General features: G+C 32.3%; 3 protein-coding genes across 6 annotated transcripts; 1 reads left to right on the forward strand and 2 right to left on the reverse strand.

The window, feature by feature from the left end:
* Window positions 1-6872: 6872 nt before the first annotated feature.
* LOC113398088 (uncharacterized) lies at window positions 6873-7527 on the forward strand. The gene is made up of 2 exons (XM_064218722.1): window positions 6873-6890; window positions 7054-7527. The coding sequence occupies exons 1-2, from the start codon at window positions 6873-6875 to the stop codon at window positions 7525-7527; spliced, it is 492 nt and encodes a 163-aa protein (XP_064074792.1).
* A 64-nt stretch (window positions 7528-7591) lies between these two features.
* Window positions 7592-16759, reverse strand: LOC113398108 (uncharacterized). Of its 4 annotated transcripts, none has more exons than XM_026636695.2 (8): window positions 16690-16759; window positions 11606-11780; window positions 11336-11502; window positions 10587-10730; window positions 9535-9668; window positions 9181-9324; window positions 8665-8822; window positions 7592-8214 (listed from the first exon to the last, which is right to left on the reverse strand). In XM_026636695.2, exons 2-8 carry the CDS (start codon window positions 11759-11761, stop codon window positions 8077-8079), a joined length of 1041 nt encoding a protein of 346 aa, XP_026492480.2. In that variant the 5' UTR covers window positions 11762-11780; window positions 16690-16759; the 3' UTR covers window positions 7592-8076. The 4 variants fall into 4 exon arrangements, with proteins under 4 accessions (XP_026492480.2, XP_026492477.2, XP_026492476.2 ...); XM_026636692.2 differs by having other exon boundaries at window positions 16674-16751; XM_026636691.2 differs by lacking the exon at window positions 16690-16759 and adding an exon at window positions 12288-12415.
* Window positions 16760-27760: 11001 nt separating this feature from the next.
* LOC113398107 (uncharacterized) lies at window positions 27761-91304 on the reverse strand. Its single transcript, XM_064218818.1, has 9 exons — window positions 91177-91304; window positions 36996-37700; window positions 36374-36493; window positions 35808-36006; window positions 32133-32223; window positions 31428-31527; window positions 30045-30213; window positions 28872-29091; window positions 27761-27824 (listed from the first exon to the last, which is right to left on the reverse strand). The coding sequence occupies exons 2-8, from the start codon at window positions 37615-37617 to the stop codon at window positions 28881-28883; spliced, it is 1512 nt and encodes a 503-aa protein (XP_064074888.1). The 5' UTR covers window positions 37618-37700; window positions 91177-91304; the 3' UTR covers window positions 27761-27824; window positions 28872-28880.
* Window positions 91305-144179: the final 52875 nt, after the last annotated feature.

Here is a 144179-nt window from a genome sequence, read left to right on the forward strand (position 1 = left end):
CCCATTGATTAAGCCCAGCAATATCTCGGCATATTCGTCAGTTATAGAAACTTTTTTTGTATCAGCACACAATGGACCCATTTCCCTTTCCTGTAAATAATTAGAATTTTTTTATTTCTATTCTAAACCAAATTATCGTTACATTTTATATATGTATGTTACACATAGTCATATATATTGCATGTGCATTTAATTTAGTACATTTTGAAAATAATTACATTACGTAAATTCTGAGTATAGCTTAAAATACCTCAAAACGTGATTTGGGGTTTCGGTAATCACTTGTAATGTAACCATTTAAGGAAGACTACGAGCGGATGGAGCTCATAATTCAATTTGCGTTCGTTGATACAGTTCGCTTAAATAGATAATGTGATACGCGGCGTTATGAATACTGGATGGTTGACTTTGTGCAAGTCCACCTGGGTAGATACCGCCAACTCATCATATATTCTACTGACAATCAGCAATGCTTAATATTGTTGTGTTCCGGCTTGCGAGAACCTCAGCTTCCGAGTTAGTGTTGCGTTGACGATATACTTCTTAAAGCGCCAAGGTCATTGGTAACCACTTACCAGCAGGTGATCTATTTGAACATCCGCCTACTAAATATTCAACTAAAAAACACGCGTCTTTGGTTTTAAAAGGGTAATTGAAATGGAGGAGGTTTTTTCAACTAAATAAAAAAATAATCATTAGGAGTCAGATTGTTGGTGCGATGTTGTAACTTCGTTAACTGCATGTTGATATTTTGATGTTTGCGGTTCAATGAATTAAAGCGTAAGCTTTAACATATAACTTCTTTTATATAGTAGGCAGATGTCACTCAACTAGTGATACACCGGATGATTAATTAGCATGACTGCAAGTACCTTAAGATCAGAACTTTTTTGACGCTCCTCGGTATTTGTGACAAATACGTTAAATATTCTGCCAATGCTTATTTAATAGAAGTTTTGACATATGACATAAAAAATAATATCTTAATGGCAGATACAGAAATAAAAATAAATGAAATAATAACTACGTTGTTCCTGACTGATTTCAGTCACAGCAGTCACTCTCTGTACTTCTACTGAAAATTTCTTGCCCGAAAATCCAATAACCATTGGAGTTTGAGCCCAGGACATCGAGAGATAAGCTATCCATGAGACAAACGAGGAAACTAACTATATAATAACTATACAAGGCCATGTCGGTCATACCTCTCATCACCAAGTATTAACCTTTTATTGCGTGGAATTATGCAAAATATATCGAGGACTTTATAGATAAAAACTTACTGGATTGTAATGAGTGCACATGACATGAGATCCCTCAACGCACTCTCCAATTTTAGGACAATAGTCAGATACATAAAGGCCATGTTGATGTTTATCGATCACTCGTGAGCACCTTGCGTATAATGTCACCAGCGTTAGTATCAGGAGTTTCTTCTAAATAAAAATCAAAAGGAATATAATTGGATTTTAAACATATGTATGTATATGTTACTGTAAAAGCTCGAACTAAGGTAAATCTTAAGATTTTCCAGTAAAACTTAAGATTTACCGAAATGAGTTGGTAAATGTAAGTATTTATTATAAAGGGACGACTTTTTCAGACTTTTACCATTCTAACCTAACATGTAAATCCTAAGATTTACCAAGTGAATGATGGTAAAAGTTCGAATCCCAAAGTTTTATGGACGTTTACCATTCATAAACGGTAAATCTTAGATTTTACTGGAAAATCTTAAGATTTACCGTAGTTCGAGCTTTTACAGTAACATATATACGTTATTATTATAGTTATTTTACTAATGTCATGCAATATCAGTTGAATGAAAAAGTTACTTACACCAATATGTTTTGAATGAAAATCGACGTTTACTCATTTTTATAAATAATCATAATTAATCTTATTTACCTTCTAATAAATTTATTATTATAGAACATAAACTTTATAATTATTCATAGAAAATTTAAATGTCTATGATCATTTTATTTAATTATTGTGAAGCTATTGATTACTTTCATCATTGCTTAATGCTCATGGTAAATTATTGTAAGTTGACGCTTTCAACTTTATTTATGAATACAATGATACAGCATTTTTTATAGATTCGATTTATTTTCGGCACAACCGATAGGACACAGATTATTTATGGGATACGACGTAGATTGTTAGAATTAATTTCTAAATATGTTTTTGTTCCTGTTAGGTTATTCTGTAACAAGAAACTCGAAACTCACCGCAGAAAACGAGCGTGAAATGTCATAATGTGATAAGCGACATTGATTATACTAATTATAAAATATAAAGGATACACGTGCCAAAATTACGTGTGAGTGTAAGTTGGCTGTCAATATTTCACGAGTGAGATACAAATTTACTTCTTACAGAATCGCATACCTCGCTCTCTTTCTCTCGTTTGGCGTTTGGGTTAAACGTGAAGAGAAGACAACAACATAGTTCTGTCAAACTAGTTTAAGGATGTAAGTAAAATAATCAGAAAACAATTTTATGGTTACCTTAATAGTGTTAGCTAGCATTTTATTTTCACAGCACTGTCAAACATTTTAATCGCATTAATTTAAATGTTTCCATGAATATAAATGTCGGATAAAATATTTATAAATAAATTCTACATTATGAATTTATATTCTTGTCTTCAACGTATAAAACATTGTTCCATTTTTAAATGAACATGACTAATTTTAAATAAATATTTTTAGCATTACGAAGAACAATAGCCGTTTAAGACAATAGTGTTTACAGTTTAGATGTAATAAAAAGATACTTAATTTTTTCACTCCAAACTTTCACAATCAGCATCAATTTTTATAATTTATTTTTTAAGATTAATCCTAAGCATGCCTTATATTGCCTTTTGATTTTCGAAACCTTATTTATGTCAAGTTACTATATTTAACAATCGTTTAGCTTTCGGATAGCAGAATTGTCTATGAGGTTTAATTTAGAATATCATTATGATTGGCTTGTTATTCACGGATCAGTTGGATATGAATAACGGCTAGTGTACGAAGATGACAGATACTAAAGTCATCTGGCCTTGCTTGACTTTACACACGCTCGTCCAAGGGGGTTCTTCTTCAAAATGTCTCAATTTTTTGTCTCTCATGTCATGATGACGAAATATTAAAAATGGCGATCGCAATATTTCCACAGACAATAAATGGTCTTTTAACATGCTTATCTTACGGGAAATGTCCAAGAGAAATGTTGATAAAGGGTGTTTTATCTTCCGTTACTTTTTGGTAAGTAGTATCTTTTCCAAAATAACAGTATTTGTCGTTTTTATCTTTTTATACTTGTAAGACAGATACTGATAAAATTTGTGTTGGAATCCAAGTGCTCGATGCATACTAGGCTTTCATGTTTTGGGTTGTTTTGTTAAAAGTGGAATTATTCCCTATTTGTGTCCCCGTATTTCAACCTATGGGTACTTATAATTACAATGTAACATGGAAAGTAGATCTAAGTGATTAAATTGTGTTAAGCATTCAGTGTCAGATCCACATCTCCTCACCTCAAAATTTTATTGAGGTGGAAAACCAAACCCACCAGCAAAATCTGGTGTAAGCTGACAAAATAAAAAAAAATAAAAATATTATTTTTTTGGCACATTTTGAGACATACTCAACCGCCTATATACCTCACATGGTGGTAAGCAAATGATGAATTTTGGTGATCATATCAATCCAAATTAAAAAAACATTTTCATTTGAGTTTATAAATAGCTTACACAAGGTTCAGAACAATAGCACACTAAATTACAAAAAGATTGAAAGAACTAAATGTATCAGAGGTTTTTGCTTTGAATAATAGTGTTTAGAGTTAGATATTTATAAACTATGTTGAGTTAACTGAGATATAGTTCATTAAAACGAAGTTTATCAACACTATCGTTCGCTATGTTCAATTTAATAATTGTTATTTATGTCTTTACGGATTTCTCTGTGGCATCTGAATCTAATCAAGTAAGTATGTATTTACGGTTTTGTATAAAAAATTAAGTTAAAACTTTGTAATTGCGAAGTAAACTGTTTTGACTAAAATTATTAGTCACTTATATAAGTTCATTAATGTCTGTGTTAAAAGTCAGTTGCTTTTTTTTTGGAAACAGTGACCATTATTCAAATATGTAAGACATACTGCCAAAAAAATATCTCTATTTTTTTAGTCACCGATGTTGTTTCTAGTCTAAAGACTGAAATTGAATTAAAACATTGGAATTAGTGTTCGTTAACACGTTGGCAGCGGCATCATTTTTGTATTTTTTCCATTCCTGCGGTACGGGGCCTTAAAAACCTCGTATGAAAACGATCATTATGACGGCACGGGGCTTATGAGACCCCGTAATGTTTAAGAAACTAAAACTCGATGTGATGTGATCGAATTTTATTTCTTCAGTGCGGTACATGGTACAAGTATTCTGTTTTCAATAGGCATCATATAAATATATTTATCACTTTCCTACAATATATCAAATAGATGTTACGGCCTCCGCACGACAGAGAAATCTATGTTTTTCATAGCCGCACCGCAAGGGGAAGCATACGAGGCGTATTAGACCTCGCTCTGCATTGAACGTGTTAAGAAAAGTATGAAAAAACACTATTTGAATATATGTCATTGACAAATTGACAAAATGTTACGTATTTTCCTAGAAAAATATGGTAAGGTTGCCGTTGCATAGTATTATGCTGACCTTTTTTTTTTTTTTTGTTTAACGAGGAGGAAATGCATTTACGCATGCCGCCCGGTCGGGGGACCGGGACGGGTATGTGGGACTCAACCGGGGCCTAATGCCCCGTGCCAGGGCACGCTGAAGCTAATGCCCTGTCCTACCCACTAAAACCATCCTCGGGTTTCCACCATGCCGCCGAGTGGTGAGGCAACGGGATCGCCAAGGGCATACAACCGCGACCCCACCAGCGGCAGCCGCCGTAAGGCGGCTGAATATTCATGGAAAGCGCGCCTAGTGCGCGCCTTCCCCCTCATCCTCCACGTGGGAATGTGGCGAACTCCCCCGAGTCCGCCACTGGAGGCTGGGCGTCAACGAAGCTGACGCCCTGCGGCGGATAAGATGGTAGGCTCCGCCGCTGACCGCCGGTGCAAAACACCTGGGAGGCTCGAGTAGCGAGCCCTCCCACTCCCTCCTAGCCAACGAGGCCACTCACATGGTCCGCCCTGACGCCGATCAGGGACGTACCAGGAGCGGCCCCGCGGCATCCCTCCCGCCAGTCTTAGCCGCGGCCGACGAGCAAGCTCAAGCCGGCCCCGTTGCCCAGGGTACACCACGAGGAGGTGACTGACATGTACCCCAGTATTATGCTGACCTGTTCCAACACATGTCTAATTAAATGAAAACAAATGCTATTCTTATAATTGGACAAAATACGTGGAAACAAAGTAATTCCACCTAATCGGCTTAATAAATTTAACAACATTAATATCTGTCCCAATAAAATAAGTCTGAATTTAGTATAACCAATAAAAGTATGTGTGATGCTTTCACTTTTCGGTTCAAGTGTATAATCCCAATCGTCGCTTGATTAACCTCCCTTATAACGACTAATGTTTCAGCGTTATTATTTTTGGGTAATGACAGTTCTTCTTAATTTAAAATAAAAGATTTTGTGACAACGATTACTGTCAAAGTCTAACTATTTAAGTTGGATGCCTGTGTATAGCCACGAGTCATATTAAGTATCAACAAAATCACTTTGAGTGATATTTGTATAACTTTAAGCTGTATGGCCAATGAAACGAAGCGTTTCATAAAGGACAATTCTTTATTTGATCGTTCAATTCTATACTTTTCGCAAAATCAAACGTTAGCGCGATTCAGAAATATATTTGTTAAAGTAAATCTGAGCACCATTTTTTTTACATGATCTTTTAGTATAGCACCGCGGCACTTTATTTAATTAAATACTAAATATCAAACATCACTCATATATATATTGGATTTTCTCAGTGTATATGTAGGTAATACATTCATTAATCTTTCAGGATACTTCACCGTACAGCGTTCAAAAGAATATGAAATCTCAGGGGGCTCTAGCTTTATACGCATCCTTAATAAATAATAATAAAGTAAGTGGATAATATTAAAGATTTACATTAAACTAAAGTATAAAACCTTTTTTGTTTTTAAGTTTAAGATTAGTTTAATAAAAAAAAAAAAAAAAATCGATATTACATAACCGTGATCATTATAGTTTAATGATGTCGTCGGAGACCAGTCAGCTGTGCAGGACATATTATAGTGCACAAATGTTTGCGTAAACACAACAGACACACAGACAGTTCACGCTCTATTCTCTCACTCACATAATTCGATGGGATGGCAAATCTGAAACGACCGGAAAGAATTAAGGCGCGACAGACAGTGGACTGTAACTGAGAATTTTTCGCTCAACAGAAACGCCCAATATTTTTACCTGGAGTTTTAACACAGCACCACAGGACCTGCGGTTTTATATCCATATACTAGACAACCGAAAGAGTATCATCAATCATATATTTATAATGGATAATATTTTAAAATTTCCATTTGATAATATCACTCATTTTAATATTCATCAAAATCAATTCCCAAAAACTCCTTTAAGTTTGATATTTTACTCTGATTCGAAATTTTATAAAGGAAATAATAATCAAACTCCTTTAAGCATAACTGTACATTAAATACGTACACAAATCAGAATGGAAACCATATTTGTAATTCCGTAATAGGATCTCTATTTTTTACTTTAGCATCAAATATGGAGTTGTAAACGAATCCATAGTTGCGCCTAATTTGATTCATATTCACTGATGTATATTCAAGACTTAAAGGGTAAGACGTAATAACTAATGAAATGAACCTTTTGTACTGGGTAATGAGCAAACGTTTGAACGCGAGTAGATTGTTTTGGCGAGTTCTTAGAACTAGAATACTATCGGGGTTGTTACTCATTGCTCAATAGTTTAATGCTAGTCACATGACAATATAGTAAATTTGTATAAGGTTTTTAATTAATTAAAGAAATATTTTTATAGGGACATTCAAATTTGAGCTATTTTGAAATAGACGAGAATCAAGTAAGGATACCGACAAAAATCTATGACGAATATAAAAAGAAAAAGAAAATAAAGAAATCACCGAAGCGGACGATACAAAGGATAATTAAGAAAGGTAAGAACCGAAGCAGGAAAATATACGTAAAACCGATAACACGACGGCCAACAGTAACAGCGGAGAATGTTGATTTAATGGATAGCGGATACACCCATTACGAAGATGTCACAACAGGCAGCACTAAAAAGAAACCCAGGAAGAATCCAAGGATAGCCAGATATCCAATGCCGTTTCACAAACTTCAACAAAGGAAAGATTTGACAGCGCGTTATCGAAATAGAAGAGAAGTTGATAGAGATGACGTGTTTGTACTAAAAGATCTTGATGAAATTGAGATTGTAAAGAGAGGTAAAGATTACAACGTAGTTGAGGCGCACGTAAAGAAATATTGGTAAAATAAGCTTAGAGTATACTATTGTAAACAAGGAACTAGGTACTTAGATAAAATTATAGTAAAAGTAATATTGAAAATGTTTTATTAATTTATGTACAACGATGTAACAGAATCAATAATTAAAGCAACAAAATTATCTTAACAAGCTAATTACGAACTAGTTAGAATACATACATTTTAAATATAATAGACAATCTATTTACATGACACTTATAAAGTTTACTTTCATCCGTCCCAAGAATACGAGACAAATTTTCACAATCAACACTTAAAAGCAATGACTTTCAAATAGTTCTAAATTATTCCTAAATTCAATGATATATTTTATCGTAAATTGTTTCATTCAATTATATCTAGATCAATTCTTGTATAGGAATATAATTGACGTTTGATATTGTAGTTTCCATTTGAGCACCAAAACTAATTAAAATTCACGTATCTATTGTTACATGGCCACTGTTTTATTAATCATTTTGTAATGTTCGTATTTACCTATTTAGCCAACCGTTAACGCTTGTTCCTTACAATTATTGTCGACGTTAATCTAGCCTTAAGCTTCTTGAGCCTTTATGTCTTCAGCGCCTTTCTTGTTTCTGTAATCCCAACCTTGGTAAGCCAGGTCTTGAGGATTATGATCATGTTCCCTAAACGCTACACCGTTTGAACCGTATTTGTTGTAATGGTTACCCTGAAATATTTACTCGGTTAATATTTATAATTAAATCTATTGTAGGAAACAAGTGGATGGACTGGTAGAAAAATTCGGGAAATAACTTGAAGAATTGTTTGACAATGTATTAAAACCAGTTCTCTTTTTTGCTCTTATTTGAATGTTTAATATATTTTATATTTCAAAGACGTTGAGATAACAAGGTTATTTTGCAGTAATTATTTTTCTTGAGAAATATATTTACTCCTTTTATTACTCAAAGTAAAATAAGATTATTATCAAACGTAGTATTGGAATTAATTTCTCATTGCACGAGTTTCCATCACCGATTGTTTTAAATTAAAAACTTTCAATAAAACCTCGTTTTTTGTTAAAAATTATATCATATCATGATTTTGATATATTAGGTGAAATTAAAGTTATAGTATAATTATTTTTATACTAGAAATTAAAAATCGTCTAACTTACAGCATAGTTTTCATAGTGACCATAATTTGCTGGGCCATGACCTTCTCTGTAAGGGCTCAAACCAATACCAGCTGGAGAGTATTGTGGACCATTGTAATGATTTGATGAGAACGGTGATGAAATGTTGGGCTTGCAGAATTTGAAGTAACCGATGACTCCTAGAAAATCATAAGATTTTTATGAACATCCTAATATTGTATCGTAGGCCTAATAGCTTTTCCGAAGTTCTTTTGTTCTTTTCAGTTGACTGGATAAATAAATATCTTTATTCCTATTTTAAAATTAATCAGAATATTCAGTTTTATTTAAGACTTCTTTGTTCCTTGGCTTCCATTTTCCGAGTCATGTATTTAGTACAGACTCTGTGTTAAGTCGGTCTTATTTTAAACATATTTCAAAAAATAATAATTAATAAGAAATATTCAATAATTTATAAGAGATCATTTAACAAATTCCATAAGAAGCTTTTTAAAAGTTTTAATGAAGTTTAAAAACTATATAATTAGCAATTATTACCTGGAATTATAAGAGCCATGAATCCAAGGAATTTCTTGAAACTTGCGAGGCCAAGGATGAGCGGCAAGAACAAGAGTAATTTAAGCTTGAACAGCTTAAGGATTAACAACATTGGAATGATGAGTTTCTTCAGCTTATGGCGGCCTGAAAATTAAAATAGGATCCGTCAGAATGTTTTATAAAAAAACTGTAATTCATAAAGTATGAGTTTTACCTTGTATTTATATAATGACACTTAAGTAAATAAATAGTTTATTCCTTAAAATAAATTTCTTCTTTTAAATATCTTATATCAGCATTTCTTGAATTGACTCTTATAGAGTCTCAGAAGTTTTAGAAATGTGTTATACTTACGGAATGGGGGTGCTTTCTTGTCTTCGATAATGTCAACTTCATCAGCGATTTCGTCGAGGAACCTTGGAGCTATAACACCGTTAGATGTGACGTCATCATCCAATTGAAACTCCAGGGCGGTCGATCTTAGAAACCTTTAGAAAAAACAAGTTTGATTTAGACAATACATAAACAATAAAATCATGTGGACGAATACGTGAATTTTGGCCAATTGTTGCAGTGGAAAATTCCGGAAAAACTTGCATTACAAAATTCTGTGTATATCCACCAATCATACGCTGTAGCAGATTTATTTTATAGCCCATTGAATATTATATGAAGAAATATGAAGTAATATTTATGATATTGTACCCGTATCCAATACTGCAGCAAATTGCGAATAATTAAATAGGGTTATAAGAGTTTCCTAGCGAGCGATCCCATACATTATTAATAGGCGTATATGAACTAAACTAATGAATGATAGGTTAAAGGTGAAGATCTGTTTACACGTACTACCAATAAAGTATCTGATAAATTTAGTTTAACTATAAACTTATTCGTTTAATCAATTATATCCAATAATGTACACGTTCATTATTTAAAAAAATAAAATCTGATCTTATCTATTTATTTAATTGTTAATATTGACTGAATAGAAAAATGTTCTACTCATTTTTGTGTTCAATGTCATAATAAAATACTTTAAGTGTTTTATAGAAACAAAAAGTAGATTTAAAGTTGCTGAAATTGCGAAGTACTTATAGTTACATACTAAAATCTTTTCCGTAACCCGTTGCATTATCTGTTATAATTTATAAGTTTTATGTAATTAATGCAGCCTCGTCTTAAGGAGAACAGCGCCAGTATGCAGTGTTCTGGGGATCTAACCTCCCAAAAAAAAGGTTTTTAAGAAACCTTCTGGAGAAGAAACCCTCTCATACAGAGATCAGATTTGATTTGGAATTTAATATATGACAAAAATTAGGACATTCAATTTAAATAACTGTGAACATAGATAGCTTTCTTGTTAATCTATTCCATCAATATTTATAACTTTGATTTGCGCTCACCTTTCAACTTTTCTCATCCCATATTTGACAAGGCCATCCCAGTCAGAGTCTTCGCTTCGTGGTTGTGAACTTAACTGCGGCGGTTCCCTGGCTAGAGCTCTAGCTTGAGATTCTACTTTAATTAAAACTGCATTATCTGATAACCTAGGAAAATTGTTAAAAAAAATATTAGTAAAGGCAAAGTGTAAAACTTTATAAAATAATTGTTATCACAATGTTTCTTATAGAATAAGGACCAGTTTTTATAAAAATTGGTAAAAATTGATTTCGTTAATAGCAATATTAAAGGTACGGTAGCTGATTAAACGACTACTATTACTATAAAGGCAGCCCCATGGTGCGCGTATTGTTAACATTTTATGTGGTTCTATTTTGTAGTTACTTGATGTTTAGAATATTGCTGTACGAAAATTGAATCGAATCAAAACTTTTATCGGATTGTCGTTCCATCGGACTATGAAAATGAGGGAACAAAGAGTGCACTTATATTACAATTACAGCTGGTTAATGTTCATTGAGAATAATTGCAGGCAAAATCCTAAGACTATATTGATAAGTAGCAAAAGTGTACGTAGTTTTGATTTATCTAAAGTCCAAACGATTTATTTGAATAAATTGGGAAACAAAACCTTAACAATTTCTTGGACAGACGAATATGTTCCAGTTTTTATTGATTCCCAGGCACTAAAATATTAATATTGCTGAACTTCAGCAAGATATTATACTAGGTAATAAATTATAAAACTCACTGGTAAGCCTGTTTGTCAAAGAAGTCATCAAAGGATCTCAAGGCTTGAGCCTTAAAGCAATCGGCGAGATCCCCGTTAATACATTGTTGAGTCGATTGTTGGATGTAAGGATCTTGGTCTTCACCTAGACCTATCCAGTCTAGCAGACCACGACCTTGTGCATGTGGCTGATAAAAGAAATTAAAAAAGTTTACAAAAATATCTTCATTTATCAAATAATGAAATTAATCATTGTCATTTCAAACATTGTCAATTTTTTTTTAAACGTACCGATCTTCCATTGTCATCGCCACCAAAGTTCAATGATCTTCCATCAGTTTCTTCTTTTGGTGGTTGATCAGGGAGTCGGAATCCACCGTCTCCTCGTGATTGCAGCGCTAATAACGCTGCTATAGCAACCATCAACCATCGAGCTCGGTTAAACATCCTCGTTTCTTATGATATCCTGGTAACAAAGAAAAATAAAACATAAGTCCTGATCGGCTTAATAATTATATTCTTGTTATTTGTATTTAAATAATTATATACTGTATTGCAAAATACATTAGATTTAAACGAAAATAGTCTATCTTTTGATTAAAGTACTTCAATTATATTGGAGAGTTATAAGACATTTTAATGAACTATTTCACGCAATCGACGTATCACACAAATAGATATTCAATACTGGAGTTTCCTACTTTTACTTAAACACTTTCGCGCGTTTAACTATTGGTACGGTCTAAGTTACTTGTTTTGGTTCAAATGCGTTATGCAATTGACTTTCAACCCTTTGTCTATTGAATTTAAGTTTTAAATACTATAATGCGTTACATTTTTAAATTTTCTGCTTATGTTATTCAATGCGAAGAGAAGTAATTCGTCACGAATCGTCTACTAAGTATTCAAATCAAAACTATTCAAAGAGTTTTTACTGTCATAAAAAAATAAAACCCCGTAAAAAGAAACATACCATTTAAATATGTCCATGTAGAGCAATTCTGCCTCAATTTCACTTCACATTATTCGATATCAACACAAAACTATTTACAAAAACCACATCAACGGAGTATATTGTAGCACGATTCTAGAGTCTGAGAACGCATTCACTGAACAGCGGTCTACGTGCGAGTGAGAGGCACGAAATACGGTCACAAACTGCGCGTGAGTTGACAATAAATAAATGTAGAGTAATAAGAGTAGATACGTTAAACAAAAATCATATAAATCGGAAACCCATCGAAAAATAAATAGTGTATTATATTGATTGGAGAATTAAAGTATATTACCCAAAATCACATATTTATCGATATAATTTAAAGGTATTTTCTATAGGTGTTGAGAAAAGAGTAACTACTGAGTTTCTTGCCGGTTCTTCTCGGTAGAATCTACATTACGAACTGGTGGTAGCTTTACTTTAAATAGTTTGTTAAATGACGATTCAAAAGTGCTTGTAAAAGCCTACTGGAATAAAGTATATTTTGATTTGATTTGGTTTAAGAAATGATGGATCAAATCTTTGGTCCGAATCTGACTAAGATGGACAATTTTCAATGTATGTATAATGTTCTTGATATTTGTTAATTAAATTATAATCTGTTTGACGATTTTCAGGTTTAGCAGATAACCATAGCTTTTACAAACGAGCAAATTGATGACTCCGTGGTTCGTCCCTTTTGCACAGTCTTCTATCAGTAATTGCACTGGCATATTTCCTCAAACCGAGACACAGTACAAATTATTGTTATGCGCCAATAGATTTATTAATGAACGAGTTGTGTCGTTTAAAATGGGCATGCACAATGCTCTAAGAGAAACTTTCGAATCATGTTTCAGGATTCATTCAAATGTATAGCTAAAGATAAAGACTACAGGTGACATAATATGTGTTCTCTTTTCAAAATTTGAATTCAATGAAACATTATTTTAAAGCTGTATCAAGTATTTACGTTTAAAGTTAAAACTTGTAGGTGAATTTGTCGTGTCTGTTGATTAATCTTTGTCAAACGTAGCGGAACTGGAATTAAGTCGACTTATGCGTTGAATACAAAGTTTGGCACAATTTTTGAGAATCGCATTTAATGAAACGCGTAGTCCTCAATTTTTCACCTAAATTTCCTTAAAAAGGAACGTTCTAGGCATTCTTGTTGAATTTATAAGTTATATATATATTTATAACTTTTTATGCCTAACACCAGATGACCAACCCTTTAACAAGAGCGATGTCGCGGGCGAGCACTAGTTAATAATGTTGATTCACTTTATAATTAATAATTTTCGTAATGTGTTATAATTTTCATATATTGCATTCGGGGTTTTACCGCTATGTAATTAACGGCTCGTGTCCAGTGAAACGTCGGAATTACTTATTTAAAAAAAAATATTATAGCCGCTATTAAACTATGCATATTGCACGAAATTGAATATAATGTCATAATTTTAATACTTAAAATATTACGTCGGGGGTAAAACCGATTCGAGTCTATCGCCGCGGCATATGATGCCTCAAATGCATCATCATAATAAGAAATATTTGTATTCTTGTGATTTCATTTACTACATATTTATTTAAAGTTTTTCTATAATTTTAAAATTATTTTACTAACAATAAACATAATATTTCTTATCGCAATATTTTCTTAATATGTACCGCAAAATCGCGTGAGTCTGTTGTCAACGTGAAATACGAAGTGAGAAACGGAGTGACTTACTGAATCGCAATTTATTAGAGTAGTTACTATTGTCAGTGTTCATTTAAAAAACCTGTCAAATAAATAGCTCAACTTTTAATCTCAATATTTGACATTACAAGTAGAGCAAATCTTTGTTAATATTCCTTTGATTGAATAAAATATGATCTACTAATCCCAGATAAGCACTAGATCGTAACTTTAAGAAGTAGTATGTCGGTCCTAAATAAATATTTTTTACGCAAATGTACGTAAGATGGCTAATTCAACAAACGATAATATGGTTTATTTCGTTATAAACAAGAGCTATTTTCGCGTGACGTATTTTTAAATCTATTTGATATCGTTGCTTGTGTGAGCTATAAATGGTGTTTTATTTGTTTGTGTGTGTGTTTATTTGATGCGTAAATTATATTTGTACTGTGAATCTTATAACCCTATCTTTGTGATAAAAAATAAGATAATGTTTTTATTTTGGAAAATAATTTAATAAATTAAATATTAAAAACTTTAGAAAACAATATTTTAGAAATGAATTTATTTTCTCGTTATTGTTTTTAAATGGTTTCGGGCTATTCGTTAATATTGTTTAACATGCCGAATGAGTATTCATTCATAAATGATGTTAAATATGTTTAGTAGTTTGTTTGAATAGCCCGACCGGAATTTCAAAGGCTATTGTTATTGATTTTTGAAACTTATGACTAGAATACAAAATTAAGTTCGGCTAATGTTCTTCCATTTAGCACTTTTACTAATTAAAATTTGACATTTATTTTTCTTTCACTTCTTCATTTTTCATCTTGGTGAGTATCGAGAGTGAGTCAGTGTAACTACAGACACAAGGGATATAACATCTTAGTTGATGTATATCTTTGGGCAGTGGTGTTCACTTATCACCACATGGCCGATTTGTCATACTGCCTACAATCCTTCAATAATGAAAATGACGCTGGTATATTCTAGGACCGATTTAGAAGCTCTGTGTTTTATGACCCTATAATTTTATTTATGTGAGAATAAAATAATATAAATGTTTTGATGGCCCATATTTTTGGGCTAAGGCTTCTTTCCCAATTCGAGGAAACGGCTCCAATACGAGTCCGCAGAATTTGAATGTAATAAGACCAGTGCAGGTTATCTCAAGATGTTTCCCCTTTTCCACCGACAACAAGATCAATTACAAAGATATAATACATGAAAATTCAGTGATGCTTTCCTGGGTTTGAATACTGAGCCATATCCGTTCAACTAGTCTATCACGAACCGTAACTACAGTTTGAATATTTCAATTTATAAAAGTTTTATAAGTATTTTTGACAACTTTTTCTTCTTAAATAACGGATACTATATTTATACTTAGATATGTTTTTTTTTACTTACTTGCACTCCATATTGAATAATATGACAGTGCAAGTTAGTCGGTTACTTAAATGTTACGTTTCGTTACGTAACGTATTCTATAAATGATTCTAGGTCATTGGAGGACAAAAAATTACGTAACTATTACGTGGACTGAAACATAACAACAAAACAGGACGATGCTTTCTCTAAGTACAACTTGTTTAAGTTCCTGCTTTCATTAGGAAATTAATTGATTTTCTATTTTATACACACTAGCTAACAACGTTGACTTTGCTCGTGAATTTATAATAGCTTGATAATTCCATCGTCTAAAGATTTTATATATAACTATAGAAAAATTAAAGTCTCAAATTAAAAAAAAAAATTAGTAGTTGATGCTATACAGTCAATGACCTTTCTCAATAAATGGGCTATCTAAAGCAATATTTTTCCAAATCAGACTATTAGATCCTGAGTTTAGTGGGTTCTAGAAAACAAATATAATAGCTTTGTTGATTTCTATACCATAGACTATCTATATACCAAACTTTATTTCTATCGTTTTGGACGCTTGGCCAATAAAAAACATAATTAATTACGTAGCGTGTGGAAAAATGGCGGCGTGATTTTATTATGTATACTGTATAAAAAACTAAACAATATTTAGTTTTTTCTTTTTTTTTAAATAAGTCAGTGATTCATCACAACTAAAAGTGATAGTATGTGTAATGACTATTGTTACGAGACGAGAGTCAGTCATAAACACTACAATACGTCAGTCTTACATAAGAATTCAGACAAATCCGCGATATTTATTTATTTTTCTAGTGTTCGCCCAGGAGTCGAAGTTTATCGTAATCGTTGAAATTTTGGTAAAAATATAACAATTTCCTTGTCCGATATATTTTATTTTAAATTTATTATTTTGTTTTTTTATTGATCATTCTAAAGTTTGTAAATGAAATGTAAAAAAAATATTAGTTGACATACAGACGTTAATTACAGATGTTATTAAACTTTTATAATTTTATTATTTATTATAAAAGTCATTTACTCCACATTAAAATATAGGCGTTTTAATAAAATAAAATTCAATACTATAATATAATTTGCATTTTCTCTACCCATTCCTCCCACACACACAAATACATAAGTACAAATGTGTTTAAACACATGAAAGTTCAGTGGTGTTGGCCCGAGTTTGAACCCGCAATCCTCGGTTAAAATTCACGTGAGTCAGCCACTAGGTCATCTCCATTATTTTAGTAATAATTGTTTATTATTAACGTTATTATTTTATAAATAAAAATAAATTAAAATCTTACCTTAACGAGTTATTACCTAATATCTGGATCACGTTCAATGTACTGGGAGTTGCAAACGAGAATGACCCACGGACCGGCAAACTACCTTATATAATAACAATATAAGAATTGCATAAACTTCTTGGATCCATATTGTATAAACCCATTCAGACAACGCAATTGCAACCGTAACTCAACGAAACACGGCTTCTATTCATTAGTCACTTTACATGGAACCCAAATTATTTAACGGCAACCGAAATTAAACCTTACATGATCGCTTTTAAGTTCTTTTTCATTTACAGCTTCCATTTCTTGCCAGTGGAAATATTCTTTGGTTAAAGAAAATTGTTCTTTAATGTTTAAATATTGTGGTCGAATTTTGAATGGAAATTTGTAGTGTTGTGAACGTTTGAATGAAGTTAGCGCAACTTTGGGATATCCCAGTTGTTGCTTGAATTGATACGTAAATATGGAGATGGACTTAAAATAAAAATATATACTGAAAAACAAATTAGGTTATGAGTTTTTTTTATTAGAATAATTTATTCAAATTGTTGTATTTATAAATGCATAAACGTTATAAATTTAATAATTAATCTAATTTAAATATTCCATGACGTTCTATTTTTAGATTCTTGATAAAAAAAGCGTATGAATTATACTTATTTTATAACCAAATGCTCCGGGCGGTTTCACCTGCGATAAATGTTGTCATGGTCGTAGCGTGATCGTGACATCATCTTCCTCTGGGAGGAGAAGGTACGCATAATATCAACGTCTTCTCCCCGGTCTTTTTCGATGGAGCGGGTTAGCGGAGGCACTCCCGTCACGCTCAAGCTTGTCGACCTCCTTCTGCGAAACGAAATTTTTGCAGAACCATCAGAGACCATCTCCATCATAGAGCCTAGATTAATACCTTGCTCGGTAGCGAGAGTTTTCTACCGACAGTTACTAGTGAATGCCACCGGAGAAAACGTCCCTGAGGAATGCCTCTGGGGTTCCAATGCAGTGTGCTGAATCATATAAATGAATGAAGAGGTGTAATCAGGGTGTAACGCGCCCCATTCGTGACAGGAGGGTATAAAGGGACTGGTTTACAAATAGAAAAGAACGAAGAAACAGAAATGTGAAAATGAGAAGTGTTAAGAAAATTTCTAAAATATCCAGGAAACTTCAAATATTTATATTAAAATGAAGCTTTGTCGTTGTGTGTTAAACGTATCATATTATACATAAAAAATACATTACATAAAATTGTTGATTCCACATAAAATGTATAATTTAATAAGAAGCCGCTGCAATGTGAGTTAGCCTTTTATTGTATCCTGGTTTTCATAATTCGGTTCATGGAAGCCGTACGTTCCTTCAACTTTTCGGATTGATGTTACAAAATCTGTCCCACGACCCATCAAAAACATGTAAATTTTGTGCCTTTTTTGTATTCAAATTGTTTGAAAATACGCTTATGTTGAAAACAATGTTAAAGTTTTTGATCATTTTAAAAATGTACGGGAATTCCTTTATCGAGTTCTGAAATGAGTGGGAAGTGAAAAGTTCTATGTTAACGTGGTTCGTGAGTTTTTATGACGCTCAAAACGACTGTCGAATCTTTTACAATACAATTTAATATTAGAAATAATGTTATTATTAACTCGTTCTAGAGTTGGAAGGAAACAATTAAAGAGTCTGCCTATGACTCAAATAGATTAATTAATAATTATATTTTACTATTTAATAACTATACGTAGTCATTGTTAAAAGGAAATATTAGTTTTAATAATATTTATTTGTTAGATTTTAATCTATCTTCGTATAAAATTGCATCAAAATTGATTCAGTAACTTACACAGATATCGTTAACAAAGTAGTTTTTGATACAAATAATCCTATTTATAAACTTGTTACGTAGCTGGCTTGGCTCTCTTTATTTAACGAGAAAACATTAAAAGTTACTCTTGATTATAACGAGTCGAATACTCTCAGTAAGTATTTTGCTTTTATATAGTAAAGAGATTTACAAAATGTTATAATGTAATCCGCATAACTTTACTGTTTGTGTATAAGACACATTACATAGAATACAATTACGAAAAAAAACCATCATATCGAGGTAATCATTGTTATAAATCACCATTAGTAATCAAGAACCGAGATGGCCTAGTGGTTAGAACGCGTGCATCTTAACCGATGATTTCGGGTTCAAACCCAGACACCACTGAATTTTCATGTGCTCAATTTGTGTTCATAATTCATCTCGTGCTCGGCGGTGAAGGAAAACATTGTGAGGAAACCTGCATGTGTCTAATTTCAACGAAATTCTGCCACATGTGTATTCCACCAACCCGCATTGGAGCAGCGTGGTGGAATATGCTCCAAACCTTCTCCTCAAAGGGAGAGGAGGCCTTAGCCCAGCAGTGGGAAATTTACAGGCTGCTAATGCTAAAAATAGTAATCAAGTGAAAGATTTAGACACATGTCACGATAGCAACCCTCCTTTAAAATTTTATGGTAAATCTTATTGGTTTTATTATTTATTATATAATAGTTAAAAAATTGTGTTACAATTCTTATTTCTAATCATTGATTATGTTTAATTTATATTTTTGATACATATTTTGCTATGAGATAGTGCACGGTGAGACTACCTGTATAGTAGAACATTTGCCAACATAATTTTGAAATGTATTTTTTTCAATTTTTATGTGATATCGTATCTACTGTTGGTTGTCCTACTGAATGTAAAATAAAACAATAATAAGACTAAAGATTCGTATGTTGTTACTTTATTTATTAATTTAATGACTTACGACCTTATTTAAAGAAACTATGTTTAACGGGTCTTTGTCTTCGTCGTGTCGATGAATCATTTATCTCTTTCTCGCATTATCGATTTGTCATTCGATAGAAGAACACAGCTTTACTTAACTAATTATAGATTTATACACATACGAAGCCCTCTACAGTATATTTATGGGTATGAGTGACGCTCGTGTAGACAATATGTCTTACTGTGTGCAAGATGGAACACAATATGTCTTAGTTTGTGCGATATGACTAATTTTAGGATAAAGACAGAAAAAAAGAAAAAAACCGATAACATTTATTAATGCAATCCGAAAACCGTGTAGAGATAGCAACGTGTACAACCTGTTAATTTCCCACTGCTGGGCTAAGGTCTCCTCTCCCTTTGAGGAGAAGGTTAGGAGTACATTCAAGACGCTGCTCCAATGAGGGTTGGTGGATACACATGTGGCAGAATTTCGTTGATATTAAACACATGCCGGTTTCCTCACGATGTTTCCCTTCAACGCCGAGCACGAGATGAATTATAAACACAAATTAACCACACGAAAGTTCAGTGCTTGCCTGAGTTTGAACCCGCAATCGACGGTTAAATGTTAATGTTTATGTTCGAACGCGTACATCACGCGTTCGAACCGCTGGGCCATCGCGGCTTCACGTGTAGGGCCATCGCTTCCTATATAAACAGATCTATACCCCGTAAACAACATTTATAGGTAAATATGTTAGTTACCATGGAAACTATACAGAGAGACAAAGGGATATTATGTTTATAAAAACACGAGAAAATAGACATTTCATGTTCACCAAAGGTCGGTATTATTGAACCAAATTTGTGTGATCACGTGATTAATTACATCGTGAGCATGAGTGACCAGAGTTTGACTTAACTACCACACGCACTATTTGCTGAGCAGTTAGCTATTATATCACGGGAATAGTCATTGTGACCGAAATCAGTCAGATGGACTTCATTAATTGCTATCATATAAAAGAAATGAGGTGAGCCGAGATGGCCCAGGGGTTAAAACGCGTGCATCTTAACCGATGATTTCGGGTTCAAACCCACTGAATTTTCATGTGCTCAATTTGTGTTCATAATTCATCTCTTGCTCGGTGGTAAAGGAAAACGTCGTGAAGAAACCTGCATGTGTCTAAAACCCGCATTGGAGCAGCGTGGTGGAATATGCTCCAAAACCTTCTCCTCCAAGGGAGAGGAGGCCTTAGCCCAGCTGTGGGAAATTTACAGACTGTTAATGTTAATGTATATAAAAGAAAAGCATTTCGAGATTAAATCAGAATCTTATCAGTCGAAGTCTCTGTGGATTACTAGTGTTAAAAAAATCTTTAAAGAATTCATAGTCGATTACAATATAAGCTAAGTGTCTGCTTGTGTTTACATGCTTTGTCGATTGACCCACTTTGTACACCACATTCAATAAAAAATGACTCATTCAGTGACGTCACTATGACACCCTATAGTTTGACAGTGTAGTCATTTAAAAATGGAAATTTGAGGCCGATTGGACATAGAAATAAGTTATCTTTTTCTAGGATCGTTTGATGTCTGTTTTTTTTGTGACTGAAATAATATGGACTTTAGTAATAAGACCCTGTTCTTCTGCTGTGGAAAAGATTACTTTCTTGGAAGGTTTTGTCACTGTTTTTCAATGTGCTATGCATTATGGTTGTAATAAGACCTCCCGGGGAAAAGATTATTGTTTAGGAAGGGATTGCTATTTCTTTAAATGTGGTACGGGTCTGGTATGAGTCTTATTTCGCTAGATGAAGTATATTTTCACGATACTTTGATTTTTGCTGACAGACATTTACAGGAGCTATTTTCGGACATTACTATTTTTTTAGATAACTTCAGTTCTAAGGTTACCCGTGTCGGTAGAGCGACACGATATTACGTGTTAAAGCATTTTGACCTACAAGAAAGCTCAATATCAGCGTAATCTTCTTTCAATATCTATGATTCAAGATTATTTTGAGACTAAAGAAGTGTATTCGAAGAAAGTTATGTAACATGTCGTCTGCAATATATTGTGAGTCATATGTACTCGACTCAAAGGCATCATGTTTACGACATAGGGGGAAAAATTGTGACGATGACGTCAGTACCATTATTTTGTCTTTCTCTTTTCTTTTGTCAAAGGTCATTGACCCAATAATTAGTCCAGTTGTTTGTTAATATGAATGGAAGTATATTCTATTACATTAATTGTATAATAAGGTTGCATATGGTTATATTTTTTGGCCTTTTTAGTTCAAAAACAATTGTAAAATAAGGATTTAAATTAAATAAACATTCAAAGTCACAGTATCACACTAGTATGACGTAATTTGACCTTGATCATCTTATGATTCAACATATCAAAAACCCCATAACGATTGAGCCACTAACCGAAAAACATACTAAGTGTTACCCAAGATTATGCACCGTGGATTAAAATTAAGACAAAATGATCACTATTTAAAATTAAACCTTTTCCTCATATAAATAAAGTTCATTTCAACCGTGCAGATACTGTTTGTTTGTTTACATGTCAATGACTGATATCAAAGCAAAATGAGCGCTATATGGATCATTATAAAATTTAAAATGGAATAAATACTTTTCTAAGGAAGGTCAACTTTCTACTGTGGTAAGAGTAGGGGCAAACCGGATCTTCGTCTACCTTCACTATACTCGGACTAAAAGATTTTGATACTTTATATATTTATTCATACTTAATACATATTATATTAAAATTGGCAGGCTTTTATCTTCATTACGAATTCATTCGCCGGTGGATTAATTACCCTTCATTTAATTGATGGTCATTGGTCATTATGATATTGATAAATAAACTAACGGGGATACCTCATGCTGCAAACAGTAATCACGTAGATGAAAGTACTATCTACAATAACTTAATTAAATTTAAAGTATCAAGATTATTTTTGAGATCTTCGGTTATTTAATATTGGCAAGATTAAAAAAATTATTGTTAAAATAACGATAGGCTTTATTACATCTTTCAGCGCTTTGAACCCTATCTTACGCCATTCACTTTCAGTTATGAGTTAATATATAAACAATTGTTATTTAACGGTTTAATTAGAACAAAACAATTAACGTTTACGATTTGTTTTCTAGAGCGATTTATTTGAATATGATACACTAGTTCATGCACTTGCCGTTGCCCGCGCGAGAGATGGCCGTTTATGTTTAACTATTGTATGTAATTTTCTGTTCTTTTGACAACGTTTATTCTTTTGATGATCAGTTGAGTATGTAGAACGTGAAAACGGTACAAACAAACAAATAAATAAACTCAATTTTAGATTTATATCTATAACTAGCTTCCGCTTGCGGCTACGCCTGCGTCATGCGTGTGTGGGGAGGCTGGGGATAGTTAGACAGCCTTTGTCTTACGACATGGTATAAGTTATCACTATTCCATGCAGATCGGTCCAGTAGTTTTTGCGTCACAGAGTAACAAAGCCGTCCAATGTCCAGCCATCCTCATACACTTTTGCGTTTATATTATATATAGGATTAGGATTTGTAATGCGATTGTTTAAATTTTCATTATATAAAACATTTCTCTCAAAACATTGTACTTGTAAGTTTTCAGGATTCAGGAACAGTTAAAGTATACACGTGTATTTATAATCGATTTGTATTTAAAGCGTCGTCGTCCCACACTCGGTCATGCATATTGTAGAGCAACAGCTATTTTTGAACGTTAACTACCTTGCTTGGTGTGATCGTGACGTCTGTTGATTATTTAATTATTATAGGAACGGAACAATTAATATTCAAAACTGAGCCAATGTATACAGTGACACAATGGTTATGTACATTATATACAGATACATTGCTTGTCATATTGAAAGTATATTAAACATATTTTTTTATAATGTCTACAGTCTATGGTTGGAGGTAACCAATCAATAAGGGCCTTGCCTTATCCCAGACACGAAAAACAACAATACAACTAAACACCGTTCTGATAAAAAAAAAAAACTATGAGAAAAATTTACAGTGGAATAATTAAAATTAATTACGCATCTTATTCCTGGTTTCTGGATTAGTTGCTATCAAACATTATTTATCAAAACTATATGCAACCCCATCTGTGTAGGTACTACCCACTCATCAGATATTCTACCGAGACAATGCTTACTATAGTAGTGTTCCGGTTTGAAGAGTGAATACGCCTGTACAACTATCAATAACAGGAGACATAACATCTTAGCTCTCGTGGACGGTGCCGTATTGATATGAATAATCTCTAATAGTGACCACTTATCATCAAGTGGCCAATTTGTCTGCCTACTTGAATAAAAAAATCCCTTCATTCTTTATACCTGAGAATTTTTCATCTTAATAGGGAGTCCTTATAACCCTTGAGCAGTATAATATATTTCTTATTGTTTCAGGAATACAAATGGGTTAATGGTTTATTTGATAGCATATGATAATAGAAATAGGCTATAATTACACCATAAACGATGGCAACCATGAATCTAAAATATATAATATGTATATGTTCCTTCGTATCTGTTATTACAGTGAGACCCTCATCCTTCCACCAAGAACACAGCAATATAGATGTTCAGTGTAGATTAACTAATGAATTAATGATATCCAACCACAGGGTTACATTAACTGTTACCGCGTGTAATATTTATTGCAAGTCGCATTGCGGCTACGGCCAATGTCAAAATATGTCGTAATTGGAGCTGGTGATACTGCAAACGGCTTAAGTGCTAACAGTGACAAAATATTTATAGCTAATTATTATATTATTGTGTTATACTTAGGCGTATCTTTTCATCTGGATCAACTGTTAATAGTCACATGATTAGACGTTGGCGACGTGAGAACTTTTAACAATTCCTTACATCGTCATTGGTCTCCAACATTGGGAACCAAGATGTTATGTCCCTTGTGCCTGTAGTTACATTAAATAACTCACCCTTCGAACCGGAACACATAATTTTTTTTTTATGGCGTTGTTTGGCGGACGAGCATATGGGCCACCTGATGGTAAGTGGTCACCATAGACAAAGGCGCTGTAAGAAATATTAACCATTCCTTACATCACCTATGCGCCACCAACTTTAATACTATAATATATCAGTATCCAATACTGAGTACTGTTGTTTGGCGGTAGAATATCTGATGATTGGAATACCTGCACAGAGATCTATAATAAGTAGTGGTTATGGTTATATTCCACTTCAGATAATTAAACGCACAAAGTTTAAATTCCTATTTATTAGTATATAAGTTTCATATGTGTAACTGTGTGTTTGACTGTGGTATTGTATCATCTGAAACGGATGAACCGATTTAAATTTCGATTTTTTTATGTTTCTGTAAATTAAAGAAAATTCTTCTTACCTGATCTTTTCAAAGTTTATGTGTCCTGTAATTTCGATCATATTACGATAACACGGAAACAGGACCTACTCATAATGCTGCAGCTACTTCTGGGAAGAGCAAAATACTCAACTCCTTACCAATTTTCAGATATATCGTCTTTTAGCTCATTGAGGTTTTAATAGATAATTTAGTTGATGCTGAAGATATAATATAAAAAAAATTGTAAAATATTAATTTTTTTGGGTAAAAACAGTCACAATTTTTTTTGTCGCATATGACTTTTTTTTTTTAAACTATATTTCTCAGTTCAGCGTTCAGGCCGTTGAATTTGAAATTATGAATTGAAATCTAATCCCAGTTATATTGATTTTGAAGTCGCGATGGCGCAGTGGTTAGAACGCGTGAATTTTCATGTACTTGATTTGTGCTTAAGATTCACCTCGATCTCCGCGATGAAGAAAAAAAAACATCGCGAGGAAACCCGCAAGTGTCCAATTACAACCAGTATTAGAACAGCATGGTGGAGTAAGCTCCAAACCTCCTCAAAACGGAACGGATCCTCCTCGAACGGGCCTTAGCCCATCAGTGGGCCATTTACAGGGCGTTACTTTATATTACGTTTAATGGTTTACTTAATATAAATCAACATTCACGAAAATCAATGATAAAGATTAATATACTTGTGTTAGTTCATTGATCTGTGTTCTTATCTTATTTCATACGTGATTTGACGTCGATGTCTCTTGACTTAATGTTATTATGTAAAGCATTGAATTACCTTACCTATTCGCTCGGATATCACGCATCAGATGATATCACAAATAAATGATTAGCGAAGTTCACACATGACAGACTGTCTAGTTTGAGACGATTTTGGTAACTGATATTATAGATACATAAATATTATGTTACTTATATTAAAAACGAAAATCTATTTTTTTTTATTTGTGAGTTTTCTGCTTTCAATTACAGCGATGTATGTTTTTACTTGCGATTAAAGTTTCCTATGTTAATATAAAATCACACAAACATACGAATATATATATAAATGCACACTCACAAACACACACGTAATCAAACGCATCATACATATTCTTAGCATAGCAAAAATACTTAGTATTGCTGTTTGGCGGTAGAATATTTGATAAGTGGGTGGTACCTACTCAGACGGGCTGGCACAAAGCCCTGAAATGTAATTAATACAATTAATTCTACCATTTTCATTAATACAAGTGAAAAAAATTAAAAAAACAATTCGTCTGTTTTAATATAAATATTTATTTTAAAACTATGACTTTAATAATAAACAGAAGTAGAATTAATAACAAGTCAAAGAAAAAGGTAAATATTTTACATTTATGGGCACGTAATTACAAAAATCATTTCATTTATTTTATTCAAAGAATTTAAAAAATACATTAAATACATATAAAATTGTACCTATATAATAACCTATATACGCCGAAAAACGGCGTTGTGACCCTTTTGGCCTCTTTTTTCACTCCAATAAAATTTATTATGGTAGTTAGTAATACCATTTTGATCAAATTTGAATTTGTCGGTCCAGAGGATTTTTTTCAAAAAAGATGCATCTTCTAAATCCTCATTAAGCATGAATCTACAGAAAGCAACTCTTCTTTCAGAATCCTCTTCGTAAATAACGTGCACAGGATTAAAATGATAATACAAAATATCTTAATTGTAACTTAGCTACTGAACTGTTTATGTATCTAAATTTTATTTTAAATTTGTATTAAGTAAGTAAGTTAAGTAAATATGTAAGTTTTTTTACATTGGTTATTATTTTCAATCAATTTTGTGGGAATTTTAAAGAGCGACCTTTAGTACGAATTCGGTCATGTTCGAATACGAATTTCCACCAGCGTCCTTACTGATAATTTTATTTCGGTTGATTTGAAATAAATTCCTAGTTTTTATACATTTTGGGAAAGCTAAGTAAACGATTATATTTTTAAAATAATCTGCAGAACAAGTTTCATAATGATTTTTTTTGTTTTTCAGGCATATGTGAGGGAAAAAAATAAAAAAAATATTGAAACAATATCGTTTTCCGTCTCACATTTTTAAATTTGGACCGATATTTTTTGTTTAAATATTGAAAAGTAGCCAGTGTTTAATCGTTTTTATAAATCAGAAGAAAAAATAGATTGTAATTGATACTTACATCGCTTAGTAAATAATAAAACAAATCTTAAAATTAAATAATAAATAAATAACAACCACTCACACTAACAGACAATAAATAACAGACATAACATTAAAAAAAATCAATCGTGAATAAATTAATTAAAAACTAAAATGTTTATAAAACCTTTCTTATATAAAGGTTAATTGAATAATTATATTATAATTATAAAACCCAGTATTCCCTTATTTTACAAGCTTTTATTTAACTTTACCTGTTTGTATGTTAAAATTAAATCTTTCACCTGGACCCGGATTCACGCGATCCATCTTGTAAAAGAATATTTGCTCTCATTCCTGGAGCTGCTAACAATACAATCTAGTATACTTACTAAACGATTTAGTTTTATTAAATAAAAGCTTGTTATTAAGTTTTTTTTTTTAATTCAACTTTAATTTATTATTCTAAATATATTCATTTAAAATTATATAATTTTCCATTGTTTCATTTAATACTTAGTAAATAAATTAAACATCCGATATTTTTATTAAAATAGATTCAATTGAGCTAGAACCGAAATGCCCTATATAACAAAATTCAAATCTTAAACGCAAGTGCAACAGAATTTTGGCAATATGTTAAAATAATATTATTGATGTAATAGTAATAACATTGTAGAGAAGTAGTTAGTTTCTTCTTTGCTGAATATTAATATTGGCATATTGTTCCGGAGTGTTGGCGCAAATAACTAACATTGTTTGTAACTTGACGTGCACACAGCTATTACTTGGAACATTATATGATGCTTCACTCTTTAACTGCATTTTTTTTCTGGCTTCTGTAACGATAAAAAGTTATTATGTCATGTTTTTTAAATATTAATAAGCATCTAGTAATTTTGTTTCTTACTATTAAAATTATGAATAATAGCTGATATTAATGCACCAGTTCATGTCAGACGAGTATATACGGATTTCAGCAAGGCCTTCGATCGATTCAATCATAAACAAATATAATTCGAAGTTGACTTATTTATGTTTTTTTTTTAAATTTGGAATACGAATGTTGCAGAGAAATATCTGTCTGAACTATAATTGAGTCTTGTCCTATGTCTTAATAGATCTGTGGAGCCCTGGGCGTTCCACAGAGGTCCTCAATTCAGATTCATTTGTCTTTTGCTGCTGAACTGATGATATAAATGACATAAATATTTTTGAAACAGGTATAAATAACATATCTGCAACTCGCACATAATAACCTTCAATACTCTGTATAAAGGAAGTCAATAGTAACTTAGCAGTGATTATTGTGGCCAAACAAACGATCCATTTTGTTATATGCCGTCCTAAGGTTAATTGTAATGAGTAATTATTCATACTATGCATAACAAGCTTTGGTAATATCACGTGGTCTGCATACAATCAAATTAACTCATTCAAAGACTTAACAGCGACCCGCAAAGTTAAGTGCATTATCATTACATAATCTACTCTATTTACTATATCATAGAGTTCATATTTAATTACCTAATGTGGCATCTTAAAGGATTCGCTATCAAATCCTTAACTAATTTCGTGACTAACTAGAGTACTCATACGTTATGTTGATATTATGGTGTGGATTGCTTATTTTGTATACCATTGAAACATAGTTTCTCGCACAATGCTAGAGGAATTAACACAAATTCTCAACTTTGAGACATTTTGTAAAGGAGATATTGCGGTTTATTAAGAACTGGTTTACAATCCCTTATCCATTCCATCTATTCCGTCTTAAAAGCTCAAACTGGGGCGTCAGAAATACATTAAAATCAATTCAGTTGTTTAGCTGAGAAATCATAACACGCAGACAGGGTCACTTTCGCTTCTATAATGTATGTATGTACCTTAGTGTCTTAGTGTCTTAGTTTTCTAGCTGTAACGAGCTTGTTTATGTCGTGGTATGCAGCTATCATCGTATGTGACGGGCTAGTGTTGACAGCACAAGCTGGATGCGCTTCCATGCAATCCGTGCCTTCTTGGCCACGTCTCGCAGCTCGCATATAACGGAAGAAACGCAAAATTTCTGGATTATCAGAAACCGGACGACGTAGCTCGTTTAGTTCTCTGTAATATAAATTATAATTTTGATTAGCATTTAAGTCACAAACTTTCCATCCAAATGTAAACTTGAAATGTTATTCTCATGTTGTCCAAATAATCTTTAAACATGTTCCCTTTATTTTAAATATACTTTAATATGATAAAATCTTCCAAATTCAAAAAATACTCGGTTAATTGAACATCAGATTTCATAATGCAACAATTGCGCCTCGAGTATATTGCGTTTCGCAGGGAAATTCACATTTCAACGTGTACATACATAAACTGAAATGTTTGCTTTGAACAATTTGTGGATTGACATTAACGTCTAGATTTGGAATATCGTCACAATTACGTTATACAATTCCTATTCTGCCTATCAAAACAGTATAACTGCTTACGACAGGCCTCTTTGAAGCGATGTATCTATTCGGCTGGCTATCATATCAAACGCAGATATATCGCGAATATACGAGCCTAGTATGGGATTAGTCGGTTCGTAAATGTATTATTTGCTTGACACAGACAAGGGTTTAACGAATTATTTCGAAAATTTTATGATTTTTTTGTAAATTCTAAATATTATCATAAATAAAACGAGATAGTTGGACTAATTCGGATTTGGATAATTACTTTTAATTTGTTAGAAGTATAGAATAGCTAATTAGTCCAATTTTTCATTAATTTTATAGAACGAATATATATATATATATATTCGTCCAAAAATGTATTAAATTATGGTGTTACTAGTCAAATAATAAAGTATAAGATTTTCATATAGTCATATATAAATACGCTGTACGAAAAACGAATAATTAAAACTGATTAGAATTATATAACAATCACAATTTGAAAATAGAATTGTTAAATTATCCAAGTATACGTTAAAATATTCTCAAATTAATTCATCGGTTATCCTATCAAGTAACGTTATATTATTTTGAGTGTAATATAATATTATAGGGAGAAATTATTACCTGCTCAACTGCGCTGATACCAAGTTGCTATACGGTGCGTACTTCGCCGGGCTGGCGTACATTAAACATATTAACTGTTCTCTACAAGATTCAAGTTTGACGTCACTGACACTTTGTCCTCCGATTACCATATTGTCTGTCTCTGTAGTTGTTTCTGTTGGAGCTAGTCCTGTAGAATTACATTAAATTTTACATTAGCAGCCTGTAAATTTCCCACTGCTGGGCTAAGGCCTCCTCTCCCTTTCAGGGGAGGGTTTGGAGCAGATTCCACCACGCTGCTCCAGTGCGGGCTGGTGGAATGCACATGTGGCAGAATTTCGTTTAAATTAGACACATGCAGGTCTCCTCAGGATGTTTTCCTTCACCGCCGAGCACGAGATGAATTATAAACATAAATTAAGCACATGAAAATTCTGTAGTGTCTGCCTGGGTTTGAACCCGAAATCATCGGTTAAGATGCACGCGTTCTAACCACTGGGTCATCTCGGCTCTAGTAGTAGAATATACGTTTTGTAAGAAAGATTTACTCTAATCTAATCTGGGCACCACCCACTCAAATATCCTAGCGCCAAACAGCAATAAAATTAGTATTGTTGTCCAGATTGAAGAATTATAAGGGACATATCATTTCAGTTTCCAGGGTTGGTTGCGAAAGCATACTGCTCTGCTCTTTATTTAATTAAAAAATAACCCGACTAATACCGTAAAATTGTATTTAGCCCTATGATCAACAATACCACTGGTCGTAGTGGTGCTGGTATTGTTGTTGTTAAATGAAGATATTAACTTTTGTTAATGTAAAATTTAGTTTCAAATATTGGCGTTCAATAGAGAATCAATAAATAATATGTAAATTTATTATTAATATCTTCGTAAATCTCATACAGTTACATTATTTTTTATTTATACTGGAGAAATTGTTACGCAAAAATGGTTGCAAATTAAATTGTTCGAGGGATACGAGGGATCTTATTAGAATTTGAGGCATCAAAGCAATTCTACGTAACAAGAAATTTTAGGGTAATGAAATAATATAACTTTTTAAATTGGTCAGATTAAAGAATTTTGTGATTACGGTTTGTGTTATAACGATTTTGTGCCAGCTTTTTTTACATTATATAATAATTTATATAATAATAATTTATTTATTTAAGCGTAATATTGAACAACATTAAAGGAATGATTGGAACTGATTTCGTTTTATCTTGATATTTATTTTGCCAAAAACTTTTAAATTTCTTTTGTCTTGTTTACTTTCTCGTACCGATGTTCTAACTTAATAAAACTAAGCGCTTTAATATTAAATTCAGGTTTGAGTTTGATTTCGTTAATCGAAATTGGTTATTTTAGTGGATCATATAATTAAGATTTGTATTCATTTACCAAGTCTAGCGAAAATTCCATCCAGACGTGAAAGCAAAGGTGAATAGAACGGGTCATAATTGCTCAGGATCATCGAGGAAGCCGGAATCTTCTGGAATATCTGAAAAATAACCATAAAATCCTCTCATTATCATATTCATCTTTGGCGCACATTTTTAAAGCTAAGAGAACATAAACAAACAGTGTGAAAATGTCTTATTTTTGGATTAAGTCCAAAAATTTCTCGTCGAGAACCAGTAGGAAAACTTGAGACAAATTGTCATCCGATAAACGCAAGCACACATTTCTTTTCCATTGCTGTCGAGCACGAGATGACTTAAGAATACAAATTAATCAAATGAAAATTCAGGTATGAATCCTCAATTTTCGATAAAGTTTGACATATACCAATCACAGGGGCATCTTGGATCTTTTCTCGATTTAAACTAGCTATGCCAACGACTTTGTGCACGTTTTTTAATTTTATTTTAACAGAAAAGTTATTTTTGTAGTCTAAGTTACTCCTTATTAATTCAGCCCTCGGCCAGTGAAAGTCACGTCAAAATCGGTCCAGCCGTTCCAGAAATAAGTCGGAACAAACAGACAGACAAAAAATAAAAAAATGTTATTTGGTATGTGTACCGCGTAAATGCATGTCATTTAGTAAAAAGCTGCTATTTTTATATTACGAACAGATACTCCAATTTTATTATATGTATAGTTTACCTTATAATTATTGGTCGTTGTTGTCATTTGATTTTTGTAGTAACTGTTCTTGCTTGGTAAATAGGAAACCTTTTGACCTCCGACGCCAAACCTGAAAATAAAACAATATTTTAATATAACAATATTTTTATAGGAAGATCAGGAATATAAAGATTTTTAAGGAATTTGAGAAGTGGTCACATTAATTTGTAAAAATCTAAATTAAAAATAAAATAACAGCTTGTTAACGTGGCGAAGGCCTACTCTACTTTATGGGGAATAGATCTGAGGCTTCATCCATCACGCTGTTTCAAAGTGGGTACTGGATCCATGTGGAAGATTCTTATCAACCACTGCAAGTGGTGGTTTACTCACTATGTTTTCCTTCACCGCCGAACACGAGATGAATTATAAATATAAATGAAGTACATGAATCGAGTGGTGCTTGTATCGAGGATGCACTCAGAATCATCGGTTAAAATCGAAGAGAAGTCTTGTAAACTAAATAAATAAATATTGGACAACATCACATACATTACTCTGATCCCAATGTAAGTAGCTAAAGCACTTGTGTTATGGAAAATCAGAAGTAACGACGGTACCACAAACACCCAGACCCAAGACAATATAGAAAATTAATGAACTTTTTCTACATCGACTCGGCCGGGAATCGAACCCGGGTCCTCGGAGTGGCGTACCCATGAAAACCGGTGTACACCCTACTCAACTACGAAGGTCATCATAATACTCTACAAATTTAAGTGGAATGATAAACTTAATTTTGAAAGATTATTAAAATAATGAAACGCAAAGTAACCAACGGTTCATAATGAAGATTATTTTGACAAGCACAACAATAGTTACTCATATTATCAACATCGTTGTATAATATATGTAAATATATATTTATCGTATAAATATAGGTTTCTATACGATGTTCTCAATTCTGCAATCTTCGGTTAACATTCAACCCTGTATAACTCAGGGTCTATATTTATTTATACCATGACATTATTCGAAGTTTTTTTAACATGAAAATGGTCGTTTGTTCTACGACTGAGGTCCATTGTAATATCGATTAAAGTTGTAAATTGTATCTAGAATACATTTTTTTCAGAAAAGGGATGAATTATATTTGTGTGTGTTTTCTGAAGAGGCTTTTTTATAATATTATATTTAAAAGCCTCAATAATTCTACGTTAAAGGGGCCGTCAAACGGCGTAAAAGTTATATATTTGATCATAACCCTTGAGGCTATTATTGTATCTGGTAAAATATTTACGTTTAGTTGGAGAAGCAAATCGGTAATACCTTCAGAAATGTTTCTAAAGAACTCATATTTTCAGTTTCTTAGAATTCTAACCTCAATTTTTTGTCGCGATTAAGCGAATACGTGAAACGGTTAGTACCTACCCAGCTCTACCATCAAGTGATTGTCATGTGATGTGCGTTGAATAATCAAAATAATTCGATACCTAATATTTATTTACACCTAAATGTATAGTTAGACTGTGGAACCTATGCCTATTATAAATAAAATCGATTGAATCCAATTTGAAACCAATAAAGATACGATTTTTTTTATTACTAAATTGAATAAAATCTGTCCACTGTCTGGTTTTGATGATTCAATTTGTTTCCAAAACATTTGCATTGTTAGACAATAAAGTTTGGCATATTCGGTTGTCACTTCGATGTGTCCTTCTTTTCCAACTTATCAAATCCCTTATTTATAGACTCCCTTTGAATAGACTTATTTTTAATAAAAGTCATCAGCCAATTACAAGTATTGATAACATTAAGTGCTTAAACATATACAAATATGAATTAAAAATAGTTACTGTATAAATCTTGACCGCGTGGAATGGTGGCAAGAATGCTAGCAGCATTTCTCCGTTGAATCGCAAATTATATTAATTACTTTATTATATTATTAACATTTGGATTTTTTTTGCTGAATGCATTATGATAAATAGCAAGTGAAATATAATTACAAAAATGTTTATTTTATCAAAAAATTAAATATTTTTATACAAGTAGTATCATGAAACATTTTTTGTATCATCATGTTACAATATAATACACCAATTTACATAGCCATGATAATTAAATAAAATAAGATATATTATTTAACTTGCGTGAATATCAATTAAAACTAACTCCACTGAGTAGGCGATAAAGATATCACCTACTCATTCCCGCCTGTAGTTAAAGAGGGGAAAGGCGGGTATTGGGTACCCTCATCATTTTCTGTAACCCTGAGGCATGTGCAAAATTTCGTAACGGTGAAAAGAGTTAAAAACAAACATACTTTGGCATTTTTAATATTATTAAGAATACCGTTTTGTTAAAACCATAACATATAAGACTAATATATGTATATTATATGTTATATATCATAAAGATAGTGGGATGAGCAAAGTAACGATGAAAATGGTATGAGTTAAACCAGTTATCAAAAAAATTCAGTGAGTATTTGAATAATGTTTTCCATAGGATATTACATCAGGTACACGGCTAGTACTTTATGAATTTATGCGGTGTCTTAAAAAAACTTAATTTAAATTTTACGAGAAACGTAAAGCCTACTCATGATGGTGAAATACGTTAAAAGGAAACATATTTTTGCTATTATAATATGAATTATGATATAGTTTTCTTAAAAACAATAGCTATGAGAAATATGTTATATTCATAAAATAAACAAAATTAACGTTTCAAAATATTAGATATCAAATAATTTTTTTTTATATTAATTCATAAGCAGTAAAACTTAGGAATGGAGAGATTATCATGTTTTATGATCTTGGCCTACATTTTACGGAAGTTACGAGGGAAAAGTGACCCCAGGGACGTGGCTAGAAATAAATCGTGTGGAGTGAATATCTTATGAAAAAAAAATATGGAGACATCGCGTTTAGTTCTGTCACTTGTTATATATCGGTTACATTTTGGCGTGGATATATGTGATGTTTTATAAATACGAGAGCCGAAATGGCCCAGTGGTTAGAACGCGTGCATCTTAACCGATGATTTCGGTTTCAAACCCACTGAATTTTCATGTGCTTAATTTGTGTTTATAATTCATCTCGTGCTCGGCGGTGAAGGAAAACATCGTGAGGAAACCTGCATGTGTCTAATTTCAACGAAATTCTGTCACATATGTATTCCCCCAACCCGCATTGGAGCAGCGTGGTGTAATCTGCTCCAAACCTTCTCCTCAAAGGGAGAAGAAGCCTTAGCCCAGCAGTGGGAAATTTACAGGCTGCTAATGTAATGTTATGTTTATAAATTCAAATCCAATTTCATTCACTCGGTTCTCAAGGAAAACATACGGAGGAAACCACGTATACATCCTGGATTAAAATTTGTCACGTATGTATTCAACACGCAACGGGGCAACTTGATCGCTGTACATGATCGACCTTGATATTTCTAAACTCCACCAATAAATTGTTAGCAACTGTTATTGTTAATTTAACGATATATAATCGACTATTATCTGGCCTCTCTGCCGGTCTTAAGTTTAAGTTGCTGGTTAAAAGCGTCTAGTAGTACATTATGTAAATACGTTGAAAGATTATAAATCGATATGATACAAACAATAGCGCGATTTAATCGACAACTAGCGCCATCTATCCGTCCAAAGTTCTGATTATAATATTTAAAATTCCATATTTAAATTTTTCAGCTTACCTTGACATATCAACATTAGATAGATCATTGACGTCATTCTCATTTCCATACATATCATCCTGCGTGTAAGCAAATGTTGCAGCTGGATTCGTTTCATATCCCATGAAGTCTTTATTTTCATTGTTGTATGCGGTTTGGTCGTCACCGTTGGCTGGTGGATAGCTAGCTTGACTGGAAGCTGCTGATAGGTGGGAAATACCTAGAAATATTAATATTCTATATAACGTTGCTGCTTATTGTAAGCATTCATTTTTGAAAAAACATACTCATTGAAGTATAATTATTTATCTTTAGCTAATTTTGAATTTCAGTTTTTATTATAATATACACTTAAATTTATATAAATTGGAATTTAAAATGTTAATATAATATTGACAGTGTAAATTAGAAAGAAGGGTCGCAAATGATCCTTATAAACTTAATTGACATGCAGTAATTAAAAGTTTACCAGTTTTCCAGACAATATTTAGTTAGAGTCTGTCACCTTAACTTGAGATTTGAAGTTCGGTATCGAGTTTTGACTTTGTGTTGATTTAATTAAGAAAGTTTTAGAAAGTTTCACTCACCTTTGCCGAGTATTTTGCCAAAACTTCCCAAGATGCTTGGTAAGAACATGGCCAGTAGTATACTTTTGAAAACTTGAGCACCGATAAGCAAAGGTAAAAAAAACTTCTTTAGTCCGAAAGCTGTAAATAAAAAGTATTGTTAAACATCTTAAATTTGTATTTATAAAATAAGATAAGTTTAAAAACTTGGATTTAAGTTAAAGACAATTATAATGTTTTTAATAGAAGCACTACTTTCCAAATAAGAATGTCATTAAAGTTAGTCTTAAAGTTAAGCACCTTAAATAAACATATGTGGGAGACAGCAAAATGGAAGGAGCTGCAAAGATAAAGATAATGTAATTTTATCGTCTTCTTCGTCTCAGGCTATGCACTCCATAATTCCGACGGGAATGCTGTTCGAGTTTTAACGCTTACAGTTTCCAGTGCAACTCGCATTTAAATTAACCATCAACAAGAGAGAATTACTACAAGATTGTGGCATAAATTGCAAAATACTTACCACCATACTTACTACCAAACTTTGGATTGTGCCTCACATGGAATATTAAAAACATAAATGTCGTGCTATCAGTAAACTAATAACTTTACTTGAAATAAATTACCAAAATTATTTACTTACACCTGAATCCTACGAGTCTTGCCGCTTTTGGTAGGTTTATTGATAATATATGTGTATCGATGAAATTCTTTATTTTCTTAAACAATCTGTATTCATAAGTGTATGAACTGAATAATGCTCTTCCTTCTCGTCTTATTGCTAACTCATCTTTTGGTTGATTTGTTTTATTTTTCTCATTAATAGGTTTAATTTCAACGCCTTCGAATATTTCAAACTTATCTTTTTTAAGTGAATCGTCTAGCACTTGCTCTAGTATATTTTGTAACTGTTTCTCCGTATTATTTACAAATACATATTTTTCTGAGAACGTGCTCAATGTGTCTATTATATCAGCAAGTATATTATTATCCTTTGGATCATCTTTATTTTCATTAATTACGTTATTATTTAAATTACTATTACTAATTTGACAGCTATGGCAATTATTAGATTCTACATTACTATCTAAATTACTTAAATCTGTTTGCATAGTATCGATTTTACTCGATTCATCTCTGTCTATAGTCTGGCCATTGCCTAGAGCTATAATAATGAATATATACAATGTTGCTGCGACGATGTTGTCTGTGAACCTCCATTCTTTTCTCCTAAACATTTTTTGACTTGGTTTAATCGAATACATATTGTCGCCGAGTTTTTAAACTTCATCACCGAAAGTTGATTAGACGAGTACGATTTGTATTTCTTATTCACCGTAAATAAATTCTGTAACAATAGAAACATTTAGATTAATATTAATTTAAATATTAGTTTTAAGATTATTTTTACTAAAACATCATAGCTATCGTCTTAAGAGTATAAATTGAGCCATAAAATAGATGATCATACTAAAATAATATCTTTGTATTAAGTAGGATTTGTACTAAGGAAGAGTCCTAATATAATATAATTACTGTCTTTTTGGGATCTATAAATCATTGTACAATAATAAAAAAATTCTACCGTTCGCTAGTGAAGTGTCCAGATTTGCAATTTTATTTCAAAATACATAAACATATTTCGCTCTTGATATTAAATTATATGTTTACGATATATTCACAATTCTTAACTTGAGCCCACAAATCTCTTCAACTATCAACTAAAAGATGAAAATATTTCCCGTCGCTTTTCAACGTACGTAGTTATTTTTGAAAGTATCGCTCAAATTCCTGAGAAGGTACTGAATCGATTACATTAATGATATTTTCATGATCCTATCCGCTATCAAGATTCTACACGCGTGGATAATCGCAATAACGTAAATCGGTTTTTTAAAACCGTCGACGTCCGGCTGGCGCGTCTTTTCCTATTATATTTAAGACATCGATTACTCCTATAACTATGAAACTATTTTGGAATAGTGTCAAACGACCGTTAAAAATGAAATCGTTTCATAATTTTGATTCTAATAAAGCCGGTATCATTACTGTTAAATCGAAATTCAATGTTTCCGTGTATATTAAAATATAATTAGAGGCCAAAATAAGCATAAAAAAACCTTTCAATATGGAAATAGTAAAACTAATTTAGGCAAATCTGCTCCTTTATAAGATCTATAAAAATCTGTAAATCAATTTTTATAAAGGCTGATATATATTTTATAACTCTGAATTGAAATTTAAACAATAAATAGAAGAATTTTTTACCATAACAATGTTTCAATGCCATATTTTTGTTTGCCATAAGAGGTATTTAAATTTTTTTGTTTCTTTGGCCAATTTTTTTTTGTATAAATTTTTTGTTATTTTTTCTTATATGTTTACATTATAATTTGAATATTTTTTTTATTGTAATTTATTTCTTCTTCAATAGGAACAGTAGTCTTTTTTGTTTTTTTTTTTTGTGATTCATGATGAGTTAGCCTATAAGAATGTTCTACATTGTGATATTTCTAAGACTCGATCTATATATAGAATTAGATACATTGTATATCACGTTGGCTTCCCAAATAAATAAATAAATAATGTACGGTCGTTAAAACGGTCGGTGAGATATTAGTGTCTGTGTAATGAAATCACCATCGTTGAACATATCAGACTTGAAGAAGGTGTTAGTCGTATTACTCGAGCACGCTAACAAAAATATTAATAATTATGATACGTAATCTGCAACGTCATTTGTTTTACTATTTAAAACATTAATTAATAAGATGTTTGTTAGGTGATAAGCAACAACAATAAAGATATGGCCCAATGGTTAGAACATAAACAAAGTATTTATCTTTGTCTGACCATCACTGTTAATGGTCTTAATTTTAGTCCAGTCAAATTACGAAATAAAAAAACATGAACGAACACAGTTTGGGGATTTTAAGGGTCGATAGGGGGGGGGGGGGGTGTATTCTGAGCATAAATTCCAATTTGAGGGGTTGTACTGAGTTCAGCTCAAGGTCAACCGCGCCACTGTCGCAATATAAAAAGGTCAATCGAATGAACTCTTTGAAAATTGGGTATTTAATTTGGGTATTTTTTATTCTATATGGGATAATAATGTGAATGAGGATTACAAAAAGAAGAAAATGAATAATTAAAACTGTTTCACACATTCATTGATAAAAAAAATAGGTTCTAAAATTGGTAAAGTTAAGCACTCGAGGTCGATGGAAGTGATTCGCTACAACTGAAGGCTCTGACGGTATCGGGGCATACGTCTGTGGATACACGTTGCGACAATGGCGCGGATTTCGCTCGGTAAATTAATGTATAATTCCGAAGTTATTGGCATTACAGAAAAAAGTTTCAGACAAAAATTATACATAATTAAAAGATCTACACTTTGAGAATCGGTAAAATTTAATAAAATTGAATGGTTGGGGAGAAAACGACGAAAAATAGAAAAAGAAAAATTAATGCCTTGCGGGAGTAATAACTTGAAAAATATTAATGTTATAAAAAAAAGTTTCAAATAAAAAAGTTAATAAATTTCATTTAAAAGAGAAAAGGTCTCTACAATTTTTTGCCTAACACTAATATTTCTCGAGATATCGAATTAAACGCGTTTCCATTGAAATGACCTTTAGCTGACCTCAGTACAACCCCTCAAATTGGAATTTATGCTCAGAATACACCCCCCTATCGACCCTTAAAACCCCAAACTGTGTTCGTTCATGTTTTTTTAACCCATTTTTAGCCATAATTTGACTGGACTATTTGTATTTATAAGAAATGTCAGTGAATGAAATACCGCAAGGAGACCTGCATTTGTTTTTTTTCGAATATAAAATCACTATTGAGAGACAGAGTCAAATTATTAGTGTATACACCTGCTATACAATGTTCATTGATAACGTTGTCTACGCTACTGAACGAGAAGCGCGGGTCAGCAGAACGAAAAATGGGGTACGACAGAATCAACAAACACATACTTATTTCTTATCGACGGCGAAGAAACTTGCGTGCGAGCGTATTGTAATCCCTATTCCTGAACTTTAACTTTGAATATAAAGTACTTAAAACTTACCGCTGTCATTTAACAGCCTGTAAATATCCCATTGCTGGGCTAAGAGTCCTCTCCCTTTTGAGGACAAGGTTTGGAGCTTATTCTACCACGCTGCTCCCTGGCGGATTGATGGATATACATGTGGCAGAATTTCATTGAAATTAGACACATGCAGGTTTTCTCGCGATGTTTTCCTTCACGGCTACTCACGAGATTAATTACAAATATAAATTAAGCACGATAAAATTCAGTAGTTTGAACCCATAACAATAAGATTGTATTCTAACCACTGGGCCATTTCGACCATCATAATAAAAAATAATTTTCATTGGAAATCCGGTTCGAAGGATCAAATTGTTTGGTATCATAGTCGGATAAAACATTTTAATTTCAATGTTATTAATATGGCCTCCTGTTAAACAATTGTAATAAAAATAATGATTTCTAAAAAGTTACGTTCATTGCTGTTTGTGAAAAGTGTTCACATTATTGTTATGGTGACGTTTGATGCGGAAGTTATTGTGTGGGATTCTTATGAATGCAATTATTGTATCATAATTGTTATGCCACGATATAAGAGAATTTCGTTTCTGTCCTCGTTTACATAGTTTTCCTTTCGTGTGGTTTTTTATAATAAAGGAAGAAATGTTACCAAATACGAATTCTAAAAAAAAATATTTTCTTTCTTATTATGTTTTACACTATTGACTAGAGACCATGCAGGTTTCCTCACGATGTTTTCCTTCACCACCGAGCACGAGATGAATTATAAACATAAATTAAGCACATGAAAATTCAGTGGTGCTTGCCTGGGTTTGAACCCGCAATCATCGGTTAAGATGCACGCGTTCTAACCACTGGGCGATCTCGGCTCATCTCTCTGATTGTGCATTTGTATATTAATCATCAACCAGTAGCTAAAGCGCTTCTTTTTTTTTACTTCATACGGTAACATTTGGTATAAACAATAGTACTAAACTCTATATCTTACAGGGAATATAATATTTAGTCGAAACCAATCAAACAATTTATGTCATTTTCCATAATGTTCCAGTTAATTTATAGGGACATAAATGTCGATGGTAAATTTACTCTTTCGCATAATGTAGTAACGCAAAATTGAATAAAGGACCGGATACACACTTTAATATAAGATTTATTTTGGAAACTATCGCTACTTAATATATATTTATATATAATACCTAGCTAGCTAGTAGATTCTACTAACATTTTGATGTTCATTTAGCGTTTGCTTGTATCAGAGTTATAACAAGCAGATAACGCACTGTTTCAGTAAATTATGTGTAATATATAATTATAATTTTGCTCAATGTAGCTCAATTAAATTTAATATTATGTATTGTCTCGTTGTAACAAATTATTATCCATGATCGTATCCTTTTATTTATTTTGCGCCTTAAAATTTGAAGGAAATATTAAGTCTAAATAGTCTGGAGGCTGAGCAAACATTTTTCGACAAGATTATACGCGCAAACGCTGTACCGCACAAAGTATTTTATACAAATAAGTGTGATGATTCTTCCATATGTAAATGTTCTTTAATAAATACGATATAAATGATATTTATTGCACCGAAATAGCGAAACCACACGAAACTTCAATTAGTGGTAATAATGTTTATGATGTTTGAATTTGAATACGCGTTTCTGCGCACATAACATCGATACTGCGAATTATTTAGCAGTTTAATACGAATCTTATTTTAAATATAAAAAATTATGTTTGTCTATCAAAATGAACCAATTAACGAATATAAATCATAAAGTAGGAACATTTTTATTTGACTTTTTAAAATATAAATATGTATAAAAAATACAATAAAAAATCAGAAGAGAAAAAGGATAATATTAAAATATTCATCTCTTTTCTCTAATCGGTGACAGCCCTAGTTCATTGTAAGTCTACAGAATGTAAACTGTTTTAAAATGAAAATGTAATTTAAAATGCAAGGGTTCCTGGAACTACGAGTATTTTCATATATTAAATACTTAATGTAAACGTTAAGGCTTGCATGTTCTTCTGTATCAAAAAAACTACATTCGTTACTTAAAAGATAATTTGAATCTTTTTTCTTTTGTATGTAATTCAGTTTTTGGTCATCTATATAATCTTTATTTATGGAGTAATACATTGATAACTTCAACCCAAATTTCTTAAGAGTAGTCAGTGTTAGCTTCAGTTCATTTCAGTACTATGGCTTAACAGCTGAATGTCTAAGCTGCTTTTCCATTCAGCTCAGATATTAAACTCACAGGTTCGGTATATATTCGGCTTTACTTTCCATATCCTGAATCTTCATAGGTAATCTCACAAACTATTTATTTGAACTCGATTTGAAGTTTATGTTCTAATCACAGGCACAAGGGACATCTTAGTTCCCAAGGTTGGTGGCGCATAGGTGATGTAAGGAATGGTTAATATTTCTTACAGGACCTTTGCCTATGGGCGGTGGTGACTTACCATCATGTGGCCCATATGCTTGTCCGCCAACCAATGGCATAAAAAAAATGTAAGCAATATTTGTTAATAGTCTAGTGAAACACTTATTTATTTATTTATTGGAAAAGTTACAACTTATCACTAAGCACTTAAAATTAATATCTGACTTGGGTAACATACGAAGTGATATATATATAACTGTATAGTATATATAACTAATGTGTTCAGCCTTTTAATCAACGATAAAACGAGGAAGCCGAGGATAAAAGTTATATTCTATGATTAATCCGATAACTTTGGCTTACTTTGATTACCTGAATATCCATTTCTTGGAAAACTTATGATATGTCGAAAAGATTGCCAATCATTAATCGGTCATATGACTTCTGATTTGATATCAATATTGGATTCCTCTGAATTATTGAGGTCGTAAGAATTGTGATGAAATATTAAAGTTTATTATGTGAATTATGGAATTCTCTGGAATGTGTCCGACTGGTATACTGTGAAGGCAAACGTCATGACGATCTCTTAAGCCGTTATGGTTTTAGGTACCAATTATTACTTGTGATCGTGTTGCGTATATTATATGTTTTATATATTTTGTTGCTTTATATGACGTTAATAATTAAATATATATTTTTTTTTTATTTATTGTAAAATATTTTCTTTTGCTTTTTTTTTAAATGTACTTACTCACTTGGTGGTAAGGCTTTGTGCAAGCATATCCAGGTAGGTCCCGCCCAATCATCACATATTATAGCGTCAAGCAGGAATACTTAGTACTGTTGTGCTCCGATTGGGAGGGTAAGTGAGCAGTGTAACTACAGGAACAGGATACCTAACATCTTTGCACCCAAAGTTGGTGAGGCATTAAAAATCTAGGGAATGGGCGGTGGTGATCACTAACCAGAGGTCGATGTTTTACGCTTTTATTATAAAAGAACAAATATCACAGAAACAATTCATCGAGCTACAGAACCAGAGGTATTCGCTAAATTGGCTATACATGAGCCACTTTAGTTTACTTTTCTTGAGAAGACACTTTTTTCAATAAAGAAACTACCTAACATTTAAAATGCGAGTGAGTTTGTTTATTTATAAAGATTTTATGTCTTAACTACTACATGATTAAATTTTTCATAAAAGTTATCACGGGTACAGAAAATATGGAGTATCTAACACCATTCTCACACGCGGACAAAACCGCAGACGGAAATTAGTACATAAAAGCCAGTATTTACTTTTAAATTTGATAATGCTAACAAAATTTTCATCACGAGGTTTACAGCTTTTTCAGTTCAGAGCCATATTTATCTATATTAAAGACACAATGTATTTAAGGTACTTAATTGAATAAGGATTAATGCTGTTTTGCTTAAAATCATTTCGTAAATAAGCCATTATTTCTCGTAAAAACTAAAAGATAAAAAATGGTTGTTGTGGGCTATTCCTACGAGATACATATAAACCATCTTGGACTTCCTTGTAGACCTTTCTAAGGTGTACAATACTGTAGTACATTATTTTAATCTATCTTATGAGATAGGTTCAGCCAGTGTTTGTAATATAAGAGTAAAAAAATGTGTTTATTTACGACAAATCTAAAATCTCTAAAAATAATACTATAGTGTTTCTGTATAATATTATGTATGTACTATACAAATAATCCTTCCTCTTGAATCATTCTATCTATTAAAAAAGACACATCAAAATCTGTTGCGTAGTTTTAAAGATCTAAGCATACAGACAGACAGATTGCTGGAAGTGACTTTGTATTATACTATGTAGTGATACACTAATTGATGGAGTGATTCGTGATGAAGGTTAAGATGTATAATTCATTATATTGGGTAAATTGTCTGAAATATGAGGATACATTTAAATTATTCAGTTTAAATTATTCCGACCAATGAATATGTATATTACGATATATTTTTATGTAGAACCTTGTGCTACCCGTGCGACGACTGGTAACTACTCGTAGAATATTTATGAAGTAATGACAGTTAATCTCGAATAAAGTAATGTTTAGATAACGAACGATTGATATTCGATTTATTGAATCATTCTATTGAACGATTTCACATTATTATAGATCCACAGACAACTATAACAGTTATAATTGACGTGTTGGAATAATAAAACAGAGTTCACGCGTATTATTGAAGTTTTGTCTCTGCACTCCACGGATAATTTACGATCAATTTGCACTCTTGTTTCTCTAATTGGCTTCCGTTCGAACCACACGTTACTAAATTAAAAATTATCGATATGTAGACTATATTGTTCAAACAATATGAAAATTTAATGACTCCTTTAAATTTTAATAAAGGAGCTGTTATAGATCACTTAGAAATGGCCTTCCTCTAGTAAAAAATGGTAGTTTTGCATTAAGGTTAGAATGAATTTATGGCCAACGATTCCGAAGTCCTGGTTTCAGACCCCAGGTTCATAAAAAGTAATTGGGTTTTTCTATAGAAAAATTCTTAACAACAGCCCAAATTCTCTAAGTATGTTCATGTCATTGGTGTTGCGCCTAAACAGTTTCCGGAGAGTGAAGGAATAAACACCTGTGTACGCACGCATTATAATATTCGGCGTAGTTGGCTAGTCTCCCACGGATGAGGCCAAAATCGGTCAGGAGAGAGGACATAATTTAAGTCTTTAATTACGAATGTTTAATCCAGATTTCTATATTTTTGATATCACTAATTTGACGTTCAAAAGAAGAAGACGCAAAATTGTTTAACCAAGCCTACCGTGTTCCGGTTTGAAGAGTGAGTAAACCTGTGTATAGGCATAATAGTACAGGTACTCTAGGTAGGTAGGCATAATAGTTCTCTAGGTCAGTGGTGCATTCGCGATGTAAGGGATGGTATATATTTTTACTAACTGGTAATTATACCATCAGTGTCCATTTACCAGTCCTTAAATTTTAATAAAATCAGTTTTAAAAAATATTATTTTACTATCCAAGCTGCATCACCTCGCAACACCGATTTTCTTAAGAGGATTTCCCCTCGAACTTCATAATTTCATGCTTCACTTGACTGATTTAAATTTCAAAGACTGAAGAATAGGACTTAAATGTAGCATTAAAAGCGCTTTACATTTACAATGAGCGCCTCCAGCTACCGTAAATATTTTGCTTTAATGGCTTTGGAATATCTTTATTTATTAAAGCGCTGTATTTATAACAAACTAGTATTTCCATTTGACGCTTTTATGCAGCGTTTAAAGCTTATATTGAAACTATATTCATTATAAGCAGATTATAATGAGGAAATATTTAGTTTAGTAGAATCCTTGATTTTCAAGTGAGGTATATCCTCGTACAGAATGTAATAGTTATTGTTTGTTTGTTTGTTTGTGTAATTTCTGGATGAACTAACTAACGGTTGCCAACTATTGCCATACAATATTTAATTTGATGAGACGATGAGTAATGTGCTAGGATCTAATAGCTGGTGCTGTGGTCGAGATACAGTATCAAATGAATGAAGGACACTTCATCGTCCTGAAGTTCGCTTAGAAAGATTGTCATCTTTGACACATTTTACTTGGTGGTAGGGCTTTGTGCAAGCCCGTCTGGGTAGGTGCCACCCACTCATCAGATATTCCACCACCGAACAACAGTACTCAGTATTGTTGTGTTCCAGTTTGAAGGGTAAGTGAGCCAGTGTAACTACAGGCACAAGGAACATAACATCTTAGTTCCCATGATTGGTGGCGCATTGGCGATGTAAGGAATGTTTAATGTTTCTTACAGCGCCATTGTTTATGAGCGGTGGTAACCATTTACCATCAGGTGGCCCATTTGCTCGTCCACCTAACGATACCTTAAAAAAAAAACATGGCAAAAGCCACAAGCCTAACTTGCTTAAGACGACCTTGAAGATTGACACAAACAAAACTAGTCCCAGTCCTACACTCAACATTGCTTATGATGAAGTACATACCCATAATCTACTGTTGATTATACAGAAGAGGATGTGCTTGTTATTTGAATAAACTACATTCAGAACCAGGGGGGGGGGTCGTTACATTTTTTTTGAAGTATTATTCATGTAAATTGATGACTAAAAAGTGTTTGAGTTATGAATTGTAATATTTAATTTAGTAAAAAAATAGGACGTTTTTACAATTCATTTTTTTCAGTTAATGAACATAATTTTTCAGTTGGTCTCAAACTAACTGTGGAAAGTAAAATATATTTTTAAATACAATATAACATTTACAGACTCCTCGGACTGTTCTATGAACTCCTTTTTTCATTCTGTTACATCAATTTATTTGAATAACTACATATTAAGTAAATAATAGTTTACATAAGAGTTATTTACATTAATGCTTTCATTATAAACGCAACAAAATTAGAAATGGCTACTGTACACATTCGTGACGGCGTGGATTGGTGGCGTGAATGCTAGAATTATTTCCCCTTTGAATCGCAATTCCAATCCGTTAGGCAAAAGGCTCCTGTCACCAATAGAAACAAATAGACGGGTATTACTTTTTAAATAAAGGTTTTAAAACAATTTATTAAAAGTTGATTACTTGATCAGTTTTTCGCATTTGCATAAAGTTTCATTTTTAGTGATGACCTAAGTAACTTCAACTAATGTGGTAAATTTTAAGTTTGTAAGTATTACTAGTGACGAGGAAATTTAATATACTTTTCCGAAGTTTCATCATCATTGTCGGATAATATTTCAAATGAGAACATTCAATTTACGTCCGAAAATATTATGATTCAAATTAATGTATCAATCTATCAATATTATTAACGAACCGATAAATAGAATGGTTCTCGTCGGTTAAGATGATTTTGCAGGAAATTTATTCAACGGTCAGTATGTGCCTACGTATTTATAAAGGTGCTCCGTCATCGTAAAAGATCGCTCAGTGCTTAAAATGTATAGTACCAAATAATTTACGTCTAAAAACCGAACATATATATTATTTTAATTTTCATATCCTTGCTTGTATGTTTGGGTATGTCTCTTTCCTACGGAGTTGAAATTTCACAGGTTGGTATTTCGTTGACAAATCATTTTCTAGTAAGGTTGACCTCATTTTACATTCAGGATGGTTTCCATGCGAAGGAACTCCTCAGCATACAAATGAAATTTAATTTTATATTCATTTATCAATTTTTATTCTATGATTGAATTTTTCAGTAAAATATATAATGCCTTTGTTGACACAGTGAGTCGGTAAAACAGGCTTGATTGACGCCATTAGTATTCTTATTGTTCATCCGGTTGACAGCGAATGAAACAGCTTCTAAACGTTACCTCTCGAGACATGCATTGAAGCTTTAGCAACATGCATAATTACATCCAACATGTGCAAGTTACTGATGATGTTTTCTTCACCCCCGAACACGTGAGAATAACACTTAAAAACTCAGTAGTTCTTGTCTGTGTGTACTCGTAATCTTCGATTGTAAATCGCGTGTTTCAGTCACTATGCTGGTAAATGAAAGAAGTGCTCTTGTATCCTCATTTATATACGTCTTGCCATATTGGTTGACTTTTACGGTTGCTGTTTATATAAACTATATAAACTATAACTTTGCTCAATAAACGAGCTATTATACGCACAAATATTTTAAGCGGACTTATTGTTTTAGTTATTAACGCTGCTAACCATACGGACTTTATACTTTTACAATATATATGTTACAGCCATATTGATTGAATAGCTATTATAAATAATGACTGGTCGTTATATATAAAAGCAAAATTTACTAGACAGTGTGATAAATTAATCACTTTATCCGGATATTATGCATAGTATTATTCAAAGTTAGCCAAAGTAATAAATTCGGTCTAATTTACTTTATAAATTAATGTTAAATAACTTTAAAGTTAAATAAATTAAAATGTTATTTTAATTCTTAAAATAAATATTATAATTATTACTTTTCAAAAAACAGTATAATATTGCTACACATATAGTTAGGTAATTTTATAATCTTTACCTAAACCTACTTGTTTTATTGCATTATCCAAGTCTTCGAAGGTATTATATAAAATTTGATGGTTAATCTGATTAGTTCTGTGTCAATTATCATTTTATATAAATTAAGTAGAAATTTTAAATAATGGCCAGGTGCTATATATAAGGGGTACATGTCAGTCACCTCCTCGTGGTGTACCCTGGGCAACGGGGCCGGCTTGAGCTTGCTCGTCGGCCACGGCTAAGACTGGCGGGAGGGATGCCGCGGGGCCGCTCCTGGTACGTCCCTGATCGGCGTCAGGGCGGACCATGTGAGTGGCCTCGTTGGCTAGGAGGGAGTGGGAGGGCTCGCTACTCGAGCCTCCCAGGTGTTTTACACCGGCGGTCAGCGGCGGAGCCTACCATCTTATCCGCCGCAGGGCGTCAGCTTCGTTGACGCCCAGCCTCCAGTGGCGGACTCGGGGGAGTTCGCCACATTCCCACGTGGAGGATGAGGGGGAAGGCGCGCACTAGGCGCGCTTTCCATGAATATTCAGCCGCCTTACGGCGGCTGCCGCTGGTGGGGTTGCGGTTGCATGCCCTTGGCGATCCCGTGGCCTCACCACTCGGCGGCATGGTGGAAACCCGAGGATGGTTTTAGTGGGTAGGACAGGGCATTAGCATCAGCGTGCCCTGGCACGGGGCATTAGGCCCCGGTTGAGTCCCACATACCCGTCCCGGTCCCCCGACCGGGCGGCATGCGTAAATGCATTTCCTCCTCGTTAAACAAAAAAAAAAAAAAAAAGGTGCTATATATAATACCCGAATTTATTACTTCGGCTGTAACATATATACTAGCGACCGGCCCCGGCTTCGCACGTAGGCAGGTCAGAAGGATTACTACATAAATGATCTGATGTAAATATAATTAATTTATATCCTATATATATAAATAATAAATAATAAATAAATATTGGACAACATCACATACATTACTCTGAGCCCAATGTAAGTAGCTAAAGCACTTGTGTTATGGAAAATCAGAAGTAACGACGGTACCACAAACACCCAGACCCAAGACAATATAGAAAAGTAATGAACTTTTTCTACATCGACTCGGCCGGGAATCGCACCCGGGACCTTGGAGTGGCGTTCCCATGAAAACCGGTGTACACACTACTCGACCACGGAGGTCGTCAATATAAAATAATAAAAATATAAAAATCGTATATAGCACTCAAGAATAATGAAACTTTCCAGTGAAAAAAATATACATAATATAACTTTAATTCTGAATGATTTGGAGATTGTTCCACGTCATTGCTAGACTGCGGGCGTATGAACACAAATACTAGTAGCAATGTTAAAGTTTTCTCACGATGTTTTCTTTCACCGCCGAACATGAGATGAATAAGAAATACAGAAAAGAGATCCTCTCAAGTTTCATTTAGACATGGATTCAATACGTTTACGATCTTAAAAGTTAAATAATTGATTAATGTATCAATGTATTTCTGCACTTAGAGACAAAACCCCAAAATTGACGTCAAAAGCATTAACACAAATCAACTGTACAGAACTGTCATTAAAAAAAAAATGAATCGAAGGTAATCCAGAAGCCGAACATCCGTAATGTTATATGGTTTAAAACGAAAAACTTTCGTTATTAAAAAAGTTGTATCGTATATTTATAAAAGTGTTTAAGAAAGGATTCCGAACGACCTACTTGGACGTTACTTTCTCCAAAGGCAAAATGTTGTGTAGTGCAAAACGAAAGACGTAGGCTTAATAATTGTACAGAGTCCATTGCAAAATTAAAAAAAAATATTAAAGTAAATGTCACTAATATTAAAAATGCGAAAGTTAATATGAATAATTCTTTAAACAAATATTAAAACAAACTGTATAATTAATAAATAATTCCTATCAAACAGGATTGCCTAGAATTAATTATATAAAATGTTTTCCTGGTATTGGTCCCGCTTTTTTGTGGCTGGCGTGTCGACCTCAACACATAAATATATCAAAGGACATGTCTGTAAAATTCTCATTATATTCAAGTTTATTGTAAATATTTATTATATTTTTAAAAGCTGTACTAAGTATTGTGGTGTTCCGGTTTGAATGGTGTGTGAGCCAGTGTAACTACAGGCACAAGGGACGTAACATCTTAGTTGCCAAGGTTGGTCGCGCATTGGTGATGTAAGGAATGGTTAATATTTCTTACAACGTCTTTGTTTATGGGCGATGGTGACCACTTAACATCAGTTGGCCAATTGGCTCGTCCGTCGTGCATTGGCGATGTAAGGAATTATTACAGTACGGATTTCTATTGCTGGTAGTTAAATCGTACTATCAGGTGTCCCATTCGACCTCCGTGGTCGAGTAGTGTGTACACCGGTTTTCATGAGTACGCCACTCCGAGGTCTCGGGTTCGATTCTCGACCGAGTCGATGTAGAAAAAGTTCAATAATTTTCTATGTTGTCTTGGGTCTGGGTGTTTTTGGTACCATCGTTACTTCTGATTTGCCATAACACAAGTGCTTTAGCTACTTACATTGGGATCAGAGTAATGTGTGTGATGTTGTCCAATATTTATTTATATATTTATATATTTGCCAGCCAATAGTACAATATTTATTATTTTGGTATTTAAAGCAAAAAATATATCTGAAACTGAAATCACTTATAAATAAAATCTTTATGAATAATTGAATTTCAAAAGAAGATTTTAAAGTAAATTTTAAATCGCTGGCGCCTCATCCTAGGTCTTAATAGTTTGTATAGAAAAGGGCACAACGCTAATGCAAATGATGTCCGTAGCTTTCTAGCGCTCTTTGAATAAACTCATATCGTATTAGCATAGGGGCATTCCACTTAACACGTGGACACTAATCCTAGGAACTATACAGGATTTCATTTCATTATTTATTTTAACAAATACGACGTATGAAATGGCTTAATTTATTGTGACAGTGGAAATTTGTTTTTTAAAAATAATACTTGTTTCTTATCATGCCTATATCAAAATTTTCTTCATTATGTTCTTTGTGTGTTAAGTAAGTTGGGTGAGAAAGTCTATCTGTCCAAACGATCTGTTGGTGTTTGTAAAAATTTATCGATTTACACTAAAAAGGCCGATGTAAAAATATATTTTTTTATTATTTATGAATTTCATTGACATTGTGACGGAGTGTTGGTTGCTTTTATTGCTTGGATACATCATAAATATTCTTGTTATTCGTTTTAGTTGACAAATATTTTTATCATCAGTAAATATAAATAAATTTTACATGTAAGTTTTTTGTATTAGATGATTTTAAAAATCACATGTTGTCGAATATAACAGAATTCCGGGTCCAAGCCCCTCTCGGCTTAATATGAATACTGGGTCAGTTTAAAATTAAATTACAAAAACAATAAGTATTAATGTTGAACGATATAATAACTGATGAGTGATCAGTAGACAAAACGACCTGCTGGCACTAAACCTGACCATATTATACATATTTAGGAATATTCTATGGTAGATATTTTAGGTCATGCTCTATAATATGGTATATAAAATATAATACCCAAAAGATCATTCTTACCAGACATCCTTGGGCAGAATGGTTGTTTGAAGTAGTCACCTCTGACGTAGACGTTTTTAACACCAGAACTATTTAATACCAAGCTAACCCACGTGTCTCTAGCGGTTAAGTTCATGTATTGTAATTATAACTGACCACTTTCTCCTCCTCGTTTGACTGAAGGTTCAAATGACATGTACTTTCATTTAATTTTATATGAAACGCATGTATAGATAAACACTTGTATAGGTGTGGCTAAAATACTTATATATTTGGATGGTTGTGGCCAATAGCAAGGGAGGCTAGCCAAGTGTGGAAGGCATAGTACACGAGTGAGGAATTAAACACAAGCACTTAATATTTCCAGTGGAAATTTTCCACCCTCTCACAATACGAGAAACTGGCAAAACCAACACAAGATTTTAATTTGATTATTATTAATATAACAGAATAATGGCTTTGGTATTTAGCCTCGAGACGTATCACGGCTCACGGCTCTTAAAGCTCGTGAAAAAAAAAACAAACAAATAAGAAAAAAATAGCTTATCACTAACGCCGTGATTAAAAAATATATATAGTAAGAAATATTTAAATTAATTATAATTTTGTATTAATATTTACGATAAGGATATTGACGTGTCTTTCTTCGTCCATGAATGCTATTGGCATTTCAAATATCGTTAAAATCCACAAAGTTAAATTTCAGAATATTCAAAGATCGCTTTCCTGCAGGTCACATCACCTGAATTTCTGCGAGAAAGACTAACGTAAGGAATTTTCAATTTTGCATTTCTGAATCTACTTACTTCGGTCGTGGAAAAGATTTTTAAGCCCAAAGTTTTACTATTTCCTTTTTATTCAGATAAATCCCATCTTCCTTGGCATAAAATCGTAAATGCGAAAGTGTCTTTGTTGGTTTATTTTTTTATCACGTAGCAATGGGATCAAATCGTTATTTTTGGATATAGATAGTTTATGACTTGGATACTTGTGTTATTTATTCTGGCAAAAAGCAGGACTGTGCATTTGCGGGGTCGATTGTATTATTAAAACAAAATTGTATGAAAAAATGTGAGAAGGTTTTACGTTTCAGTTCTTAAATATCGTAGGTTGTCAAATTTGATATATATTTTTAAAATATAATAGGTTATGTAGCACCAATGTGCCACGCATTTTAGGATCTCAGATTTTAGGTCCCTTTTGTCTGCTGTAACTTGTATTTAAAGTAAAGTTACCACTGGTTCGGAATGTAGATTCTATCGAGAAGAACCGGCAAGAAACTCAGTAGTTACTCTTTTTCAACATCTAAAAATATAGTCATGTTAGTTAGATACAGTTATAAATGACTGTATGTTGTGTCTCCTGTCTGAAAGTTATTTTTATCATCTATATAATCTTGTATCGAATAATATGCCTTCTTTACCAATGTATCTTTTACAAATGACCTGAATCTATGAAACGGCAAAGTTAAAAATGTTAAAAATGTCTACACACAACACTATTTAGTGTAGCTGTTTGGTGGTAGAATATTTAACGAGTTGGTAGTACCTACCAAGACTGACTAGCACAAAGCCACCAGCAAGAAGTATATTGTTAAATCAGGTTAAAAGTATTTTTTATTACAACAGTACTAAGGGATGATTACAATCATCACAAACCCTATTTAAAATATATTCGCTAACTAAAGTTTAAACAAGTAGCATGCGTTTAAAAATAAATCCTCAATTACTCGGAAAAAACGCAGTTTACAATATCGTTCTGATTTTATTAACAGAGTAAACCAAGCGTTGAGTTCTATCTGAATACGATTTCAGCCAGTGAAAGTATTGTTTCACGTAAGCCATCTGTGTACATGACGCGGTGAATGGCCACCGAAGCGGAACACAGTATCACTTTTTATTTTTATGGAACACTGGACTTATTGGAATATCGAAGTTCATTGCACTTGTTTTTAAATTTCTGTCAATGTTTGACGAACTTATGACCTTATAGTTTCATTTGTAATTCATTTTACTATTAATACATTTAAATTATTGAAAATAACTACTGAGCAGAAATATTTTTTAGATAAGGTTTAAATTGAAATTAAAATTATTTATCTAATTAAGTGACTTATGCCCTTACCGTTTCGATAAGGAATCTTGATAATTTATTTTAATTCACGATGATCAATCGTGAATATATGACAATTGTACGCGGTGTTTGCCCTTGATATTTGACATTTGCAAATATAGCCCACTCCTTATTTACTATCCGTCCTACCCTTCAAAGATCATCCGTCTTATCCTTACTTATCTTACCTACCTTAACCTAAACACATAAAACGGTGATGTTTTGATAAAACGTAATTTATGACTGGAACCCTCGCAGACAGCCGCCACATATCCCTACAGCCGGGTCATATATTCCTACCTAATATTATAATTGAAAATATGTTTTTTTTTTGTATAACTAATAAATCTATCATAATGAAGTTTTGCATACATGTTGTCTAGGGTACAGAAAAGGATACCCAATATCTGAATCCAAATACAGATGAGTAAAATAGTGTTACTAACTATATAATAATATATATAATTTGTGGTAAGGCTTTGTGTAAGGTCGTCTCGGTAGATACCACCCACTCATCAGATATTTTACCGCTAAACAACAGTAATCAGTATTGCTGTGTTCCGGTTTGAAGGGTGAGTGAGCCAGTATAACTACAGGCACAAGGGACATAACATCTTAGTTCCCTTGGTTGGTGGCGCATTGGCGATGTAAGGAATGGTTAATATTTCTTAAAACGCCACTGTCTATGGGCGATGGTGACCACTTACCATCAGGTGGCCCATTTGCTCGTCCGCCAACTTATGCCATAATATAATAACGGCAAATCCGAAACGACCGGAAAGAGTTCCGGCGCAGGGCCTTTACGTGCTTTCCGAGGCACGAGAGTGTTCACACTTTCAACTTCTTGACTCGAGCTGTCATTAAAAAACTTTCGATAGGAAAACCCAATACATTTTTATCGGGGTTTGAACCTAGGCCCTCGGGATCTGCGGCCTTTCATCTAGCCACCAGACCATTGAGGCAGTCTAACTATATATTAATTATACAAGAAAAAGAACGCACAAAGTCTTATATAGTAGTGTGCTTTATTTTAAAAAATAATACAAACAATATTTTACCAAAATATTTTTTTTGAATTACACAAAGCCAAGTAAAAAGTAAAGTAGTAAGTAAAGCTACGTAGCTCGTTTTTATATATACTAATACTACTAATATACATTTCATTAAATATATATTATATGTTTAATATTATAAATGCGAAAGTAACTCTGTTCTGTCTATTACGCTTTTGATTAAATTCTTTTCGAAACCAACCAAACAACAAGCTTCAAACCCAAAGACGGACAAAGGGTCCTCTTTTTAATTCACTTTTCAAATTTTAGAATTAAAAGGAATTTCTTTAACTTTGAAGACGAAATTCTAAATATAGTCTTATTATACTTTGTCAAGGTAATGTAATCACTTATATTTAAACCTTTAAGTACAACTAACAACCGCTGATAATGAGGTTTAGGTTTTGGCCTCAATAAGTTACATAGGGTGGATATAATTTATTCTGAGTCGTTTTGAAAAATTAAAATTAGAACCATTTTACGTATTTAAATTATTTATTTCAGCAAATAAAAGATCTGAGCAATGCTGGACTATAGACTAACACGCTGTTCCAGTGCTGGTAGAGGGCAAGAGATAACTTTGGGAAGTAACATGTGCGTGCTGTAAAATCGGCGCAACAGTCTATCTGGACTAACGCTGTATTCTAATAATTTATACTGATATAACAATATCTATAATTTAAATATGAATGAATAGAAAATAACATAAACGTCAAAATATCAGCATGGCACTTAATATTTGTGAACAGCGAAATTCTACGCGTTTTCAGTTAGTAAAATAATTTTCTATAGTCGTAAACTATGATCATTTTGGCAAATATCCAAAATGTTCTGCTAAGCGTAATGTCGTCATTAGTACGTACATGAAGCCTTAATCGCGTAATTTTGTACGCACTATTAATTGAAATAATTTTCTTAAAAGCATTCTGTATAGTAACAATTTAACACACATTTATATTACACACACAAGTAAATTGGCGTTAGATGTGTGTGTAAATGTACGAAGTAAGCACACATGCACCCGTATGCTCATAAAGAAATACAAAATCCATACATTACTTCAATACAAAATCAATACTAGTATAATTAGTATTACTTGTATTCATATGCATTTAATTATATTTTTGTCTGCAACTGAGACTAATGTTTCGATTCTTTTTATTAATTACCGGTGGTCTCTCGCGTTTGAGTGGGGAGGGTCAAGTGTGAGGTACCTAGTTTTATTTTCATCTTCAAAACTTCACGATAATCGGTTGAGTAGTTAAGAAAGCGTAACAGATAAACAAATTCGCTTTCGTATTTACATTACGATTCGTAACTAGAATTTTAGAAAAAAAAAGACTGGATTTAGGTTTGGCATCCACATCTAATTATTGTGAAAAACAGCATTGTAAATGTGTTCATTTGAAAAGGGCAACCATGCGAGTTTCTTGCCGTCTCATCTCGCTCAAGTTTACTTGAATAAAGTTGATATGATTTGATTTAACTTACGAATCAGACTCGGAAATGTGAGGTAAATATGTCTTAATGGTACTCACAACATTACATTTAATCGGTTGCTATATTGAAACAAGACATGTCACTGACTCTTCGTTTCTCTTCTGGATTTGAACTTGCAGTCACTTGTTAAAATTCAGGAGTTCTAACCACTATTCCACCTTACCCTACCATTATTCATAGACTTCTGATCCGTAAGTAATAAGCCAATTACAGCTATTGAATTTCTACTTTTACTTCCGTTATCAAATATAATTCACTTCACAAATACAGTATTTACTTCGCTTATACAAATCGTAAGTCTGTTTAATAAATGTACCAATAATTGTTGTATAATAAACATAATCAGCCTGTAAATTTCCCACTGCTGGGCTAAGGCCTCCTCTCCCGTTGAGGAGAAGGTATGGAGCATATTCTACCACGCTGCTCCATTGCGGGTTGGTGGAATACACATGTGGCAGAATTTCGTTGAAATTAGACACATGCAGGTTTCCTCACGATGTTTTCCTTCACCGCCGAGCACGAGATGAATTATAAACAAATTAAGCACATGTAAATTCAGTGGTGCCTGCCTGGGTTTGAACCCGAAATCATCGGTTAAGATGCACGCGTTCTAACCACTGGGCCATCTCGGCTTTTTATAATATTTGTTGTACGATCAAAATAATACACGAACTTCCTTTAAATAAATATCAAACAATAATCTTGTGTAAAACAAGTAAATGTTTAGAAATGTCATTATCACTGTTCTTGTTTAAAACAGTTCGTCCCTCCTACAAGATTGAGTAACTTCTAAAGTTTTCTTAAGTAATCATCTTTATTCTCGCTTGATAACGTTAATGGTAGCTCAACAGCTGGTTCCGTATTAAAATTATAAAGATACTCGTTATGTTTTACAGTTTTGCGCGTAAGTTTATTATGACGAGCTAATTTGCAAAGAGAACTGAATTTTTATGTTGTAGCAAGATAAAACCTCGCGATATGGTTTCGGGTTGAAATCACATGTCGGGCCGGTAAAATGTTATTGGGTTTTTAATTATTAGCTGCGATTATAAATATCTCGACTGCCAGATAATATCTCAATTGTTACCATTTAGTTATCTTGTGGACAATAACGTTAGATAAATACTTGAATATCCAAATTTTCTATCGAATATTGTAATAGTGGAGTCAAATAATAAAATTAATTGTGATGTGCAGTCCATAACGTTAAGCGATTTGGTAATTTATATCTTGCAGTGCCAATAGGTATACTTTATTCCAACCATAACAGGAAAAAAATCAAATAAACAACATTTGACGGGAAATTGACGCCATATCATTGGTTGAGAGCTTGATTAATCTATGATATTCACTATGGATTAGCAAACAAATAGTGTTTTGAATGTTAACGAAACTGATATCGGAATTTTGAAAGTAAAATTAAAGTGGAAATAAGTAGTTAAGTGTAATGGTGTTGTATTATAAATAAAGATATATTAATCATAAACTCTTAGTAGTGCACAATATAGCTGTGTTATTATCAAATCGCATGAAATACGTAAATCTAAGTTTTGTTTATCTTTTTTCCTACTTCCATTGGAATAGGCTATAGGTAAGATTACCACTTACCACAAGACACATTTACAAGTCCGCGTACCTAACATAAATAAAAATAAATGGTAACATGTTTAGTTGATGTTATGTTTGTACTTACATATGTATATACAATTTTGTTAATTTAAGTTCATACTCCAAATACCCCTAATTTCACAAACAATATATTAAAATAAGAAACTTCATAGCGTACGTTAAAATATATATAATTATCACAAACGACGTCATTCAAAGCATAAACTTCACGGCACGTTGGCACATACTACGGGTTGCAAGTTTAATCACTGAGACGGTCAGCCAAGTCACCTAGATATTCAACAATGACCGTGAATTTTAATAAATGGGTGATCACACTTGACTTCGTACAAATTGTTTACGTTTTACGTTTATTTATAGTAAATTCGAAAGGTTTAAAGAAACGTTTTTAGTTATTTTTTTGGTAACAAGACAAACTGATATATTATATTAGCGGAGAGTGAAAGATCATATTGGGTGTTATGCAACCCCATTTGGGTAGGTACCACACACTTGTCTTATAACCTACCACCAGGTAGTAATACTTGGTATATTGTACCCGTTTAAAGGCTGAATGAGCCTGTGTTACTAAAGGTACATCGGACCAAACATTTCAGTCCTTAAGGTTGGGACATTGGTTATGTAAGAAATGGTTGAATTTTGATGCGGTGCCAATATCTATTAGGGTGACTACTAATCAGGTGGGTTATTGCGCATCCGCCTACCGAATCCATAAAGAAATTGCAAAGTATTTTCTCATATAAGTAGTACGTAGATCATCTATGTCAGTAATATTTAGCGTATTCCTTCAGTACTGTTGTTACTTACAATTTTAGACGGATATGCGTTGTTTTCAGGTCTAACCACACTAAGCGCAAGCACCACTGAATTTCTGAGCTAAATTGATGTTTATAATTCATCTCATTTTCGGTGGCGAAGGATAACATCTTGACGAAACCTGCTCGTGGTGGATAAGACTCTGCCACTTGAATCCACCATGGCACGTTGCAAGATCGTAATCTCCAATAAATAAAAACATTTTGAAATTCAGAGTTAATTCAAAGATCAATAATATTTATTTTTATCACTTTTTGCAATTTAACAGGACAAGGTATACACGCCTTAATACTATAATCTTGTTTATGTTTCCTCTTTTTATTTGTAAAAAGCGGGAGCAATGAATGGTAATGTTTTCAGGTCAGTGCGGTCTTGTAGTGGAAATAAAATTCAATGGCTGTGGAACAATACCCGATCCGGAGAATAGGGGGAATCGATGTCTAGGGAAGCATGCATAATGTAGGTTTTATACGGGCTCCTTGATGAATTAATAATTTCAGGTGACTTCCACTTTCGATTTCGAAAAAATGTTACTCTAATCCACTAAAAAGCTCTCACTCTAAAAAAATGTTACTAACTACTAACTAATTTTATTTAAAGGACGTCCAGTATTTATATGACCAGTACATCAATAGTGCATGATATAATATTGTGTTATGTCGTTGTCGGTTATATAATATATTATGTATGTACATAAACATACATTATCATTACCGATATACATTAGTAGATATATATTTTACCTATGATAAATAAGTTTAAGTAGCAAAACGTCCAGGTACCTAAAATATTTAGGAATACGTCTAATATGTATGTACAATTTTTATATTTTTGCGTAAAACCAATTTTTAAAAATATGTATTTTATTTCGTGATTCTTAGAATCGTGAGCATATTTGATTCTGACATTTGTAATCACTTACGTTGTGGAATAATTATTCATTTCTTATTGAAATCAGCCTTTTTGTCTGGTAGACATTGACGAATTGTTATTCAACCTTTTTTGGAAAATCCATAAAAAAGTTTAGATGGACTATGAATTGAAACAGATGGGTTTTATATACAATGGTTTCGGATGTCGATTTGGGGAAGATAAGAATAGTACATATTCCAATTTTCTATTCATGAAAAAAAATGGCACGAGAGAAATTCCAAAATAATAACGAACGAAAGTATATGTAATTGTAAAGCTGAAGCGAACAAACGAGCCAAATATTCGTCTCAAATTCCAAATTAAGTCTTTGTCCCATTTGCAGTTGAAAGACTTAAAAGTATAACACCTCGCCTTGTGACAGGTGGGCCTGTTCATTTATCCCCAGAGAATAGGAATTGCGATTCAACGGGGAAATATAACTAGAATTCTACGTGGTCCTGATTTGTACTGTAATTTTTTTTCTATATAGTTAAGGCCTCGATGTAAACGTGCGTACGTAATTCTTGAAATATTTGTCGTACTAGTAAGAGTGGAACAGAGATCTTTATCTTTGGCGGACAGAGGAATTTTGTCAAAAGGTAGGTATTTATTTATTAGTAATAACGATTTACATTGTGAAATTAATTAGTTTCTAGATACAGATTAAAATTAAAGATAATATTTTTGTACAAATCACGACTGCGTGGTATGGTGTTAAAAATGCTTGCAATCTTTTTCCGTTGTAATTCAATGACACGAAAATACAACCATGTCTAGGGGAAAAATTATCCAAACCTGTCACCAATGAATAAGGGCATCAATTGTAAAAGGCACAAATATTCCCTATTGTAGGAGAAATAACAGTCACTTGAAATACGACATAAGTTGTCAATTATTCTTGGCTTGACTCTTTTTCGTTGAACCTTTTCTGTTTCCTCGGAAAATCCATTTACATATTTATATCCGTAAAATGATCGCTATTTTTTCGAACGTACTTCACACAAAAACCGCTGAATATATTGACATGAAATTTGTACCGTTATATTCAGCGTGTTTCAGAGATTTACAAACATTAACTGACTGTCGGAATAATGTAACTATTGAGTTTATTGCCGGTTGTTCTCGGTAGAAGGTACATTCTAAACCGGTGGTAGCTTGAAATTTCTAAAGTGAAAATGAAAATTCAAAAGTGCTCACAGTAACTTACTTGAATAATGTATATTTTGATGTTGATTTCGATTTTAATGGCATTATAAAAAACAATCACGGTGACACTGATAAATCTTTATTCGTAAATTATGTTATTGATGCGAAGACCAAGAAAATAGAGAGTGCTTATGTGAAAGATGTATTGGCACGTCTTGGGTAAAAGATCGACACGTGAGCCGTGACGACATACGGCTTGACGAAATCTTCCTTGTGTGGCGCGTATTAAGTATTAAAAACATACAAACTCACTATTAAAATGAAGTTGAATGATTAAACTTAATTTTATACATCTGTGTTAAATATATAATGAGATTAATTGGCGCTTGTTTGGCGTTTGTTTAATTAGGCTACGCAAGTAAATAAAATAGATAAATTATAATTTTGTGTAATGTTTATTTCGAATAAATGTTTAAGCGGTTTTATGTTCGCGTTTTTTTTTATTTATAACCGTTCAAAGTGTAACCGAGTTACAAATCGTTTGAGTGAGATGGCATTAGAACAGCTGCCATTTAGAAATCTGTTCTTTTCTAGCACGAGCTTATATTAGTTAGTAGAACTTATAGAATAAGCAAGTAGTATTTACGGTAGGAATACTAATGACTGTCTTATTGGTTAGTTCTCATAATCTCATATATCTAGGTTCAAGCTCCGGGTTAATATTTTTTTAAATAAATGCTAAACTGTGTATAGATATTTTTGAGACTCGTCAATCAGGTTCAGGAAGGTTTGATTGCTTTTCTTTTATTTCTATCTAATTCTATTCAAGTTCTCTACTATATTATGCATGTATTATACATATAAAACTTCCTCTTGAATTTCTGTAACTATTAAAAAAAAACCGCATCAAAATTGAGTAGTTATAAAGATCAAAAAAGAGACTAATAACTCGAATCGGTAAAACGTGTAACATTTATATTTTACTGTTATTACAAGACTGGTCATCATGAATGGTAAGTTTTTTCGTAATAAAATATTAAATAATATTATGATTTGTATTAGCTATTGACACCGTTGTTGTTTTATTCAAATACATCAATATCAAAATCAAACAACAATAATACTTACTTTTTATCTGTAACTAGTAACAACATAGATAAAATCGAATTTTAGAATTTTTTTTTTATTACTCAGAATGGTTCTACGTCATAGAGATTGTACTGTCAGGTTGCTCCCTGAAAAAAACTGTATTACTACTCAAGCGAACATGCACCATCTTGAAATTAATTCGATATCGAGTTCAATGACATTCAATAAGCCGTCATAAAGGACTTGACAACCTGATTTCAACTTTCCAATACGAAGCTCTCATATTTATCACTTTACCGACTATGTCGCTCTCAAAAAGGGTACTGTGACTATACGCATATACTAAGTTCGACTGATTCGTTTGTCTAGTGGATAGCTCGTGAGGTCCTAGGTGCAAATCCAATTAAAAAAATAGTTATGTCAAGATTTTCCCAGTAGCTGCTCGAGTATTGGAAAGTGGTAAAACTCTTTTGTTAGTATAGGATTATCGGACCCGTCGTATTATGAGTGAGGGAATATAGAGTACACATTTATTTGGGCTCACACTTGAACACTATCAACCTAATTCAGACCGGTTTGTACAAAAAAACCACCACGAAACCACCACCTACCAAGAAAGCAATATATCTATAACATAAACATATATTAACATAGTAATATAGTTGGTATCGCAATCGAATCGAAACGTAAACGTTGCTGTTCAGCCGAGTACTTATTTGGATTCAAAGATTGTCGGTATTATATCATTACCGATATAAGTTAGTAGAATTGGCCCTGTTTCTTCATTTAAACTTAACTGTTTTACATCGGTAGCCAAAACTGGTTTACACTGGTTAGGACTGGTTTGTACCAGTCTCTTAAGTAAATATATTATGAAGAAAATGTAGTTTGTCTTTACGTGCAAAGTGATTCATTTAGAATGGCATGTATACGTCACGATACTATATCGTTCCAACGTCCGTCGCAGCGGTTTAAGCGAAAAAGAATCCTATATAACCCGGTTTACGCGTCATCTATATTTTATAAGTTATTTCTTTTTTTTAATGAGTTCAGAAATAATATTGTTGATTAAGAGGTTTTTAAGTGTTGCTAAACAGTATGTTAAATATAAAATACTCAATAATGTATTTAATATTTTTATTATAATTATAATATATGTATATTATAATTATAATAAAAAGGTTACGTAACTTAAGTGGAGAAGTAAGATGTTTTAATTACGGGCTGACTGGTTACGTGCCTTAACGCGATAATTATTTTAATAAATTAAAAAATAAATATATTTCGTTGTACTCGACACAGATCGAAACCGCTTTGAGTTTGTATGGGCTTAATTTGTATTTCATCTCGTGCTCGACAATGAAGGAAAATATCGTGAAACTTACAAGTATTAAATTCTCCTACATGCCTTAAAGTCGATTCGAACTTGCGCAGTGAACTCTTATCACTGTCAAGAGTCTTTTACTTTTATAATAAACAGAAATTACAAAATAAATCGTACCTTTGAATATTCTCTGTATTATAAAGTATGTTCTAATTTTTATTTCATAAAAATCGATTTTCGATCAATTCAATCGATTTTCAACACATTGTGTTTAATAACTTTTTATTAAACTCGAGTAAATCGATCATTGCTAGCGGTACATATTATGGAATAGTTGCACTCACATTTGACCTTGAAATTTAACTCGTCTCGTCCAAAAGTTTCACTTCGAAAATAATCGAATAAAAACTTCATTGTAGGTACTAGTGTGTCTGCTCTAGGTCTTAAATTATTTAAAAAATGGTTTTTATTCTTTATACATTTAACTTTCGAATGTATACTCTGTCACTTACCACGTTATAATTATACAAAATGCTTCACGGTACATTTTAGTGCAACGCTCTTAAACTTGTTTACAAGCATTACGTGTGCCAAGTTCACACATAAGTGACAAAAGAATATGACTCTTATTCCGTTTGTATAAAGTCGAAATTGTTAAAAATGTAATGTAACACCTTTTTTATGACTTGTGGAAGTAGCCTAAAAGGCTATTTAAGTTAGAAGGTATTCGTGTTATATTTTATGCAATGCCTTTTTGTATGTGAATTCAATGTTTATGAAACCTTTGACTTTGGGTTAAATATTAATATTATTATAATGTAAAAATCTGGTTTTTTTAGGACAATATTATGGTTTAGTCTTCGTCAGATGTACGTGACATATACACACCCACACCAATGCAAGCACAACGTTGTGCATACAAACAAACCACTAGCATATTTTGAAAGTGTGCGTGCAAATCACTTAGAAAACATTGAATGACTGGAAACAATATATTGTCGTCCCTACTTTGTATGAGCGATTTTTTTTTTTTTTTGTTTTCGTACATAGTTATTTTACGCGGCTTACACTAGAGCGAACTATACAGCGGTAGTATACGGTTTTATATAATATTATTAAGACTTTTTATTTATTTTAATAATAGTTTTGTGTTCCCACGACAATACCCATTATTTTGTTTTAAAATATCTTGGAAACCGCAGTGCCATGTAGTCAAACCTGAACTATCAACTCCAACAAACAAAAAAACAAAATTAAAATTAGTTCACGTAATATATTTAAACTTTAACTGTTGTACTAACTTTTACACTGTTTTTTTTTTAAATGTAAATTGTCATTTTGTTTGTATTAATTTTAAGTGGAATCTTGATTGATTCATATTTTTCTTGTATTTGTTGTCGACTTTAAGTTGTAATTATAATTGTTGTTTGTTTGCCAAATACATAATAATAACAATAAAAAAAAAAAAAAACAAAATCGGTCAAGTCGTTTAGTAATATTTATATATAAATAAATAAGTAATCATCGCAAACTAAAATGAGAACTCACATATAAAAGTAGATTCTCACTTCCGAATAATAATTATCTATTAAATCAAAGTTATCTCGTATCATCTTCGCTGCGAAATGATAAATGTCCATTCCGTCACGATATTTCGTCTATAGTAAATGAGATGTTTTTCTTCTTCCACTTTCATCTACATTCCAATACTGTGTGTTCATTCGACGAAATCACCTTTCACTGTATACGTCATAACTGAAACTGTTCCGTTTGTTTAAATTTTTATTTAAAGACTTGTTCGCGTATTCATAATATCGGTTACCTAATTCACACGGATACAATTAGAAATTAGATATATATATATATATTTTAAATATAATAAGGTGAATAGAGTTTGTGGTTGGGCTTGACTTTGTGTATTTAAATGTCTACACTTATCTACTTATTTCCACTTTAATTTTACTTCCAAAATTCACTCTTAATTAAAGACTTCCTCCGTTTAAAAATAAAACCGGTGATTACGACTTTCTTCTTTGTTTTTAAAAATATAATTATATTTTCAATTTATCTTGTCAGAGTTTAAGTTAGAAAATTTTAAATATAAGTATTAAAAAAAAAAAACTTCTGCAAAGACTAAGTTAAACATGAACGGATTAGTCGAAAAGTTTCTCGAATGTTCTACGAAAACGTCTATTGTATCTAACGGGCGATGTTACACGATTTCAAACGTAAAAACAGTACTAATTAACAATACTAATTAATTTAATATTGTTAAATTAATTAGTATTGTTAAATTGGTGCTCGAGGAAATACTTGCATTCAAAGTTATTTTAAGTATCTCGAGTTTTAAACAGGGTCGTGTTGATAAATTGTATCTTAAAAGCTGATTTACTTTATGAGCCATTGCGCTTTATTAGACTAACTTTATAGACAAATACAAAACAGTTCATCCGTTTCTCGTGTCGTCATCAAGAGAATACATTTGTTTTTGATTATTTACTATTGACGAGCTCAAGTATTACTAATAAAATAAAATAAGAGTTGAAAATATAATTAGAACGATTAGTATTTAGTTAAGTCGAATTGGAATTAAATAATTAATTGATTTTATGTATTTATTTTTAATTATCTTGCTTCGTGAAATACTTTCGCGTATTTTCACATGACACATGATAAGATAATCACATTGAATTAATATTTTACATGTGAAAATAAATTAAAGTAAAACTTTGAAACAATTATGATCATTGCTACTGAATAATTCACTGTTGTATTTTTTCCAACGTTCAGAAATTACACGCAGGTGCAATTACGTCTAATGAAAACAAATTGTATGGCACGTTTACGATTTGGAAAAAAAAATTGCGTAAAAAAGAATAAATGTCAAGGAGCGGCAGTATAAATATAATTATTTATTTAATAAACTTTATTCAATATTGATTTGACTAATATTATTTATTTATTAACTTTTGTTTGTGATCATTTATTATCCTTTATCCTTTATAGGATACCACATTGGGCATATTAAATATTGACTAAACTGGGTTTATACGAAAAGGAAATGTTACAAGATGGGAACTACACGATGTTTATCTGTAGATGTTGTGCAATATATCCAAATCACCATAGTAGGTACATATTTACTAACACAATATTTGTGTAATAACTGTTGATAAACCCTATTAATAAAATAATAGTTAAAAATAATAAATAATTTAAAAAAAAGCAATTTCAATGAAGACAATTGTTATAAAACATTCCCGATGCACACTAACAATTCGTAAATATATAAAAAAAGAAAAAAAAATACAGAAGACTTAGGTTCAATAAAAAAAATGTTACAAAATTTGAGTAGCCAGTAAACATAAAATTTAGATTTTGATGCAGTCTGGAATTAAAATTGTAGACGTATAAATATAAAATAATTAGAAGAAGAAGAAAAGAGACACTAAATGCACGAGCAGAACTTCTGACAGACATTCACCAAATAATGACTTTTCTTACCTGAACGAGATTAGTTAATAATGACATAATAATAGCTGTTGTAGTGATGAACTGCTGAGATCCGCTTTTTGTTTTCTACTAAGCCATTTCAGAACTTATATTTTATATAAAACGTTATTATCTCACAACAAAAAAATATCTGAATTAACTTTATTTGCAGAATCTAATCAAAATGTACTTTATTCATGTCAGCTTCTACAAGCACTTTTGAATCGTAATTTTAAATGAAGCTATCACCAGTTTCGCATTTAAATTCTAGCGAAAAGAAATGGCAAAAACTCAGTACCTACTCTTTTTCGACATTAAAATACAAAGTTATGTTAGTTAAACACAATTATATACGAGTATATATAACTTGTAATCTGTAATACTTTTGAATTTAGATATTCTGCACCTGATGTTCGTAACGGGGCCGTGCCAGATAAACAAAAGATTATCGCGATTCTTCATCGAGTCACATTGTTTTACATGAAAGGCTTTGTTAAATTAAAGTTTTACGATTACATCTTAAGACTTTAAGGAGATAACACGAGGCTAAAGAGGTTTATTGTTTTTTATGACAGCGTGGGCTTAACTGTGGGAAAATATTCTAAGCATTTGATAATTTTAAAAGGGATTACATTTTTGCTGAATGTTTTAAATGTAATATGTGACTTTGATATAATATGCAGAATAAGAAAATATTACATAGGTATAAAAATATATAAAATAATAGTATTAATGTATATACTGAATCTCCTCCAATAGAGCCTTTTATCACTAACTTTCCTAGATATTATATTTATATATATATATATAATATCTATATACGGTAATAATTTGTGTATAAATATAATTTCATATAGTATTTAACTTCTGTGCTGTACATGTGCTTTCCGCTTTTTCACATTAACTCCTCCATGCTGGTTGTCTGGAAGAAATCGCTCTTAAGCGATAAGACCGCCTGTTGTACATTTCTTTTTTTTTTTACTAATGTGTTATTGAATGTAAGTTTTTCTTTTCTCTCGTGTATGTACAATAAAGAGTTATTATTATTATTATTATTATACGGTCTGCACTACCAACTTCCTATTTAAAACATTTGGACAGATTATACAATTACAATTATACGCTCTATTGCACAGAATAATATACATAAATAAAAATGTATATGTATGTAAGTCGATCTTCGGTGTTTAGAATCTTAACCGAGGAGTGCGAGCTCCAATTTTAGAGTGTTAATTTTTTTTTAATATATATTTATAAGGTAGTTGGGTATCTTCACGCTGCCGTAGTGCGGCAAGATCAGTTTTGACCCCCGAGGGCAGATTCGCCTAATCGCGAACGGAGTACGGTTCGAGTGGGGTCACGGGTACGGCTAGCTTCCCAAGATTTTATTGTTGTCATTAATAAGGTTTTCCGTCACGCGGATTCTGTCTCAGAACACACTTGAGAGGATGACAGCCTCATGGATATAACGCTGCTGTATAACTAGCAAGGATATTTTATATTTATGTTTTTTATTTTATGGTATAGGTTGACGGACGAGCATATGGGCCACCTGATGGTAAGTGGTCACCACCGCACACAGAAAATGGCGCTGTAAGAAATATTAACCATTCCTTACATCGCCAATGCGCCACCAACTTTGGAAACTAAAATGTTATGTCCCTTGTGCCTGTAGTTACATTGGCTCACTCATCCTTCAAACCGCAACACAACAATACTGAGTACAGTTGCTTGGCGGTAGAATATCTGATGAGTGGGTGGTACCTACCCAGACAGGCTTGCACAAATCCCTATCACCAGTCTTTGCAGTCGTGAATTATTATTCCTTGTTTTTCTTAAATAATATAATGTAGACGATTACATCTTAAGACGAAGATATAAAAGTATGTCCAAAAAAATACCGGTGTTGTGTTCTATTAAAAAGTCCGCGTAATAACAAATTTAGGAGTGAAAAACCTTATAAAACCCTGCTTATTAAATGTTTGTAATTAGAGATGCCTCCGTAGTGATTTATAATGGTAGTTTATTAACAATTCCGTTTATTATGTGTTTTATCCTATACACTTTGCTCGTTGGCCGGCTTTAATAAAGTATTGATCAAGTACTTAAGAAATAAAGCTCATGAAGATAAAAATAATAATGAAAACATTTTCAGTTACGAGAATAATGTCGGCTTAACAATAAAGAGTTATTAAATTAATTTCTTTACTTGAAAGAATCAGTTTTATTACGTCAAAATATTTATTTTCTCAAAAACGTATTGGAAATTAACACGAATTTTTATAAAATCGTAAACAATAAACTATTTAAATATGACTAGTAGGCAATATAAGAAAAAAATAATGTTATTTTTATTTTATAGTATACTAAATGAATATGAGTTTTACCCGCACTTAATTTATAAAACTATCCATCGCACCCCATTTTACTTACTCGAGGAGTTAAATAAAAAAAGTAGTGTATTTCCTTCAACTCAAACTACCTCCATACCAAATTTCTTTTAAATCGGCTGACCGATTTAAACGTGAAGTGGTAACAAACGGAGTTACTTCAGTACGCAGATTTTACTATAACTTATTAATTCTGTATTATGCAGCTTTTATGATATTAAGTCGTTGGTGGGAGGTACCCGACGTGACGGCAAAGTGGTGGCATGCACGAGGGCTGCGCGCGGTACTGGACAGTAATTGAAAATTGCAGCGTGACCTTATTATTATTTTATATATAATTCTAAAATAAAAATAGCCTATGTCAGTCCCGTCAATCGTTCCAGCCGGTCCAGAGATAAGCCGGAACAAACAGACAGACATGCGTTCACACACACATATATTTAGTAAAAAGCGGTTATTTTAATCTTAAAAAAAAGATACGTCAATTTTATTATATATATAGATTGTCCAATTATTGTCAAACAGAAATCACTCACTTATTTATAAGACCGACTTCACAACAGACTGTTAACGTCTCACTGGGCTAAGAGCTCTCTTTTTGAGAAGGCTTGGAGTTTCTTCCACAACACTGTTCTTCCACATGTGACATATTTTCATCCGACATGCAAGTTTTCTCACGACGTTTTCCTTAACCTTTGAGCACCAGGTCAATAAAATTATTAAAAACAAATTAAGCACCTGAAAATTCAGAGATGCTTAGTCAAGTTTGAGCTCGCAGTATTCGGTATGGATTCATTTCGTATTCTAAACACCGAAGACTTACATACATTTTTATTTATGTATATTATTTTTTATTATTCTGGGCAATAGAGCGTATAATTTTAATTGTATAATCCGTTCAAATGTTTTAAATAGGAAGTTGATAGTGCAGACCGAAAAGCAACGAGATTCGAATCGAAATTCAATTTCGTGCTTTTATTGGAGTTCATTGTTAAAACAGCCGTACAAACGAGTAGCTATTTTGAATTTGAATCAAAGACTGTATCAACATCACTAGAGCGATAGCATAAAATTAATTAATTAATTAATCTATTAATTCTCTCACTCAATTTATTCGTATATTTGTTACAGTTTATAGTTTACAATGTTGTTGGGCACGAAGTATTTAGTAAATCTATATATAGCTAATTTTAAGTGTTTAACCTTAATAGTAACGTTTAATTAATTTCAAAATACCTAACAAACTATAATAATTAATTACAATCAAATTAAAATAACGAATACAATTATTTTATTTATATAAAAAAAAAACATTATTTTTTTGTTAAATATTGTACTGTGTTAAAGTCTAATAACTTATTAATTAGCGTTTAATCGCACACAAGCGTCCATACGAACACATACATACATTCACCCACACACACGCACCCACAATCAGACATCCTTACACAACAACTCAATATCGGATTTCCACGAACGTCGTGATCACGGCTTATAACATTTTCTTTCCTAACAGCCACGTTTACACAAGTTGAATTTAAGTCCTATTCTTTTATAAATAGAGTCTATTATCAGATTACATTGAATTATTTCTAATTATACTTTATACAAGACCGATACACTCGTTCCAAAGTAGATCATATTTCTAGCATCCTTGTATCTATATTAGTTATATACATATACAGTTATTTATAGCTTTTAAGTGCTACTCAGGGCGCTCCCGTGACATATTTTTTTATCGTAACTACGCCTTACTTCGCTACACAAAGCCGGGTGAGCTGACTTTTTTATTTATCTTCTTAGTTTTTTGCTTACATTGAAGTACCCAGGTGACCTTTTTCGTTAAGACTTCAGTATTAAAATATTCCGCGGGTCAGGAGCCTGATCAGCCGCACTACTGAACTCGTGAAACGTCATTTGTCAAGGTCAAATTTAATGTAAACCCATATTTAAGTATCCAGCTTAGAGGTTACAAATAGCTCAAGAAGGACGTTTTTGTGTCTGAAGCGTTAGATAGTTATATTTTATGTTATGCTGTATTTCGACACTTATTGTCGAAAAAACACAATAATCTTGAAACGAACTTTGTTGTGTTAGAAAATGTTTAACTAGTCTTTAATGTTTTTGTATTAAGAAAAAATTTAAAGGTAAATCCCATTTATTCTAGTGCGATAAGTAACAGTTCAGGCGCAAGGCCAATGGTTTTACGTGCTTTCCAAGGCAAGGTAGTGTACACGATACTCACTCAGACTTCGGGCTGCAACTGAATATATCTCTACATAAAAATCCACTATTTTTTATTAGTCTGACAGGGTTTAAAACCAGACCAACGGGGTAGTTGACTCGGTAATAATTATATAGGATTGATTACAAGCTAATCGACCAAACGGCGAGAGGATAAACCAGTTTTCACCAGTTCTACTAGAGAACCAATGTCATGTGATACACGTATTTTTACGTCCTCTATTTTTATAGAACAATTGTAAAAATAATAAAATATTTCCTTTCGTATGTTATAGGTAGGATGACGGGCAAATGGATACCCGTATTGTAAGTGGTCACTACCGCCAATAGGTAACGTCGCTGTGAGAAACATTAACCATCCCTTATATCGCCAATGGCCTTGGCAACTAAGAAGTTTTGGCCCTTGTGTCTATAGTTACACTGGCTTACTCAGCCTTCAAAGCGGAATACAACAATACTGAGGTAGTACTCAGTAGTCTGTTGTGTGAGTGGGTGGTACCTACCCAGATGGACTTGCACAAAGCCCTACCGGCAAATAAATAAATATATTTGTGTATAAATTTAGTAATAACAAATTATTCGAAATATTATTGAATATGAAGTAATATTGCAGATGGCATACCAATTTAAAAATGTATTTTATAAATATTGTCCGGAACCGTTTAGAAGAACTGTCAATACCGATATATTATGAGCTAAAAGTATGTCGAGAAAATGACATTTTCACAATAGAGATTTTTCTGTAAGAGAACACGATTCGATATTCGCTTGTATATTTTTTAGTTACTAAGATTAAATAGAATATCGGGTTAAATTCACGTGATTTTTTTTTCAATTTCAATGAGTCACTTGTGGTTTGGCTCCAAATGCGATTATTACTAATAATACTTGGTGGTAGGGCTTTGTGCAAGCCCGTCTGGGTAGGTACCACCCACTTATAAGATATTCTACCGCCAAATAACAGTACTCTGTATTGTTGTGTTCCGGTTAGAAGGGTGAGTGAGCCAGTGTAATCACAGGCACAAGGGACATAAAATCTTAGTTCCCAAGGTTGGTGGCGCATAGGTGATGTAAGGAATGGTTAATATTTCTTACAGCATCTTTGTCTATGGGCTGTGGTGACCACTTACCATCAGGTGGCCCATATGCTCGTTCGCCAAACAATGCCATAAAAAAAATCCTTTACGAGGTATGTAGCTCTAACGATAATTTAATAAATTGCTGTAAGTCCATCAAAAATTATAGCAGTCGAAAATATGGATACAATCCCATATTTGGCATTTTAGGAGATTTATAGAAAAATAGACCTCAATGCTCAACAATAGATCTTATAAGCTAAACAGTTTCCTCAGTATAATAAAAACTCCAGAAACCGCTAGACTGTATAAAAAATTGACTTGAGGGTCATTCACTGGCAAATGTATTTATCTGGTCATGATGAACGATTTTTACTTGAATATAATTAATAAAACCATTCAATAACCTCTGCGTTTACAAGTGAAATAATTCCCGTAAGTTTTCAACGTGTCTTGGAATATATTGGAGACAATAAATAAAACTTGTATCGGTATAGAGATAGACATTTGTCTGGTTAAATTGTTCCGACCTACTTAAGTTGCCAGATTTCTTACAGATTGCATTTTTTAAAGTTACTTTGAATTTTAAATTAATTTAATGTATGAAAATTGATAGTTAAAGTTTTTTAATATAATATAAATATGCAACGCGTAGTTTAATCCACTGTAAGTTTAGATTATTAACATTACATGCGTGAATTTCACGTTCTTGTTTTATAAAAAAAAACGAATTAATTTTTAGGTGTGACGACAAAATTTATTACGGCGACTAAATTCAAAATATGCTTCGTTCAATTTTGACTTGACAAGCAATTTTGCATCGTTAATTAAAATTTGTCATGTGATGTTATAGCAGAAATTGATAATGATGCACATTTTATATAATCTAATAATGAATAACTAAAATGTTTTGGTAATTTTTTGATAACAGATTAAAAATAAGGCATTAAATTGTAAATAGAAGATTATTCAACTAATGACGACCATGATATTGACGCAAGTTCTAAATGGAATAATTAATATAATTTAAATTAAAATATATTAAAACTGGGCCTGGTACGATCAAGCTAGTAACAATTAAGACCTGTTTAGATTGTGTAGACATTATGATTTTGTATACAGTTTCATATTGAACTAATTCGTTGACAAGATTTCATTTAAAGTATTTTTCTATTATCTTATAATCAGTTTATTTGCTCAGGAACTATGAAGCTATAGTGTAAAACATAAAGGTGTTTGAATTTGAATTGACCTTGAATTTTCTATACAGTATTATATTAGTAAATATTTTTTTATTGTTTTATCGTTGCCAATAAAGTTAAAAAAAAAGCCATATGTAAATATCGTTCCTCAAATCGATGCAGATATTAAAGTAACGTAAATAAATAATAATAAAAACAATCACAGACAAATCCTGTTTGAAATAGTTAATAAATACGAAATATGCGGAATTGATGCTATCGATATAAAGACGGGGACACGTCAACGAGACCAGGCAATAAAATTGGAGCTTTACAGCCATCGTCTGATTGGCAGCGTACATAAAACTAGTTCGCAGTTCAATTTTACTGTATTTTATATTGACTGAATGGGAACAGATGTCGAAGTTTTTTAAAAACAGCTTATTCTCATATAGCTATTTGATATATTTTTCACAATTTAATATCCTGAATTAAACAGTCATTGATCTATCGAATTACTTTAAAAGACTGCAGATCTCGAGGATAATATGCCGAAAACTAAATGGGACCAAAAAAATCTTTGAGATTTTTCTTTTTTTCTGTAATGTTGATCTTCCTGCTCCGGACAGTTAGGTATAGTTATATATTACTCAATTATTATTTTTTTATATTGTCCGGGTAGACACATGACTCCACTCCACCTGATGGTAAGTGGAAGTGGAGTCCACACGCGAAGACGACTAGTACAGTCAGTAAGAATGAGCTGCACTAGTCACCCTCGCCAGGCTGGCCCTCTTCACGCCTCGTTTGAAGGAATACGTGTACTGGTAAAGCGACAAAGAAAAGAGTGCCAAATTTCTTTGTGTGCGATGGAATCGATGTCACAGTTAGGCGGTGACATCGCGAGCCAGCACGCGTAGATCTGTGTAGGAAACACATAGGAAGGCAAATATACGACGGTGGTTTCTTGGTACAATCGAGCAAACCACATCAATGAAATTGTGGGTCATATTGTTGGAAATCCATAACTCGGTGAAATGTGTGAGGATATGTCAGATCGGATTTCTTAGAAGGATTTGTTTTGTTTCTGTTTTTTTTTTCGCATAATATTTTGATGACCAATGGTATAATTGCTTAGCAATAACTGTATACATGGTAATTGTATACTTTATTAATTCTAATGATTTTTGCTTAAGCGTCAAAAGACATCAAATAACTGTTCGTTTTATCGTACCGATTTATCGTAATGTGATAACATACATAACAATTGCAATACACAGACATTTAAAAAAAATTACACACATGACTGTATTATTTGTTAAAGAACTAAAGGGTTTTTCTAAGCGTCAGATAAATGAAGATAGTGTGGTCAAATCAATAAGCTGTTCGATTTTTTACGATAATATCTGAGCAAAACTAAACTGTTTTAGTGTCGTAATAACAATTGCAAGTGACAAAACCTTTAAAAAATATTTTCAGAACAGAAACTAAAATCATATCGAAGCGTTAATACGATGTGGTTTACCACCCGAACAGGGCTGTAACTATAAATAGTAATATTACCACAACCTTCATTTAGTTTAATATCTATCATTATTTGTATAACCAATATCGTTAGGGGATGCCCATAGGCCTTTTTCCGCTCTATTAACTGGCTTACGTAATGTCATTTGCAGTTGCTCAGATCGAATTTAATCAAACGAAATTGACGCTGCATACAATGAAGGAGACATTCTACTTACTTTGAATCAACATCAGTTTAAATATATTTTTTTACTTACTGTATTATTATTTTTCCTGGCGTTTCGATAAAGTTGCATCTACAAGAGACACTAAGATTACCCCATATTAAGAGTATCTGAGATGGTCTACTGATAAGAGTTGGTGAATCATAATCGATGATTTAGTATTTGTTGATTTTTAGACAGGATACATATAAATTAAATTGTACTTTATTGATATGATCTGTAATTAAAATGGTGGTAAATAGTAACTACTGTGTTTCTTGCCGGTTCTTCTCGGTAGAATCTACTTTTCAAACTAGTCGTAGCTTTACTACTTGCCTACTTGTATATGATTGCCATTTTCTTCTTGAACGGAGAGCAGGCCTTAGCCCAACAGGGGGACATTTACTATAAAGGTATAGTCATGGTTAATATAGTTAGTATGTGTTATAAATATTGTAAGCCTATAAATTACTTTATAAATAATAATTTAAGGTTGTATAGCTTTTAGCTATTGAGTTATATTCAATCACAGAATTATATAAATGTGATGAATACTTTTTGGTTTGACATTTTTTATAATAAAAGTAGAAGAAGAATATTTTTGAATTTGACTTGGGAATTGTTAATCTGGGTTGAAAAGCGGAAGATAATGGATGATTGTAACAAAAACTGGAAAAAAAAATTGTAAACTATATTAAATATTGTTAATTATTTGACGTTCCTATTTACTTGAAGCTGGGTCTTCAATATGTATTTAGAAATAATAAGAATTATATGGGAGAATCACGTATCCTGATTTATTTGAGCACCGGTAAACTCCATTAAATTAATTGAAAATTAAAAGAGGTCAAGTTCTATAGTACCGTATTACATTCTCCTACTCTAACGCATAATATGAATATTTCGTCTTCGTTTTCGGATGTGTACAAACTTGGCGATATTTTCCTAAAGTGCTGAGTATGAGATGAATTTTAAAATCAAATGATACTCCTGAAAAACTCTTTGTTTTGTTTAATGCATGTTATATCTTCTGGGACATTTCGAATCGACGAATTGAAATTCAGCCTTTATCCAATATAGATGAATCATACTTGCTTATTGAGTATCAAAAGTCTATTACCGATTCGGAGAGAAACATAAACCGAATAAACTTTTTCTCGAGTTCAAGTTTCGGGTTCAATTTAGCTGGTTTTACATATCAAACATTTATGTTAACACTCATTATTCATTCTTTGAAACAGCCTAGAGGAGATCATTTCATTCATGTTTTGAGTGATTGTTTATATTGTCGTCACTGTTAATATATTTTTTAGCACAAAAACATTATTTGTTAATTTATTTTACTTTATTACAAGCTGACCCGACAGACGTGCTGTTTTAACTACGAATAATTTAATTAATTAAAGCAAAACATTATTCCTAAAAATATTGTTTATTATTGTAATGCTTTATAAGAAAAGGTAATATTTGTAAAGTTTTTTTTTCTTAATTTTCTGGGCAACTGTTTCTTATTTTTTTTCTTTCATAAGAACCATCTCCTGACAATAACAAACACAACAAAAAATTGTTAGCAAAATTGGTTCAGCGTATGGTGCCGTGACCAAAGTAAATAGGGACTCATTTATATGTGTATGTATATACATAGGGATTCAAGCTTGCAGTGCGATTTCTTATATCAGGTACACGGACTTTCTTCTCCGTCTCTCGCCCCGCAAAAATTACCAATGACTCGCGTTGCTAATTACCTTCCACCTGGGACTGAATTTTATGTTTCCCAAGAGCAGGTAATTATACCGAATCATTCATCTAGTTCGAAAACATTACTACGAAGCATTTTTATTTTTCTTAGAATTTAAAGAACTTGTTCTATATTCAAAGTGGCAATGAAATTCGTTCCAAATACATAATTGGTAAGAAATTCCAGAATATCAAGTTCAACGAGTCAATTCCAAAATAAGAAAAAAAAAATGTAATGGAGGATTAGGAAAATTACGATAGAAAATGTTAAGAATAAAATAAAACGTTATAATAAAGAAAACGTGTAACCTCACACTAAGCGAATGCTTAAAACGGAGCCTCGTGGAATAAAAATAAAAACATTTGTATAACACCTGTATTATTGTGTGTATAAAGTTATATTTTCACCAGCAGCAGTTTGTGACTGTGTGCTTTAAATGGGGGAAAAAAAATTGTTAGGTTTAATTATTTTCGCAAGTAAATCCTCAAGAAAATACGCGCGAGCACATCTAGAAATATTTTTAAATATCATACTATGACATGATAAATTTCTACTATTATATAAAAACATAATTGGATTTTTAAAAAAGTCTTTATGTCCGTCTAAAATGAATTCCTGATAGAATGAAAATAAAAATTGAAGTTATAAATTTCCAATTTCTAATAAAATTCTGCCCATTTAGTTTATTGTGCTAAAATTATACAAGGCAGAATATATTTTAATTAAACCTGAGACCTACAAAACCACAATGTGCTTGTGGTATAAATCCAAGACGGAGTAAGAGAAAACCAAAAGGGCATAAATACATCTGTACATATAATAAAATTGGAATGTCTTTGTAATATTAAAAAACCGCTTTTTACTAAATGCAGATGCGTACACGGTACATTTACCGAAATGACATTTTTTACAATTTCTGTCTGTCTGTCTTTTTGTTCCGGCTAAGCTCTGGAACGGCTGGATCGATTACCGGTCTCAATTATCGGATGTTGCAAAGTAAGTAAAAAAATTATTAAGGATATTTTTATAATATTACGTTAATTTCAGGAAGGTATCGGGCGATTGATCTTACCACAACCGGTCGATAAGGCCTTTTGATTTGTGGAGCTTAATATGCCACAGTGATTAATTAATTTTATGTAGAATATTATGCAGGCATGCATTGAATTTTAAAAGAACTACCGATGAATAATTTTGCCCGATTGATCATAATTTATATCCCCTAGACTATCTTCAGAGTCTAGACCATCTTCAACTTTTACGGTTTATACATCTCGAAATTACGATCGAGAAATACGAATTTCGTGTATAAATTTCACAGTCAAAACGACCTAGGGATCGTTCCCTACTAACTAATCGGTGAATTGCTCATTAACATATATTTGAGATTAACTTAATTCATCCGCCGTCGCCTTTTAAGCTAATAATAATGTCAAATTCAAGGTCGTTGAATGGAGAAAATTACGAATCGATTTATAAAATTAATACAGTTATGTCAATTCCCAAGATCACATACAAGAATCAACGGTCATTGTTTAAATTTCCTCGTAAGAATTTTTAAATTACATGTAAAATTTATATATTTATAGACGTACGTTATATAAAACTTAACTAAAACTAGTTGTTAGTCGTGGACTAGACCGATTGTGACGTAATAAAACCGTTATATGTACAGTACAATAATAATGAAAACGAATTACGTTTGAAATCATTATGTTTTGAAAATAACCTCAGACAACATTAAAATAATGGTTGTTTTTTAAAATTGCCAACAGTCATATTAATCTTTTTAAAAGGGCATTTATTTTGAAATCATACGCAGACATTTACTTGTAACTCTTTCAGTCTGCTTGTCTGGCGAAACTATTAAACCGAATTTGATAAAATTTAGTACGAAGTTAGCTTAATCTCCAATGTGTCCTACCTTAAAGGTCATCTTTTTCTGCCTTAATCTGAAAACCGACCCCTTAAATACAAGCGAAGTCGCGGTCGAAAACTAGTTAGATATGACTGCTTGGTTGTATTCATTGCAACAGATGCAGTTCTTCTTAGTAGAATCCACATTCTTGTAAACAAGTACAGATAGATTTAATAGATACTATGGACTTGTAGGTCTTGTGATCTGATACCGACATTTTTTTTTTTTTATGTTAGAGGTGGCAAACGAGCAGGAGGCTCATCTGATGGAAAGTGACTACCACCGCCCATGGACATCTGCAACACCGGGGGGCTTGCAGGTGCGTTGCGGGCCTTCCAGGAAGGAGTACGCTCTTTTCTTGAAGGTTCCCAAGTCGTATCGGTTCAATTATTTATAATATGCTATTTATTTCAACGGTTTGATTTTCAACCCTAAATTTACCCAAAATTAGATATTTTTGACAAGTTTACAGTTCTACGTTTAAGCATAAATAGTCCTAATATTTCGATTGTGATGCGGCTTAAAAAACACTATGGAACATCTACAATAAAGCCAATTAAAGATAAAATAAAAAAAATTGTGAATACTATTTCATTAATATCTCGCGAGATTGTAAACCGCTAAAGCATAAAAACACTAACCTAACCTAACCTAACCGAAAGATTATAAACGATTCTCCGTTCACAATATTTTGACAGCTAACGATCTCGCGAGATACATTACAATCTAACGGTATTTATAATTTTACCGTGATGTATAAAAGTATGTTTATACTTTGTGTCTTTGAGGAGTTAAAAAAATTATAATATTACATTTATTATAGTACAAGAAAAATTGGAGAATAATTTTGTCGTCAAACGTACCAAATTTAAGATTTGGGTTATTATCCATAAAACTCGGATTTACAATTCTAAAAAGTTTAACAGTGCGTTAGATATCTATCATGTTAACAAACGCCATGTATTCAATTTACATCACATTCAACCCAAGTCTATATAAACAGATAACAATAAAGCCTGGTTTATTTGACATAACTTTGTATTTGAAATGTTACAAAAGTTTAACTTTTGAGTTACTTGCTGGTTCTTTTTGGTAGAATCTGTATTTCGAGCCGGTAGTAGTTTCACAGCAAAAGTATATTTGGATAAAGTATATTCGGATTCAATTGATTTGGTTCGTATCAAGGTTTATAATGTCTGTCACTGGTAGTAGAAATGCCAATACATTGTATTGTGATTTCGTAGTAATATATCCATACTTACTTTTTACTTTTAATAGAGAATAAATTCCTAGACGAAATTATAATAGGTTACCTATTAATACATTCTAGTAATAGGTACTAACCGCTCTTGCTGACTTCGTTCGAGAAAAGTAAGAACATTTTTTTTATTTTATTTCCCGATCGCCACCGGGTCCAATCAAAACCATTCAGGAACTCACTCAAATACACAAACAAATATCATCTAAATTCGTCCAAACTTTTAGAAGATTGGCTTACATAGACACGTACGTAATACATCTTCTATTTATTTTATACTTTCTTTAATCACTAATTCTACTGCTAAAGAGCATTACTTAGTAGAGTTACTCAGTTTTCCAGATAGATTTTGCATTGGCAATGTACCGAATTGTTAATATTTCTTACAGCAATAATGTATGTCGACAGTGGCCATCACTAACCAACATTTGGCCCATTGTCTAGTCTGTCAACGATAATACCTTTTTTTTTTTATTATTATCATAATGTTATTTCAAGCATCATTATTATCGTGCATAAAACCCCTCACGAGACATAAATTATATCTTTTGTTTTCAATTAATACGATTGTGAAATGCTAAATCGGAGCGGTTTCAACGTGAGAAGCGCAAATTTCTTTAAAAAAATAAAGGTCATAAAAACTTAAGAAGCGCTTTCACCGCTAATTTTGTTTAAATTCTCAAAGCGAATTTAATTTGAAGTATATTTATAGAACATTTAATATAGAGTTTGCCTTAATTCTTACAAAAAAGTTAACTAATTTATTTAATAAACACAACGAAGTTTACAATTTTACGAATTAATTCTCTTTTGCACAGTTTTGTTTTACGAAAATAAATCTTACCTAAAGTGGTCCAAAGTTGTGAACATCTGTCGACATAATTATGATAAAATTCTCATATACCACGATATTCGTAGAAAGTTCGGAGGAACTCACACTTATGTTCGTTCCAAATGAGAAAAAAATGTTAATTCTATGGAAACCGGTGTCTACTCGTCCCGATAGTGTTGACCGATAACAAATTAAGTGAAATGAAATATATTTTCCTTATTATTGTAAAAAAGATATATATAAATAAGACCAATAAAGATATAAAATATCATATCTACGTCCTTGTTCAACGTAAGCACTTGTCATAATAATGGACACAAAATGAGACCATTCGAACTCTTTTTTTTTTTCTTAAATAGAATGTTCCTCGTCTTGTGACCTTCGAATATACCAATATTCGAATTTTGTTTTGTTTAGCTTTTTATATAAGACTGTTTTTATTTCCAAGCAGCATTATAATCTATATATAAGGATTGATATTTTTAATTTTTACGTTTGCTAATATTTGAAGATCTGTAAAAAGTGATGGAACCTTAAGAAAACATTGTTATCTTTACTTAAGAGAATTAGAAAGGTTTTGTTTGCACTAAACTCGTTGAGAAACCGAGATACTTTCTAAATATTAATTAATATTTTGTTTTCGTTTTAAATTTGTCCATGTAGGTTTTTAATCATGTTCATTTTACACTTATAATATACAATTACTAGTTGCAATAATACATTTACTGACTTTCCCTGAATATATTTTTGTGTCTGATCTATCCATTTCGACAAAATTATTGTCTTAGTTTTGAAGTTGATTGAATGAGACTACCAAAGTTTTAATATCTTTAAAACAATTGTACTGTATTTTGTATGACAAAATGACCAAATTGGTTAGGTTAAGTTGTTCGTGAATCTTGGCCAGCCGTGGGATGTTCTTTTACAAGAGTTACTATTAAATTTCAATGTTGATATCAAAATTAAAATATTTTTGATTCATGTAAATTCTTATAAATATTTTAATCCTCATGTTACTGCGTATGTTTAATGTAAAACTACCGTCGTTTCTGAATGTTGATCCGGGGAAAATCGGGTAAGAGATTCCTTTCTTCTTTTCTTAAATTTCATACATAGACAAATGTATATGATATCTTAAAATGTTAACTGTATCTAAATTGATAATGTACTTATATGCTGTTTTTATTTTTGTTTTAATTTTAATTTTAATTGTAAATATATATATATATATATATTTTGTGTATTAGCTTTAAGTGGAAACTTGATTGATTTGTGTTTTATGTTATTTTTGTTTTATATTACAGTGTTTTTAAAATTGTTTGTTTCCCAAATAAATAAATAAATAAATAAATGTGTGATCCTTAAAGCGTTCCTGTCATGATATACACATACCCATAGCACTCAGGAATAACGTAACTTTTGCCAGTGATTTTCTCTTTGCCTTAGTTTATGTTTACTTCCGATGATTATCACTTCATACAAACAAAATTTTTTTTTTCCTTATAACATTATTTTATAGATGTAAAGAATGTTTGTGTATTCCTCTAATCATTACTACTAAAAACCCATATGGAATTAAGTGAAACTTGACCAAGAGAAAACTTTTTACTATATAAATAGTATCATTAAAGATTTTACTAAAATATCTATTTTATTGTCCAAAATACGTGTTGATAAAAAACCTTTCGATTTAAGATTATCTAATATTTTTCTTGCCAAATTTGTTGACAAGTTTTTTTACGAAAAATATCATTAATCTTCCCATATTGGGGTGAAGCAGCTCGACTTCCTTCATTTATATTATTTTTGATTAATGTTGAGATTATGCCTGATACTGAGACATAATCCTTTTTATAACTGAACTGTCACGATCTACAACGTGACGTCATACATATTACATATTCATATTTAAATATGTATACAATATTTTGCGTAGCTTTGCTTTGTTTATAAAATGGGTAGAAGAACGGGAAATAAGCCACCTGATGGTAAGTGGTCACCAACACCCCTAGAAACTGGTGCCGTAAGAAATTTTAATCATTTCTTACATCTCCAATGCACCACCTACCTTGTCAACTGAGATGTTAAAGTAGTAATTTTATAATAAATAATAATTCGTTTGACAAAGTATTTTCGGGCATATTCTTTCATTAGAGTTTGATAAAGTATTTAATCACGATTAGATATTAATAAATCAATAAATCATAGTGTTTGGATTATATTAGAAGTAATAATTATATTAGTATGTTATCAAATCAAATCAAATTAATTTTATTCAAGTAAACTTCACAACGAAGCGTTTTTGAATCGTCGATATTAAAGAACTACCACCGTTTCGGAAAGCAGCCTCCAGCGAGAAGAAACGGCAAGAAACTCGCATAGTTGCTCTTTTCAAATAAACAGATTTACAATGCTGGTTAGATAAGAACATAATTTTTTTATAAATTAAACTTTAAAATCAAACACATTTGTGAAGTAGAACATGGTGATGAAGGACCAGCTAAGGGTACCTCATTAAATTCAAATTTATTTAAATAGGTTCCTACAAGTACTTGTGAATCGGTAATTTTACAAGATCGAATTAAAGTTAATGTTACCATCAGTTAGAATGTAGGTTCTACTTCGATTCAGAAGAAGTTAAGTTTGTTTTTTAATATATTAAACAATATATAAATTAAATAAAATTATATAGTAATTTAAGTTAGTTGCCGAGAGCCGAGATGGCCCAGTGGTTAGAACGCGTGCATCTTAACCGATGATTTCGGGTTCAAACCCAGGCAGGCACCACTGAATTTACATGTGCTTAATTTGTTTATAATTTATCTCGTGCTCGGCGGTGAAGGAAAACATCGTGAGGAAACCTGCATGTGTCTAATTTCAACGAAATTCCTCCACATCTGTTTTCCACTAACCCGCATTGGAGCAGCGTGGTGGAATATGCTCCAAGACCTTCTCCTCAAAGGGAGAGGAGGCCTTAGCCTTACGACTGAGTTTCTTGCCGGTTCTATCGCTAAAATCTACATTACGAATCGAAGGTAGATTCACATTATGTTCTTCGAAACATTTACATGCCTACTTGAATAAAGAATCTTTATTTGATTTGATATAAAAATGTTTTTAAAGGAAAATAAATTTATTCAAATTGCACAAAAGAAACGTTACCAGGAAGCTATCTCCTGTAAAATATCCCCCAAGACACGGATAATGGTTGTACTTGGCGTCGACGACACCCATTTATCGCCGACGAGTATATTATACCGTTTTGGTATTCTGCCAAATGCACTTACACAAGTTAGACTCGAGTTACTTAACTAGACTTATAATATTCGATTATATATTTACCCTGATGAAATCCATCCAATATCCAAATAATATTATAATTTTTTTTTATGGCATTGTTTGGCAGACGAGCGTATGGGCCACTTGATGGTAAGCGGTCACCACCGCCCATAGACAAAGGCGCTGTAAGAAATATTAACCATTCCACACATCACCAACCTCGGGAACTAAGATGTTATGACCCTTGTGCCTGTGATTACACTGGCTCACTCACCCTTCTAACCGGAACACAACAATACTGAGTACTCTTATTTGGCGGTAGAATATCTGATGAGTGGGTGGTACCTATCCAGACCGGCTTGAACAAAGCCTTACCACTAAGTATAATAAAAAAATTAAAACTACATTCCGTCATCTGATTGGCGTTATTGCTTTTCGGTATTTTAACAAACGGTTTAGTTCAATGAGCCGTTGAGATGTGTGGACTATATTTTGTATCATATTATACATAACTGTTCTAACTTTTCATTTACATTTTTTTTTTACATTAACAGCCTGTGAATTTCCCACTGCTGAGCTAAGGCCTCCTCTCCCTTTGAGGAGAAGGTATGGAGCATATTCCACCACGGTGCTCCAATGCGGGTTGGTGGATACACATGTGGCAGATTTTCGTTGAAATTAGACAAATGCAGGTTTCCTCACGATGTTTTCCTTCACCGCCGAGCACGATATGAATTATAAACACAAATTAAGCACATGAAAATTCAGAGGTGCCTGCCTGAGTTTGAACCCGAAATCATTGGTTAAGATGCACGCGTTCTAACCACTGGGCCATCTCGGCTAACTTTTCATAATTACCTAATTTTCTCTTTGGAATAATAAATTTATATTTAATTTGGTAATATGAAAATAACCTTGTAGCGCGCTAACATGACTTACACTGTAAACTATAAGAGATCAAAGTCACGTGCGAAGGAAGCGCAATCGTATGTCTATAGAAATTTCCGCAATAGAATTTATATAGCATTTACATATAATATAGCGATATTTCAAGATATATGAATAAGTCATGTCGAAAACCGGGAAGGCGTGCGGTAAGATTATTCCGACCACAAGAGGACAAAAGGGAAATAAACAACATTTGACAACGAATTGACGCGATATCATTGGTCGAATGTGTAATGAATATATCATATTCATTACTCATTCAATAGCCTGCCACATGTGTATCCACCAACCCGCATTGGAGCAGAGTGGTGGAATATGCTCCAAACCTTCTCCTCAAAGGGAGAGGAGGCCTTAGCCCAGCAGTGGGAAATTTAAAGGCTGTTAATGTATGTAATGTATGGATTTGCGAAAAATAATCTTTGAACATCGACGAAGTTTTTGGAAAATTTTCTAGTAAAATTTAAATGGATATATTTAGTTAAGTTGAATGGTGTTGTCTTATAAAGATACATTAATCAAGAACTATAAGCAGGTTACAATATAGCTGAGCTATTAGCAAATGGCATTGAATTCGTAAATTTGGTTGATCGGAATAGTCTAGATGTTCTCATCACGGTAGCCAGTAAAGCGATCCTGTGACGCCCGTCGAAAGATGAAGAGGTTGCCGCTGGTTTTTTTAGTGGTTATTCCGGAATAATAGGTCGCGCGTAATAGTCGTCCTAGGCAGTGGCGTGTCCCCCACTTAACGCGGGAGAAACACGTAACGTGGTTTATGAGACTCTATATGGCCTGCCGTGATGCCGAATAAAATATTTACATTTATTTATATGGTATTATTGAAAATAATATCTCGAGAACCCCTTTTTTTTCGTTGTGAAACTAAATATTAATTATAAAAGATCAAATTAAAACTCATTTCCTTTATACTTTGATTTGAAGCTACTTTTATTTTAATAATACTATAATACTTACAGAGCGCATAATATTACGACTTAAATTTAAATATCGTGTTTAAAATTCATCGAGTGCCTGCTCCACGCTTTTCATCTTCAATATATTGTACAGTCGAGGGCAATATTTATTAAATTTATATTTCAATGGTTCTTATATGTGTTTGTTTTTATGAAATAATATATAATTAAATAAATACTTAAATTGAGTTGAAAATTGAGTCAGTAATATAAATACAATTGTATTACCGCATTATGCTTTTTTTAAATCGTTTTGATTGGCGGACTGGCAAATACTGGCCACTCATTGGTAAGTGGTCGCCAACGTCCATAGACATTGGTTCTATATTATTAATCCTTCCTCATATCACTAATACCCCTAACAGATATTATTAAATTTATACAAAGGTAAGTTTTGTTTTTAGTAAGTTTACGTATTATTTTAGTATATAGATATATTTACTTTTAAAACTTGCAATCAGAATCAAAATCAAAACATACTTTATTCCAGTAGGCTATTAAAAGCAATTTTGAAACGTCATTTAACAAACTATATTAAGTGAAGCTACTACCGGTTCGGAATGTAGATTCTATCGAGAGGAACCGGCAAGAAATATGTTAATCCTGTCTGGAACTCAACAAGTGTAAGCTCCTCATTTTTTTATCATCTTAATATTGTCTATCACATCCAAGGTTACTAACAACTATGAAATATTTGAAAAAAACGAGGGAAAAATTCACATGGTCTGCAACGCATAAGATTTAAAAGGGCGAATATATCTGCTAATGCCATCGGGTTAAAATATATCTCGGGATAAAAATATTATACCCGTAAGAAACCGGGACAGGCAACTGGTATGAGACATAAAAAGTTAAAGTAATATGTATGTTATCACGAAAGTTTAACCATTCTGTAGTTCGAAAGTCTCGTAGTCAAACTCTCTACATCAATTTTTACCAACCACTTTTTCTAACGACTTTAGCTAGTAATAAAAGTTTGATTATAATAACAATTTTAAAAGGGTATTTAAGTATATGCTATTCTTAGAATTGGCAACATTGTATTTTGACATTAAAAATGTATAAATTAGAATTGTAATATTCGTATAATAAATTATAAAACGAAATGGTCTATATTTATGGATATTATAAATTATTATTCAAGCTCTCGACTAATGGTGCCGCGTTAAATATTGTTTATATGTCGGAGGAGCAGGATGCCGAATAGTTGGGTTCGGGGATTGATTCGACATTTGTAAGACTATGCGATCGTGCAATGGAGATATTCACAAAATAAAACGTATTTAATATCGTCTAAATATACTATAACAGTATACTTATTGGAGTATTTATAATCATATAAATTATATTATTATGAGTTGCTAGTCATATTCCACTGTAGGGGGCAATATGTCGGAGTTGGTTCCGCCCTTATCTCATCTTAACCTTATAGATGTAGCCTGGAAGCGAACCCTGTATGTCGTAAAGATGTTTTGCATTTTTTATACTTTACCTGATTTCTTGTACTCATAAATAATTTCGATATAAAACAACAAATTTGATTAAGATTTAAATAATAAATAATATATGTTTACCTTTACCAATATGTAAAATACAGTAAGGGGTTTAAAATAAATCGTTGCTTAAACAGTAGGTGAATAGGCTATCCGATGGTATGTGGTCACTACAGTCCGTAGACATTTGCGCCGTTAGAAATATTTACCATTCCTTACATCTCCAATACGCCACTAAACTGGGGAACTAGAGATGTCATGTCCCTTGTACTTGGAGTTACACTGTGTCGCACACCCTCCCAACCGGAACACAACAATACTAAACGTTGCTGTTTGGTGGTACACTTTGTGATAAGTGGGTGGTGGTAGACTGGCTCGTCTTTTTTCTACCACTTACGGTAAATCTTCACAGTTATGCTCATTTTAACTTCAGTACGCTAATGTAGATAAGTCGGTCGAGTGAGAATTGTTAACGAAAAAAAGTAAAATTAAAACTCCACGTAACTTAAAGAGATGGTCGAGTGATTAGACTACGTAAATCTTACCCAAGATAGAGGGTTCAAATATGAGTAGATAGTTCAAGTAAGGGGCAATTAATTTTTATATGATAATATGTGTTTTTAATTAAAAACATTTTGAGAAAAATTTCATGTCTCGGATGAAAATCTATGCTAGATATTTGATACAAATACGCGTTGGTGAAGAATGGCGGAATCAGGTCCAAGTTTTCTTATCAAACGAAGAGGCCTTAGGCCGTCAGTCAGTAATTTACAGGCTGTTAATTTTATTTCGTATATTGATATTATGCCTATATGAATAATACCGATGAGTTAATACAACATGTATAAAATCATTGGTGCTATCTTTGTGCAAATCAAATCAAAATATATTCTGTTCAAGTATGTTTTTACAAGCACTTTGGTATCGTAATTTTACGGAATTGTTTTTAACAAACGATTTGACTTTATAAATCGACAAAGAGAAAAATATCTGTGGAATTTTATCGTAGAAACGAATTATTCCAAAAGGATTTATCATCAACTTATAATCTCTTAAAATATTGAAATTAAATGAAATACTCATCAGATATTTTACCGCAAAACAGCAATAATTATTGTTGTGTTACTATAATTGTATAAGTATAATTAAAGAGCCGAGATGGCCCAATGGTTAGAACGCGTGCATCTTAACCGATGATTGCTGGTTCGAACCCAGGAATTTTCATGTGCTTAATTTGTTTATAATTCATCTCGTGCTCGGCGGTGACCAAGACAATATAGAAAACTAATGCACTTTTTCTACATCGACTTGGCCGGGAATCGAACCCGGGACCTCAGAGTGGCGTACCCATGAAAACCGGTAAAAACACACTAATCGACCACGGAGGTCGTCAAAATGTATGTTTTGATTGTATTATGTTTTTGTAACTATGTTTATATACTATATGTAAATAAATAAACAATAGCTTATATATAGCTATGTTATACTGATAGCAAGAGTTCTATCATATCATAGCAAAATACATCTAAATTGTATATAGTATAAACTGTAAATTAAAAGGAAGAGACGTTTAATTGATGCACCTGTACCGATTAGAATCAGTGATCATTTTGGGAGGATTATTATAGTCGTCGTATATTAAAGTCGTAAAAATATAAAGGAAATGTTTAAGAATATTATTGGCTAAACATATGTAGTTTTTTAATTAAGATTACAAGTTTAAATCAAAGCATGCAATAATTCACTTGTTTAATTTGTTTTGATAATTTGTGTCATAAGAAAAATATCGTAAATAAATTGTATGTGTCGAATGAAATTCTGACACATTCAACTCTTTCTCTCATCCACAAAATTGAGGCAACGAAACGGAAAAACCCTTTGAGAAGGTTCCGAGGCATTTACTTTAAAGCATAAGTTTTACTTTACTTACTTTATATAATAACTATTTACTATATTTCAAAGATATTTTGATCTGTCAATACTCGCTAGAGAATAGTGTTGGAATTAGGTCGAAACTTTTATCAAAAGTGGAGGAGGCCTTACACCAACAGTGGGGTATTTACATTTTACTTTGTATATTGGGAATAGAGACATCTATTAAAATGGTTATACAACCTGTATAAGCTCTATGGTATTGTTATACAAACGAGATTTATTAATTCAAGTTATCTTGTTAACGTAATTTTGAATACGCAATCGAATCGAGACAAAGTTTTTTTACTATTGAATAACTTAGAAATAGATACATAAGTAAGGTTGTTTTCTTAAGAAAATAATAATAATATATTTATTATATGCGGAAGAGAAAATGAACACTAAAAGTGTGTTAAGGAGAAATTTTGTTGACATTTAACATTTGCAAATCATTACCGGTTTTACGTTTCAATGTATGCGATCCAGTGATTTTTCAAAAAGTCCAGGTGAAAGTTACACGTGACCCCAAAAAAATCAAACTTTTTTGTCTTTGATATACGTAGGTATATTGTAATTGGACTAAATACAGTACGCATTGTAAAAATATATTTAAAATGCGCCGTGTATAGTATTGTTCCATTTTTGAAAACAAAATTAGCGATTAATTAATCATTTAGATTAAATAAAAAAAAATATTCTTAAAATATATAAGCTTAAAAGATTTATTATAAGTGAAAATACTTACACGAATATAACACCCATCGAATCCATATCGGGCACTCTCACCAAAAATCCAATTGACGAAGGGAAAACTGCAAACCTAGATTTGAACACAGGTCAACGCACCCAAACACGAGACGCAGTATACACTTTCATACAAAACGACAATCACTCAACAATGCAATCAAAACAAAAAAAAAAAACAACAAATTTTAAACGTCAAATGTGAAAAATTTTCGTCCGCGAATGTTAAGAGGATCACACTGTGCTGATGTTACTTGGCCACTGTTACACAGCCGTTGGTGGTTCTCGTTTCTCCCACCCGGGTTTACCGTGTAAAAGTCGAGCGTCTAGGTCACATCACTGCGAAATTTTATGACGACAACACACATTATATTAAAAGAAAAATCTATTATAATACATTTTCAATGAAACATATATATTAATTTAAAAAAAAAAAAACATCTATTTAAACGTATCGTGCGCGTGCGCAACCATTGTCGTGAAATTGAATAATTTAATAAGAGTGAAAGTTTCTTATTCGGTTGCAAAACATTTGACGCAATATCGAGCGACGAATACATCGAATGAAGAGTAATTTGACATACTTAATTCACTTTCTAATAGTTATTTATGGCGACAAATTATGCCATTTGAATTTTGGTAGGCAGGAGAAATTTTTAGGTCTAAGCTGGTAATTTGTTTGATAAATAAATTTAAATGGATCGCGACGAGCCAAAAGTTTTGTTACCTCTGTCCATAGATACTAGTACTATAACAAAAATATACTTGTTACTCCGTCAATCTGCCGCCAACCAAGGGATCTAAAATGTATGTTTCTTGCATCTGTCATTATGTCGACTTACTTCCCATTTCAACCGGATCACAGTCTACTGAAAACCACTATTAATTTAACACCTTATTCATTTCTATAAAGCGAAAGGAGATTTGATCTTATTATTTTTTATTAATTAATCAAATGCTTCATAAGAACCGAATTAGCCTAAAATGTATGCACGTGGATTTAACAGGGGTCATCCACCTTTAACTAGCGACTACGTTAAACACACCATTATGCTTATTTTGACCTTATTAGGGATTTATTTATACATTTCTTGCTTTTGAATTCATCGCTCGCTCGGTCATAGAAAATCGGATGCGTAAACTTGCTTATACTTAGAGATACTTTGATATAAATACTACACACATTTTGCTAAGTTACTGTTAAGTTTTCTGGCATGTTTGAAAACAAAATAAGTAAGTGTTTTTTACTTTTTTGGTTTCTAAAATCATATTTTCGTAATATTCTTTGTGTTCAATTCATTTTTCATATCACAATAGCGTATACGCGTCGAGTCTCAACGGTAACGAGTTCTCGCGGAGTCGAGTTCAAGGTGAATGCACTTGACCGTCGTTTGCCACGCGCGAAGAAAATTGTGCATTAGCGAGCCTATTGGAGAGTGGCCAGACTATTTACTTTTATACTTAGTTTATATTTGTGTTTATTTATACCGGTACTTTGATATACACACATAAATAAATATGAAAAAAATATGTTTCGATACAATGCACACATATATAGGCTTTGGCGTATAGTTAAGTGTCGATCTTATTAGTTTGTAAGAAATATAAACCACTTCGTGCAAGGTACCGCAAAACTAACCAGTGGCTCTAAAATGTATCTCTAAATACCCTAACTCACAAACACTTCAAACAGACTAAAACAAATATTCAAAAAACAATTGGTGGTAAAAAAACTGAACATCGGTTTTCAATAGAAATTAATAAGCGCTTCAAAGCAATGTTTGATATGAATAGATTTTGGGTTTTCTATCGCAAATGATTACAAGTTTTCTTATTTATTTTTTAATTTAATACATTAAATATTCGTAAAAGATAAAGATAAAGATAAAGAAAAGATAAAGAAAAAATAAAAGCACATAAAATATAATGTAAATAAATTACTTACTATATTTCGTATCTTCCGAGAAAGTATAATTAACTAAAGTAAACAATTACGATAAAAATTCACGTGAACAAAATGTATTTAAAATTTTCACGTTCATTCTTGTTTTATTTTGTAATAACTAATTATTCTACCTTTATAACAAGTTACGTAATTTAGTTTATTTAAATTTTATAGAGTAGGACCTGTTACATGTTTTAGTAACAAGACCAACGGCTTTTGTACTCTCTTTAGCACGGAGATTTAAACACTATCAAATTGAAACCCCAATCTATAATTGAGAAATTCTTGACAGAAAACTCAAATTAACTGAATTTCAAGACTTTAAAATTAGAAAAAAAAACCAAAATTTCGAAGAAAGATTGTCTTAGAATCGAACATAATGAAAAGAAAGTTTTTGATGACTTTATGCGTCCGTCCATTGAGACAAAAACTCTATGGAAATCACGGAAAAGATTATTATCATGACACACAAAAAAGAACTTCCCGGTAGCCCTTTGTCAATTTGATAAGTTCCTTTTTATTCAACCGGTTTATTTAAGTGGAAGGATGTAATAAGCCGAATAATTCGCGACCCTTTTGCGCTTTTGTGATTTGAAGGGACATTATTCAAATAAGTTATAATATTTTTTTTATGTATAGTAGTAATATATATATTTAAACAAGCTTGATTATTGAAGTGAGAATTTCTTTTGGGAGGGTAAACAGCTTCGTTACGTAACGCGTTACGGCGCCAATCTGTCTGGCTTCCCTATTTCTAACACATACGATAACGATTCGTTTTAGTTATCACTTCTGTCGGGCGTCACGTATTTGTTTTTTTTTTAAGAATGTCCAATCTTAATTTGGGGAGTAAATAGAAATATTTGGTAACTTCTATTTACGCCTCCAATTAGGCTTAAAGCTTGTGCTAGACAATAGCTAAAGAGGTCGAACCTGCGACTTTCTACAACACTTAATGGCCCGTAAATTATTGATTTTTATGGAAATATTAGAAGATAAAATATCCATGTCCTCGTGCTCGTTTGCCACAGTTAACATAAAAAAAAAGTGTTAGGCAAATTCAAATCAAAACGAAGCAAAGACCTAACGGATACAATTAAATTGATATCAGAAACGTCACAGAAGCTTCGGCAGATACCTTAGAGCCGGTATGGTCTAGTATCGTACGTATTTATAATATTATTTAGTCAGCAAATGATATGATTCATTATTATACAAACAACGTCGTCTATTTGCAAACTCTCACTGGTTTATGAAATGCCAAAGGCAAATTGATGATGCTTTTAATCGAATTAATTTCGCTAAGTCATATGTTAGGTTAACCATGATTTAGGGTTACATAGCCGTGATATGTTGTTTGTTATATAAGTATGTTGAAAAGAAAATGTGTCGAAACAACCGGCAGATGTAAATCAACGAAATTACTGTTTCTATAATATATTGTAAATACGGAAGTAACTCTGTCTGTTACCTCGTCACGCTACAACCGCTGAACTGATTTAGATGAAATTTGGTATGGAGATGAGTCCTGGGAACACTTGCTACTTGCTTTTAATTCACTCCTTAAGGAGGTAAAATGGGGGTGACGATTTGTTTGCTGTAGGTAAAATAAAATAAAGTATAGTGCGACGAGGTAAACACGGCATAACAGAAGGTCATACTGTTTGCCGTCACGGTATGCGAGTTGGTCTTATACCTGATGCTGAGAGCCAATGATGTTTCATATAAAAAAGAACGAGCAACCTTATGGTAATCGCATAGGATGTGAAAAAACTGACATATAATCTAGCAAATACATAATATTAAAATTAAATCGAAAAATTAGTTGATGCTTGACGGCTAGCTTTAGTTAGCAAATCCAATCGCACGCGTTTCCAGATTCTTGTTACACAATTCCGTCCCTTTTCATGAAATTACTCGCACGAATTGCAGTTGAAACGTGTTACTCATCTAAGGCCGTCATAGAATTGACTCATTCAACTCCACTTGTACGGTCTTGTCGGTCGACTCGGTAGAGTAATTGCGATTCCAATAATTAATTCTTATACTACTCCGCAGGTGTCCACCGAATATTTGTCTACATGGCCACTTTAGTATTCTTATCGCGTGCCGGATAACCTCAATTACTGGATATCATATCGGCTTCTTCACTGTTTCCCTTTGATATTCATAAAATTAATTTAAGAATTATTTTACGAATAAATGTTTTTAAATGAGTCTCGTGTTGATATCGAAAATCAAAATCATGCGATGACTCTGGAATAGTATTTAATATTTTGTATAGTTTAAATTGAATGTAACTTTATTACCTGTGAGCTTTCGACATTTCCAACAGCGAACATTTCAGTGATGGTGAATTATACACTGTAGATATTTTTATTTAATTTCAGATTATTATTATTTATAAATTGTACATTTATTTTATAGTAAAACGATTTCTTTTTAAATATAATATTAATAAATCATACAAGCAACCTCTCATATCAACAAAAAAAAAAAATCGAAATCCGTCCAATCGTGTCGGAGTAGTTCAGTTACATATACAATTACAGAAAATTTATATTTTATATAAATATATGCATTCCATATTTAAATGTAATAAAACGAAAAGAATGATGTATGTATGATATGAATCACCAGTTTATAGGAATTTCGTTTTAAGAAAGTCAAAATGTGTTAATTTCCCGTGACATATAGTGCGTAGAACATATCGATGTATATGTAAAAACCATGATAGTTATTAGTATTATTGGTTAATAGTACTTTTTTTTATCAAAGATAAACTTTAAGGTAAACCAGGAATAAATATACCAAAATTACACGATTACCAATATTACATTAGCAGTCTGTAAATTTCCCACTGCTGGGCTAAGGCCTCCTCTCCCTTTGAGGAGAAGGTGTGAAGCATATTCCACCACGCTGCTCCAATGCGGTTTGGTGGAAAACACATGTGACAAAATTTCGTTGAAATTAGAAACATGCAGGTTTCCTCACGATGTTTTCCTTCACCGCCGAGCACGAGATGAATTATAAACACAAATTAAGCACATGAAAATTCAGTGGTCCCTGCCTGGGTTTGAACCCCAAATCATCAGTTAAGATGCTCGCGTTCTAACCAATGGGCCATCTTGGCTCTTGCTTTTACTTACTCTTACCAATATTAAAATCTTAAAATGTCGTCTACGGTAATAACAACCTCTTGAAATATATAGTATTTGATGTGCCCTCATTTTGTTAACATTCCGTACCAAGTAAACTTATAAAAGGACGGTGCCCAGCGATGATGGGTGCGGAGTGGGGGAGGGGTCCCTTCTTCTCTTCGCATTTGTTTGGTATACGTGAGCCATTTCGTTTTGTTATTTAATTATCAAAGTTTGTAGTACCTATTGGTATTTCTTGTTGGTTTTGTATTTTTTTTTTTATTTAACAATCCACTTCCGATGCTAAAAATACATTCTAAGATTTTAATATTTATATGAATGATATTAAATTATACAATTGTCAATAGCGTAACTGTTAAGGTCATAAGGAGCGAAGTGTTTCTTTGAAAAGGGGCAATGTTTTGAAACAAATCTGATATTAGATATTATATTATAGCGTTTAAATTTGAATTGTTTAGTTTAATGGTACGAAAATCTCGTTCACAATATTATGATAACAATTAACTGTACAAGTACAATTACGGAAAGTTATTCGTGTAAAAATCAATATTATTACATTCTCCTTGTATTGAAGGAGAAACATACAATGAATATTAGTCGGTCAAGAACAATCAATTAAAATAAAACAACTCAGCAACGTTTCACAATCATTTGTAAAACGGATATGATACTGGATGAAAGGTTTAGCAACGCATAAAATCCTCTCATACAAATGTATATGTTTATTTATTATCGAAATTAACTAATAATAATAATGAAATTCTATTGTTTCAAATGCGCTAATATTACAAATGCGAAAGTAACTCTGTCTGTCTCTCTGTTTGTTGTTCTTTCAAGGCGAAACCACTGATAAGAAATTATAAAAAGGTTAAAGATTTTTTATTATTCATAAAGAACCTTACAGTTCACTTTTACAATGAACAATACATTTGACTTATTAAAAAAGTTAGTTTCAGTGGTAGAATCTGCGGCGGCATTTGTCCACAATGACCCATCAAAAAAAAAAAAAAACAACAGAATGTATACATTTAAATATTAGCAACATTAACTTTGAGTTTTAAATATAGAATAATATTTACTAATTTTATTCTAATACATTTTCCTTAACAAAAAATTTTAGCTCCTTTTTAAACGTAGCTAAATAATTTGCCGAATAGTTACACGCTGTTGTACTATTCGGTGAACTATTGTATAATTTCACCTCGTCGCATTGAATACTTTTGCGACCCGCCCCTAAAACACGAATGAAGTCGCTGACAACTCGGTATATTATTAAATATAAACTTCTACAAACTTTTTCTAAGTTTCTGTGCAAATTATGATTACTCAATAGAGAATGATTTAATATAAAATTGTATGAAAGTCATTATAATTTATAACAAATTAGCGACTACATTATTCCCTTGATGATCATGATCGTCACGTGATCGGTTGGCAAGGCTTTCGTTTATTATTCATAATGAAATGTTGATCACTTTAAAATATATCAGAGACATACTAATTACATATTTATATAGAGTCAATATGTCGATAGTGACCATTTTATATCGAGAGACTTGCTCGCATAACAATAATATTTAAAAAAAAAAAAAATGGTTATAACATAAAAAGGGTGGGGTCCGGTTCTATTTTTAAATTTTATTTCAAATTGTTAAAACTTTAAAATAATAACCAACCCACTTTACATCTTACTGTTGTTTGGTGGGGTATTGGCATACGCCACCGACCTTGGCACTGAGATGTTATGTCCCTTGTCGTCGTAATTACACTGGTTACCTTCTAAACCGGAACATGATATTAAGCACCGCAGTTTGAAGGTAGAATAGTGAAGGTAGAAGGTGTTCCTATTCAGACGGGCTTGTACAAAGCTCATCAAGTAAAAAGCACTATATCTATATCGTCACGTGGTCAATTATTTTTGTTTATAATTCATGTAAAAGGTCGCGAAGAAACCTGATGTGTCATATCAAATCCAGACAGATATATTACTAAATAACTATAGTATCGAGACCGATAGATTTCGTATTCGGTTTATCATTTTAATAAATTAAACAGAATAATGTTTAATTTATTAAAATGATAAACCACAATTTTATCATAATGACTTTGTTGTTGTACAAAAGAAATACAATTCGAAATATTTCGCTTTAACATGTGTATAAATCATTTAATTTACAATCGTTTGTGTCCAAAATGTTGTGTTAAAATGTTTCATATTTAAAAAATAAGTTTAATATTATTGATAAACACTTTTATTTCAATAAAATCGCTGCAAAAGCATTTTCAGTAAAATTTACACTTTATAGAAAACGTCAAGTAACTGTTCGACAGATTTTTCATCAATAAGTGAGTTCTTTATGCATAGACTTTAGACTAGACATACGTCAATAGCGTACCATAGACAATGAACAAAGTTTCAATATATTCATTGTCCTAAAAACACTACATTATACTTCTCATAAAAAAAAAATCTTATCTGTAATTTGTATCTTTATATAAGAAAATAATAGTTAAGTTATTCGCCTGTAAATGTTGCACTCCTGGGCTAAGGCCTCCTGTCCCTTCGAGAAGGTTTCAGAGCTACCACGCTGTTCCAACGCGGGAGACACATGTGGCTGAATTAAAATTAGACACATGCAGGTTTCCTAACGTTGTTTTCCATCACCTACAAGCACGAAATGAATTATAAACACAAATTAAGCACACGAAAATTCAGTGATGCTTACCTGATTATGCAATAATTGGTTTAGATGGTCGAAACTTAAATTCCAACGAAGAGAACCAAAAATAACCGTAGTTACATTCTTTATTACAATAATATAGTATTTTTGCATTTCTTTACATTGCAAAAAAAAATCTGTATAAGAGCAGTACACGTTTTTATGTCGAATTTTTTTTGTCTAGCATTAGCATACACATCTATGTAGGTATCTACCTAGCTATATCTCGGCACCCATGTATTGTCTGTATAATAATTATGAATGCATATCTGACAACGTTTTGCTTAACGAGTGCAAATATGCAAAGTCTTTTCACAAAATCCCCACCTGTCAGAATCAAAACATGCTTGTGTATCCACTAAATGTCATTAAAGTATGCGGTAGAAGAAGCAACTAAGATTTTCCTAAATATGTAATGAGGCTCTGTGGAAAGATAAACAAAAATGTCTAATTTTGTGATCAAAATAATTTGCTAAATTTTGTATATATATTTATAGGTTTATTTTATCGTATCGTAAAAATGATTACATGGCCTCTACACAGAGCTAGTATTGAGGTGATTGCTATTTTAACGACAAAATCTTAATTGCTTTTTTTGTTGAACAGGATAATATTCCAGCTATAATGAATGGATTAATAATTTCTTGAAAAATCACGTTCCATCTTAGTATCTATCAGTAATTTCCATCAGGTAAAATTTTGTCTGAGCCTATAGTCTACAAAAAATATTTTCCAACTGTCTGAATATTAATGACCGCATGATTCTTTGAACGTTCCGCGAGAATAGACAGACCGATTACAACTTTATTATGTGTGACGAATCAGTTGAATGGTCGTTTGAAATCGCGACCAATAATCGTTTCGAATTTTTGGACAGACTTGACATGATTGGTCAGAAAGGATTACATTTGGTTTTTAGTTGGTAAAAATAAATTACTACAAACACTACGACAGTTTCGAAGGTAAGTAAATACTTTGCTCATCAACATTTTTGACACATTCCTTTTTTACATTCTATTAAATTCTTTATTATATATTACTTTTGAGATATTTTCATTTACGGTTTACTATTCAGCTAATTTTTTTGGTTAAAAATTCGAAATACTAACCCGACGTTCTGACATAAAGTTTTCGGTGGTAGGGCTATATGCAAGCCCGTTTGGGTTGGTACCACTCAGTCATCATATATTCTTGCGCCAAACAGAACTCAGTGTTATTGTGTTCCGGTTTGAAGGGTGAGTGAGCCAATGTAAATACAGGCACAAGGGACATAACATGCTAGTTCCCAAGGTTAGTGGAGCATTAGCGATGTAAGGAATGATTAATATTTCTTACAGCACCCTTGTCTCTGAGCGGTGGTGACCGCTTACCATCAGGTGGCCTATGTGGCTCATCCGCTTATAATTTTCATCAAAAAAAAAAAACATAAATATGATTTTTGTTTAACGCAATGTCTGTTGTCTACACTTCCTTATAGTGTAAAGTAATTTGCATCAAAGTAGAAGCCGTTGATATTTAAAGAACATACAATATATAACTAAAATACCTTTCTAGCTAACGATAATACGTTAAATATTTAGAAGTAATTGTTATTTTTGTGAACAGAAATAGTAACCTTTTTAATTAATTAATTTTTCAATAAACTTGGTGCTCCTTGCTCAGAGCTTAGTAGGTAGGTTGCTAGAAGACAGCCAAAGACGTGTATGAATTTCAAAGTATATAATAATATTTTATACATACAGATTAGGAACTGACCGCTCCCTCAGATCAGTTTTACACCATCCGTATAAAAATAATCACTATATTTGTTCTAATCTAAGCGACAGAATATATGCGTGTAATATATTTTAATTTTGTGTAAAAAGGTGTTATGTTACTTATTAAATCGATCGATAAAGGCTATTTTTGCGGTAATAAGTTGCATTGATATACGACAATTCAAAATTGAGATACGTTTTTATAAATATAGTCTCAACCTTATCAATTTCTATTTAACTCAAACATAAAACGACACTGTTTACTGTTTATGTATAGTTGTATACTGACCTAAGCATGAGGTGTTGTTGACGCGTTTTATACACTTTATTGAGAGTTACCAGACTAGGAAAGGTCAAGCCATGCATCGTATTATTTAATAGATGTGTAAACCATAAAAAAATAACATCTACAACTGCCTCGTTGGTTTATTGGCTAGCTTCTAATGTTGTAGATCTCAAGGTCGTCCGTTCAAAACTCATATCAGGTACATAAAAAGTTATCGGAGTTTTTATGTGAAAATTCTTAGTAGCAGCCCGAACTCTAGATGTAAGAAGCGTGTACTTTTCGGTACCTCGGAAGGCGTGTAAAACCATTGATTCTGCTTCTGAACTTTACTTGATAGTAGGGCATTGTGAAAACCGATCTGTTGGCATATTGTTGTTCTGAGGATTGGTTAATATTTCTTAAGGCACCAAAGTCTATAATCATTGGTGACCACTGACCATCAGGTGGCCTAATCGCCTATTTGTCTATTTTATGAGAGTGTCATTGGATATGAGTCATAAAAATGTATCTGTATATTGCGTGGTCTTTCTTGAGAATTGCCACCGTGTCCGAAATCGGTCAGCATATCAGCAAATAAATCAAAACATCCAAACACATTCTCTAAAACAAAACAATATAGACATACCTCGTTATTGAAAAATGCCTAAAGATGCCATTTCACTTTCACGTGAGTCCGAAGCCGGTGATTTTGTAAATTAACGACCAAACGACTTTCACCAGATGTTTGAGTGTTAAGGTCAACCAGAACTTCTGTTTGATGAGGTTTTTAAAATTTGGTCAATGTATGTGTGTTTTTATGTCGTTATAAATTATAATAATATTAATGCATTTATTCCGCTAATACATATGTATATTTATAATCGTCTTCTTCATTTTAGAGTTCGTGTGAAAAAATATTTTACCAAAATACATTTAGTTTTTGTTATTTGACACCAATTGTCAAATAATAGTGATAATTGGTCTTTGCAACTTTATTTAACCTTAATAAGTCCTGTTTTTCACCGATTTTTATGTGTTTACAAAATAAAGGGATTTTAGGTTAAAAAAATTACAATGTCGGTCCCACGGGTAATATACTTCTCTTTTATATATTCTTGGTCTTATATGGTCTTCGTTATTGCTGATAGCAAAACCTGGGGTAAATAGGAAATGCTCGAGTTGGACGAGTCTCTAAAGCTTAGCTTCGGCCAGTCCAAATCAAGTATCAGCCAGAAATTTACGAAGTTTCAGCTCGATCAGATGAACGCTATAGGAACGCATACTCGAACTCAAACTTCGCAAAGTCAATACATCCTTAACTTACATTCTATTATAGAATTTCGTAGAAATTTTGATTTCAACCTATGGATAGATTAAAATCTGATATATCCAAGAATAAATAATATGACTATACGTTGATTTTCGTACAGGAAATGGTAACCGTATATAGTTTTTTATTTTTATTTTGGAAAAGAGTATCTACTAAGATTCTTCCTGATTGTTCTCTTTAAATCCACATACCGAGTCAGTGGTAATTTTAGATTATTTTTAAATATTTTGATCTTGTGACGACACAAATAAAGTAACATTATATTTAAATATGTATATAAAAATGTATTTAATTATTAATTTCCATTATTTCTCAAGCGTGTTAAATAAAAATATTAGCTTGTTGCCTTTTTCACATAAACTTTAATTGTACCAAATTTTCCTCCAACTTCCTTAAAAAGATCACTCACAAAAATATTTGGATCTTTTTAAGGAAGTTTTTTTTTCGTAATAACGTAAAGATTGTTCAATAATAAATTGTTCATTAACGGTAGCCGTTTTTTTCTTAAGTATTCCTCATTTTTCCAGTACAATTTGAGAATGATCGCCTCCAGGCTGTTTCAAATAACAAAAATATGTTTATTATTGTACAAGTAACATGAAAATAAAAAATAAAAATATCCCGCTGAGTTTCTTTCGCCGGTTCTTCTCAGGTCCGAGGTGTTAAATAACGAACCGGTGGTAGATTTTTGACTATCAATAAGCATATCTAAACACTTCTATATTGAATGAACATTTTTGACTTTGACAATTTCCCCGCATTTTAATGGTAAATCTATAAAACCACCACACCAATTATATACGTATCTAACTATTTAAAATGCATAAATAGTTTAACTTTTCGACGGGGAAGCTGTGATGCACAGCGCTAGTAACAAATGTTTTGATTTGATGGTCTACGCTCCAGTTTAAAATAAAAACACCAGAACGTTGAAAAGATTTTTAATTTTATAAAAATTTCAACGACATAGACCTTATTCATAACAGAATAAAGATAGTTTTTGCTTAACCAACAGTCATTGTTAATATATTCGATTTTTACTAGAAAGTAAAATGATTTAACAAAGGCAGTTTTATTAGTAAACGCATCACGCATAGTATTATGTGTAATGAAAATAAATCTTTATGTTCGCTTTCATAATAAAATTAAGTTTTATGACGTATTGAATGTGTTTTGAACTTTAATAAAAATACGAAAGTGGATTGCTTTTAAGAATGTTTTTATTTTGTTACATACTGAAGACCCAGCTTCAAGTAAACGGGATCATAACATAATTAACAATATTTAATATAGTTTACAATATTTATATTTTCAAGTTTTTATAACAATCATCCTTCATTATTATCTTCCGTTTTTCAACAGATTAATAATTCTCATGTCAAATTCAAAAATATTTTCTTTTTCTACTTTTATTTATAATGTCAAACCAAAAAGTATACATTTATATAATTCTTTGATTGAATATAATTCAATAGCTAGAAGTTGTACAACCTTTAACGATTATTTATAAATATTTTATTTAAAATAATTTATAGGCTTATTATTTTTTAGTAATGTGTCATATATTTCACCGATTAGACATGGCTGAGTGGAAATGGCCCAGTGGCACTCATGAATATTAACACAGACTATCCAACTCTCATTGGAACAGAATGATAGAATAAGTTCCTAACCTTGTCCTAATAAAGAGACAGGCACTAGACCAGCAGTGATAATTTTACAGTCTGTTACCTTTTAGAATATCTAACTACAAATATAGTTTTATTTGTATTTTCACAGGTTTATCTTAGTATTATTTTACTTTATTATACTTGCAAATTAAAAAGTTACCTTTATAATACGAATGGGCATGTATTTATTTTACTTATTTCTTTTTATTATTTATTTATTTTACTTATTTAATTATAATTAAAATAAAATCAAAATTAATAATTGAGTTTAGAAACTGCAAATGTCACGACCGAGTAAAATGGTTACAAGAATGCTAGCATTTTCCTGTTAAATCAACAATTCCAATTCTCAAACGAAAAAACCAGCCTGTCACTAGTAGAGAGGGTAGTTAAAAAACTGGGTATTGTTTGCTTCAGAAATATTCCCGATTACTCCTCAGTCTGACTAGTTCAACTGCAAACGGCAATTCATCAATGAAACAAACAGTAACATACGACCCTTTGCATATTTAAATTAGAACAAAATATTTACATACGACTTTTTGACCTCAAAGTAAGATTATGATTCATTAAAGAGGAAATAGTAAGCATTTTGACAAGTTTCTTCAGATCCTGCTGACCTAGAATTTCGCCTCATATCATTTTAGGAACAAACTATTAAACTGACCCCCAGAGCAATTTCAACTAACCGCGTACATTGCGTCCAAAATTTTGTTTATTGAAGGTAAATGTAAGTTACATATCAGCATTATGTCATTCGGTTTGTGATAACGATGTGAAAAACCATCAATAGTACATATTTTAAGTATATAGTGTATCAAAAATAGATGGTGTTATTTCTTATGGTGTTAAATGGAGCGACAATATGGCGGTTAGTTGATGGCGGATTTAACAATAGGTGGTCTAAGCATCCGCTTGATATATTGAGCTAAGGATTATCATTACACAACGAATGTTACAACATTCAATGTTTCAAGGAGAAAAAGTACAGTAGGATCAAAGACAAAATCATCACAGATAATTTTATACGTTGAAGATTATGTTATGTCCTTGGAGGAGTTCGAGTTTTCGTCATACCAAATTTAATCAGATTTGGTTTGGTTTGGCACGAAAAAGTAACAGACAGACAGACAGGGTTAGTTTCACATTCATAATATTAGTAAGGATGAAATGAGAGTGTATCGATTTCTAATTCTATATTTTTTTAAGGATCCAAATTTTTACTGATCGGAGGTCTCAAGTGAAGGTACTCAACTTAAACCATTACTGGACTGTACCTAACCTCACAAAGACGAATTTTATATTTATTAAGGATTTTATAAATGCGCCACGTAAATTATGTTTGCTGGCTCAGAACTGTACCCGTCAGGAATATTAAGTACATTTTTATTCTCTGAATAATGTTTATGTAATACCGTATGAAACCTTTATGAACCAGTTCTTTTATTTAATATATTGAAATCAGGGATATATCCAAATAGCCTGTATCTCTCCTAACCATAAGAGAAATTAATTTCGAAAAATTTACCTATAAAATTATTGGCAGGCATATTATAAGAATTATGGACAAGAAAATTATAAATTATTACAAATAATCAGCAGATCTACATTACACAATTTATACACCAATGCCTTACGAATTACAGGAGGTGTTTATGCAGATATCAGACCGATCACTTCAGAGGTTTAGTCGTGATGAGATAACTGTCAAGGAGAGATTCTATCGCTTTTTTTAAATTAGTTCGATTAAAAGCAATACTTATTATGATAGTGTCAAACAATGTTGTTTTGATTTTGGGTTTTGTGTCACTAAAATCAAAATTACCATAGTTTTATCTGAAATTCCTGATAGAAAAATGATAAACGCGATAATACCTTCAGTAGTTGATATTATTTCCTAATAGGCTATCAATTTTAGAACTAATTATTTTTAAGCAAATACATTAAATTAAAATTTTGTTCCAATTTTATTGTATTATTAATTTTATTGGTCATGATAAGTACTTCTTTGTAGTACTTAGTTGAAGAAACCTTTATTTTGTTCTGAATTCGTTTTTGAGTAATAATATAGAATTTCACTGGCATAAAAATAATAACATAAATAAATAAAATATTTTTCTATTAAATTTTGCTTTTGGAACGGACGAGACGAAAAAAACGTGGATAGCGCAAGCTGAACATATTTCCCTCAATATTCCTGTCACGAGTTAGGGCAAGCGTTCGTCAAGGGTTTCCTTATAAAATTATGCATAATATATTACCGCATTCCTAAACCAAATACGCGACAACTGACGACATTGAAACTGACATCGTGATCCAATCATATTTTTCGTATTAAGTATGTTCATGATTTCAAGATTATGGGTTTTGTTGACCTGTCGGAACTGTCTGAGCGAAACTGATTGAAAGAATCTTCGGAAACATTTTTTTTGCTAAGAAAAAGTCTGTCAATGTCCCACTTCTTTGAAAGGATTTCTCTCGTCTGGAGAAGTTTTGGAGCTTATTCCACGCTGCTCCAATGAGGGACGGACACAAAAATAAGAAGTTAATCCAAATAATTATACTATATAGGGGGTATGTGGGACGCATCTGTGCCGAGTACAGATGCGTCCCACAACGAAAAATCCAGCGGCAACCTCTAATTCTCTCGGGGTCGTAACACGGGATCAATTGCACATACAATCGTGACGTTGTATTTGCTTATTTTTTTTTAAGCTTTAAAATATATATTATAAAGAAAAACATTCGAAAAAGGTTTTAATTTAACCGTAATGAGGAGACTTATAAAATACACGGGACAGTCGCTTAACGATATATTCCGCGCCTTTGTTCAAACGCGATTAAAATGAGTTATCGAGGACAGAAATGGTCTACCTATCAAGTTTTATTGCTATTTTATTGAGGTAGCTCTAGACCTTTTTCCGTAAATTTGGAAGAATACCCAGTATGTCAAGAAAGATTAAGTATTTGTATAAGTCTTCTTAATATGTATTGTTTAAACCAAGGAAATAAACCGTATCCCTATCTATTGGAACTCATACACTAACCATTACGATCAAATACACTAACCTGAACTTTACAACAATCTGTGCTTTTTATTTGAGCCTAATAGCTATTGTTGTCTACACCACACCACAGAGATTATCACTATGAATGTTGCTCGTAAGTAATTGAAGGCAGTTTTCTCCGAAATTAATAGGATTTCAATATTGTTCCATTATAAATAAAAATTATAGAACTATATATCCGACACAGCATACTATATGTATATTTGAAATTTAAGATATGAATTTTCACAGATAAAGAGAAATATGCTACACAAATTACAAAATCAAGAAGCTATTTTTTTTTTTTTTAAATAATGAAAGTGTAACACGCAATGTCACTTTTTGAGTTATTGGAAGTATTTAAATCATTTTTTAGAATGAAATGTACGACGTATGGTTTCTTCGTACGCAATTGTTTCTTTCGTCTTTAACAAAATTCGGTCCCGAAAATTCGCCTTTTTCCTTTGTTATGCACATAATGGCCCTTAAAATGATTTCCAATAACATGCTATGATAAAAAACAAAACCTATCCTAACTAGAGCCAAGAAGGAGGTTAGAGCGCGTGCATCTTAACCGATGTTTGGTTCAAACCCAGGGAAGCACCACTGAATTTTCATGTGGTTATTTTGTGTTTATAATTTATCTCGTGCTCGGCGGTGAAGGAAATATGCATCTGTCTAATTTCAACGAAATTCTGCCACATGTCATATCCACCAACCCGCATTGGATCAACGTAGTGGAATATGCTCCAAACCTTCTCCTCTAAAGGTGAGAGCCTTAGCCCGGCTGTGGGAAATTTATAGGCTGTTAATGTGTTTTAACATTTCAATACAATAATGATTCTTTTATAGTCAAGAATATGTACATTATATTTAATACAATTCTCAATATTGTTATACGTAAAAGAGCGTGAGTCAAGTAGCAATATCAGTTTAGAGTTTAATATTCTGTGTAAAGGATTCAATGTTGCGAGCATTTTATTCAATAAACTTATATTCCATGTATGATATGATATTATGCATGAAATTAATAAAATGTACCTCTGTTATGACACAATAAGTACTGTGTTCCGGTTTGAAGGGTGAGTGAGCCAGTGTAACTGTCGGCACAAGGGACATCTTAGCTCCTAAGGCTATGGCTTAAAGCGGTAATGTCTATGGGTGACCACTTACCATCAGGTCAAATGATCCCATTTAACTGTCCTATTATATGAACAGACAAATAAATTTCATCTCCGTATAACATTAGTATAATTTGTAACATCTCATAATTAAAAATAAAGAACAGCATTACAGGTTCCGGTAAACAATTCGCATATTTGAGTTAGAGAGCAAAATAAAAACACCTTACACGATTCAAACCACTTCACTTAAAACAATGGATGTTTAAAATCAGTTAGTAGAAAAATTTATAAAGTAAAGAGTACTTTAATATATTTATTTATTCCTTCCACAAATTAAAATAAAATACATTAAAGATTAAGAAGGACTCGCTCGTCTATAACAAAATAGAAATATAAATATTAATAAAGTTAACGCTCTCTTTCCAAATAAAGGCTTTAATTTGGTCCAATTCGTGGATCATATTTAATATGACTATTTCAATATGATTCATAAATATAAATAGTATATATGTCATATAGACTTTTTTAAATATCTGTTTTTTTTCTTTATGTACTTTGTCGAGTGCAGAACCTTCCGTTAAAAATAAATGGTACCGCCATTGAGGGATGTCACAGTCACCGTCGCAGATTTAATTCAGAACAGAACCTGCAATACACTGGTCATATTTAGTTATTTTTTTATAGATAGTTGTGTGAATCCAGACAATAATGTTATTTTTTTTTTATATAATTTTTAGTAAACCATACATTTATTTTAATAGTTCTATTTCAAAAATAGTAATATAAATATGAAATCGATACGGTCCGACGAATCTTTTATGGAATTGCGGTAACTGTCACACTAATCATTAGTTAGAGCGCGGTGCTAGGGTTGGGATAATTAATATCGATATTCGATACATCTATACTAATATTATAAAACCGATAGTAACACTGTTTCTCTGTTGCTCTTTTACGGACAAATTATTAAATCTAATTTCATACAATTTCATATGAAACAAGCTTGAATTCCAAGGAAGGAGTCATAGGCTTTTGTTTGAATAATTCTTGATTTACGTGTACAATCAACTCTAAAACACAAGTCTTGGCGTGGTAGATAACTAATGTTTTTATAAATTAACTCAAGTTCTGTCTTCATGACATAACATCTTAAATCATTTGAAATCATTTCTGTGAATTTTTCTTAAATATTTCTTGTTTTATATACTAATTGAAAATAAATGAAAAACGTACTGAATATTAATTTTTTATATTGGATATTATTTTATTAAATATTCAAATATGTTTTATAACTTTGTAATCACTAAACAAAACCAAAAACAAAAAAAAACACTTTAAATTTTGTGAAGCATATTTTCAAACAGAATTATAAATTATAATAAACTGTCTATCTGAATGATATATTTGAACATAGAAAACAATAAATACTTTTTCTTTCTAATTCGAAATTCACCAATCCTGGTTCAGGGACTTTACAAGAAAATTCAAAACACAAAGCGATTATCAGTTGATTTTATTAAATAAATTCACAATGTAACGAAATAACGACTGACGTAAGATATTTATAATAATACATGGAAGTGACAGCCGAGCCGTACAAACCCCTGAGATTATCACAGCGAACAAGTACCCATTACAGTAATTAAATTTCATCCTAATAGGAAAATATTCTATGAAAATATTTCATAGAAAATATTAAATGTCAATGATCATGAATTCTTTTTTATCGATCAGCCTTACAATTGTTACGGACATCACTAAGCTACACTTCTTGTCAACAACAATATTTTATGTACCAAATGACTTCCACATTCCAAAGAAACGTACATTATAGTTGTCAAATCGACAAAATTATATGACGAATTTACTTTCCATGCTATTTATTTGTCGTTATCATTGGAAATTTATTAGAGCTTAACATTCAATTTATACAATTACTGTAACAACATCGACGTTGTATTAGAGGGGACGAAATATGTCAACCGATCTAAGTTCAGCCGAGCACCATTGAGTTACAGTAATATAAAGTACTTATATTTGGGAATAAAATAATTGATGAGAACAGGAAAATGAACTTAAATATTTGACAAACAAACAAGTCCGAGTCTCTTAGCTCTTCCGTATAGGAAGTATGTTTGTATGTACAAGGTACATATTGATGTCAATGTATTGGCCTTTATAGGACAATAAAATATTATATGAATACATTCTACATTAAAATGGTTATTCGGGTGAAGTTCGATGTAATTTTTCCGTCATCGTTGTATATTCTATTGAGTGAGCGTGACGTTTATATTAACGCCATTACTATTTTTTATTTAATTAAAAACAAAATACAGCCATATTTTTAAAGTAAATCGCGCATTCGGCTGGTTTCCGTTAAGAATGGTCGCCGTGGCAAGAACTCGGTCAGGAGGACATCGTTACAAGAAGTGAGCTAAGGACAAATGTGACTGTGGGTATAGTGAGAATCGATGATTGATAGAGGAATAAAAAGTACCCAAGGAGGATATCTATATAGAGGATGAATGAAAAAAAATACAATGATAAATAACCGCTTATTGTAAAGAATGTTGAGTGTCATTTGGGTAGGTGTTATAATTTAATATTCTACCATCATGGGTTATTGTTGAACAAAAAACATATTTCTTCACGGGAAATGTCCCAAAGAAATTGTTTAAAATTAATCCGGATGGCTAATTTTATCATTAGCCATTATATTAGAACTTCAAATTCCATCCATACAACTTCGATGTCTAGAAATCCATAATAGCCTAATTTTTAGGGTATTTTCTGATTCACACAACCAGTCTGTGATCAAACTTTCACCGGCGGCTTACGAACCTTCGAGAAAATGGCCTACTCATTCCTCAAAGGTCTACACCCCAACGGCACCACTTGCAGGCCACACGGCGTTGCAGATGTCCATGGGCAGTTGGAGTCACTTTTGATCAGCTTATCCTCCTCCTGCTCGTTTGCCATTTATTGCATAATTAAGTAACGTAATTGCCTTTAAAAATTTGTACTGCTAAACAAATGCTCGTGTCCGACTATCGTGATGGTTACTACATATTAATTCACCACGCTGCCCCACTTTAGATTTCTGCATACGAATCTGATGCATAAACTTTTCCGATGTGATATTAATCCTTTGGCGTTAAATAGAAAAATATAGTCAAGAAAGCTTAAGAAAAGATGAAAACGGAGCAAAAATAATTGTCATTGTAGTGATTGATGAGATTAACCTAGAACATGACATGGACGTTCGCTTCTGTGATGCCGGATTACCAATAACCGAATTTAGGATCTCGTCACTCATATGAATAAGTTTTCTAGGGTTCCGTACCCAAATGAAAACGGATCCTATTACTAAGACTTCGCTTGCCGTCAGTTCGTCCGTCTGTCACCAGGCTGTATCTCATTAGCCGTGATAATTAGACACTTGAAGTTTTCATAAATGATGTAATTATGATTTTGCCATAACAACAAATACTAAAAAGCATAAGGTAAATATTTAAAAAGGCTCCCATACAATACCATTTGGCGGGTTGTTTATATAAATATTAATGCTTTTTGACAAAAAAATAACCAACTCCAACTTAATTTTTTTAAATTTAAACGGCACCAAACAAAAAATGTTTAAAAATGATGGAGTTCTGATCTAACAAACATATTAACGAATACAATCGAATTTATAACCTTCTTCCTTTTTTGAAGTCACTTAAAAAAATATCCCAATTATTTTAACTTTAAGAGAATATCTAAACTTCCTCTGTGTGAGTTGTTGCTTGTGTAAGTTGTTTCAGAAAACATTCAACAGAAACAAATAGTGAAGGGATGGTAAATAATAATTATAACAACATTTATTACTTCTGCTATTAATTATAACTGAGCTGTAATTTACAGAGGACCTTATGTTGGTGTCGTTTTAGGACATTAATTATAAATTTTCCGGATTTAAAATAATGACCATATTACTCTGTTGTGCCATAGTTCAGAAATTAAGGACATTTTTTTGCAAATTTTATAAACAATCAAAGTCTTACATTGAGCATTTTAAATACGTTTTTTTACAACTACGTTTATTTGAAATAATAAAACCTTCGGACATCAGTCAATGGTATATTTGTAGGTAAGTTGTGATGTAAATGGTGGTGCTTACTTACCAACAAGTGTACCCCATAGGAATTAGCTTTTTAAGTAACAATATCCATCCCTTACGCCGTCAATGCGTCCCCAACCTTGAGAGCTAAGTTATGATCCTTGAGTCTGTATTTAATATTTATGCTTGCTCACTGTCTCTTCAAACCGGAATACAACAAAATTAAGTATTGTTGTTTATCAGTAGAATATGTGATAAGGTACCTAGCCAGACGGGTATCCAATCTTCACCACTAAATCTTATTAAACTATGGCTAAACCACTAAGACATCTCGGCTGTTTATAAGTTATATATTTTTTAATTTAATAAAGAACTAATCCAAGAAAACCATTCGTATTATAATAGCATTAAACCTAAGAAATTATTTCACTACTTTTTTGATTAGACTAATTTAAAGCCATTTTATGTAACATTAGCCAGTCGCGTGACGTGTGATAAAGTGTCGAGCCGTTAAGCGAAATACCTACCAGTTTAATCAAAAAAATAAATTTAATGTAAACTATTAAGAAAACTATATTTTAAAGTCACGCAAAATGATTATAAAATAATGCTTGAAAATTTGAAGTGTTTTAATTTCAAGGATATTTATTTCGTTATATATTTTTTTTTAATTGTAGGATTATAAACTTTTGAAAATGGGCCAACTAATGGTAAAAGATCAACAACGTTCATAGACATTGTTGCTCTCATAAAGTTTGTCCATTCGCCAAAATTATACGCCACTAATCTTTGAAACTAAAAGTGATGTACCCTGTGCCTGAAACTACACTATCTCACTCTCTTTCAAATAGAAAAAATACTAAATAGTGCTACTTAGCGGTTGATTAAAAAATGAGTATTATTATAATGTAGTCATCATAACTTAAAATTAACATAATAATTTTTAATCTAGCAATAAATATTTATACTCGCGAGCTAATTCTCGCTAAAAGTTTGGAACATCGAACGGCGATCTTTGATTATATATGAAACTAGCACTGGTTTGGCACGAAGATGGGTAAATTCTATCAAAAAGACCGCCAAGAAAGGAGTAGTAAAAATAACTTAAAGTGAAATATAAAGGTAATATAACTAACGTATCAAAACAATTTAAGTGATTGGCTTAGGTTTGGGGGTCATAAATTTAATTTTACGCTTCTATAATATAAGTGAATATCAAACGGGTCGTCTGCCGTGAACAGATATTATATTATACGTCTGATTCAGATTCAAGCGCGAAATCGCGCTCCTCTTTATGATTCAAAGGAATTTCGATATGAAAATATGTTTGATATTTGTGTGAAACAACTTTTGCGCGCTTTGGGGGTGATGATGTCATCCTGACCGCCTTAAGGGAGACCAGCCAACAACGTAGGGCATATTATAGTGCTAAGTGTGTGCGTAAACACAGGTGTGTTCTCTCTTTATCCGATGGGATGGCAAATCCGAAGCAAACGGAAAAATTTCAGGTGCAGGATCAACGGCTCTACGTGCTTTGCGAAGCACGGTAATCATACACACTTCCAACTTCCATACTCCGGGCTGTTACTAAGAATTTTTCGATAGAACAACCCAATATTTTTTTTTTATCGGTGACCTTGGGTTTGAACCGAGGACTACGAAATGTGTGACCAACGAGCCAGCCTTGGGGGTAACCTACCAACTCGTATGCCGTAATGGTAAACGGCATCACACTCTCTTATACCTTCATACCTCCTCTTCTCTGCCTCCTTTAACTTTCTTGTGGGTCCGTATTATGTAAACCCATAATTCGTGGCTGTATTATTACAATAATAGATACAAATATCATGTGGTTCAATAAGGAAACATTTTTTTGTAATTTATTTTGTTTCATATTTATTGGTAACATGTAATGTATAAATTGTTAACATAACCATCGATTTCGATGCTACACATCTGCCGGGCGTCTCGAAGGCTCATTTTTTAACGAATAGACAATATGTGTAAACAAACTTGTAATGTTCGTTTGCTAAGGTCCAATCTTGCAAGCTGAATTAAAGCTTCTACTTTTTATGATATACGTAGACGGACATCCAAATACGCCACCTGATAAATTGTCACTACCTGCTAGATATTTGCACTGGAAGTAACATTAAGAATTCTTTACATCGCCAATGCACCTTGGGAGTTATCTAAGTTATAGAGATAGTTACACTGACCCACACAGCCTTCAAACCGAAACCGGAATACTAAGAGTATTGCTGCTGCAATCATGAGTGTGGTACATACTTAGACGGGCTTGCACAAAACCCTACCACAAAGTACATCTACTTATTCTAGAGTGTTGAAATTTAACCTGTTGATAGTCAGTTCCAATGACAATTAATTTTTTATATTGATTATACACTCAGTATTGACTCCACATGAGGGGTCTTCTCAGTGGTTTATAATATTAACAAGAAAGTTTGTATATAAAAGTTTGTTTTTACTTTTTATTAAAAACAAAACATTTTTTTTTTTTTTTAATTTGAATATATTGTCAGTAGAAAAGCATATGTGTGAATATAGATAAAAGTTTCAAATCTATTTTCGCCGTCGCAAGATAAACCTAAAGATACCCAGACACTCACCAAGTCTAGGATAGCCGTACTCGACATATGTAGATCTAAATACAATATTATATATTTTATTTATCACAATAAACATTGTTTTTGCAATCCTTTTAACTAGAAGTTGATAATTTTCCATGTGCATATAGTTTTGTACATTACGAGTATTACCTGTTTATATATGTATGTACGCGCGTGATAAGTTCAACTTCTTCGACATAATAAAAATAACTTTTGTATTCCATGCAATTAATTTATTACAATAAAATTATTTTTATTATGATAAATATAATTTCTTCTTTTTTCACCCATTACTATAATGTTTACTTATAAATTTCATTGGCACTCAATCGGCGGATTAGCGAGAAACTTAATCATGTACTTCGTATGACAGCGAAGTGAAGTGACCTGAAGTTTTATGACCCATGCATATTTTTGTTACGCGCCAAATATAGCTTTAAAAATATCAGTCTTCTTTGAGTGAATCGTTTTTTATGTGAAATTTTATCACGAGTATATCGGTCCCAATCCTGTAGTTTCAGATTTTTCAGAGAAAATGAAATTGCTGTAGTTTCAGATACACAATGTCATTAACGCCGTATTCTCGCATGATTGTCCTTTTTGATCGATTTCAATTCGAGTGCGAATTGTAACTTCGAAATGCCTTTTAATTAGAATGCCATTGTGATCGTGAGTGTAGAGACAATTGAGCTGCAGAATTGCTTTTAATCGAGAACCTTTTATTTTATTTTATATTACAAGTGGACCATCCGACGTTAAATGATCACCTCCACCATACCTTCGCCATCGCCAATGCGCCACCAACCTTGGAAGCCAAGATTGATATGCCCTCTGTATCTGTAGTTACATTGGCTCACATAATTTTCTAACAGGAACGCAACAATACTAAGTATTTCCAGGCGGTAGAACATGCGATGAGTGGAATGTACCCACACTGGTACAAACCCCTGAATTTTAAATACAAATAGAAATTCAGTGCGGCTTGTCTGGGTTTGAACCAACCACCGGTTAAGTTACACATGTTTTATTCAAGAGACCATCTCATACCTTATTTTCCAATATTAAATCCATATCTATCCGGACCAATAAAAACGTTAATGAGTATTTTAATATGTATTTATATCGTAAAAAGGAACGTTATTAGTATATGGATATGTTCGACAGTGCTATTCTGTAAGAAGTCACTTCAAATCACATTCATGAAATTTTGAAAATCGACACGGTAATACGCAATTTTATAAATTACTTGGTAGGGCTTTGTGCAAGCTCGTCTGAGTAGGTGGTGCCTACTCATCAGATATTCTACCACCAAACAGCATTGTTGTGTTACTTAGTATTGTTGTGTTCCGGTCAGAAGGATGAGTGAGCCAGTGTAACTACAGGTACAAGGGAAATAACATCTTAGTTCCTAAGGTTGGTGGCACATTGGTGATGTAAGGAATGGTTAATATTTCTTACGACGCCATTGTCTATGGGCGGTGGTGACCACTTACCAGCAGTTGGCCCATTTGCAAGTCCGCCTACCGATATCATAAAAAAAATTACAATAAGTCTGAATGTCTTTTTGACGTGTAACATGTTTCCTCTGGCTTTCCTTGAATTTTTTGATGTGATGTCGTAAAAAGGGACGGAAGTGTGTAACAGGAAGGCAGGGTAGCGCGCGCTATATGGTCAATAAGTGCGTATAGTAATCGTGTTAGCCCTTAGTTGGCACCAACCTATTTTCCTAGAAGATCGATGTTAGTTTTGTTTATTACCAAAGTAAGATGTCATATTAGATATTACACATCATTTGAGACTACCATATAGTTCGTTTTTAGGGTTCCGTACGCAAAGGGTAATGGACCGTATTACTAAGACTACGCTGCCAGTCCGTTCGCCCGTCTGTTGGTCTATCACCAGGCTGTATCTCATAAAGCGTAATAGTCAGACACTTAAAATTTTCACAGATGATTTATTTCTGTCACCGCTATAAAAACAAATACAGAATAAAATACATATTTAAGGGAATACCATACACCAGACATGTTGTTTTTTTGCTGTTTTTATAGATAATGGTACCGTCGTGCGCCAGTCCTACTCGCACTTGGCCGGTTTTTTATTTATTACTAACTATGGTATGATATATTTTACCAAATATAGAATTAAGCTCACTGGTCTATCTAATTTCCTTTTTTTTTTTTAAATCTTTGATAATTTATGAGAGGATTTGGTTAATACGTACATTTTGCCTAAAACTCGTTGAGTTAATGGACCAAAATTAATCATAAGATTTAATGAAACACGATGTACTGTTAGAATATATTTTTCGTCCATTAAAATATATCTTTTATGTCCTACGTAATACAAGCGTTATTAAAAAATTGTCAACACCCCAAAATCAGAACGAAGTTCTGAATACTACGTCTGCTAACATTATTGCGAATAAAGTACTAACACTGTCAAGGTAGACTGCCTCTAACACTGTAATTATGGCGTATTGGTAGATCCAAACATGTGTGATTCAGCTTTCTAATGTAAATAATGAAATTATAGTAAGTTAACAACTTTCTCCTTGTTTGTTTTGTATAAGGTATGTTACGTTATGCCGAGATGGTCTGGTGATTTGAATATTCCAATCTTAATCGAAATTTTTTCAATGCTGAATTTTGAAGTGCCTTATTTATTGCTCATTATTCATAATACATCTCATGATATGTTGGTTGATGGTGAAGGATAACATCGTGAGGGAATTTGCACGTTTTGGATGATCATCCTTCAAACTGGAACAATACCAAGCATTGTTGTTTTGACGATAAACAAATAACAAACAAACAAACAAATATTAGACAACATCACATACATTACTCTGATCCCAATGTAAGTAACTAAAGCACTTGTGTTATGGAAAATCAGAAGTAACGACGGTACCACAAACACCCAGACCCAAGACAACATAGAAAAGTAATGAACTTTTTCTACATCCACTCGGCCGGGTATCGAACCCGGGAACTCGGAGTGGCGTACCAAAAACGTGAAAACCGGTGTACACACTACTCGACCACGGAGGTCGTCAATAAAATAGTTTATGTGTGGGTAGTACTTATTCAGAGGGGCTTGCACAAAGCCTGACTATGTAGCAAATCATTTTAAAATCTTTGGAGAAATTTCGCGAAATTTGGAGTATTCTAGCCACTTGCAATATTGTCAAAGTGTAGTGTCTGCTTGTAATTAAAATTTTAAAAAAGAAACAATTTCAAAAAAGTATTAACTTTTTTTATTACTACCATAAACAATCAAGTATTAGAAAAATTAAAACATAAAAAAAAAGTTAACGTTCTAAAGTTACATAATTAGAGGAAATTTCTTCTATATTATACACCATTTGAGGCACTAATGCCAGTCAAGTCAATCGTATCCACACACGCAAACATAACCCCCTAATTTTGACCAATTATACTCCACAAAAAAACACGTATTTATTACGAAAGTTTAAGTCCACGAGGTTTAACCTTGCCGTTATTGATAAGAATCGTTTGCATAAACTATACGATATCTTCACACGCAATCAATTTGAACAACGGAAGGTTGTCATTAGTTATTTTCTTATATAATCTCGACAATGAACTAGACATGCAAGTTTTGCTTGTATAAATATCGATTGGTTTCTTCTGAATTTAGTCGGTTATCAGCAGTTTTTAATTTTTTCTCTCGTCATTTTAACTTGGTTTTGTGGTACTATTCCATAAAAATGAACTCGAAAGTCGATTTTTAACTCAACTGTAAAATGTTAGAAGGTGTTTTAGGGTCATTGACACTACAATTTTTATAATATTTAAAGGATTAATGTTGTCCTTCACGGGTAATAGCGAGGCCGCTATTTATTTTCTGCTATCATTCTTGCCACTGTTCGTAACATGTACGGGAGCTGTATTAAATTGTAAACACTTAAGTACTAAATAGTTTTAGAAATACACATCTAAATAGCATATAATTAAATACAGTTTTAAATATTTCTCAATTAGCTAATCTTTTTTTCTGACATATATTGGTGTGCAATGGGCCTTCTGTTGGTAAGTGGTTATCACCATGGACATTGGAACTGTAAGAAATATGAATCATTCTTTACATTGCCAATGTGCTACCAACTTCGGGAGTCAGATGTTATGTCCGTTTTGCATGGAGTTACATGACTAAACCAGAACACAATACTACTAAGAATTGCTGTTTGGTGAAAGAATATCTGATGAGTAGGATGTACCTACATGTACGGGTTTGCACTAAGCCTTACCGCCAAGTAACTTTAATTAATAAGATGAGTATCATAATTGTATTGTAAAATTGTAAATTGACAGAGCACTTCTAATCTCAACAAGGCAACACTATCTGGTTATTGGTAGATTTATAGAAAAAAAAACAACTGATAATTAGCCGCTGGGATTATATATGAAACATTTTGAACGTTTTAAATTTACGATAAAATAAATTATAACATTAATAAGAGTAAATAATACGTTTTAAAGCTTAATTAAATTGTAAAGCCTTATCCTATCGCAGCAATAATCCTCAAAACTTGAAGCTAAGCTCCGCCTGATAAATTGTTTTCCCTACTGTAAATATTCCGACAACGAATTTATATTATGTAAAATTAATGTACAGTCGGGGTAAGAAACGGTTCGTCACCTTAAGATCTATTTTCGTGTGCTCAGTATGAGCGATAATTTGCTTTACCGATAGAGTATGACATATTGCGTCACAATGGTATCATAAGTCGCATCTAGCAAAGAGTATAATAGCGTTTAAAAGCTATAATAATAAGAGATAGAGTAAAATAATATATACTCGCATCTAGTAAGCCTCTAATTGTTCCAGTTGGCTGTCGGTTGCCGTCAATCGGGGTGATAATTACAAATAACGTTTCACGAAACCTCATAGCCGTTCGTGAATGCTCGTGTAACATCGGAGATTAGGACATTGTCTTATCTCTTATAAAAGAGAGTGCATAGTAGTAATCCTACTTCCTACTAATATTATAAACGCGAAAGTTTGTGTGTATGAATGTGGCTGATTTCTCTGAGGTGTGGACGGATGTTTGTTACTCTTTCACGTAAAAATTACTTAACGGATTTGGAAAAAATTTGGCACACAGATAGAATATGTACTGGAATAACATATTGGACACTTTTTATCCCAGGAAAACATAAAATCTCTCGGGAACGCGGGTGAAACCACAGCATGGAAGTAGTAAATAAAATAGCAAAAATAATTAGTAATTATGGTAAAATTTATTCATTTCAACAAATCTTATTTATTTTATTAAAAACGAGTATATCCGCCATTCGTATCAATCACAGCTTATAGTCGCTGTCGCATTGATCCAACAAGGCGAGAGTATATTTCGATTCCTCTGATGCCCTTCCAGACACTTCGGCAATGTTCTATGACAGCTGCTTTGGTTCAATCGTTATTATTTATCCACCGCTGCACCATCAAACCCCATAGAGTTTCGATATATATCCGCCGCTTTTGTAGGCCAAGGAATCACCACCACTTCCCGGTGCTGATGGAACCACTCATCACACGTCACGTAATTACATTAACCGTCACTTAAAATAACGGCCGAATAATATTACAAGCGTTTTTATTCTAAGATTGCAAGATATTGCAAGAAAATATATGACACTGACAAACTTTGACAATGCAGTAGAAGATATCATATCTAATTTAAATCTAACAAAAAAGTTTTTATGTTGATATGACACTAGACGTAGTCCAAAGATGTTACACTATTTTGAACCAAGTTATCATACTATGTTAGTTTAATTTTATATGCAGTTGTCTGTTTAGTGCTTTAGTTTCAAAAGGTACTAAGAGTTTACGACTTGATAAAGGAATGAATTTGAAAACTGACGAAGGTTTTCTTACTCTGACTGTACATTGTGTACAGTCGTTTATAACATCCATCTGCCGTTTTGGTTGAGTGCGTACTTTTTATTAGTATTAAATTTAATTTACATGTTTGATGTACTTCGGCAAATTGACCATATTGATAGTAAAGCCTTCATAAAGTCATAGTATCTAAGCTGTTAAATTTTACCTGCAATTACAGTGGTTTACGGTTTTAGATCTCCAGTGATATTGAGTCAATCAAATGTCAAAGTTGTTTAATTTTTTTACTCTTATAATGATTGAATTTGGTAAGCGACCCAAGAAAGGCGCATACAATGTGGACAAGCATTCATAATTACAATAAAAATTAAAAAAAAACAAAATCAAAATATACTTTATTCAAGTAGGCTTTTACAGCCGAATTTAGAATTTCCGGAAATCGAGGTTCTGTTTATATATATATAATCTTAAGAACATTAAATATATATGTTCTTAAGATTAATTATAGGTATAACTTTAATAATTGAAATTAAGTCTCTTCAGCTATGATTATATTTAAGCTCTTTATCTGAAACGACCAATCCTACTTAAACATGAGGATACTGGAGATGTGAAGTTATGTGAATTAATTTTAGTATAATCAATGTTTATTTGTTTGCGTTGAAATGTTTTATGTAGATGTAAATTTAAGTAAACAAAATAAATCGCTTAATAATGCTTTGAAATAAGCGGTTCTTCTATATATGTATATTGCATTAGCAATCCGCCGCGAATTCATAAAATGTTGTTTACAAATATGGCACAAATATTTATTGGGCTGCAATTGACCCAATATTTGTTTAGTGCTGAATTTAAATAAAAATATATATCTCCAAGTGAATTTATTCAGACTTCAATATCTGAAATTAATTATTTAGAGCAATTCAAAAACATTCATCAAAATGGATTCGTAAACAAACGAATTATACCCAATCATATGTAGATATTCCCATTTCGGAAACATCCAATCTCGAGGAATCTAGCCAACTACAGTAGTAGAAGCCAGTACTTATAGTGCAGAAGTGTGTGTGCAACACAGGTGCACGTTCTATTTCCTCACTCTCACAATCCGATGGGACGGTTCAAAATGTCTTATCTCCAAAGTCTATCATAACTCAAAAATATATATTATATTTAAATTTAACATATTCAAAAAGATTGAACTCCGTGTTATACAATCGAAGGTTTTATATTGTATAAGTAACGTAATACCGACTGGAGTGAGTGTGTTCGTGTTACGAGAAAATTAAACAATAAATTTTACATACAATAATGAAACAGGATATTCGTGAACATCGGAAAACGGTTTATTGTTTAATAAATATTTATTATAATAAGTAAAGCGGAAGACTCGATTTAAAATGTTATTTGAGTTAATATTTTAAATCATTTTCCAACATTCATTGCCGACCCCACCACAGCGACAGCTGGTCCGGCCTTGATGATACCGTCTCTGATGTTTTGACCGACATGTTCCTGAAATAAAAACGAATATTTTATTCAATCTTATATATTAATAAGCCAATTTTTGTCCCAGTGATTATGGGGCGAAAGCTGCATATAAAAAATCCGTTATGGTCTCATTTTGATGAGCTCCAGATGTAGATGTGCAGAAAATTAAAGAGGATTCTTGGTGGCATTTTACTAAATTGTTACTAATTAACAAAGAGTTTCTTTTGAAAAAAGTCACTGGCCGGTTAGAGAGCGGCGCTATGTTTTTATAAGACAAAAATGAAAAATGTGAACAAAATTAAAGTAAATTGTTTACGGCAAACTCCGATTCTAATTGAACTAATGTATACTATCTGATATTAGAAATTTCATTTAAAAGAGGTTTCATTACTTTGGCGCCAAATATAGATGAGTGACTTAAAGTTTACAATTAAATGAAATCAAAACAAAACTTGCCGTAGGTTTCGATATTCCTAAAAAAGATTCTGAATAAACGAAGATTTGCAGGAGATCCCTAGTGGATCTCCTGCAAAACTTTTGTAATTAACGTTATAAAAAACCTTTTAAAAATTTTATGAGTTATTATTAAATTTGAATTAATAATAAACTGTTAAGGAAAATATATGCATACTTTATCATTTAAAGTATGCATATATTTTTAATCAAACCTCATGGTTTGATGGACCAATTCCGATCTATCCTTAGTGTGGCACAATTTAATCAGACTCATGTTATGTCATGTCATTTAGTTATTTCATGAATAATTGTACACGTAAATTAAGTGTTACTGACCCGGACTTGAAAACTTAAACTTCGGGAGGTACCAATTTTGTTAACTACTGGGCTATACCAGCCATTTAGAAAATTACACTTAGAAGTTAATTTGAGGAATATACGTCACTCTATAAACATGTTTTTTTTATGGTACATGTTGGTGGACGAGCATATGGGCCACCTGATGGTTAGTGATCACCACTGCCCATTGACAATGGCGCTGTAAGAAATATTAACCATTCCTTACATCGCCAATGCGCCACCAACCTTGGGAACTAATATGTTATGTCCCTTGTGCCTGTAGTTACACTGGCTCACTCACCCTTCAGTATTGTTGTTTGGCGATAGAATATCTGATGAGTGGGTGGTATCTACCCAGACGGGCTTGCACAAAGCCCTACCACCAAGTATAAAATAATATCATAAAATAAAGTCCACACAGTCATGTCTGTACGCAATAAACTCAAAAACTACCAAAATGGATATACACGGCTATCACTAATGGACGGAGTGATTCATGGGGAAATTTTAGAGGTATAATTCATAGAAGGTTTTGAATAACTAAAACACAATGACGCTTGTTGAATTAGTCAGAATAAAACGTGTCGACCAAAAGAGATTTATGTTATGATATTAAAGTTTTATGTAGACTCTTATTCGAAGCCGGGACTGATAGATAGTTGCTAACTACTACTACTTTAAAGAATGTTCACACTCAAGTAGATACTAATTTGGATAAGAATTACCAATTTGAAAACTTTCGAAACATACCTTTCAAGAAGAAGAGAAAAGAAGTCGTCAAAAAATATAAGAAAAATAAAACACTTACAATTTTCTTCCAGAACTTCCATCTAGGTTCCGGAGCGGGCGCAGCGTTCGCCAGAGACAGCATCATGAACATTGCTGCAATGAAAGAGAACAGCTTTTTGAAATTCATGATTTTGATTTTAATATAAATAACGTTATTAATCAATGAACGATGGAAAAGTTATGATTATTGGAGAGAAATGAGCCCTTTATATACCTATAATTATTTCTAAATAAATTCAGCACCCGACTTTGCTTTTTGGATTTTATTTATATTAAATATTCAGAATATATTAAGGTTACATCATTTCTATTTTTCAAATAGAAATATTATTTATTTACCTTATTGGAAAAAATAAATGGAATTTAAATAGAGTGTTTAAGCTGTAATCTCGTCGAGTTTCTTCTCTAATCTCGTGATTACTAGTGATATATATTTATATATAGCCGTGTGTTTATCGCCTTTGCTGGCCAATAAAAGCATATAACCATCGTATAATCATAGTCTCACACCGGGAAGTGACTCAGTTCAGTAGTCTTGAGGTGACTAATGCATAAAAAAAGAAAAAAATTAATCATATGTAATCAACATATATATACATACATATGTATGTATAAATTTCTAAAGTGTGACGAGATACTCTATGTATTACAGTTTATATTTAAACTTTTTATTTGAATATATACATATAAATACAGATATAAATTTATAATATCTATTGTGAAAATTTTGTCGGGCTGGAATGGTGTCAAGAATGTCGATCAGAATTTTCCCACTAAATCGTAATTCCGATTTTATCTGGGTGCTATGAAGTAGAGCCTGTCACCAACAGAGGCAATAAAGCTGGATGTTGTACGTTTGAGAAACAATAATTTAACAATTTCATTTAGGTTCTGATGTTACGATTTTGATAGACATAAATACAATTCTTATTGGTATTTATATTGAATATAATTAAATAAATTGATACGATTTCCAAATATATTTACAGAGATTTATTTAAAAGTACTTGAGATAATTTATTATTACAAGAAAATGTATGCAATCGTACTAATATTGAAGCTGTTGAAACGATAAGGATTTTTATTTACAAACTTCTTGATATCGATCTGAACTACCATCTAAATAACTTTTACGATTAAAGAATATTTGGAACGTAATATTTGTTTAATTATTTTCTACATAATTTAGGTGATACTCGTTCCGACGTCGTATGGGTGAAATACGAAGATTTTTTGTATAAAAAAAAAAACTTGGATCTCGACTTCATCTCCAACGACCGAGCCCAATCCATTCAATAAATTATCCAACTGTTTGAAGGAATTCAGTAAATTTTTGTAAGCAAAAAAATTTTTTATATATAAAGACCCGTTCCGGGTCGCTCGGGTGCAGGTGGAGTTAAATGAGAACTACGAGTATTTGGGGACTTTTCCAATAAATGTCAAGTAGAAAATAGTTGGAATGCACAGTCGAATGTCTACCGAACGGATCAGCTATGAACCCAGTATGATTTAGAGCAAAAGGGAGTAGCTGGTTTTCATTACAAACCTGTAGTGTAAGTTAGTGACAAAGCTAATTTCACACAAAAGGACGAGCGTTGACATTTAAAGGGATATGGCAGCTTCCGATATCATGTATAATGTTAGGATGTGAATCGTGCAGGAGAATAATCTTTAGAGGTGATCTAAGGTGCGTTTGTCAACTATTATCCAGCCTGTATTGTAAACATAGTCGATAAGCACACAAACACATCTCATTACTACTTCGTCGTAATTTCTCATGCGAGTATTTCATGCGGAGTACTGGGTCGCTTATGACTTTCTCGAAACAGACAAGTTATCAAAAGAGTTTAATAAAATTTGACATAAGGCATTTTCTTATTAGCTTGCTTTCTAAACCTAACAGTCCAGTTCAATAAGAAAATTTATAAACTAATTTATTTGCAACAAATTGTGAACCTTGAAAAGCCGAGATGGCGCAGTGTTTATAATGCGCGTTCAAACTCAGGCAAGCACCATTTAATTTTCATGTGCTCAATTTTTGTTTATAATTCATCTGTTCGGCGATTAGCGATAACATTGTGAAGAAACCTGCATTCGTTTAATTTCAATAAAATTTTGACATATTTATGTATATTTACCAATCTGCATTGAAACAGCGCGATGGAATGAGCTACAAACCTTCTCCTCAAAGGGAGAGGAGGCCTTAGCCCAGCAGTGGGAAATTTACAGTTACTATTATTATTATTATTTATAAATATTAGGTTAGGTTTAGGTTTGAGATCTGTGATGTTCCCGCTGTTACGGTAATTCGTCGGGTTCTAAATTCAACGGTCCAGTGCAACAATTCCACTAACAAATTTATCATTATCGCAATAGAACGGATACGTAATCGTTGCTGTTCAGTTGTTTCCTATTATTTATATTTATTTGCTAACTCAATAATCCAGTTGCGTTTCGGTCGAAGTTAAGTCGAAATATTATCGAAATCGTTTCGAACTTATATAAGATAGTAGACCCCCCCCCCCACATTTACCCCGAAAAAATCTATATAAACCAATTTGCTTGCAACTAATTATCCTTGAGGAGCCGAGATGATTAACTATCCCTGAAGAGCCGAGATGGTCCAGTGATGCGGCTACAACCCATACATGCACCACTGAATATTAATATGCTCAATTTCAGCTTATTTGTGCATGTCATGCTCGGCGGCGAAGGAAATATCTTGAGAAAATCTTCGTGTCTAATTTCAATAGAATTCTGTCTCATGTAAATTCACCAATCGGTATTGGAGCAGCGCGGTGGATTTAGCTACAAGCCTTCTCCTCAAAGGGAGAGAAGGCCTTAGCCCAGCAGAGAAACATGTACAAACTATTAGCTATTATCGACGACCTCCGTGGTCGAATAGTGTGTACACCGGTTTTCATGGGTACGCCACTCCGAGGTCCCGGGTTCGATTCCCGGCCGAGTCGATTTAGAAAAAGTTCATTAGTTTTCTATGTGGTCTTGGGTCTGGATGTTTGTGGTACCGTCGTTACTTCTGATTTTCCATAACACAAGTGCTTTAGCTACTTACATTGGGATCAGAGTATTGTATGTGATGTTGTCCGATATTTATTTATTATTGTCTATTATTACTTTACTCATTATTTTTTGAACATTTTTAAACCTTTAGTTTAAAAAAAAGTTTGGTGTACATTATTGAGCAAATAAAATGGTGAGTTTTGATAAACTTTTGCTGAACAAACTTTGTTAAAATCGAAGTTAATTGATGTTTATTGCAGATGGTGTTGTTTCATGGCTTTTAAATAGGACTCTCCAAAAACCCCGGAGTTGATTATGTAACAGAAGCTGTAAGATTTCAAAGATTTACATTTTAATTAAATCAGTACGGACTTGTTGAGTACATTAGACTTGCGTTTATCCTCTCCTATTTCAAATACACAATTACATTCAATTAATTTATGTAACTGAAAAGATTCATTAATTAAAATCAGGTTTTATTTTATTGCGATTGGTGTTAGTTAAATCCGGCTGCTGAATTTCACCTTCAGACATCGCATCACCTGCACCACCTAGATGTCCGATAATCCACAATAGCGCGATTTTAAATATATTTTCTGCCTCGCACAACCACTCTGTGGAACCAGCTTTCGCCGGCGCTTTTTCCGAACCGATACGACTTGGGAACTTTCAAGAAAAGAGCGTACCCATTTCTTAAAGACCGACAACTCATCAGCGAGCCCCTCGGTGTTGCATATGTCCATGTGCGATGGTAGTTACTTTCCATCAGGTTAAGTCCATCTGGTCCATCCTGCTCGTTTGCAACATATTACATTTAAAAAAATAGTCACAGTAGATCCCCTATGCGATAAACTAAGCTGCTATGTCTCCTTCGTCTATAGTTAGACTAAATCATTTGCCATGCAAACGGGAATATAATAATATTAAATACTAGATGAAAACCTGACTTAAATAACCAAAACTAAACAAACACGGTATATCCTTTACTTTTAAACATATAACTTTAAACATTGATCTATAATTTACTTTGGATAAGTTTCTATAGAGTCTACCCTGCACTAAATTATTGTTTGGAACACGCTTTCTGAACGCAACCGTAAACGTCAAACATGGCCGCCTTGTTGTTGAAGTTGAACTGTCATGTCATTGAATTTTATGGATATATCATCGAAATACATTTGCGAAATAATCTGTGCCCTGTGGCACAAATAAAAGCCATTAAACTAAGAATTGAATTGAATTGAATCATCGAAATATCTCGTTTTTACGAGTTTTGCGGATATATGTATATTGTCGACTAAAAAATCATTTGCTTTTAACGATTTATAACTGTGGATAGGTATCGAGCGGGTCTTTCGTAGACCTATACGAAATTATGAATATAGATTGCTATTTGCCGGTAGATTATGTATTAAGTAGGTGAAAGATAACTTAAACTTTTTATTGAATTAAAATTTTACTGTAAAAGAAGCTCATAGTTTTATTAATAACAGCAAATGACAAATAGAAAAATAGATTCAAAAGAAAATATAGAAAGAATTATTTCCCGATAGTTCTTTGACATTTTATTTCAAATATGTTTATACATCAAGCGTCGGTAGGTCAGGTATTCAATAAAAACTCATCTAAATATTAGTTTGCTTTGAAAAGGTAAGTACCTATATTTGCCAGAAGAATGTATCGAATTTCGAAGTTGTTAATATGTTGACCCCTGCCTTTTATTTTATAGCAACAATCTTGTTGACATATATTTTAGCATAGATGAGAAGGAGCTCGGTGGAAATCTATATTAATTTTATAAAGTAACTCTGTCTGTTGCTCTTTAACATCCAAACCACTGAACCGACTTTGATGAAATTTGGTAAGAAGTTACCTTGAACCTCGTGGAAGGACAAAGGCTTTTTGATACCTAAAACCTAATAGAATTCCTAAAAATCAAGCGAAGCCGCTGCCATCACGCCGCTGACATCTAGTACCCTGGTACAATAGCACGTAATATTATTTATATTTTACAAAATTATATTGATATTAATCACGACTACACTTGACAATCAATATTTTTTAGTTAATTTTTTAGTGATCACATTAGTGCTGTAATATCAACCATTCCTTACGGACTAAGAAGTTACATCCCTTGTGCCTGAAATTACACCGGTTCACTCACTGAACTTAATTCAAACCGGAACACAACAATACTAACTTCCAATTATAATGGCTGAATAATTATTCTCAAGCTGACGATTAGTCAAGAGTTATAGTTCAATGTTCGTGGATACTACGTACTTCTACCACTTAAACGATGTTCATGTATCTACTTCGGGCTGTAATTGTGCTAGATTATTAATTATTCGCTTTCGTTATTGGTGAACTATTATTTTTATACAAGTTTATACTCAAGAGCAGACTTCATTAGATTTATCGGTTTATATGATCGTTACTGAGACAAAAACGTATCAATTTTCACTATGTATGTATTTTTGTTTATTAAACTTGATCCAGTATTTTTTGTGATGCATGAAGGAACAATTTTACAGTTTTGTAAAGACAGTTTTTGATGCTTTCAGTTACCGAAACTGGGGATCCGTTGAAAAAAGTTCTACTAAAACACGTATTTGTGATATTGCTATAATAATAGTTTCAGGCTGTTACCTCTCACCTGGCTATTGCATACAAGCACCTGAAAGTCAGTATACCGATGCCTAAATAGGGGGGAATTGCACCCACTGACACTGAATTGAGGTGTCATCATATGTGCGTAATATTCTTAGAATTGGTGTAGGTGAAGTTGAGGCGACCAATATTCTTTGATAATAGTTATTTAAACGATATCTTTATAAATTGAACATGAAGGAACAATTTTACAGTTTTGTAAAGACAGTTTTTGATGCTTTCAGTTACCGAAACTGGGGATCCGTTGAAAAAAGTTCTACTAAAACACGTATTTGTGATATTGCTATAATAATAGTTTCAGGCTGTTACCTCTCACCTGGCTATTGCATACAAGCACCTGAAAGTCAGTATACCGATGCCTAAATAGGGGGGAATTGCACCCACTGACACTGAATTGAGGTGTCATCATATGTGCGTAATATTCTTAGAATTGGTGTAGGTGAAGTTGAGGCGACCAATATTCTTTGATAATAGTTATTTAAACGATATCTTTATAAATTGAACATGAGGTTCATACCTGGTCACAGTACTATTACGCTTTTTACAAATTAAAGTTATTATGTCCAAATTAGTATAAAAAATAAGTTTAAGATTATATTTATAATATGAATAATAGCAGCCTTTTAATTGAAATAAGCCCTTGTTCCCGATCACAGCGGCATTTATCATGTAAATCATTTAAAATCAGGAAAGAATATAATCGAAATCGATCTAGACGTTAGATCTAGTTCAGTGACTTCACAGTGACAAACGCACAGAAGGAATATATATATTTAAACGCAACTTTAAAAAAATATGTAATTAAATAAAATCATCAATCATGCTCCAATTTGATTTAAATGTTTCTGAGGCATGTTTTCAGGTATATCAAGTATATTGTACGCGGTCTAATTTATCTATTAAGTATTTGTAATTTAAACAAACACAATGAAATGGCTCCATTTATTCGACCTTAATGAGGTGTAAACAGACTGTCGCTAGAAAAAGTGTTAAGATTTATTTTAAACTTATTACTTCGGCTAGTTATTGCTCAAGTAAGTATTATACGAATTATTACGTGTCTTAGTTAGACTTATCTCCATTGTTTCTAATCACTCTTGAGAGTAAGGAAATCAAAACAAATATATGTCACTTTTGCGAACATTTAAATTGGCTATGGTAAAAAAAACTCAGCCATACAATAAAAGAAAAATAAAGGTTCTACTTCTTTGGCATATTTAAAAATTATTTTTAATTATATGGAATAATTTATTATAGTAAAATAATAATTATTATTATTATTATAATAAATGTATTTTTTTTTCATTTGCACCGTAGTGGTGGTATAAATCTCACTTACAAAATTTTATATCCACAAATTAAATTTATAACAAAATAAACATGAAAAAATAAGATAAAGTGTTAAGTTATCTGTTTTTAAGAAGAAGAAGAGAAACTTCATCATTTAGTTATTATACCGTAAAAAATCACTCTCGATATTTTTTTCATAACACGCCTACAGAAGTACCTTCAAAATGAAATTATAAATTTGGCGACACATAAATATCGTACAGGTGTTTGTTGTAAAAATGTCAGGCGCCTTTGTAGGTGACTGTACCGGTGACTATTAACGGTAAAGTACCGCGTATCATTTCATCTTACATCCACAATTTCTGTTATACAGGATGTATTTTGACGTCATTCTTGTGATATTTTATCGTCATATTTTTGCGCAACAAAGACACGATATTTTTGTATTTTTTTTATTGAATACATTTATATTTGTTCGAAATTTTTAGCTAAGAATATAATTGAACATGTCGATTGGCATAACACATTTTTAACAATAAAATTGAACTGTTTCGATTGACACACACATAATATGACACATTCATAACATTCTGTAAGATAACCGTCGCCCGTAGTTATCATCTTCATCAATATCTGAAAATCTACAGACTACGCAGGAACATCTTCACTGGACATTTTGAATTATTCTCCGTCTTTCTCATTCCCTCACTGATTGACCGCTGGCGGTGCGTACTGCCACCCACCCTAAGTACTATGTCGGACCCTCGTTTAGGTATTCTATCCCGAGCCCGTCTATAATTTGCTTCTACTGACAGTGTCTTGAATTGCGCAACACGAGTTTCTAAAGAAACTGAGAACTCGAGGACTGAGAACGCATGAACTCTGACTAATAATAATAAATAATAACTTAAATAATTAATTAATAAAATATACAACATCGTACCAATTGAACGTTGTGTATGTCAAAGAATAAACACAGATATATGAAGCCAATTTGACCTTACACATGGAACCTTATTTTTCAAAGACAGCTAAATACTAATTTCGAGGTGAAACCTAAATAGTACTTCTAATACGAGACAAATTGATAATTATTGATAAAGTCAAGGACATTGATTCCAATAAAACGAGTACAAGGGATCCACAAAAAGAAAACGATTGAAATTACTATGGAAATATTTAACTGAAATATATACTGGTACCATTATGAATCACTTCGAATAGAATAGTTGATATTCTTTGTTCTATGAAGTGGATACGACGATAATATTTCAAGGTCGAATTTGAGTTTAACGAACTAAGCTGAGCGTCGAAAAGTGAAAAGTGTGTCATGCATTTTGTTATTTTAGTCACGAGTACTACCGAGTTCTATGCGCCTTTTTTTGTTTTTTTGACAATTGTAATGTAAGTAATGTCCGAACCAAAAGTGTTTATTAGTTGAAATAAAAACTGTTATGTGATTTCTCGTTTATATAGATTATATAGTTGTATGTATGTAATTAGGATATTTTTTTACTATACGCTGAAATCTGATGGTGTTTCTAGATATTTATTTGATTCTACTTGTTTTTGTAGACAACGTTTGTAACTTGAAATGTATTTTATAATTTAGTGATAATTTTCGACATTTAAAGATACAATTCTAAATTTTCAAAATTTCGAGTACATCCTGTATATAAAGAAATATCGTTACTATACAGATAAGGATGATTTAAATGCAATTTACTTTAATTTGTTTTACTAGCAAACTGTTGTTTCTAGTTGGATATTAGAAGTGTATGTTGCAGTACTTGTTTAAGTGTATGCAGTATTTAACGTAAGTGTAAAAACCATACATGTTTAATATATTAAAACAAAATAACATTTTACTTATAAGTTTATTTTTCCTCTAACAAGTTGATTGTTAAATGTTAAGGATATCTAGAGACTAAATATTATTTGCTTAGATTTTTAAATTTAGACATTATTATTAAGTAAATTAAATAAGTATAATTTATGAAAAAAAAATATTTATCATTAATAACAATAAAGACGAATGTACGCGATTGTACTTTTATTTACTCCTATTTTTGCCGGTGAAAGATTATACTTGTTTAATAGTACACATGTTTTTAATGCATCGATTAACGTACTAAATTAACAATTAAACAAATGTTATATCTACTTATATTATTATATAGTTTCTTATTTAATATATATAAATAATATAATACAAGTTCCATTCAAAGTTTCAATAATTTGGCGCTAATGAGACCGTTAAGAAACCCTCGGTCTATTGTCGTCCTTACTCCTACACAAGTTTGTTAACAAGGCGGAAAATGAAAATTTTACTAAGGCATCGTTAGGTTATAATGCGTAAATTTTAACTAATTATTGCGTATTCAAACTATACAGACACAACTGTATTCGACTGATAATTTTCCACGTGTTTGAGGATAAAGGGCATTCTGGGGAAACTTCCATACGTAGAATGAAAATCTCCCAAATGTCCTAATCCAGATGTAGAATAAACTTCTCAAAATTAAGCCTTTGACCAGCTGGCAAATGATGTTCCTTTTGTTTTACTTTACTTTTACTTTTCTATGGTTTACATGACCCATAATCCATATATTCAGCATGCAATATGATTCCTCATGAGTATTGTATGCAATTAGATTGTAGTTGCATGACTAACGCGGGACTATTTTGCGTTTAGTACATAAATAATTCTTCGAACATTGTACTTATCTTGATTGCTCGAAAAACTTCCGTATTCCATGTTTCGTCGAAATCGTTGTTTCAATTATAAATTTTTAAATCGTCTAACAGGTATAAAAAAAAATGTTTTAATCATACTAAAAAGTTTATACATAGATTCAGATAGAATGGTAAGTCGCTATGTGATGATAACTTTCGAAGTCATGTTCGTAAACCAGTGTAAAAACTGGCATAAAGGACCAGCTAGTTGGACCATAAGTTGCCTTCCAAATTTTCTTTTAAATAAATAATCGTCGTCTATCAATATTTATATATTAGCATTTTAAGAATGACGTAACTAGTGGTCACGGCGAACTGATAGAAGACCACCCAACTGCGCAGGATATTAAAGTGCACTAGTGTGCGGGCAAACACAGGTGCACAGTAACAGATCACTCTTTACATAGACACGCCGACATATATGTATAATTAACAGTAATATAAAATAAATCATGGCATACATGAAAACAATACTGATTTAAACTGTCACGATGTTACGTGACTAACTTTATTTTGTGTCGTATTAGTGACAAGATGAATAACATCAACATAGTTCTAAGATATGATTTTTGCGAGCTAAACCGTCGCTAGACACATTGTCTATCTATGCCATATTGCTAGTAGATTCTACCGAGAATAACCGGCAAGATAATCTCCACCATTCCAATTACAGAATATCTCAATAAAATACATTTAATATTATAGATAACCTTCCTATAACTATATATACTTATTAACGTTTTTTGACATAAGCTTTACATTTTTAATAGACCAAGTTCACATTAAAGTATCGTGGTGGAATAAAACTTTTTCTCAAAGTCAAACCATAGATCAAATTTGAAATGGCTGTTATTGTAGTTTATTTTATTTATTCAATAACTTTTAATCGTCATAGTTAACCTTGATGAAAATCTACCAATGGTCCATATTATGTATATATACCCGAAGAACCGAAAGAAGAACCGGTAAAACACTAAATAGTAATTTATTTCCAACGACGTTTGATCGCATATATTACGAAAGAAAACTACAATTTATATAATATCTTATTCGATACAAGTTAAGTATATATTTACGTTCGCAGATAAGAAATAACAGATTAAAAGTTTATGAACGTTATTAAGATAAACAAAATTGCTTCGATCTCATAATGAAGATTCATTACTAATAGATTAAATTATGATTTTAGTATTATTGTTAGACAAAGTATGACATTCTGTTTAAGATGAATTTGTGTTTCAAATCTCATACGTAATACATTGTAAAGAAAAACTTCTGTATCAGATATATACGTAACATCGGTTGTAAATATTGTTTTTTTTAACAGACTGGAGGCGTCACCTGGTGTGAAGTGACTGCTGCTCATGTACATCTGCAAAACCTTGCTTGCAGGCTAAATTGTAGCCTATTAATACCTCAAACGAACGAAGTATATTAATAATGCCACCGATTTGCGACGTATATTTAACTAAGAATATATCCACAATAGTTAAGAGTTTCTTTATAAATATGATAGTAAGTGGTTAGCATAGTCACAGACATGAGGATGAATTTTATGGATTAAAATTTTATTGAATGAAATTAATAATTTATTAATTAACTTTCATGGTAGGCTTTTGTTCAAACCCGTCTGGGTAGGTACCGCCCACTTATCAGATACTCTGCCGCAAAGCAGCAATATTTAGTATTATTGTATTTCGGTTTGAAGGGTGGGTGAGCCAGTGTAATTACAGATACAAGGGAGGGTTGGTGGCGCATTGACGACGTAAGGGATGGTTTATATTTCTAACAGCGCCAATATCTGTGGATGAACTTAACATCGGGTGGCCCATTAGCCTAACTATGACATAAAAAAACCTTTCCTTCCATCTCCAATACGCCACCAGCTTTGCAGACTATTTTTTTATGAACCATATGCCTGTAGTTACATTTTGTTTACACTGAAGTAAATGAAAATTATAAATTTAGGGTGTGCGTGTGACCAACCAATCGCACTAAGTACAAGATTGACGAAGAAAAATTCTATCCATAAACATTATGAACTCACGTTTTTTACACTTACCAATATATTTGAGTTACAATTATATTGTAATTTTTAATATAATATAATATACATACTAACACATATAAAACTAAAAAAGCAAATGCAGCTTCGTATTCGTGTATACGTATATTAGGCCAGTCAATAAAGCCTGTGAAGGTCTGTAAATTTTTTTTTGTTAATAAATAATTTTGCACTAAACAAAAAAAGGTTGAAATTTTAATACAAGGTATGTTATAATTATTTACACTTTCTGTCCAATTTTCAACCATCTAACAATTTTTTTCACAAAGTTATAAGCAAAAACGCTTTTCACCCTCTCAACCCCCTAGCGTTCACCCCAGAGGGTTGAAAATTTTAATTTGTTATTATATTAACGTCCCAATCCACATATAAAAAAATCATAATGATACTAATTACTTGACCTTCACGGGCTTTATTGACTGGCCTATATGTTAGATTACATTCATCGACCTTGTATTAAAATATGACAATAGTCTCAATGAACCAAAACTCTCAAAACATCAGCGCACATAATAAAACAAATTATATATTCGATTCGTAATTCTAGAAAAATTATCCTCGAATCGCTACAAAATATCTTATACGACGTTAGCTGCATATAAAATATCGGTTATGGTCTCATTTTGAAGAGCTCCAGCCGTAGATGTGCAGAAAATTAAACAGGATTCTTGATTGCAATTTACCATTTAGAAAATAATTAATTTCAGAGAGCGTAAAAAAGATAGTGGCCGGTTAGAGAGCGGTACTACTGCTGTATAAGAAAAAAAATTGAAAAACGTAACCAAACTCAAAGTAAACTGTTTTCGAAATACTCCAATTCTAACTGATTTAAAAGAAGTTTCATCAAATGTATATGAGTGCCTTGCAGTTTACAATGAAATGCAATCAAGACAAAACCTGTTTCGAGATTCCTAAAAAATCTTGTGAATAAACGCGAAGTTTCGCGGGAGACCCCCTAGTCTTAATTAATAACAGTCAAGTGACGTCATTCATCAATATTGATAGCGGTTCTTAATAAAGTTCAAAATAGTTAGAAACTAATTAAGCGTTTATCGATACGAAAAGAGTCCCCGAGTGTTTTGAGAAGGGGATTCACAATATTCCTCTGCAATATTAATCATTGACCGCCTGTGACCTATTATCTTTACACGTAATACAACTTAACATGCATGTAACTATCATGATACTGACTCTTATATCAAGCCAATAGCGTCTATATTGCTTTGATATTTAATTTACAAAGATTTTATTTAATTTGGTCGATTTATTAGTATTTAAAAGAAGGTTTGCGATTCCAGAGTCATTCGCATTTGATCGGTTTACCAAGTATTTCTTTGCTTTTAAGAAAAATATCGACATGAATTTCGCTAAGATCTTTTTCTTTGTCTTCGCCTGCTTTTTGGCACTCAGTACAGTATCGGCGGCACCCAGCCCTAAATGGAAGATTTTCAAAAAAATTGTAAGTACAGATTTTTCTAATTATTCAATTATCATTTTCAAATATGTGATGGCTTAGTGGAAGGAACGTGTAAAACTTAACCGATAGTTCATACACACACACACACACACACACACATTTAATAATTGATTTATTGTACGACTTTAACATTAAATGTATTTGATGCAATTGAGTGCATTCACATGTTAATATTATTCTGTAAGACAACATTTTCTATTGTGCAGCACTATTACATAAATATATAATTATTCTATATAGTTTCATTTTAAATTGTCATAACTTTATATTCATACTTTATTTTATTTTCAGGAAAAAGTCGGCAGAAACGTACGCGATGGTCTCATCAAGGCAGGCCCTGCGATTCAAGTCGTCGGTGATGCCACAGCCATCGCCAAGGGATAATCAGTCGTAATACTTTCGTCATAATAACAAAAATAGTACAATTATTTCCTCTTCAAACCATTTCATAAAGTCTTCTAGTCTTAAGATTATAATGTATTATTAAGTTACAATAAACTATATTTATTTTTTTAATATTGTATTTTATATTTTATTTTTCCCGAACAAATTCTTTATTCAAATATACAAACTAAAATATATATGTTAATTAAAGATGTCCCGATTTGGCGGCGGATAGTCTGCTATAGATCCGGCCGTATTCGTTGTCGGCGACTAGTCTGCGACTAATCGGCACAGTGCCGACAAACTAACTACTTTTATTATATTTTTTTTTTGATGAAATATATATAAGAGCAATTAGATTATTTTATTAAAATTATTATTATTGTTACAATTAAATGAATTTTAGATAAATTATCATTTGGCACGTATACTTGACTTTACACGAATTGGTCAAAAATATTCCATACGTACGTAAATATGTTAATTTTCTTAAGGTTTCAAGCTATATTTTAATTATCTTAAACTCTTTCGCCTTTTTTCAGCGTCTAACAAAGTTTAAAACGTAAACATTACATTTATCATATCAGTAGTTCAGTTGCATTGTTTAATGTATACTTATTTGCGGTTAGGTTTGATATTTACTTTTCCTGGTATATATATATACATATATATATAAATAAACATTTATCGAACTTAACTAAATATATATCGCGACTCATAGTATATATAAAAAAGCATTAAATAGATTATTTCGTAGAAAATATTTATTAATATTTTCTACGAAATGTTTTTATCGAGTAGATTAAAAGTGCTATAAACGTCGTCTGAGAATAGTGTCCGGAAATATATTTTCTTGGAATGAGTTCTGAGCTATCGTATCTGAGAGGTGGCGGATTAAACCGACCGTTTTTAAATATTGAAGTTCTCTCGACCCAATTTACGACACGATAGCGAATCTCAAGTACAGAGTCCAGTGTTTTCCCGCACTCTCAATAATCTGATGAGACGGGAATTCGACACGACTGGGGATCGGGCGCCGGACAGAAAAGTGTAACAATTACAACTTCAACTTTGTCTCCCAACCTAAGATTAGTTGCAAAAACGTCGGGAACTAAAGTCTCATTAAATAATTATTGGAGCAATGAGGCAGTAAATATATACTTATATTAAATATGCGATAGTACATCCGTTTGTCTGTTACCGATTTCGTTGATATTAGGTTTGAAGCAAACTTGAACCCCAAGAATCCAACCCAAAACTAACGTACCCAATATACCAAAGAAATATTAAAGAAATTATATTTCAATTTCTAAGCCAAAGTGATAAAAAAATATTAGAACTATATGTTGCTTCTCGTATTAAAACGAATCTTTACTAATACATGAGGAGACCTTGACCAGAAAATGCATTGACTGACTAACTGAAAGCTAAACGATTTAAAATTTATATCAGAATATTCTCTTAGATCCATCGGCTAAGGCTGTGCGTAGGCGTGTATGTCAGTCAGTCATTTTAAAATTATTAACTAGATTATATAAAATACTCACTTTTATCCAATGAGTATGAATTAGCGCGGTTCGGGTTTGAAACTTTAGGTCCGTGGTCGTCATATACTAAAAAAATAAGAAACTGGTCCATACTTCTGGTGACCTACGAGCTGGCGCGATTCAGAGGGATAATAATCGCAGGGTACAATGCCACAGGACAATCTTTCAGCTGGCGTAATTTTTATAGTTAATATCTTAGCTTTATAGTTCTATTCAATATGGTTATGTTTATTATTATTATTAAATAAATGACAAATTTAATTCATATTGTATTTTTAAAGTGTGACTTAAGAAGATCATTATATAAGTAGTGACGCGTAATATTGACAAGCGTTATTTTTATGTCCTTGTTGTAATACGTAGAACATGCGAATTTCCCTATAGTAAAGTTATTAAAGTTAATAATTCCATAGAAATGATTTATGGATCTGAACCGCTTGGGAGCGCCGCGGGATGAAATAAATAGCATTTACGTTAAAATTAACAGCTCGTTTGCGTAGGGAATGGCTTAAAAATTATTTGAGATACATTGATAATATTTCCCGTATACAGATTTCAAAACAAAGGCGCTGCATTTTATATTGTAAAATAGTTGTCGCCAGCGGCTTGGCTCGTGTTTTAGGGGGTTGGTCGTAAGGTGTTGATATGAAAAAGGACACGTCCTTCTCTAGAGTTCAAGCTTGCTTTTTACCAAATCTCATCAAAACCACTGAATGGTTAAGCTGTGAATGAGGAAGATATAGACAGACCTACTATGGCGTTTATAATAATAGTATAGATAAATTGTAGTCAATTTATATAAATATCCATTTACAAACAACAAAATCAAAGCTCGATATAATGTATTTAAAAATAATAATACAATTTTATATTGTTAAAATGATATAATTGTAAAAATAATGTAATGATTGAAAGTTTTGAAATATAAATAAGTAAATTCGAATTGGTATCGGTCAAAACTAAAATAGAGACAAAAGAGAAATGAAAATTAAGAAGGGCAAGGTGCCACACAGCTTGGCTAGTTTCTGAACATACTTATATACCGAGGCATTATATTAAAATATACATGTAATTTGTACTTCTATTACACGACTAGGAGAACCGATCGATATACTGCCTTAACTATGAATATTGAATTCGAATAGGTATAATGAATCATACACGTCATTCTTAGTTGTATTTCCTGGTGCGTTTATGAATAGTTTTATCAAACAACTGACAGTTACGTCAAACGGCAACTTTCTTAAAAAAAAATCTTTCATATGATTCTTCTCCTGACGGTAACAAACACAACAAAAAATATTAGCGAAATTGGTCCAGCCGTTCAGGCGTTATGAGACCAGAAGAAAAGGGGATTAATATTTATATGTATATTGATAGATATTGAATAGTTTAACATCGGAAAACAACAGGTTCCCGGCGTTCTATAACTCAAAGGCCGTGAATTTCTATATAACTGAATTCTCTCCTCTGATTCTGATACGAATATTTAACGGTCTTGGAGCTTAATGAGAAATTACTATGATTTCAGTTGATTCATTTGAATTGAATTGATCACCGAATTTAACAATAGGTAATATATTACAGTATGTTATATATGTATATGATGAATGAAACGTATGGTTGGTAACAGAATTTGGACAATCGAGTATAGAAAATAAAAGTTAATTGCATTTTTAATCAGAATAACGTTTATTATTTAATAAATTCAGAGAAATATTTATACATTCGTTATAACAATATTTAAGCGCTATTAAAGCGAACACCTTTAATTAATCGTATTGTTTATTGCCTGTACCAGCAATAATCACATGTTTATACAATTCCTGCCTCAGAATCAGAAGGCACCTGACGGAAGCAGGAGGCCTCTATAAGCCTGACGGAAACCTCTATCAGTTAGGCTCGACAAAGACTTTTGGGTGTCATGCTATTCTTCGTTTAGAGATTGTATATTACGACATAAGCATTCTTCTTTATATAAGTATCAGTGCGTAAATAGCAAACTAATTTACCAATTATCCTGATTATGATTTTTAAAATCTCACATATGGTTTTCTGTTATATAACTATATTATGTCTACTTGAATAAAGTATGTATATTTTGACTATGACATAAAAATACCAGCGTTTAGACATAAAAAGGACAGGATTTTTTTACAGAAATACCCATAATTTTTTATAGGTCCGACTAGGGGTTTTGAACCTAGGACTTGCAATACGCGGCCTTTATCTAGCTACTATAGTAACGTGACAGTCGTTTAAGGCGTTTTGGTTTAGTGTCTTGCATCTTGCATCTTTTCGGACTGTACTTGCACAAAGACCTACTACCATATAAATATTACACAGCTGAGCCCATTCAGATGAGAAAAGCCTAGATGGCCCAGTGGTTAGGACGCGTGCATCTTAACCGATGGTTGCGGGTTCAAACTCAGACAAGCACCACTGAATTTTCATGTGCTTAATTCGTGTTTATAATTCATCTCGTGCTCGGCGGTTAAGGAAAACATCGTGAGAAAACCTGCATGTGTCTAATTTCAACGAAATTCTGCCACATGTGTATCCACCAATCCATTCTTTTTTCATTATTACTTAATAATTCAATATAGGAATATTGAAAAAAAAAAAAATGAGATATGCGACATCAATACTGCAAATTCAAGTGATATCCCAAAATACACATTCTAAAACAATAATAAATTAATAGAACATAATAATCATCTAAAAATGTTATTCACCTTTATCTCAAGTCCAGGGAGTTCCCAGTTTAACATTAAATAACCCCTTACCAACACACGTAAACCGTTACATAAATACTTGATTTATAAAATCGCTCTTATTTGTATGCAACTAAAGCTCAAAGTTGAATATGACATTTTATAATCACTGGAAATATGTTTGTCGTTCTCGTGATATTATAAAATGTTCAACAGCCTTGCTCTCAGAATCCCGAATCTCTTCGACTGAGCAACAGAGTTACTTTAATAGCATTCAAAATGAATTTCGCCAAGATTTTCTTCTTCATATTCGCCTGCATAGTTTTGACTACAGTTTCCGGCGCTCCGAGTCCTAAATGGAAGCTCTTCAAGAGAATTGTAAGTACGATCCGTTTTAGATTTACTTATCCTTTGATTGATCCAAATAAGACAGAGTTGTCCAGTGGATTGAATACGTGAATCTTAAGCTAAGATCACGCGTTCAAAACTAATTTGTTAGCATTGATATGACTCAGTTTATTTGTAAATAGTAAAACGTTAACACATGACTCATATATAATGTATGTCAATTGTTCACGATACCAAAATATGTTACTATGTACCTACGATGTTTTTATGTTTTTGAGAAATAATCGTTTGAATTGTTTAAAAAATCGAAACCAATTTTAGTGTTACATAAATTCATGTAACGTTTGAAACGTTTCTGACATAAAAAAATGACATTTTCCATCACCTTTTGTAATATACAATTATCTTTAAATACTAATTGTTATTTATTTATTTTCAGGAAAAAATCGGTAGAAACGTTCGGAATGGTCTCATCAAGGCGGGCCCTGCGATCCAAGTCGTCGGCCAAGCCACCGCCATCGCCAAGGGATAAGCGACCTTAATGCCTCAGCCATACCAATAAAAATAGCCTAATTCTTTTCTCTTCATGCCATTTCATAAAATCTTCTAGTCGTAAGATTAAAATGTATTATTAAGTTACAATAAATCATATTTATTTTCCTAATTTTGCTTTTATATTTTTGGAACGATTTCTCTTACGCAGGAACTGGCAGGTATCGTCACAAAGGGAAAAGTGTTATTCCCTTTTCAAGCGACCTTCCGTCTCTTTCTCTTTCCCTCTGTCTCTTTTTATTGTATACGGTTTTTTTATAATACTAGCTGTTGCTCGCGGCTTAGCTCGCGTGGAAGTATATTTACAGATTAACTTAAAATATTACGTTAATTTAAGACCTCTTTGTATACCAAATTGATGTGTATTTCACCTCTTAGGGTAGAATATCCAGAAACGCTTAAATACTATCTACTCATTTTTAATCTGTATCCCAAAAATAAAGTTTCATGTTTTTTTTGTCTAATAACTGAAACGCTGTGAACGTTGTAAGACATTCTGTGGTATATTTAGTATCAGCATTGCACCCGTACGGAGCCGGGGCGGGTCGCTAGTAGATTATATAAACTTATTGTTAGTTATTGTTTTCATAATTTTTTTGAAAAAAAGAATTCTTTACAGCGAATTATTCTCAAACATTGTTCATTTATTTCAATGTGTCATAATATATGTACATATATCAAAAGCTAATCATAATTAAATGTATTAAAAAGAAATTTAAAATACAAATTAAGCACATGAAATTCAGCGGTGCTTACCTGGGTTTGAACCCGAAATCATCGGTTAAGATGCACGCGGTTTAACTACTGGCACTCGGCTCATAAATATTAAATGTTTACATTTAAATCTTTACATCATACTAACAGTATGGCTAAATCTAAAAGGTATTCCACATAGTGATAGACTATACCTTCTACAAATATTATTCCTAACCGACATCGTCAAAGACTGGCCGTCTGCGCTATTTCCGAAATCCAAAAAAAATTAATTGCCCCGAGTGTGGCCTGCGCTTGTCTGCGATTGTCAAACTAGAACAATGATAAACACTTCGACATCTATAATAGTATTCGACAATTCCGACGGAACGTTCTTATTGTCATAGTGAAGCTCAATACTTCTACAATACTTCTCGACAACATTAAAATTATTCTTTTGTTTGAAAATATCATCAACTTTCAGTTGTAAATCAACTTGAGCTAAATCACCGTTCACAATCTCAACAATCTAATGTATTTATAATTTTACAGTGACATATAGATATTAATATACGTTTATATTTAACGCGATAACGGGGTAAAGATGACGATAGTTTGATTCTTCGTTTGATTGGTTTGCGCGATGCTTATTATGTTGTAACTCATAACTGACTTATTTATCATTCTTAAGAAAAAATGAGTTAAATAAAATTAGTTAGTAATGAGTTAGGTGTGTTAATTCTATTGAATAGGATAATATTTTACACCGTCTATTTATTATTTTTATTTAATTTATACTCAATTATAGTTATC

Source organism: Vanessa tameamea, chromosome 24 (genome assembly GCF_037043105.1).
Source record: "Vanessa tameamea isolate UH-Manoa-2023 chromosome 24, ilVanTame1 primary haplotype, whole genome shotgun sequence".
Classification (NCBI taxonomy): Eukaryota; Metazoa; Arthropoda; class Insecta; order Lepidoptera; family Nymphalidae; genus Vanessa; species Vanessa tameamea.

Coding starts and splice junctions, on each gene's coding strand:
- LOC113398108 (XM_026636695.2), bottom strand. CDS start 11,761: ATGTTTAACCGAGCTCGATGGTTGATGGTTGCTATAGCAGCGTTATTA. Junction 10,731..11,335: donor TTTGACAAACAGGCTTACCA/GTGAGTTTTATA, acceptor CAATTTTCCTAG/GTTATCAGATAATGCAGTTT. Junction 9,669..10,586: donor GGGATGAGAAAAGTTGAAAG/GTGAGCGCAAAT, acceptor TTTTTTCTAAAG/GTTTCTAAGATCGACCGCCC.
- LOC113398107 (XM_064218818.1), bottom strand. CDS start 37,617: ATGTATTCGATTAAACCAAGTCAAAAAATGTTTAGGAGAAAAGAATGG. Junction 36,007..36,373: donor TGGCAAAATACTCGGCAAAG/GTGAGTGAAACT, acceptor TAATATTTCTAG/GTATTTCCCACCTATCAGCA. Junction 29,092..30,044: donor GTATCAGCGCAGTTGAGCAG/GTAATAATTTCT, acceptor TTTATATTACAG/AGAACTAAACGAGCTACGTC.